We start from the raw sequence: 110,909 nt of genomic DNA on the forward strand, positions 1-110,909 counted from the left end.
TAGAAGAGCCAGGGTCTGAGAGGTTTCTGAATTAAAACACTATTCACCATCATAGCCTACATCAGAACCATGGCTTTACCAGTTTTATATTTGGGGATCTGAGACAAGTTAGATAAATTTTGGGGACTTCACTTTGCCCATCTGTGAAGCTGAGAAATTGATTAATTGTTTTAGAGTTCTAAAATGACGTTTAAATAAGATCTGAGATCGTACGCAGGTAGAGAACTCTGTGAAATTGAGTCCTTCAAGCCTATCCTTTATGCTCTGGAGGGAATGTAGTCACCTGCTTTTCTCTCCTTGAGCTTAAGCAGGAAGAGACTTGGGCTGAGGGACATGTTCCTCAGGGGCAGGTTTAGAAAGGGACGAAGACCACAGGAAGCTGCAAGCCATGGGTGACCTCCTTCTTCCTCATATCTTAGGATACAATGTTAAGGATAAAATGCTCTCATCTGAGCTTAGCTGTGCTTGGTAGAGTAGCTGAGAGACTTATTGCTAGGACAAGCCTCTTGGTTGGCATGACCAGAACTCTTCTCTAGCAGAGCTCAACCCAGAACCTTGGAGATTTTGATTTTCCTAATCCTTCTGACAGTGGGGATTGGACTCCAGCATGTATGTGCTGGGCAAATGCCCTACATGGGATTTTGTGCTTAGCTTCCTAGTAGAAGTTAACACTTGGTCCCCGTGGCCTCCTTTTCATTCCTTGAACACACACCAAGTTAATGTACACTATTGAACGTGGAATACTTTTCTCTTGATGGTACTAGGGAATCAAACTCAGGGCCTCTGGCATGCTAGGCAACCTCTGTATCACTGAGCTACATCCCCAGGGTGATGATTTTAATCTTACATTATGGAGTGGAGTATGCCAGGTCACTTATGTGTCATTTTATCTGGCTTTCAAGAGCTTAAGGACTCATCGTAAAATGTGACATTTCTTGGCCCATAGTAGATATAATAATTTATATGATATAACTTGACATGAAGATCTTCTCTTATCCATAGTCTCTGAAGAGTATAACCTATTGATTTGCAAATAAAGTTACTTATTACACTGTGCTGAATTGACTTGATATCCCAGAACCTGACACAAAATTAAAAATGGGATTGAAAATTGCTCACAAGTAAGGTACAGACTGACTGGAAGAAAGAAAGGTCAAAAGAATAATGAAAGAATGAAAGAAAGGAGGGAAAGAAGGAAGGAAGGGAGGAAGGAAAACAAAGAAAGAAAGAAAGGTAAAAGGTTGGGCTAGATATTTTCTATGCACCAGAATTTGCTCAGCTAACTCTTATCTGTGGACTTTCCTTCCAGGTTACGGAGTTATCGCTATCCTCAGGTGGGAATGTGCTGTTGGATAACTGGCCAAAACTGGACTGAACCTGATTGTCTTATTCCTGAAGCCATGCTGAATTAGCAGAAACTCCCCTACCCGATGTAGAGAGACTTTGGTTGCCACCAGATAATCAGGACTGCCACAGGGATAGGACCTCTTATGGCTTGAACCTCCTCTACATGGAAAGAGGGGCAGAGAAGTCAGCTGCCAGCTATCCCTTCTGTGTTTTATTGTTGGTTCTTACGAATTAGTTGCTGGCATAATTCCTTAGAAGGATTTTGTTTTCCTCCTGTAAGAGCTGAAACGGAAGTGTTCCAAACCGAGGGGCAGGGGAGAAAGTGACCTGACCTCGGTCGGGTATGTTAGGATTTTATAGACTGCTGATAAATTGCTTCCGCTCTGGGGTTTTAACTGTGACGGTCAGGCTGCAATCTTACTCATTTCTGACTCTCTGTAGCAGAGAAAGTTCAGTGAATACCTGTGAATAAGCCAGACTTACAGTATGAAAGTGGTGATACCAGCAAGGAGCATCAGAAAAGCCCCCCAAAGAAGAGATGAGTGTGGGCTAGGATAGTTAGAAAGGGACCCGAGGGAGGGGCAAGGGGGTCTCATGGAAGAATTTCACTATTTGAAAAGAAATGGATGAAATAAGAAAAAAAAAAAACCCACAGACTCCCAAACTTACCTTCACTTACTAACTTACACAGTTACTTACCTCAGTTAAGAAACTCCAGTTAACTCAGTGAGCCTCATTTTCTCACAGAAAACAAGATGAGTGTGTGGCAATACTTGTTTACGTTTTAATTTTAATTATTTTTGAGACAGGGTCTCTCTCCACAGCCCAATCTGTTCTGGAACTCATGCCTTCTGAGCACGTGGCTTAAAGGCGTGTACCATCTTTTCCAGCAGTGAAGAATGGAGACTTACATCATCAGAGAATCCCCGCGGGATGAATTGGTGCGCGTCGAGGCAAACAAGCTTTAACTTCTTTTTTACTTCTGAGTACCTCTTACCCTTACCAGCACAAGGGCCACGTCACTGGTTTGCCCACCTTCCCAACAGGATTCTGGAGTTGTTTATAGGGTCACTGTCACTCTGGTCTTCAGAGTCCTACATTTCCTACCATTGTACCTTACAGCAAGCATTTTCCAGAAAACTATAGTAAGGCATAGGACGTAGGAACCATCCGGCTCCCGTCCCTGGGCACATGGGATAAGTCACTGCATACATTTGAGTGCTTCGGGATCTTTGCATCATCCACTTCTGTTTTGATTTTCCTTCCCCCCCCCCCTGCTTTGGTTGGTTTGTTTTTAAGACCTTGTCTCACATGGCCACGACTGGCCTCAAATCAGCTGTGTAGCTTAGGATGTCCTGATCCTCCTCCTCTGCCTCCCCAGTGGTGGCATCCATCCCAGTAGAGTGCACCACGAGGCTGACTTCCTCTTCCCAGCCAGGTCCTCCGTCCTACACTGGGCTCCCCTGGTTCAGAAGCTGTCCCTGTGACTCAGAGCCCACCAGCTCCCCCCAGCTCCCACCAGCTCCACTCACTCAGCGGCATCTCTGCTGACAGTATCATTTGCTCATCTTACTGATGGAGCACTGGGGATCCGGGAGGGCAGATAACTCAGCTTAAAATCAGATTCTAGAGTGACAGATAGATCCAAAACCAGCCCTTTGATCCTCTGGTCCTCTTTCTACTCTGCCATGGGCTCCCAGAAACTTGAACTAGAACACATACAAACCAACACAGATCTCCCAAAGACGTGAACAAGTTCATGGACTTTACCAGCATGAGACAAAGCCACCACACAACACAGAGGAGCACTTCCAGGTCTGGAGACACAAGTGGCAAAGAGCCTCCTTGCTAGGTGCCCACCCAGACACAAGTGAGCATGCTTGCTTGACATTTGCTCCCCTCCCCCTTAGCAGGGTTTGGCCATGGTTACAGCATCCTGACAACCTATTTAAACCAACATGCAGGAACTGGCATCAAAGTACCATTTCCCACCAGTCTGAGTCCTTGAGCCCCTGCAGCCTCAGAAGAGGGAGTCATCAGCTGAAACCTCCAGGAACCACCGGGGGTCCCAGAAGGTATGTGCTAAACTCCATCCAGATGTTGTGTTTCGTTTTGTTCTTTTTCTTCTTTTTTCCTCTCTAATCATAATCAAAGAGTGAACAAGTGGTTTTCACATTATCAAGCAACGCAGGGAAGAAATACAGTTTCCTTCTTTCCTGGCCAGGTCTGTACCAAATAAAGGAGCAAGAAAGAGACTTAGGGTTTTTGGGTAATACAGACAAGCACCTGAATTCACATTTGGTGCTTTATACACACAGCGGAAATACCAGGTATACAAGGTAGACCATGTCGCAGACCCTTCAGTAAGACCCAATCAGCACTGACTTTTCAGCTTCCAGGGTTGTTACCTGTGCTCGAGGGAGCCCATCAGTCTTAAAATCCCTCTTAAAAACGACTGTGGTGCAAATAGGTCAGACAGTAAAATAGAGGCGTTGCTGTCTTAGAAAGGGAGAGACTGTGAATGAAACTTTCTGGGAGCACCTGCGCATCCGCTGTGCCCATCAACTTCGTCATCCCCGTGGGTCACAAGTGGTCACCAGACAGCTCGCAAAACTGTTCTCTGGCCGCCCAGCTCTCCTGGGGTTAACTTGCTGAGGGGCTAGGATGAGGAAAACCAGATCTTCCTAGGCTGCAGCTCACTTGACTGCCCTTCACCCCACACCTGAACTCGGGCTCCTGGGAGAGAACCTGAGGAAAGGCAGCTTAGCCAAGGCTGCACTGCCAGGGGCTTCTCTGCCAGGGGCCACTTCTGGCTGCAAGCTGTAGGCAGGACCAGGAATGGATGTCACTGGAGATGGGAAGCTCAGTGACGAAGGGACCTTACTTCCAGTCCCCAAAAGATGCCATTTTCAATGTTCTCCTCTGAATTGGTGAGTTTCAAAATTTTTAGACCTTAGACTGTGTGAGCAAAGTCAGAGTCTAGACTGTTTACTGGTTAAACATACAAGGAAACAATGTGGGTTTTTTTGTTGTTGTTGTTGTTGTTTCTTTGTTTTTTTGTTTTGTTTTCTTTTTTGATATTTTTGAATTTGATTGAACTCTTTAGTGGAAAACGTGTTTTAAAGGAAAACCAAACCAAACCACCCAGTGCACTTGGTGCGCCTTGCATTTTGACCCAGCCCACGGAATAATTTAGAAGTCTCTCCGCAGACCACCAGAGATCCTTGCATTTTATCTGAAGAACCATAAATCTTAAAAACGTCGTGTTAATTTCAGTACCTTTCTTTTCATCTGGATTTCTCCTCGTTGGCCACAGAGAGCGATTTCTGATGAATCCTGGAACATGTCCTGTACTGTAAGAGGTGAGCGGGTCCGGAGGAGGAGATTTGTTCTCAGCGAGTGTTTTCATTAATATTGTATCTATGCTGTAGTTATATATATCTTGTTGGATGCATCCTTACTTCCGTTTTCTTGTCAAGTCCCCTCAGTGGTCTTCAGTATTTAGTTTACTTTTGCTTCTTTGTTTCTCCTCTAGAAAACTGTCGTCTAGTTTTGATATTTAGATAGTTGTGCTCTGGAGCATGCTGCTTGCTGGAATTTCAGAATCACACTTTCTGGTGCTATGTGGGTACAAACCTTTCCAAAATGGTTAAGCACTTAAAACATTATAAAGGCAGCAGGCCACTGAGCACATCTTACAGACAGGCCAACAAAACAGCACCAGAAAAGAGAAGGCTGAAGGTCTGAACCCTTCCCTGTGGTGGAACGGCCCTACTGAGATAGATGGAGAAAGGGGGTGATCCCTCCTGGAGGCAGCAGCCATGCATGCTGCAGAGCCAACAACACAGAGCATCAGCAGGGCAAACCCAGGCAGGAGCCGAGCCACCCTTACCTGGAAGCCCTGTCAGAAACCCAGGCAGCCTCCCTGCTCTGTGAGAGTGAAGGGAAAGGGAGAGAACCACACTGAAGGCACAGATGTGTCTGTCTGTCATCCTAAGACACGGGAATTGTACTGGAGATGGGGACACTAGCGCTGATGGCTGTGCTTTGGGCACAGTCTGTATCAGGACAGCCATGCAAAGGCAATTGCCTGGAAATGGGAGCCATTATAGCCTTTTGATTTGCTTCCTCCAATATCCTGTCAGACAGATGAAAAAAAGAGAGAGAGAGAGAGAGAGACAGACTTAACTCTGAAGTAAATTGCAGGTTGAGGTATTTGGTTTCAGCCTCCTTCAGGTTGAAGCTTTCCAAAGCAGAATTTTGTGTGCTCAGGAAACCAAACACTGGATGCTATTGCTCTAGCATGCTTGCAGATTCAGACATAAGGAAACGTGTAGCCAAATGGAGACAATTGGTTTTAACAGGTTGTTAGTCTGTCGAGTGCAGAGAGACTCACTTTGTGTAGGAGCTTTGAAAGAGGCTCTTTCAGGTTCTGCAAGACAGTCTGGAGGAATCTCAAAGTGGAAACAGTTCCAACATGTCCTAGTCGCTCACACTGGGACTGTTTCTCTTTCAAGCGCTGATGCCCATGGGTAGGCACTCAGGCATCAGGCAAGCTTGCCAGAGGTTACAGTCGGACGTGGGAAGCCAAAGAGCCAAGTGTTCAGACTGGACAGAAGCAGTCGAGATCCAGAGCCAGGATGCCAACCAAACAGATGAGCTGCTAAAGAAGAGAAATAGGATTGAGAAAGCTCAGATGTCTGCACCAGGGGTTCTGACCACGCGGCACCTTTGACTGAGTCAAGGGAGACTGAACCCTGGAGGAGAGTGTGCGGGGAGAAAGACTGAGTTAAGAGAAACTGCTTCCTTCTGGTGGGGAAGATTTATTCAGATTTGGGAGAAATTAGAAAGAGCTGTGCAGCCACAGTCTGAATCCAATTTAAATACCTGTGTGGCTGGCTCTAGTGGCCATGTGTACAGCCCTCGGAGGGATGCTTTGTGCTCCCAGGCAGCTAACCTGAGGAAAAGCAGAGGGGTGGGCACTGGGACAGGGGAAGGGCTTGATCCACTTACTGACTAGCCTCAGCAAAGGTAGAGAGGGTCCTATTTGAAATCGCCTGCTGGCGACCAGTAGCTCAGTCATTACCTGCACCTATAGATTTTTCTCCCCTTCATTCCTGGCTACTCTCTCAGAGAAATTTGCTTGGAGAAAGAGTCCTAAATATGAAATGTTCTAACTCACTGTTTGGATCTTGTTATGCATGTTTCAGGGTGCAGGGTGGGACACTCCTTCATTTAAAAGTAGTTTGTTTTTTCAGACTGTCTTGCTATCTTCTATGGCTTGTGAGGCTTCTCAGCTTCCATTTTTGTTGGCATAACTGGTAAAATAAAAGTTAGCCTCTTCTCCTGGCAGGGATTCTTGTAGCTATGGTGAGAGCAGAATGAATCTGTGTCAGGCGAAGGAGAGGGAATCTTCCCTGTGCCGTTAGGTGACAGTCAGTTATTTTAAAAGCTGTCCTCATTTAATGCCACCGTCCCCAACCTCCTAAATGTTCCGGACATATTTAGACTTTCCTTTTTGTTTTTCTTTCGAGAAAGGGTCTCATTTGGCCCAGGTTGTAAGACATTGAATTCTTGGTCATTATCCTCCTCCCCTTCTGCTGAGTGTGGGGTTTAAAGTGTGCAGTCCATACTCGACTAGACTTTAAGTAAAAAGTTTATTGAAAGAAAACACACAGAAAGTGTTCATCTTAATGGATTTTTACCGTGACTTCTCCCAGAAAAATAGAGCCCGGGTCTAGAAACAAGAAATGACAAGCACAGAAAAGACCCTCTGTCCCTTCCAGTCAAGGCCCACCTCCTCCTAAGGGTTGTCACAAACCCAGGTCCTAATACCACAGGTCAAGTTCTGTCTTACGTGTTCTCTCGATGTGTGTGCATTTTTATGAATGGCTTCATGGGCTTTCTGTAAGGTATCAGCCCATCTTATTTTGTGCTTTCATGTACTGGAAAGTTCAACTCAGCTTTCTATTGCCGTTGGCAACCCATGGTTTTGTGGGTAAATCCCATGAAATATGGCACCTATGTGGAAACTTTATCCCATATACCAAATGTCCGGGAGGATCAAATGATTGATACAGTTATATAACATTCCTTCTCATTCATAATTCCTGACTTTTGCCATATTCTTAATTCCAGGTAATGTATTCTATTTCAGCACTGTTGATTTATCCATGTATTTGGGGTATGAGATGTGCTTAGGGCTTCCCACATGCTAAGCATTCAGACCTGCATATCTTAATACTTCAGAATCAGGATTTTAGTGCCATGATTTTTTTTTTCTTATACTCACTGAGAAATTGCCTCCATCCTTTGTCTACTCGCAGAAGGTAATTCATTCTTTCAATCAACAGTATTTACCAAGTGCTTTCTGTGTGGTGACTCTATTCAAGACCATGGGAATACAGTTTTTTATTTTAGGTAGGCTCTTATTTACGTAGCTCATCCTCGTGTCAAACTCCCAATGGTCTTTCCACTTCAACCTCCTGGACATGTGGACTTCAGGCATGTCCATCATCTGCTAACAGTGTAGTAGAGAAGAAAGAAAACATCGGGGTAGACTCCGGTGGTAAAGCACTTGCCCCACAACTGAACATCATAAAAATCTCAGTACTGGAGAAGCATAGACAGGAGGTCCTCCGGAACTTGCCGACCAGCCTCGCTCAATCAGTATACTTCAGGCTCAGTGAGATGTACTCTCTCAAAAAAACAAGGTAGAGAGTGACACGCATACTCATACAAACACACACAAAGACTGAAAATAGAACATGTGAATACACGTGTAACTCTTACAAAATTCTCCAAAAAATATAAATTTAAATAAAAATTAAAGAAATTTAACAGGTAATAGAAAGTAAATTTAATAAAAATATAAGTTAAAATTTAACAGACAATGGCAATGCTAATTGGAAATAAATAGGCTAATGCCAAAGGTTATCAGGGAGGTACTTACTTTGGAGTGGACAGGAGAACGTTCAGGAGATGATGGCAGAAATAAAACAAGGAATAAGAGCAAGCTAACTTTGCCAAGTACTGTGGAAATCCTGTTTCCAGCTTTAAAAAACAAAAACAAAACAAAACACAGCAACAAAACCCAAAAAAACCAAAAACAACCCCCACTCCCCCAGCAAGTCCCAGGACTAGGCATGAGTCAGATAGACCAGTGTAGCTGTACAGTAAACAAGGAGGACAGAATGAGCAATCGCAGGAAAGAGAGATGGGGGTCAGATCACGCAGACCCTTAGAAGCCATGGGAAGAGTTCCGAACCTTAGCAATAAGAAATGTAGCGTTGTCAACGATGTTGCAATGTGCTCTCAGTTTTTCTTTTTTCTTTTTTTTTTAACATGGCGATACAGTTCACAGGCAGGGAACAAAGTACATGATACGTGTGGCATGTAAAGAGTTCTGACAGTTGTACTGCCAGGCACGTTTCCAAAACGGCCCAAGTTTTTATTGTCATTTTGAGACAGGTTCTTATTATGTTGCTCCGGCTGGCTTGAGACTTCTGAGCTCAAGGGATCTTGGTCTCCAAGTAGTGGGCACGATAGGCTCGGGATGCAATGTAGTGGGCCTCTGGCTACAATGCCTTTTTCTCCTCCCTCCTGCAAACTTGTGAGAATTTCCTTGCCAAGTATGGTAGCACATGCCAGGGCTCAAGAGACTGAGGGAAGAGTAAGATTTGGAGGCAAGCTGAAGCTACGAAACAAGATTTCACCTCAAAAAAATATTACAAAAAGCTAACAAGCTAAAAGCCCTGAACTCTTTTTCCCCACGCTCTCACAAACATCTGGTTATGTTTGGGGGTGGAAGTGTTTTGGGTTTTTTAGGTATTTTAAGTGGAGGCAAATGGTATCTCACCTGACTTTGTTTGCTGTGTGATGTTTATCGGTCGTTTACGTATCTTCCTTTACAGTCCCTGTCCCAGGGGACTTAAAGAAAATCGTGTGGGCACAGATGCATCCATGTTGTGTATGTGTCAGTGTGGGCACGCATGGATGTTCTGGTGCACAGCTTTTGTGACATGGTCCTTTGTGGACCCCAGCATCGAACTCAGGTCTTCACATTTCACAGCAAGTGCTTTTACCGGTTGAGTCCTCTTGCTGGCCCTTCTCTTATTTGTAAAGACAGGGTCTTGCTGTGTTCCTTGACCTGGGTTCAAGCTCTTCAGTGTAAGCTGCTTCTCCACTTCAGCCTTCTGAGCCCCTAGGACTGCAGTCATGCACCATCGTACCCACTAGACCTTTTAAATTGTTCTGTTTGCCTTTTTATTATTGAGTGGGTAGTATTTGAATATAGAGGGTTTTATGTATCAGATATGTGCATTGTGAATATTTTCTCCTAGGGTATTTGTATATTTATTTTATAAGTAAGTGTTCTTTTGACTCTGAGATTAAAAAAGACATAAGCAAATGAATCCTTGTAGTTAGAAATAATTTTAAAAGTATTGAAAACGTAAATGCTCTATTCTAGGTGAGCTGACATTTTTATCGTGTAATCTGCTTGTGGCTGATAGTTTTCTTTGCTCTGAAATCTACTTTGGCTGCTGTTGCTATGAAAATTCAGTTTTCTTTCTACTAGCATTTTCTTGCTATACCTTTCTCTATCATTTTAGCCTAGCTATAATAATATATTTGAATTTTCTTTATGGATAGTATATAACTGGTTCATTAAGAAAAAAAAAGTCTTACGGAGCCCGTAGAAATGGCTCAGCAGTTAAGAGAACTTGCTGCTCTTCCAGAAGACCTGGGTTCAGTTTCCATCCTGGTTTACAATCATCCACAGCTCCAGTGCCAGGAAATCTGATGCATACATATGTATGTGCACATACATATGTATGTGCAGGCAAAGCCTCACGCAAAGTAACATAAACTCTAAAAACAAAATCCCATTCTGACAATTTGCACTTAGTGGTGTTTGATATAATAATATACTATAATCTAATAATGTATGCTAGGATGTAGGGCTATGGCTTTTCATTCCCTCTTCTTGGCCTTTGTTTCTATGTCAGTTTCCTATGTATTGGTTTATCATCTGGGACAGCTTTGGGAGTTATAACTTGTGTATCTGAGATGGCCGTCTAGGGCTGCCCATGCCAGTTCCAGGGGAACACAGGAATACCAATGCTATGGTTCCCTGTCGCTTCTCACTTTACAATGCAGTTATCCTGTTTTGTTTTGTCTTTTTGTGGACAAAATTGCAGAGCCCGTGCCTTTAACCCTCAAGCATTTCAGATGTTTTTAAATTACACTTATTTATTTTGGGGAAATGGCACATGTGACACAGCAGGGTTGTGGGTGTCAGAGGAGAGCTTGCAGGAGTCACTTCTCTCATTCCACCACGTGGGTTCTAGGTACTGAACTCAGATCGTCTGGCCTGTCAGCGAGCACCTTTACCTGCTGAGCCATCCCACCAGCTCCCATCCAGCAACAGGAAAAACTCAGAGTACCAACAGTATTTATCTAGCTGGTTCCGGTTCTGTCTCTTCTCCCTCCCTCCTCAAGTCCCTGTATCCTGCTGGCCTCGCTCCCCCTGCCTCCGAAGAACTAACTCCTTCAGCAGTCCTCCCACAGCAGGACTTCCAACCGAGTGCTCTCTGTTTCCTTCCGTCTGAGAACATCTTTGCGTCAGGTTCTTTTATCCCGCCTATGCTCACTGGGTCTTGAACTCTGGGTAACATTTGTTTATCATGTTAAAAATGTTGTTTCAATTTTGGGGGGTGTCTATTGTTGTTGGTGAGAAATCCTCAGCCATTAAAGCATTGTTTGTCTGTCAGTAACATATTGTCTTTGTGTTGTCTGACTTCTGTTTTGGGCTGTTTTATTTTATTTTATTTTATTTTATTTTATTTTATTTTATTTAATATTTATCTTATTATATGGTGTGTGTGTGTGTGTGTGTGTGTGTGTGTGTGTGTGTGTGTGTGTGTGTGTGAAGTGTGAGTGTATATATTGTGCATGGCATAATGTAAGACTGGAGAAGTGGCTCGGGTTAGGAGAACATACCTCTTTTTCAGAGGACCAAATCAGGGTTACCAGAACCCACACCGGTGAGCTTCCCACTTCCTGTAAACTCCAGCTTTAAGAGACCGAGCCAATGTCTCCTTGGGTACCCATATCTGCACACACACAGAGACACACACAGACACACATACACACTTTAAAATAAATCCTTAAAACATTTATATATACACACACACACACACACACACAAAATCTTTAAAACATTTTTTAAAGTATCAATTTCCTTCCAAATACTGCTGTATGACCAACCCACTATTGTTAATATGTGTTTTCAATTATTATTCCTTTCAAAGAGTTTCTAACTATTTTTGGACCCGTGGATTGTAAGAGACAGGTGTGTTTATTTTCAAGACATTTGGAGAATTTTCCATATAACTTTTCATTGAGGTTCCTAATTCAATACTGTTGTGGCTATATCACACTCTGTATTATTTCAATCTTTTAAAATGTATTAAGATTTTTTAATAGCCAAGCATATGGCTCATATTAATGAATAGTCCAGATAGATTTGAAAAGCATGTGTACTCTTCAGTGGGGTAGAGGATTCAATAAGCGGCGGCCGGGTCCATTTGGTTTACATTGTGTCCTTCATGGCTTCCTAACTGGTTCCGTAGCTGCTCAATCTGTGCCCCTGAGGAAAGGGTGCAGACGCCTCCAGCAGAGACCGTGGACCCAGCTATTTCTTATATTTTGAAACTCCGTTGTTATGTGAATATACATTTGCAAATGTTATGTGTTTTAAAATTGTTTGTTTGGCAGTGCTGGGGGTTAAACCCAGGGCCTTGTGTGCTAGCCTCTGCCCCTGAGCCACTGAGCGAGACTGAAACTCCTCTCACCAGTGGCTATGCCCCTGTGTCCTCAGCTACTCTGTCAGCATTCCTGTGGCCACACAAAATGGCTTCTCCTTCTCATTCCAAGCCCTCAGGCATGAGCCTCTCTTGAAAGCAACATCCAGTTTGGTCTTGGTTTTTTCATCCAATCTGGGGCTGGCATTGATTAATATCAGTATTAATTAATAAGTAGTAATTGTATTGATTGATGTTGATGTTAATTAATCAATATTTCTACGCAGCAAAGAACTGTGAACTTAGGAGCTGTTAACTCTCCGTCCTTTGTCAGATGTCTGTCCTAATGTAGCCTGCCTTACTGCTAAAGTCCAATAAAGCTGAAATCAAGGTGTTGACTGTGGGTGTTCTCATCTAAAGGAAGGGTCTACTTCCAAGTTCAGAATTCAATTGCCAGGCTTCAGTCCCTAGGACCAAGTGTTTCTTACTTCCTAAATGGCTGCTAGTTAGTGGCTCCCCTCCCATCAAGGAGGCTGCGTGCATTAATCTTCTGGGACCCCTCCATAACAGAATAGCAGCAGTCCCTCTCAGGCTTGGGACTGCTTTGACTTCTACCTCCAGAGGGAGAAGATGCTTCTGTTATCCATCGCTCCTGCCCACCTGGATAACATCTCTATTTTAAAATTAATTGATTAGTCATACTAATTACATAGGCAAAGTCTCTAAGGGGCTAGAGTCATTAGGCCATCATTGAATTCTACCTACTACCCCATTCCTATTTTTAATGTCTTTTTATTTTGAAATAATTTAGAACATTTGTGTATGTGGGTGGTACATGTGTATATGTTCGTGTGTGTGTGTGTGTGTGTGTGTGTGTGTTTGTGTGTACACATGTGTGTACATGTGTGTGTGCACACGTATATGCTCAGGAACCAATAGTTGAAGTCAGGTGCCTTCCTCTACTGGGCTCCGCCTTACTATTTGAGACAATCCCTTCACTGAACCCCACCCATTTGACTAGGGTGGCTGGCTGGCTAGTGAGCTTCAGGGATCCTCTTGTCTCTGCCCCTCAGTACTGGGGTTGCCATCTTTTATATGGGTGGTGGGTCCTGAACCCAGGTCCTCACGGTTTTTCAGCAGACATTTGACCTACTGAATCATTCCATGGCCCCTAATTCATAATTATTTAGAGAAAACTACAAAACATTTCCTTTTCCACACCTGGAGCCTCACTTGTCATTAATTCTCTGTGTGTGCATGTATGTTCATGTTTGCATGCATTGTATGGAAGTCAAAATACAAACTAGGGTGTCGGTCCCTTGTTTGCATCTGGGAACACCAGGGTGATTGGCTCACCATTCTTGAACCAAGAATACTTTGAATTGAACCAAGGATAATTTTGTTTTGTTTTTGAGGAGGCACCTTACTAAGCAGCCCAGGCTGGCCTGGAACTCTGGCTCTCCAGTTTCAGTCTCTCAAGTTCTGGGATTACAGGTATGTGTCACCACCCTGGAATCACCTTCTTTAGTAGTAGTACAGTTGCAGAGCCACAGGGAAAGGTACAGTCCCCATCCATCTGTCTGAGCTCTCTGGTTTCTCGCCAGCGTCCCTTTTGTAGTCTAAGAACTGATGGAGCCCTGCCACTGCTCCTTGTCCTTTAATTGGTGACAGTTCCTCTGGTTTTGTTTCTGGTTTTTTGTTTGTGTTGGTTTGGTTTTGATTTTTGTTTTCTTTTGTTTTTTGTCTCTTGCTGCACGGATACTTCAAAGAACACTAGCCACATCCTACAGAAACGTTTCCTGGCTTTAGGTTTCTCTGATGCAGCCTCATGATTCGGTTAAAGTTATTTTTAGCAAGAACAACGCACAAGGGATATTGTTCTCGTCTCACAGGAAAGTCATAGGCTTGTGTCTTATTGTCAACCCAAAAATCCTAGTTAATGTGGGATTTCCAGAGTCTTTCAACCTTGGAATTACTATTATAGCCTTCGTAATTGACAGACATTTTGTAGGAATATTTTCAAATGCCTGCAGCCACTGCTGTGAATTTCCACTTCAGTTATTTTCCTGCCATGCCCCTTCTTTCTGCATCTACTTTTTGGAATTACACTATGAAGAAAAGCTATCATTTCTCTTCATTTACTTATAATACCATTTATTTTTTACCAGCAGAACATTAGGGACTTTATTCTGTGGTCTTTATGGATTTCTATGAGTTCAAAGCTAGCCTGGTTTATATAGTCTCAGCCCAGCCAAGGGCTTCATAGTGAGACCCTGTCTCAAAAAGAGAGAGAGATTATTTAATGTGTATGAGTGCTTTGCCTGCACAGCAGCAATAATGTGCACCATATGTGCTCAGTACCTGAAGAGAGCATCGCAGCTCCTGGAACTGAAGTTAGGACTGGTTTCGAGTCACCTTGTGGATGCTGGGTATTGAACCCAGGTCCTCTGCAGGAGCAGCCAGTGAGTGCCTTTAACCTCTGAGCTATCTCTCCAGCCCATTTTATTTTCCTTTTTAAATGCATTTTTATTTTTATTTAGTGTGTATCTAAGTTATATATGTATTACTATTTGTGTGCAGGTGTCCACAGAGGCCAGAAGAAGGCATTGTGGCTGTTGTGATCATAAAAAGAGAAAGAAACATAAGAACATGTTCTGGCGGGGTGTGGGGGAAGGGGGTGCCTCAGTGGGCCCATGCTGAGGCATCCCTTCCCCCAGAGACCAGCCACACGACAGACAGTATAGTAGAGAATAGAGTTTATTCAGGGCATGGGAAGGGGAGTTAAGAAGCAGAGAAAGGCAGAGAAAAGGAGAGAGTAGAGAAGTAGAGGTTGCCATGACCTGTTGCCAGGTATCTGGGGGTGGGGTGGGGGGTGGAGTCCAGACAGAATACCAACAGTAGCCCCCTGGAACTTGTGGGCCACCTGAGTTGGGTGCTAGGGACCAAACCAAGGTGCTCCTCACTGCTGAGACACCTCTCCAGCTTGAAAGGAATTTTATAGAGAGAAACAAGTTGTCGTTACCTGAAATATTTCATTTATTTTTTTCTAAACCCAAGTCCCTATATATAGCTGTTATATCTATTTCTTCTAAAACAAATGAAATAAAGCAACATTTTCTTAAACCCAGGGGTGTTTGGGGGCTGCAAAAACAGAGGAATGAACACTACTCAGAAAGTGGAAACGCTGTTTCTGGGGATATTGATTTGTAAGTACACACACCATGAGATGCACGCTTTAGTTGAGGGGCGGGGGAAGTTAAAATGTCTCAGATTAAGGAGAAACAGCTGTATTGAAGAGCTGTTTGACACAAACTACTTGGCTTTAATTGTGTGGAAGATAATTGGCCCCAATTGATTTCTGAAAGATTTGGAAACAAAAGAGCTCTGGGGAAAACAGATAATGAACGGAGAGCTACAGAACTGGACAATGAGGAGAGATCAGCCTACGTTAGCCTAAGGCATGTGCCTGCAAAGGAAAAAAACACTCCAGTTAATATTTTCCCAATCTGCCCTCCAGCTTTATTAAAGAAGCTATAAATATATCAGATTGCTCAGAATAGTCTCCAATAAAACTTTAATTATTTTCTCCATAAACAGGCTTTGTGTCCGGTGTTCTTTGACTTAGAATTCTCATCATTTACATGACAGAAGTTCCAGGAACTTACATCTTAACATTAGCTCCCAACTTTAGATTGTTTTATCATAAAACCACATATTTTCCTGAAAAAAAAATTTTTTTATTTGTTCCCTGGCTATTTAACCCAGGGCTTTGTGCATGCCTGGTGAGTGCTCTACCCACAGCTCGTGGCTTTCTGCAGTAGGGTTCATGTCTTAGTTGGACTTTCCATCGCTGTGATAAAACACCACGACCAAAAGCAACCTGGGGAGGATAGCGTTTGTTTGACTCACATATCCTGAGTCCTAGACCACTAAGAGAAGCCAAGGCAGAGACTCAAACGAGGCAGGAGCCTGGAGGCAGGGGCAGCTGCAGAGGCCCAAAGGTGGTGCCACCCACAGTTGGGCTGGACCCTCCCTCCCCGCCCCAATCCTATGGAGGTTCAATTGAGGATCAAGCAAGGTTCCTTTCTCTAGCTTGTGTCAAATTAACATAAAACTAGCCAGTATAGTCCCCTTGTGTGGCTTAGGCTGGCCTTGAACTCCTGGTCCTTAAACATGCTGGGGTTACGGGTGTACCACCCCGACCAGCACTTTTCACTGTCCTGAGTGCCTGAGGTTTCTGTGAAGGTGTGTGAATATAAGGTTTCTATGACAATTTCTCAACTCTCCCTAGGAAAGCAGCCACCACAACATGCAAGGAACAGAGCAAGGCTGTACTCCAATAATACTTTATTTACAAAAGCAGGGGGCAGGTTGGGTAGTTGGCTGCTAGCTGATGTAGCTTGCTGGCCTGTCTGAGCTAATCCAGTGCCTCGGGCTGGCATCTAAGCAGGGAATTCCGTCTTCTGTCTGTGTCTAATCATCTATGGTTCCCTAACCTTAAGACCAGTCTGGAAGGATGAACTGTTAGATTCAGGGGCTCCTCAAGCCACTGTCCCTTTCGGCAGCTCTCCTTCCACAGATACCAGTAAGAACCCACAGAGATGTCTAGCTCCAGCTAACACTTTCAGGTGCCAGAATCTCCCACCAAGAGCCCCGAGTTTACATCAGAATGGGTATTGGTGCCCATGCATCCTACTGCCTGCCCCTCTCTGTGTCTCTGACCTGTGAATCAGAGAGCCCCACTACATCCTATGAAACCTCCCCCAAAAATGTATAAAAAGAGACTCATGCTTCTGCTACATGGGCTCTCTGATTCTTCTCTTCAGAGACCCGCCATGCTGCCTGTCCCTAGCACGGGGGCATGGGGGCATGACCTTGCCTCAAAGTCCCTGCTGTACTGTCGTCTCTCTATCTGTCCATGGCACTAATTAATCTTGTGGCCTCAAGAAGAAAATCTCTATATCAATGAACTATATTATATCTAAAACCTTTCAAGGCCAGGTCACCAAGTTCTTTCATTCCCAAGATTCTATTCTGGATCCTATTATCAGGACTTGGCATATGCAGGCCCTTCACCAGGGGATGCTTCTTGCCTTCATTTCAGCCTTTCCAAGCCCTACCGCTCTGTCCACTTAGTCACCTCTCTTCCGTATGCTCCATCCTGTTACCAAGCCGTGGTAACACAACTCTCACTCTTCCCCACCCCACCGCTCCCTGGGAAATGTGTTCCATAAAGTCCCCTCAACCTCTCACTTAGCAAACTGATGGCTCCTTTCCACGTTCCTTGGCACCACTGCAGCATTGATGCCTGCTGACCTGCCTCTCACCAAACACTGTCTTGTGCTGTTTCTCAGACATCAGCTCCTCCTTCCTCTTCTCTCTAGGCTCCCCACCTCAGGCGTCTGAGACAACTTCCTCGCATGTCAGCATCCTAAATGTCGTAGTGCCTAGGGTCCCACAGCACCTGACCTTGTAGGTGTTTCCTGACAGTCACCAACTACATCGCACACGAAGCTGCTGGGATAGTGTCTAGCACAGAGGATGTCATCAAGTGCGTGCTTCAGAGAATGATGGCAATGACTGTGATGACCTCACTATTCTCTTCCAGCATCACGCACTGCTGACTCACACCTTCTCAGTGCTACAAGCTCTCCAGTATAACTTGATGCCCTAAGACACCATCAGCCTCTAAGACGTCCTTCAGGGCACTTGTCTTCCACATCCCAGCAGACATTTCCTGGCTGTGACTAGGTACAACTGGTTTGTTTATAATGCCCTTTCCTGTCTGTTAGCATGCTAACCATATCATAATTCCAGGTGAGCATGTTGGACTCTTTCACTTCCACTAGTTTATGGGTGCAGCAGATCCCATCAGAAGCAGATGAAATGTACATTAATAGTCAGCCATAGAAAGCTCTGTGTCTTCATGGGTGTGTGTGTATGTGTGTGTGTGTGTGTGTGTGTGTGTGTGTGTGTGAGGGCTCTCCCTAGCTCTTCCGAATCCCTGACTGCCTGGGAGCTTCCTATCGGCAAGGACCGTGTCTCTCTGCTATCGGGTATGGGGGCCAGTTTACAGGAGGCTCTTGTTTCCGGAGGTTTATGTTCACAGTAGGTTCTTGTCATGTGTTTCTGAACAACTTTTAAAATGAAATTAGGAAATTTGGGTTTAACTCAATTGGGTATAGAAAAATAAAGTTGTATTTGGAAATTTCTGTAGACAAATTTATTGGATTTCTTTTGTTGTTGTTGTTTTTGTGACAGTGACTATGGAGGCTAGGGAAGTGTTTTGCCATTGGGCTGTATCTCCAACCCTTTAGATATGGTGTGTGTGTGTGAGTGTGTGTGCATTGTGTGCATGGGTGTGTGTATGTATTGTGTGCACATGTATGTGGAGGCCAGAGATTGACCTCATCCACTTCTCTGCATTAGTTTTAGAGACAAGGTCTCTCACTGACTGTAGGTCTCACCTATTTGGTGAGTCTGGCTGACCAATGGGCTCCAAGGATCTGCCTGTCTCCCTCTTCCCAGTGTTAGAGTTATAGATGAAGCCGTAGCTCCCAGCTTTTTATGTGTGTGCTGAGGAGCCAAACTCAGGACTTGCTTGTATAACAAATAATCAACTGAGCCATCATTCCCTACTCCTAGTCTTAAGATTTCAAAAAATTAATAGAATAAACCTTTTTGTGATTGTGTGAGTCAAAGACATCTTATGGCTGTTTGTTTGTTGTTTGTTTGTTTTGCTCACTATTAGTCTCATTAGGCAGCCCTGGCTGGGTTAGAACTCATAAAGTAGACCAGGCTTGCTCACAATTCACAGAGATCCACCTGCATCTGCCTTCTGAGGGCTGGGACTAAAGGTGTGCATCGCCACACTCGGCTCATGGCTACTCGCTATCCGCTAACATCTTAACTCCTACTCTGTGTCTTCTTCTTCCATGGGAGCTTATTCTACAAGCCAACTGGCAGTGGAGGGGCCACTGTTTCCACATATGGCCGTGATCCCTGTCTCAGGCAGAGATTCCATTGCTGTGATGAAACACTGTGAATGTAGATAACTTGGGAGGGACAGGTTGGCTTCAGCTTACAATTCTCAGGCCGGATCCAACTCTCTGTTCATCTCATCCAGAGCATTTAACTGTTTCTCTTTCTTTCCTTTTTATTTTTTAAAGTCTATTTTTGACAAGATCTCACTATGTAGCCTGGAACTCATGCAGTAGACAATTTTGGAAAATTCACCAAGGATACCTTCCATGGAGAATACAAACATATAATTCCTGAGTTTGGAGCTTTATATTTAATGATGGAGCTGTTTGTCGGCTATGATGAATAAGCCTTTCAAAGACTATTTTTTTCTGCATAAGAATAAAGTGAAAACAACTGGCTCCTGGGCTCATTTGAAAGGGGTTATAATCACAAAACTGGATTGTCCTGTGTGGTAGGGCCATGGGCCGTGAGGTGCGCATATTTAGGGTCTCCACATGGGATTTGCCCATTGTGTTTGGTTCATTCATATAAAAATTCCTCATAATATCACACTACTGTAAAGATTATGGAAGTCTCTTGAAAACAGGCTTCTCTCAGAATGGGGGTCAGGGGAAGTGGTCCAGAAGATGCTGCAGCGTGTCATTGGGCATTGCTCTCCAGTAAGGGCACACTGGGCGCAAGCTTGACCAGCACCCGATGGGTGAACTTTCAGCTGGGGCAGACTGGGAGGATGACACTGCTGGAAGTTCCAGAAGGTCTCTGAGAGTGTTAGCCAGTGACTAGTGATGATAGGTGGGCCTGTGTCAATTCAGAAAACAGTGCCAGGAAGGTAACTGAAGCCAGAGTCACACAGTGGTCAGTCTCAAAATCCTGCTGTCACTGGGCATCAGCAGAGAGGTTTAAGATGCCATGTCTCCAGAGCCTGGTAGTGTTTAATCTATGCCTGCCTCCAAAGTCCTAGTTTGTGTATTGTTCCCATGAACATGAGTGTTGCAATATCTGGGCTCACAGGTTACAGTAATTTAATAACATATTACAGCCACCTTAGGTGGTTTATTGATCTATCAGAGCCTGCCATTGGCTTGGCTCAAATTAGAACTGCCTTGTAGCTGGAGCCTTCTCTTGCAAACACTCTATTATTCCAAGTCACACAAAATGGCTTTCAAGTTACTCACAATGGTTTCATTTATACCCCTTAATGTCCTGTTCTCCAACACTAGACATCATTCCAAAATACTCAGACTTCGGCAAGGCTGGGGAAGCAGGACAAGACAGATGGCTTAGAAATCCAGAAAATCCACTTTTCTTCTGGGCTTTCTTAGAAGAAAAGTCTGCCTTTCTCCTCTAATGCCTCTCTGACTCAGCCCCAGGTCCAAGGAGGGAGCTGTCAGTTTCCCTGGAGGAGGCAAAGAACATAGCACAGATCCTTGGCCTGCCTTTAAGACGGGCCACCTCTCCTCAGATGGTTGTCAGTTAACGCAGATTCCCACATCCCTTTGAAGAGCCATGGCTTTTCTATATGGGAGGAAACTGGTCCAGCTTCCAGAGAAGACAGAGCTTAAGTCCGTAGTCTCCAGTACACCAGGAGGAGGACACAGCCTGCACTTTGAAGTGCTGCTTCTGGGCCTTCCCCACTTGCTTAGAAACTTTACTACATCCACATCTGCTCTCCAAAGCAGATGCTGAGACAGAAAGTGGGCAGCACAGAGATCTCCAGTGGGGATTCCCAGATGTGAGCCCTGAGGAGATGAAGTGCAGCCCTGCTGTCAAGCTGAAGGAGAGCAGGGCTTGAGTTCTCCCGACTCGTGCAGCCAGGCAGTTCTGAAAAACGAATCCCAAGTGAGGGACGGAGGATAAAATCCCATGCTTTCTTCCATTGTCTGTCTACTTAGGCTAAAATGACTTTCCCAAGTCAGACCTGCCTTGTGTATGGGAGGTAGCTGATCTAAGGTCAGGCAGTTAAACTAGATCTTGACTTTGTTGTCCTGAACTATTTGCCAACATACTTAGATGAGGGTGGCAATAGGATATGCATTGCATGTACAAGCCTTTGCTTCTCGGGTAAAGCTTCTAAGTGGCTCCTCTACTAGTTGAGATTCATGATGCACTAAAGTGGATATTTTAAACTCTATTTAAAGTGGTAATCTTGGTACTCAAGAGCCCCATAAGCAGTCTAACCACATTTGCTATTACTAACTTTGTCTAGACCTATGGTGAACACCTTGTCCACTGGCTGACCAATCTAATTTCAGAAATGGCTTTCTGTCTTGGAAACGTATTTAATCTCCCTGCCTTACGTTGGCTTGATAGAGTCCTTTGGTTGACATCTTGCCATATTTCTGTGAAAATATAGGCTCCACGAGGCAGAGGCCTGTCTGCTTCTTGTCGTGCATCCTGAGCCTCTCATTGTCCAGCAGACAATAGACGCTTGAATCATTTCTACTGAACAATTTAATACATGAACGAATGAATCGAAGAATGCCCTAAAGCAACAGAAATGTGTAGAATCAAGTTGCCAGGGAGTGAGTGGCTGTAGAGAGAGGAGCAGGAGGCAGAGAGAACACGCACAAGGTGGACACTGCTTCCTGAGAGCTGGAGATGAGCCAGCTGTATGGGAATTCCTTTAGAGAAAGACTCAGAGTCAAGGGGTAGAAGAGCTGCTCTAGGCATCAAAGAAGGAGACATGGAGGTCACATAAGGACGCCGTGAGCTGGGTGAGGCCTGAGCCACAGGACAGATCAGAGCAAACAGCTCAACCCAAGCCACAGTTGCCAGGGGGTCTGCAGTCCTGACACATGATGGAAGAGTGGCTCTGACATTTCTGGTCTGGGAATGTCCCCAGGGGAGAGGATGGCAGCAGCAGCTGAAGCCACAGAAGGGGGAGGGGCAGTAAAATGACGGGTTCCCAAATCACCACAAGAGTAGCTCAGGAAATAAGCAATGGTTCTGTGTCAAGAAGCTCCAGGCAGTTACAGATAAGCGGTCCACGTGCAACGACAACTGAACCCACGGCAACTGTGCTGGCTCCTTCGCTTCAGTCATGACCCTCAGTCTGTTCTCATAGCAGGGGTGGGTGAGGCCAGGCCTCATGGGTAACTGTGACCACTGTTGGCAAGAGTTCCAGCCTTGACTGTAGCCGGGAGAGTTAGCACCTGTGAGTGAGAGCGTTGAGGACATGAGGAAGGGATGCTGTAGAGGGCGAGGAGCCCGAGGCTACACAGGCCTTGCTGGGTTTCCCTATCCTGTGCATTCACAACCACGCCCATGCAGTGAAATCTCGGTACAAAGCCAGAAGATTGGGTTTAGTTTGTTTTAGGAGAGCAGAACACATGGGGGTGGCAGCCTAGAGACAGCACGGAAGCTCTGCGCCTTTGCTGGATCTTCATGCATATATTTCTTTTGTTCCTTTGTTCTGTTTTGTTTTGTTTTGTTTTGTTTTGTTTTGTTTTGTTTTGTTTTGTTTTGTTTTGTTTTGTTTTGTTTTGTTTTGAGACAGGGTTTCTTTCGTGTAGTCCTGGCTGTAACATACTTTCTTTTCTTTTTTAGAAATTTATTTGTTTTATATATATGAGTACACTGTAGCTGTCTTCAGGCACACCAGAAGAGGGCATCAGATCCCATTACAGATTGTTGTGAGCCACCAAGTGGTTGCTTAGAATTGAACTCAGGACCTCTGGAAGAGCAGTCAGTGCTCTTGACTGCTGAGCCATCTCTCCAATTGTATGTATATATTCCTTAATCTATGTCCACTGTTATATCCTTTATGACAAAGTGGTGAATCTAAGTGTCTTTCTAAGGTCTGTGAGCTGCTGACAGTACCCAGCCTCTCTCCACCTTTCAACGTGCCTTCTAGAACACTGATGTGTCATGGTGCCTTCTAGAACACTGATGTGTCATGGTGCCTTCTAGAACACTGATGTGTCATGGTGCCTTCTAGAACACTGATGTGTCATGGTGCCTTCTAGAACACTGATGTGTCATAGCGCCTTCTAGAACACTGATGTGTCATGGTGCCATCTAGAACACTGACTGTGTCATGGTGCCTTCTAGAACACTGATGTGTCATGGTGCCTTCTAGAACTCTGACTGTGTCATGGCTCCTACGCTGCTCTTGGCTGCTTCTCACTCTATCCTCTAAGTCTCAGCCTCCACAGCTCTCACCCCAGGCAGCACGAGCTTTCCCTCCATTAATGTACCAGGTTCTGAAAGGCAGACTGACTGCTTCATCTGCCTCTCCTCAGATTCATTGCAAGGCACAGTAACAGGCACATGTCCATACACATCTGTCAAGCCAATCAAAGCATGGGTGGAAAGGAAGATGTAAGGGAAACCATTCTCTGTCTTCGCTTTCCTCACAGACGAAGCGCCTCTGATCATTCTGTCACCACCTCTAGCTCACACCTTGTCTCACCTCAGATGCAAGAAAGGGCTGGCCCTGTGCAAACCGGGACCTTGAGAATATGACTTGGGAATTCAGTCGTTTCCCCCATGTCCTTCCTCCTGTGTCGTTTGCTCTCTTATTCACTGGCTTCTACAGAGTCCCAGTTCTGTCTCAATGAGGGCTCTGCTGCTGGGCTTTCCTCTAACACCTGACAGGGACAGGGGTTGGGTTCTTTCTCTCTCTCTCTCTCTCCTCTCTCTCTCTCTCTCTCTCTCTCTCTCTCTCTCTCTCTCTCTCTCTCTCTCTCTCCCTCCCTCCCTCCCTCCCTCCCTCCTTCCCTCCCTCCCTCCTTTCTCTCTCTCTTCTGAGTAGTATTGATTCTCTTAATCAAGTAAATGGCAACAAACTCCTTCCTCCACACATCCAGAGTAGACAGGCATGCATCCAGCTTCAGGTTTCTCTGGCTGCATTTCAGCAACCCAAGTGGAAAAAAAGAACCCTTACTTCATACAACTGGCTCTGAACACCATTGTTGGGTCGCAAGACCACTCCTTGCACCGGCTGGCTGCATTCTTTTCCGGAGACAGGGGACTGCGATTATCCAGTCCAGAGGCGAGTTCATCTCTTCCTGCTCCCAGCACCACACACATCTACTCTGGCTGGTGGGCTGGGGGTGGGGTCTCTCTAGACTTGTTAGCTGCAGCACGTGTGGCAGTGAGCGCTGACAAAGGTCTGCACACAAATGTTCATAGCATGTTATCGATGCCAGGACCAGCCCGCAGGTGCCGTAGTAAACAGTCTGTCATACAATCTAAAGAAGTTCAGCAGTAAAACAGAGTGAGCGTTTCAACCTGAGAAAACCTCAAAGACGGCAAGCTGAGCAAAGACAGCAGACGCAAGCATGCATGGTGCATGGCTGCATTTCGTATTGTATTTAGAAAAGGCAGAGTAGTGTGTGTGTGCAAGAGGAGACTTGGAATGCCAATAGCAAGATGTGAGGTAATGGTTTCACAGCTGTGTCGATCTGTCAAAAGTCTCTAAGGCCTACACGGGGCTGGGTGTACTTAGCAGTTATTTACATTATATCTATATAAAGTAAGTGCTGAGTGGCTGTGATGTCATTTAGCAAAGAGTCTTGGCTCAGTCCCCAGGCTCTGGCTGTGCAGCGCCCCTCAATGCACCCTGATCCTCTACAGCACTGTGGCAGCGTGTTGATTGCTGTTCCTCCACATGTCTGAGCTACCTACACTTGTGTGTGTCCTTACATGCTCTGTCCCCACCAATGTCCACCAAGCAAAAAGCTTTTCTCCTCATTCAATGCCCAAGTGCCTGAGAAATCAAAGCATCTGTACTGCTTACTTTAGGCAGAATGTAATACCTAACTCACTCCCTTTTTTCTATAAAAGGCAAGATTTTTCTTTTTTGTTTTTAGTTTTCTTGTACATTGACTTCTGTATAATAGTGGGAGCCACTGTAGACAAGTGTGAAGAGATCTCCTCCATAGGATAAACATCAGCTATTTCCAAGTAAATGTTTGGAAAATGGAGATTAAGCAAAAATCCATAATTATTTATTCCGTGCCCCACAGTGACATCACAAAGAAGAAGAAAGCTGAGGTCTGGCATAATCATGGCCCACAACATTCCCTCTCTCAAGCGTCTTGGACACTATTCTCAAACAGTTTTTCTAATTATGAACAGCTTTCCTGCTAATTATTAAATCCATATGTATTTCAGGGGAAATCGAATCCCAGTTTGCTTCATTCACACCCAATCCATCACGGTTTTACTTTCAAGAGCTATTTGATGTTCAAGAAGCCATTAGGACCCCATAATGCCTCTTTCTGAGAAAAAGGATATGGTCAAAGTTAAGCAAAACCAAATGCTAACAAAATCCTCAGAGATTAAGTAGCATCCTAATGAGGGGAATTATGCTACACTGTTCTCTATTCGGGCGCCTCAGACTCCAAGGAAGTCTGAGTGACTGGAGCCACTCGTACATCTTCATTCCACATTTTCTCCCTACGGGACTTTGGAAAGATGAGAAGAAGGATGGTTTGATGAGTCAGAAATCTGACATTCTGTTTCCAGCAGTATTTTAGTTTAGATTTTCTAAAGACCTTTTGATATGAAAGATCTAAAATTGGCTGACCAAAATATCATCAGCACCATTTTAAGTACACACTCAACTTTTTTATTTAGTTCTTTTTTTTTCTTTTTCTTTTTTATTGGATATTTTCTTTATTTACATGTCAAATGTTTTCCCCTTTCCAGGTCTCCCCTTTGGAAACCCCCTACCCACCTCCTCCTCTCCCCTACCTCTATGAGGGTGCTTCCCCACCCACCCACCCACTCCCATTTTCCCTCCCTGGCATTCCCCTACATTGGGGCATTGAATCCCCTCAGGCCCAAGGGCCGCTCCTCCCACTGATGTCCAACAATACCATCCTCTGCTACATATGCAGCCGGAGCCATGGGTCCCTCCATGTGTACTCTTTGGTTGGTGGCTCCATTCCCAGAGAGCTCCGAGGGATCTGGCCAGTTGACACTGTTGCTCCCTGCAAACCCCCTCAGCTCCTTCGATCCCTTCTTCAACTCCTCCATTGGGGACCCTGTGCTCAGTCCAATGGTTGTCAGGCTCTGGCAGAGCCTCTCAGAAGACAGCCATATAAGGCTCCTGTCAGCAAGCACTTCCTGGCATCCACAATAGTGTCCAGGTTTAGTGGTTGTATATGTAATGGAGCCCCTGGTGGGGCAGTCACTGGATGGCCTTTCTTTCAGTCTCTGCTCTACACTTTGTCTCCATATTTCCTCCTGCGAGTATTTTGTTCCCCCTTTTAAGAAGCACTGAGGCATCCACAATTTGATCTTCCTTCTTCTTGGGCTTCATATGGTCTGTGAATTGTATCTTGGGTATTCTGAATTTTGGAGCTGATATCCACTTCTCAGTGAGTGCATACTGTGTGTGTTCTTTTGTGACTGAGTTCCCTCAATCAGGATGATATTTTCTAGTTCCATCTATTTGCCTAAGAATTTCATGAAGTCATTGTTTTTAATAGCTGAGTAGTATTCCATTGTGTGAATGTACCACATTTTCTGAATCCATTCAACGTTGAGGGACATCTGGGTTGTTTTCAGCTTCTGGCTATTATAAATAAGGCTGCTATGATCAAAGTGGAGCATGTGCCCTTATTACATGTTGGAGCATCTTCTGGGTATATGTCCAGGAGTGGTATAGCTGGGTCCTCAGTTAGTACTATGTCCAATTTTCTGATGAACTGCCAGACTGATTTCTAGAGTGGGTGTACCAGCTTGCAATCCCACCAGCAATGGAGTAGTGTTCTTTCTCCACATCCTTGCCAGCATCTGCTATTACCTGAGTATTCGATCTTAGCTATTCTGACTGGTGTGAGGTGGAATCTCAGGGTTGTTTTGATTTGCATTTTCCTGATGACTAAGGATGTTGAACATTTCTTAGGTGCTTCTCAGCCAGTTTCTTCAGTTGAGAATTCTCTGTTTAGCTCTGTTCCCCATTTTTAATAGGGTTATTTGGTTCTCTGGATTCTAATTTCTTGATTTCTTTGTACATATTGGATATTAGCCCTCTACTGGATATAGGATTGATAAATATCTTTTCAGTAAAATGCTAGGTCCTGTTTACATATCCAGTCTGTTAGTCTATGTCTTTTTATTGGGGAATTGAGTCCATTGATGTTAAGAGATGTTAAGGAATAGTGATTGTTGCTTCCTGTTATTTTTGATGTTATTTTTATGTTCGTGTGGCTATCTTCTTTTGGGTTTGTTGAAAGAAGATTACTTTCTTGCTTTTTCTAGGGTGTAGTTTCCCTTCTTGTGTTGGAGTTTTCCATCTATTATCCTTTGTAGGGCTGAATTTGTGAAAAGATATTGTGCAAATTTGGTTTTGTCATGATATCTTGGTTTCTCCATCTATGATAATTGAGAGCTTTGCTGGGTATAGTAGCCTAGGCTGGCATTTGTGTTCTCTTAGGGTCTGTATGACATCTGCCCAGGATCTTCTAGCTTTCATGGTCTCTGGTGAGAAGTCTGGTGTAATTTTGATAGGTCTGCCTTTATATGTTACTTGACTTTTTTCCCTTACTGCTTTTAATATTCTTTCTTTGTTTTGTGCATTTGGTGTTTTGACTGTTAAGGAATTTCTTTTCTGGTCCAGTCTACTTGGAGTTCTGTAGGTTTCTTGTATGTTATGGGCATCTCTTTCTTAAAGTTAGAGACGTTTTCTTCTATAGTTGAAGATATTTACTGGCCCATTAAGTTGGGAATCTTCACTCTTCTATACCTATTATCCTTAGATTTCTTCTCACTGTGTCCTGGATTTCCTGGATGTTTTGGGTTAGGAGCTTTTTGCATTTTGCATTTTCTTTGATGGTTGTGTCAATGTTTTCTATGGTATCTTCTGCACCTGAGATTCTCTCTTCTATCTCTTGTATTCTGTTGGTGATGCTTGCATCTATGGCTCCTGATCTTTTCCCTAGGTTTTCTATCTCTAGGGTTGTCCTCCTTTGTGATTTCTTTATTGTTTCTATTTTCATTTTTAGAGCCTAGATGGTTTTGTTCAATTCCTTCACCCATTTCGTTGTATTTTCCTGTAATTCTTTAAAAGATTTTTGTTTTTCCTCTTTAAGGCTTCTACCTGTTTTCCTGTGTTATCCTGTATTTTTAAAGGGAGTTATTTATGTCCATCTTAAAGTCCTCTATCATTACCATGAGATGTGATTTTAAATCAGACTCTTGCTTTTCTGGTGTGTTGGGAGTATCCAGGGCTCTCTATGGTGGGAGAACTAAGTTCTGATGATGCCAAGTAGCCTTGATTTCTGTTGCTTATGTTCTTGCCCTTGCCTCTTGACATCTGGTTATCTCTGGTGCTAGCTGGTCTTGCTGTCTCTGACTGTGGCTTGTCCCTCTTGCAAGCCTGTGTGTCAATACTCCTGGGAGACCAGTTCTCTCCAGGAGGAATTTGGGTATGGAGAGCTGTGGCACAGGGTCAGCTCCCGGGTGCAGAAGAAAACCGGAAGGATCCTGTCCCCAGCTATTCCTTCGTTCCTGTGTCCTGATGGCTCTGTGAGGGTCCTTCTTGGGCCAGGAATTTTAGCAGAAGTGGTTGTCTTACCTGTGCTCACAGGCATGTCTGTACTCCTGGGAGAACAGCTCTCTCCTGGTGATATTTGGGCATGGAGCACTATGGCATGTGGTCAGCTCTCACAGTGAACTCTTAAGAAAGTAAAGCTTAAGATCTCTCTCTCTGTGTCTATCTCCCTGTCTCTCTGTCTCTCTCTCTCTCTCTCCCTGACTGTGTCTGTCTCTCTGTCTCTCTCTTCCACTCTTTCTCTCATCTAATTTAAAAATACAAATGGAGATAAAACTGGAATAAAGCCAGGGTTTATTCGGCTAACACTTCCATACTGCTGTTCATCACCAAGGAAGTCAGGACTGGAACTCAAGCAGGTCAGGAAGCAGGAACTGATGCAGAAGCCATGGAGGGATGTCCCTTACTGGCTTGCTTCCCCTGGCTTGCTCAGCCTGCTCTCTTATAGAACCAAGACTACCAGCCCAGAGATGGTCCCACCCATAAGGGGCCTTTCCCCCTTGATCACTAATTGAGACTCTGTCATAGCATTAGGAAATGCAACTAATAAATACATAAATTACCTAATCCCAAACCACACTGTCTCCACCTAATCCAAGCATTCTGGTGGGCGGGGGAGGGCGGGGAAGTGCTGGCATCTTCCTCAGTCATCCCTGAACCAGGTGGCCAGGAATCACTCCTATAGCTGAGATCTTGCTTAGCTATTCAAAGTAGCCAACTAACTGCATCCTGCCGTGCCTTGTCTCCACTGCAAAGTCCCCTCTGAAGGCTCTGCCCTATTATTGGCCCTTGCCCGTTTGCCACACCCTGACCACCTGTGCATTTTCAGTGGGACTCGTGTTTCTAGGACCATTGCTTTCCTGACCTTCTGCTATGTTTCCTCTTGGACTGCACCTGACTGCCCATCACATTAAAAAATGCAAAATGTGATCTAACATGCCATGTGTGTGATGCAATTTTAATTGACTCAGTGAGCCCATTGCTAATAAGGAGACAACACACTGAGCATATCATGAAATATTGAACATATCGTGTATCTTAAGTCATAATGATAAATCATTTTTATGTGTTAATTTGCCTATTTTTCCAGACTTTATGGCCTCTCTGTATTATGCAACTTTAATAACAATAAGATAGATCTGTTGGTACTGGCATGGAAAAACCACAATTTATTAAGTAAAAAAAAGCATTGACTAAATTGTATCTTACGATGACAGTCTCGTAAAAAGAAAAAAACACAATGTGTATGTATTTGTTTGTACATAATAAAACTCTGGTGGAGTTTCATTCCTTATTTCTGTATATTGTTCCATTTTTATGAGTCTTTATTTTCCTTATAACCAGAAAGACAATATAAAATTTTAGTTAGAAAATCTTGAATAAGCAATAGGCAAGACCACACTTGGGGCTGAATGAGGGTGTGTGATCATTGTAAACTGGCCAATCCTTTGTCCCACGCTGACTCTTTGGGTGCTCAGTTGAGGTGGGGGAAGGGAAAGAGGTACTAGTGTGGGTGAAAGACATGATTTTCATGGGGTAAGAGTTAGGGTCATCTTCTCTCTCTCTCTCTCTCTCTCTCTCTCTCTCTCTCTCTCTCTCTCTCTCTCTCTCAACTAGCAGTAGTAAAGCCATGGTATAAAGAACCTAGACATAACTGGGAAGAATGGAGCATTTTCAGGATATTAGATTATCAGAGGATGATGAAGATGGCTCTCTTCTTCGTTGCCTTCATCAATGTCATGTCATAGTTCTCCACCTCTTCCTCCTCCTCCTCCTCTTCATCCTCTTCCCCCTTTCATTTTTCTCTCCCATCTAATTTCATGTAAATCTTAATGAAAGGTAGAGAGATACAGGGAGTCTGAACCCTTCATTCAGACTCAGGACCAATCAGATATTATCTGGGGAAGGAATGAGAGAGTGAGGTGCCTCCTCAGTGACCGTCTCAGCTGTCTGCAGGCAGCAGGGTTCTGTCTGGTATGGCAGTCTGTAAGAAATTTTCCAGTCCATTGCCCTGGGATCTATGAGGCTTGCTATTCCATCCCAGGGAACTCCTTTAAGGGGGACAGTTTATTTTTATAGTCATTCACACCAGATCATGCTTGTAATTTTATAGCTTCGAATTTTAAAAACTAATTTCCTATTTGCCTAAATTCTTCTCTGTGTATACTCCTGGGCAATTTCCCTGGGGTTTTTAGTCCACATGTTAGCCATAAATGAAGTCAAAAGTGTGTTGTCTAGATAAAGAATTTCTATGAGAACAATATCAGGTGGTGTGTGTGTGTGTGTGTATGAACAATATCAGGTGATGTGTGTGTGTATGTGTCCATGTAATCTGGGCTAGCCTGGAACTCACTATTTAGAGCAGGATAACCTCTAATTCACAGACCCACCTGTTTCTACCTCTTGTGTGCTGAGACTGCAAGTGTGTACCACAACACCCAACTTCTACTTTAGTGTATTTATTTTCATGTAGCCAAGGTAGGACTCAGATTTACTAGTAGCCAAGGCTAGCCTTGAATGCCTGCTGCTCCTGCTTTCTAGGTGCTAAGATTACAGATATGAGCTACCATTTCCAGATACAGAGTTCAACCCTTGGATAATAACTTAGCTGGTTTGAGACTAAGGAGAGACAACAGCTAGGGAAAAGATAGAAATAGATAACTGTATAATCCTATGAGTGGGAAGGGTTAGGGATTTGTCAGGCAGGATACCAGATGCCAGCTTTTAAACACCCATGTGATCACTGCTTACAGGACAGTCAGAAAATAGAGGGAGGGGTGAGAATAAATGTTCTAGGCTCTATGAGTTGTTCCCTGCTTTATATACGTGTCTATTGAAAATGCATAGAGAGTGGAATTTAAATATTTCAACTGTTCTGGTAGATATTGCCGCTCATAAATAGTCCAGACTCTCTTGCTGCTATCGCCTTCCCTGTCAGAGGATCGTAGACTATGCCTTATTGAACTCGTAAGAGGACTTACCTGTTACACACTGCTGTAACGTACCATTCTAAACTCTAGCAGTTAAAATCGGTGCATAAAACTGGTGCATAAACTGACAGCTTCTGAGTGTCAAGAGCCTGGACGTGGTTCGGATGGGTGGTTCCAGCTCAGCAGCTCACGTGGCTCAGGTGTGATACTACCCAGTCATTCCTTCAGGTGACTAAATGAGGTCATTCAGTCCCAGAATGAGCCAGGACGATCCTCCTCCACGAGAGATCATTCCAGGGCTGAGGGAAGATCTCAGCTCCCGATCAATCGATAAAGAAGAGTCGAGAGTCTCCCGCGGGTCTAAGCATTTCGGTTGAGTGTCCTTGTAGCGTTTATTTGTCGTGTTTTACTTGTCTATGTGTTGTAATCTGGAATCCTGTGGGAAGGGAGGGTCTGTAAATTAGGTTGGCTCGTGGGCAATATTTATGAGAGATTATCTTGATTTTGCTGAGTGGGAAGACTCACTCACTGTTTCCCTAAGTAGGGAATCATGGATCATAAAAAGGAGGAGAAAGCAAGTTGAGTATCCATATATTAATCCGTTGCTCGCTACTCTTGACTGTGCTGCTTTAAGTCCCTGCCCCATGATGTCCGTCCCCACAGTGATGACCTTGTGAGCCAAATACACCTTTTTTCTCCATAAGCTCCTATTATCAGGATATTATCAGCAACAGGTAACAAAAGTAAGATATACAATTGGCTTCTTAGGACAACAGGAGTGGGGACACGTGTGATTTCTGGGAAGACTCTTTAAAAGGCGGAATGTAACTGGAAATCCCACCTTTCCTTTTCCTCAAGCCCCGCCCTAATCCTGGAGTAAAGGAAGTGTGGATCAGAGCTGGGCAGGCAGGTGGGGCAGGGAAGCATAAACCGTTTCTGCTGCAGGGCCCTAAGATTTGACTATGGTTTGCCAGCACAACCCTAGCCATCATGACTGCAAAGCCACTTGCCATTGGCCACAGAGAAGTACAGTATACACAATACAAAGTACATTAACAAGTGACATCCCGTTCAGTTCTAGCAGCAGTGATGGGTTTCACTGTCCTTACCATAGCCTGTAGACGGAAAGGCCAGGGTGCTGAGTGCTGTGACAGAGCTCATAGCTGTCATGGCTACCTTTTCTTCATATCCCATTTCACTTCACCAAACCTTCAGTTTGTATAAAACAGCTTCTTGGGGCTCAAAACAAACAAACCCTAAAACACGGCACATTAGAGAATCCCAAAGTTGGAAGAAATCCTAAAGATTTCTTTGTGTAGATAGCTTTAAAATGTTGAGTTTGGGGCTGGAGGTACAGCGCAGTGGTGAAGTGCTACACAGAGCAAGATCCTGGGACCAAGTCCCATTGGTGGATGGATGAATGAACAATATAAAAGCTATAGCTCTGATCTCAGTGTCCTTGTCAAATATATAAACACCTTATTGCCATTTAGGGAGTCCATTCCATCTTGATATTGTTTGTATTGTGGGAAAATTATTCCCTAGTTCCCTCTATATAATTATCTCCTGTAATATTTACCCAGGGATCTTGGTTTGGGGATCACACAAGTCTCAAATATATTCTGCCCAAGTAGTTTTTAATAGTTTGAGACAACTGTACATGTGCTGTCTAGGGCCAGCATTTGGTTCTCTTCCTCCAATATGATGAGCCTGTATCTCTTTCAGTTTCTGATCGATTCTGAATATAATTTCCTTTGTCCATTCTTTCTTCTTCTCTTCCTCCTTTCCCTCCTCTTCCTCCTCCTCTTCTTCTCCCTCTTCCTCTTCCTCCTACATCCTCTTCTTTCTTCCTCCTCTTCCTCTCCTTTTTTTTCACTTTCTGAAAAGAAAAAACCCAATGCTTATCATTTGTCTAGCTTTGAGAAAACATAAATTTTACCAGAGCACTAGTCTTCTGTCTGCCGGTGTATTCCATTATTAAGAGTGGTACCTGGCACTTAATAAGGGCTCAATGGTGTTAACTGAATGGCAAATCCTGGATGTTGTCTTTTCCCATTAAAGCAGTCTAGTCTGCCTACAGATTTTCTGGCAAAGTCCGATAAGTATATCTGATTTCAGAAACTAAATATGTTGGTTACTATTCTCATTGCTGAGACGGGATACATGAAAGAGTGGAAGCGTCTATCCTGGCTCATGACTTGTGCATTTTAACAAGCAACATGATCTCAGATAATTAGACTAAAGGTAAGCATTTTAGGCAACAGGGGAGGTTCTTGAGAAAAGTATTGCTGGTTAACCATGTCACCCCAGAAGAGACAATGGTAACACTGTCTGCCTGACATTCTCACTCACTCTTGGAGAGAATACACAGAGAAAACTACCCCTGGGCTTTATATAGTACACTTTAATGAGATACATTCTCCATTTATTAATTATGTTTTTATAGAGTTAATAAAGACACATTAAAGGAGAACCTTTTTTTTAATCCAATAACACTTGGGAGCAGGATCTGTCTTTCCCCCAAAAGCAATTGCTTTGTTAAATTGATTTGTAAGGAGAACAAAAGACTAGAGAGAGCTGGTTTCTTTTCAGTGACACCTCTGATGACTGAGGCCCGAGGAGACCTTGCCGCCATGCTTGGGGCTGTAACTAGGAACAGAGGGAGATAAAACAAACTACAATGAAGTCAGTATGTTAGGATGAAAGAAGAAAAGGCTAGAAACCTAAGGTCTGCAGTCCGGTCCCTGCTTTACCACTCCATGTGTGACACAGGCAGAGTGCCTCTTTTGTCCGTATCTGAATTTCTTTATAAGATATGAGATCTAGAATGGATGGCTCAGAAAGTCTTTTCTGTATCCCTGTGAATGTGGACATTTGTAGAGGTCAGAGGACAACTTTCAGGAGTTGTTTCCCTGCCTCTAGCAAGGATTGGATCAGGTTATCTGGCTTGCATAGCATGTACTACTGGGGGAGGGGGGCGGGGAACAGGTCTTACTATGTAGCCCTGGCATGGCCCTGAATTTTCTATGGCTATATAAACCAGAATGACCTTTAACTCACAGAGACCCACCTGCCTCTGCCTCCTGAATGCCAGATTAAAGGCATGTGCCACCGTGGCCTTGTCAAGTGCTTTCTATCTGTTGAGTCAGCTCACTGGACCTCAGCTTGTCCTTGGTATTATGCAAATCACTTCACTGTAACAAACTCTAAAATAAAAGCGTCACATAGCTAGAACAAGGTGACCACTCAAACTCTGCCCATATCAATGAACTGCTGTTCGACCACCATGGCCATTATGAAGCAATGGAGTTTATATACAAGTTTCTACTATCACTATGGTGTGCCGAGGTATGTCTGAGAGTCATCTAAAATCTAATAATTACTGGATCTCTGGGGCAAATGTCTCACAAGAAATGATGGTGGAATTGTCTCCACTATGGTCAGGGTTTGTTTTTGTTTTTGTTTTTGTTTTTTCCTTCAGTTTTCAAACTGTTAACCACTAGCAAAATTCCTGAAATCCAACCAGAAGACAATGAGAGCAGCTGCTGACTATCACCAGACACCCATCACTCTACTTATTCAATTGGCTGTTCATTCATTTCCCATGAGGAAGACACTAACAAAATAGAACGCATAATGGCTCTTGTCCCCAGGAGATTCAGCCTCTAGTAGACAGAAAATAAACTCAGATAAATATCATACCCAAGGAAACAAGACAAGTAATATAAATAGGGTTTAAATACGGTAGTTAAAAATGTATGGGACAAAAAGACTATTTACTACTGAGGTTATGTGGGGTCCTTGTGGGAAGGAAAAGAGAAATTCAAAAGGAGCAGGTTACTTAAAGGGGCTTTGTTTTGTACAGCGGTTATCTAATAGAATGATGCTACTATTTTAGGAAAGCAGGAACCAGAGGGGACACGGACTTAGGGGAAGCTGGAGGTGAGGATGCTTAGAGGTGATTATACATCTGCAAGAACGATTTTTCTTTCATACACCACTTTCACATACAACCACAGTTCCCCTCTCGCCACTTCTTCCAGCTTCCCTCACCTCCCCTCTCCCCAGAACCACTCCCCCTCCTCCATCTCCCGTCAGAAAAGAGCAGGCCTCCCAGAGACAACCAAACATGACAAAACAAAACACAATCAGACAAGGCAAAAGCCCTCACATCGAAGCTGCATCAATCAACATGACAGGAGGAAAAGAGTCCCAAGAAGAGGCAGGAGTCAGAGACACGCCGTTCCCACAGTTAGGAGTCCCAGAGAAACACCAAGCTAACAGCCACAGCACACATGCAGAGGACGTGGTGCAGAGCCAGGAGGCCCAGTGCTTGTTGCCTCAGTGTCTGAGAGCCCGTGTGAGCCCTGCTTAGCTAACCGAGTGGACACTGTTGTCCTGGTGTCCCCCATCATCTCTGACTCCTACAATCTTTCTGCCCCCTCTTCCATGGAATTACCAGAGCTCCAAGGAGAGGGACCCAATAAAGACTCCCAACTTAGACTCTTTCTCTCTCTCTCTCTCTCTCTCTCTCTCTCTCTCTCTCTCTCTCTCTCTCTCTCTCTCTCTCTCTCTCTTTATAATGTCCAGCTGTGGATCTCTGTATCTGCTGCCAGAGGAAGTTTCTCTGATGACAACTGGTCAAGGCACTGATCATATTTGGCTTTCTGGGTCTGGATTACCTCACTCAGGATTACTTTTTCTAGTTCCACCCATTTACCTGCAGATTTCATGATTTATTGAGAATCCTCTATTTAGATCTGTACCCAATATTTTTTAAAAGTATTTTTAAAGGTTTGTTTAATTTATTTTATGTATGTGAGTACACTGTAGCTTTTCAGAGGGTTGTGAGCCTTCATGTGGTTGTTGGGAATTGAATTTTTAGGACCTCTGCTCACTCAGGTCAACTCCACTTGCTCAGTCCCTACTTGCTCCGGCCCAAAGATTTCTTTATTATTATACATAAGTACACTGTAGCTGTCTTCAGACGCACCAGAAGAGGGCGTTAGATTTCACTACAGGTGGTTGTGAGCCACCATGTGGCTGCTGGGATTTGAACTCAAGACCTTCGAAAAGGTAGTCAGTGCTCTTACCCGCTGAGCCATCTCGCCAGACTCCCAATTTTTTACTTAATTTTTTTGAGGTTTTTTGATATCTAGTTTTCTGAGTTCTTTATACATTTTTGGATGTGGAGTTGGTAAAAGTCTTTTCCCATTCTGCGGACTGTCACTTTGTCTGATTGATGGTGTCTATTGTCTTTCAGCTGTTCAGTGTCATGAGGTCCTATTTATTAATTGTGATCTTAGTGCCTGCTCTATTCAGAACATTACCCCCTGTGCCAATGCATTCAAGGCTATTCCCCACTTTCTCTTCCACTAGGTTCAGTGTATCTGGTTCTACAACATCCTTTATTAACAGATCAGAGAAAGCTGTATAACCTTTGCCTACAGAATTAATTTATGGCTCAAAAGGAGAAGACATAGCTAAAATGGTGAATAACAAAACCAGACTGGAAAAAAAAATCTTCAAAAATTGTACCAGGGTGTGATACAACTAAGATGAGAAGAAAAAAGACAGTGAAACACAATATCTAATGACAGTTAAGATCCCATTTGGAGTGTAACATTCAACTACTTAATCTCTTTGAGCCATTCTCCTATTTGTAATATGGAGATAACTAGGATGCCTATTGTGAGTAATGGTAGAAAAATAAGATCATGTACTAAGGAATTTAGCAGGAGAATTAGGAAGATGTCTTAGTCAATAGTGCTCACAGTGCAAGCAAAAGGACCTGAGTTCGAGTCTCATCACCTGAGGAACAGCCAGGTGCCATTAGTCCCCAGTCCTGGGAGGCAGAGATAGGACCCTAGGGCTTTGCTGGTCAGCCAGTATAACCAAATTGACAAGCTACAAGTTTGGTGAGAGATCTTGTCACAAAGGATAAGGTGGAAAGTGATTAAGGAAGACACTAGTGTGAACTTTTGGCTTCTATACATGTGCACATCCATGTGTGTGCACACATATACCATACATGTATGCACACAAAAAGAATTTAAAATAAAGTAAGGAGCTTAGCTATAATAACTACTGTTTGTGGGAAGCAGAAGAAATGGGAGGACCAGAGACAGCAGGCACATAGCACTGTGCTCAGGTTTATGCTGTGCGGGGTTGAGCCCAGGGCTCTGTGTGGGCTGGTCAAGCAGCCTACTGACTGAGTCCCACCCATAACTCTGCAGGGTGCTGTTAGCAAACTGTCTGACCCTGTTTCTTCTCACCCAGATCACAGAGACTTATCAGGCTTCATCTCCCTGTGCTATAATCTTATTTGTTTAGATTGAGCACAAATTATATTCTACACACTAATAAGAACATGAATAGAGCCAGGCGTGGTGGTGCATGCCTTTAATCCCAGCACTCAGGAGGCAGAGGCAGGTGGATTTCTGAGTTTGAGGCCAGCCTGGTCTACAAAGGGAGTTCCAGGACAGCCAGGGCTTTACAGAGAAACCCTGTCTCAAAAAACAAACAAAAACAAAAACAAAAAAGAACATGAATAGAAATTAAAATGTCTAAATCCATGTCCCAGATATACTTTTTTTCTGTATTGTGAATAAAATTTTTCCTTTCTATAAAAAAAAATATAAATCATTAAGAAGGTCTTTCTTTTGGAAGAAAATAGATTATTTTGTTTTCATATTATCGTTTAGCTCCAACTTAATCATAAATTTAACAATGAAAATAGATTCCTCCCCTCCCTCCCCCACCCCGGAGCAAATAAAATCTCCTGTCATTCCAGAAAAGTCGGGGGAATTATAAGAACATATAATGAGAAACATTTTCCTGATATTAACAATCAATAAATCTTGGAAACATTTACTTGGTGCCCAATTCGTAGCAGAACAAATAATCTCTGGTAACTGTCAGAGGCAAAGCTGGAGCTGGTGACTTTAAAGTTCACACAGTTTAATAGAGACTGGGTTATCCTTGGTAAGTATTCTGGGAGCACAGGCGTGGTGGAGAGGGAGTTAACAGGAAGTGGTTCTTTCTAGACATTGTTCACGCAGTTAGTTTCTGCAGTAAACATGAAATGGGATAAACAGAGAAAATCGTAGAGGAGAAGTCACAGAGCCTGACAGTGGTAGAAAGGGGATTTAAACATAGCCTTTGTAGGTTCATATATAAATCATATATAAATCAGTCTCATGGCATCTCCTTGAAGAAAACATTTTGTGGATGGTTCAGAATATCTACAACATTAACTAAATAGACATTTTTAAACTTTTTTTTTTTAAGATTTATTTATTTTATGTTGAGTGCTCTGTTGCTATCCCCAGACACACCAGAAGAGGGCACCAGATCCCATTACAGATGGTTGTGAGCCACCATGTGGTTGTCAGGAATCGAACTCAGGACCTCTGGAAGAACAGTCAGTGCTCCCAACCTCTGAGCCACTGCTCCAGCTCCAAAATAGATATTTTTAAAAGTCAGTGACTATGACTGAGTAGAATTAAAACAAATGAACAACAACAACAACAAAATTTCCTAACCCCTGTCTCTCATAGTTGGCGGGACAGTAGCTCTTCTGAATCCCCAAGCTAAACATGATGCCTCCAAGAAAATGACTTAACTAGTTGGGATTTTATTGTCCTCATACAACTTTCTTTCTTTTAAGATTTATTTATTTTATATATGTGAGTACACTGTCGCTATCTTCAGACACACCAGAAGAGGGCACCAGATCCCATTACAGATGGTTGTGAGCCACTATGTGGTTTCTGGGAATTGAACTCAGGACCTCTGGAAGAGCAGTCGGTGCTCTGAACCGCTGAGCCATCTCTCCAGTCCCTCATACTTTCTAATATTCTTCCTGAACTTCTCTCAAAAGGAAACTCATGATGGGCTGAAGCAATGTCCCAGTATAGTGTTTAAGAACATTTACTACTCTTCCAGAGGACCTGAGTTCAGTTGCCAGCACCCACAGATAAAGGGGGATCCAATTCCCCTTCTACCCCCAAATAGAGATACACATACATACATACAGCTTAAAACATACTTTTTTTTTTTTAAATCAAAAGAAAGTGCATGTTATTTTGTATTGTAGGTCTGGGTAGGTACTAAGGCTCTTTCTCCAATGTTTATTGTGACAATACTTGTAAATATTTTTAAAAGACATTTGTGAGACACACACACACACCGCCATGAATCACACAAACCCAGTTCAAAGGTCGGGGAGTGTCCTTCCCAAAGCCAGCAATGCCCTGGAGAACTCTTTTGCTTTCTTCTCTTTAGGTTCACCAACTTTTCCCCAGGTGAAATCTTTTGCTGTTATTTCACGTAGATGTTTTAAACATTTTGGGCTACCATCCATCTTGACTTCAGTTTTGCATATGAGGGATGCCACAGGGCCCATAGCTGTCTTCCCCACAGACATACAGTTGTCGAGGCAAAGATTATTAAATAAGCTTTCTTTCCTCCACAGAACTGAAGCAGGTTCCTAATCATTCGGCGGCATGTGTACCTCTAACTGTGGACTGAGTTCTGTTCCATGAGTCTGATTACTTGTGCAGTAAATCTTGAGCTCAGAGTTTGTATTCTTTGAGTTTTTCAGCACTGTTTTGGCTGCCTGATGTTCTTTGCATTTTCACATCATTTTAGGACCATATATTGTCAGCGTCTCCAAAAGAACCTACTGAGCTCTGTAGATGATATGAAGCTCCAGACCCTAGGATCTGTCCCCAGAGAGAACTTACTTGTGTTTCTGTCACATAAAGAGGTTGACAACTGGGCATCTAATCTGAGAAAATCAAAGCTGAGCTTATGCGAACTGGTGTACTGCAGTCCTCTGATTCCTGGGATGGAGCCTGGTAGCTATCGGATGCCTGGAAATTCGCATGGCCCTCCATCTTCTCAACCTTTTTCTGGAGGTGTGACTTGTTGATCCAGCTAGGACATTCCCAGAGCTCTTTATGGGATTATAACTGTCAATTACCTTCAGGGAGCAGGATCCCCAGATACCAGCCTCATGTCCCTTGGCCTCTGTTTCCTTCCAGATCTCGAACTAGCAAATCTTCATTATTTTGGTAGCTCTTCCTTGCCTTGGGCTTGTTGTCTAAAACCTATAATTTGTCCAACTTTTCAAATTGTTCTCAGTAAGAAGTTTGTCTGAAATGGCCTAATTAGCCAGGCTTTGCTGCAAATGGCTCCATGGCATACATTTCGTAAAACTTTAAGCTCATTAAAATTAACTTTGTTTTGGAAAATATGTTCATGGTCCCCCTAATGATTCTGGAGAGAGCTGGAAATTCCTCTGAGAGGTGGGCATTGCTAGCGTGGGAGCTTGGTTTCAGTATTGTTAAGGAGAAAAACTACCACAGACCCTCAAATTAGAGTGAGAAACCGCAGGCAGACCATGGTGTTGGGAGCTGAGACCAAGGCTACTTGGTGTGCCTCCTGGATTTACTGTCCCCCCAGCTCCATCCTCCCCAGCAGGGAGGCTGGGGAAAAAGGTCCCACTTACTCATTACCCTCATCCAGTCCCACTGAGGCAGAGTGGCGTCATCTGCTCATCAATTTTTATTACTGAGCTGTAGTCAATGTGGGTTCACAGACTCCAAAACATGTCCATATTATGTGTTTAATGTATCTAGATGTAAACTCAAAGCTCCAAAGGTCACGTAGGATCAGGCCTTCTTATGCTCAACTAGCCAATGTCACATAATCCTACTGAACATTGTGTGGAAAGAAGTCACCTAAAGGACCATTCAGAAAGAACAGAAACCAAGGAGGAAGGCTTGGTTTTTGTTGATGCTTCTTGTGCACTAAGTATGATGCTAGGGCACCTTATAAAATTATTATATTTATTTATTTTGTGTGGGATAAGGGATACATGCTTTCTCTACTATGTTTGTCCAGGGAACAAACTCAGATCATGGTGTAGCAGCAAGCACCTTGTCTTAACTAGGGTTTCTATTGCTATGAAGAGACATGACGATCACAGCAACTCTTAGAAATGAAAAGACTTAGTTGGGGCGGCATGCACGTAGACATGGCGCTGGAAAGGTAACTGAGAGTTCTATATCTGGATTGGCAGGCAGCAGGAAGAGAGTGACACTGGGCCTGGCTTGAACTTCTGAAGGCCACACCTACCCCAACAAGGGCACACCGCCTAATAATGCTACTTCAAATATATGAGCCATGGAGGCCATTCATATTCAAACCATCACACACCCTTATCCACACAACCATCTTGCCAGCCCTAAGGCATCTTTTTTATAAAGGCAGAGAATTTATAGATGTTGACTTTTATATAGTCACACATTCAGTCCTCAGAGTGATTGCTCTCTCTCTCTTTCTCTCTCTCCCTTAAAAAAAAGCTCTCATGAATTTTTTTCAAAGTTTTTAAACCCAGACATTTCAGGGACTGTTTATCTACCGTGCATATAAAATTTCCATTCCTATAAAAGATACAAAGAATATAAAATAAGTGGCCAGACAGTGGTGGTACACACCCTTAATCCCAGCACTCAGGAGGCAGAGACAGGTGGGTCTCTGAGTTCAAGGCCAGCCTCATCAACCGAGTGAGTTTTCAGGATAGCCAAAGCTATCCAGAGAAACCCTGTCCTGAAAACCAGAAACAAACTAACAACAACAAACAAAAACAAGCAAACAAAACAATATATAAACCAAGTAAGCCTGAACCTTCCCCCACGAAACTCAGTGTAAGGCGGAAGCAGGCTTGTACTTGCATTGTCATTAAAAGAAACCAAGTTACAGCAGGAACAGTATAGGGCTGGTGAGGTGGTGGCTCAGCTGCTAAAGGAAAGGCACTGTGACACAAGCCTGAACAACTGATGTGACGTGGTCAGAGAACTGACTCCATAAAAGTGTCCCCTATCCCCTACACACAGCAAGTCACACCCCTGCCATGTTCATACACATACACAACGATCTCTTTTAAATCTTTTTAGTCACCATAGTATGCTGGTTAATATGTTTGTCAACTTGACAGGATCTAGAATGTCCTAGGAGACAAGCCTCTGGTTAATTGGGGTGGGAGGACTCACTCTAAATAAAAGGAGGAAGGAAGCTGAGTTAAATCTCCCTGCTTCCTATGGACACCCTGTGACCAACTCCTCAAGCTCTTATGGTCATGATGTCAACAGCGAACCAGAAGCCTTTCCTCCTTAAGTGCTTTCCCCAGGCATTTTAGTCCCAGAATAGTAGTTAATGTACATAGGCTATCACAGAACTACGGAGGGGCCATTTAAGCCAACAGGAGGGACCAAGGAAACAGGAGGAAAATACCCTAATGGGGAGGTAGACTGAAGTCTCTGGAAATATCTGTCAGGGAACACTGCCACATCTGTTTAGGATGGAAGGTACAGATTCCTTGGCGCTGTAGTAAGCCCATCCGTGTGCTGTGACAGCGGCTGCGCAGCATGAGCACCTGCAATGGCTGTGGTCAGACCGCTCACTTTTCTCTTGCCTTGGTTTTGCAGCGCCCAGTGCTCTTCTCTGCTGTGACTTTGGTTTTAGTTTTTTTTGTTGTTGTTGTTATTGGTGAGGGAAATTATTTGTTCTTTTCTACCTTAAAAAAAATAGCAGTGTGTGTATTATGTATGCATGGTGTATGTGTGCAAGCACACATGCATTTGGATGTATGAATACAGTGCACACTTACCATAGCATGCCTGTGGAGCCCAGAGGACAACCTCAAGTGTGGGGATTTACCTTCCACCTTGTTTGAAACCAGATCTCTTTGCCATTCACTGAGTAGAGCAAAGTGGCCCATAGGTTTCCATAGATTCTCCTGTCTCTGCCTCCCATCTTGCTGTAAGCACGCTGGATTTACAGGTTCCGGTAGCCACAACTGGCTCTGTTGAGACTGTAACTCATATTCTCACTCGTACAACAAATGCTTTCCCGGCAGTCATCTCCCCAGCCCTTCCTTCTTTTCTTTATCCTCCCATCCCCACTTCCCAGTGATTGAAGAAGTCCTAAACCGCAGAGAAAGTGAGATAACCTTCAAGCAGACTGGGAGACTTGAGGGAGCTGGTGGGATGTAAGCTGTTGCCTCTGTTGGCTTGCATTGACTTGGCCCCCGGTCTTGTCTTTGACGCGCTACAGGGACGTGAAGCACATCTACCCCTAAATTGAAATCAACAGGATGTGTGAGGCAGGAAAGGGGAGGTCCACACATGGGGCGTGTGGGAAATAAATCTAACAGAGTAGAATCGATTATAAAGGATCTGGAAAACAAATACAGACATTTAGATTTATGATTATTTTTTAAAATTATTTATTTTATATGTACCTGTGTGTGCCTGAGTGTATGTATATGTACCACACGCATGCAGGAACCCAGAGAGGTCCAGGGGGTGTTTCATAGCACTCACAAAGCATTTAACAACCACCTGCAACTCTTGTTCTGAGAGATCCAATGCCTTCTTACTACCGCTGAGGGCTCCTGCACATGTGGGTAGGCATACATATATGCAAGCAAAACACACATGCATACTAAAAAGTTATTTAACAATTTTATGTTTATTTATTTCTTGTGTGTAAATGGGGGGGGGGTAGATTCCTGTGCGCCAGGGGGCACAAGTGGATGTGAAAGAACTGCTTTCGAGAATTGGTCCTCTTATTGTATGGATTCTGGGGATCAAACTGAGGTCATCAGACTTGGTGGCAAATGTCTTTGCCTGCTAAGTCACCTCACTGGACCGTTTTGAAGCATCTTTTTAAAAACCAAGTTTGAACCTCAGCTCAGAACCACTGCTTATCAGCCAGCCTCTATTAGATTGTGCAACACTGAAGACCAGAGAGTGCAACACTTAGTGAGCATGTTAAAAGCAGCTGGTGAAGGGGACTCTGGAGTGTTTCTCAAGCTCTGGAATGAGGACAGTGCAGAAGGTACACAGGAAACCCTCCCGAAACACACGGGGAGAGATGAGATGCCTTGGTGGCCTCTCTGGCTGGCGGGACTGGACTCAAGTATGTGCCTTCTCAGAATCCCAGCGACCTCACCCTACCCAACCTTGTGCCTGCCAGACCCCTCTTCCATCAAACCATTCAGGTCCAGCATCTCCCCTGCTCCAGGAGAGCAGTTCACACAGACCCACTGGACAGCTCCTGAGCCGCTTAGAGGCTAGGAGGGTTCATGACTATGTCCCTAACAGCAATGAGTCAGTCCTAAAGGACCCTGTGGAGCTAGACTGAAGAGAGAAAGAGCTGCCCAGACTCAGGGACCTAGGCAGAATGGACTTCCTGGCAAACAGAGCATCCAGTGAGGACTCCTGGGACAGTACCACCAGAACCTCTGAGGCAACTCTAATGAGATGATTTAGCAGTGTGGTAGACCAGCCTCCATGGCTCCCATACTGACCCAAACCCAGTTGAAATTGCACAACCAGGGTGGGCTGACAACCAAGACATTTTTCCCTCTTTCTTTAAAATTTGTATAGTTCCTTAATTTTACGCCCCATATGACACTGAGGCATTTTAGTTCATGTTACAAATTGTACCCGAGTTCAACCCTTTCTGTATGTTCCTCCCTCATCCTCATGGCCTCTGCAGCCCCTGCATGGCACTGTTTGCTACATAGAACGATCCTCATACTATGAGTTCACCTGCAGGTTTCATGGTTCTATGGACCTGTTCTAGTTCATTCAAGTACCACACAGTTACTGCAGCTCCACGGTCCTTTCTGGCTTCTGAGAGGTTGCGTTCATCCCACAACAGTGCTTTCCATATTATTCCTGGCTATTCTCACAGTTTTTCTCAAGTTCATTCTAGCACCGGTTTTCAAAAAATTTTTTAAAATTATGCCAGGTGTGGTGGTATGCAGCTGCAATATCAGTACTTGGGAAGAGGAGGCAGGAGGATTGAAAGTCCAACACTAGCTAACCCGAGCTATAACCCTACAAAGACAGAAAGCAAGGGCTAGGAGACGGCTCAGTGGTTTAAGTGGCTTGTAGCCCAGGAGTGGTCTCCAGGACCCTTGTAAATTCCTGACCAGCATGGTGTCCCACCTGTAATCTCAACCTCAGATTCCCTTTCAACTCCCAGAGCAAGCTGGCAGAGAGACTAGCCATGTCCACAAGCTCTAGGTTTGAATGAGAGACTGTCTCTTAATGAATACGGTAGAAAAGTGGTCAAGGATGACTCCTGACACACACACACACACACACACACACACACACACACACACACACACACACACACACAGGTTTTGTATATGGCAGAAAAAAGAATAAGAAAATGGTGGTTTGAAAGGGTAGTCCCCATAGGCTCATCTAATTGAATATTTGGTGCCCAGTTCATGGAACTGTTTGGAAAGGATTAGGAAGTGTGGCCTTGTTGGAGGAGGCGTGTCAGTAGGAGTTTGAGGTTTCAAAATCCCCCCACAATTTCCAGCTAGCTCTTTCTCTCCATCTCTGTCTCTCTGTTTGTCTCTGTCTGTCTGTTTTTTTCTGTTTCTCTGCCTCTCTGTCTGTCCCTGTCTCTCTGTTTGTCTCTGCCTCTCTCTCTCACTCTCTCTCTCTCTCTCTGCCCATTTTTTGTGTATCAGATGTGAGCTCTCAGCTACTGTTCCAGTGCCATGCCTGTCTGCCTGCTGCCTGTCGCTATGTTTCTCGATGTGATTGTCCTGGGCTCTGACCCTTTGGAACCATGAGCCCCAAATTGAACACTCTCTCTTATAAGTTTCTTTGTTCATGGTGTGTTGTCACAGCAACAGAAAAGTAAGTAAGACAAGATCTTACTAATAATAGAAATTAAGAGTACACTTGGGGGCTGGTGAGATGGCTCAGCAGGCAAGAGTACTGACTGCTCTTCCAAAGGTCCTGAGTTCAAATCCCAGCAACCACATGGTGGCTCACAACTACCCATAGTGAGATCTGAGGCCCTCTTCTGGTGTGTCTGAAGTCAGCTACAGCGTACTTATGTATAATAATAAATAAATTAAAAAAAAAAAAGTACACTTAAGCATTATGAGATTCTATATGAATAAAACAACCAGTGATAGAGATGGCTCAGCAGTTAAGAGCACTGGATGCTCTTCCACAGGACCTGGCTCAATTCTCAGTATCCACATTATGGCTCACAACCATCTATAACTCCAGTCCCAGGAGATCTTATGCCCTTTTCTGGCTTCCATGGGCACTAGGCACACACAGATATACTTGCCAGCAATACATCCAGACATAAACAAGTAAAATAAATTTAAAAACCACTATCAACTCTGAGAGATACAAGGAAAAAATTAATTAATATAAGACAACCCATTTTCTTCAGCGATGATTGTTATAAAACAAATTTTTTTTACTTCACATTACAAATTGTGTTCTCATTAGGGCACATTTCTTTTTCATCTGTTCAGGCTGAAATAGTCCAATATCTTATGTCCAAAGCCACAATTTTGTCTATTTGTTTAGTTTTGGGTAGACAAGTCAATGGTTCAAAACAAAGTCCAGCACAGACACATAAATGCATGGCCAACCGATCGCCAACAAAGATGTAATCTCATTTTTTTCTTCTTCTTCAGAAAATGGTACTGGAATAATTAGCTATATGTAGTAAAATGAACTTTGATCTATAACTTCATGCCATATAAAAAGTTAATGAAAAGTTAATCCACTGTGTATGTGCATGTGCAAGTGTGTACGTTAGTGCACATGTAGAGGTGATAGGACGACTTTCAAGAGTTGGTCCTCTCCTTCTACTATGCAAGTCCCGGGGATTGAACTCAGGATGTCAGGCTTGGCAGCAAACACTCTTGCCCTCTGAGCCACCTCATTGGCCCATAGATCTACAGATATTTTAAAACATAGGTCTCATATTTCAACTAAACATAGTATCTAGGAAGTCACACTAGGGACAGCACTGGTTTCAAACTTGTGACAGTCTTTGAAAGTGTTCAGATTGCCTAGCCCAGAGTTTCTAAAACTGGTCAGGGGCTGGTGACATAGCTCAGTTGGCAGGGTGCTTACCTGTGCACAAAGCCTTGACCTCAGACTTCAGCACCACATAAACTGGATACCGCAGAGCACTCCAGCATCAAGAAGTGAATACAGGAATATTATAAGTTCAAAGCCATCCTTGAAGACTCTCATAGTTACTTTGTCATTTTTTGGTCTTTCTGTTTTCTCCCCCATTTAAAAAAAAATTCTTTTTCATACAATACATCCTGACAGCAGTTTTCTCTCTCTCCACTCTTTCCCCCCTCCACCCTGCCCTAACCACCACCTCCCCTCTCCCACAGATTCATTCCTCCTCCATTTCCCTTCAGAAAAAAAGCAAGACTCCCAGGGATATCAACTGAGCATGGCCTAACAAGTTACAATAAGACTAGGCAGAAATACTTTTATTAGGGCTGTGCAAGGTGACCCACCAAAGAAGGGTCCCAAGAGCAGTCGAACAAATCAGAGACACCTCCACTCCTGCTGTTAGGAGTCCCACAGAAACACCAAGCAAAGAATCCTAACATTATTTGGGAAGACCTAGTACAGACCCGTGCAGGCTCCATGATTGCCGCTTCAGTCTCTGTGAGCCCCTACGAGCCCTGCTTAGCTGATTCTGTGGACCATGTTCTCCTGGTGACCTCAAGCCCTCTGGCTCCTACAGTTCTTCCTCCTCCTTTTCCGAGGTTTTCCCCAAGCTCTGAGAGGAGGGACCCAATTAACATCTCTGATTTGGTCTCTCTGTGCCTAATGTTTGCTTTGACACAGACCTAGATATAACTTGGGAGAGGGATTCTCAGTTGAGAAATTGCCTACATCAGATTGCCATGTGGAAGGTCTGTGGCAGTCCTTTCTTGGTTGTTAATAGATGCAGAAGGACCCAGATCACTGTGAGCAGTGCTGCCCCTGGACAGGTGGTGGTCCTGGGTTGGATAAGGATGCTGCCTGAGCTGGACATAGTGGTGCATGCTTTGACTCTCAGCACTTGAGAGCTAAAGGCAGGCAAATCTCCTTAAGTCTGAGACTAGCCTGGTCTATATAGTAAGTTCCAGGCCAATCAAGGCTACATATAAATACTTTGTATCAAAAAAAACAAGACAATACTCCCACCCTACACACCTCCTCAATAAAAAGAACCCTGGTTAAGCACGAGCTGAGGAACCAGCTAGTTGGTAACTTTCCTCCAAGGTCTCTGCTTCAGTTCCTGTCTCCCGGTTCCTGTTTGACCTCCTACCCTGGTTTCTCTCAGTGACAGACTGTGAGCTAGAAGTTGTAAGATGAAATAAGCCTTTTCTCCCTAAGTCATTTTTGGTCAAGCTGACTTACTAAATCAACCGAAGGAAGACTTGAATAGCTATTTAGCGAGTGTGAGGCCATCTTGGCCTACATGAGACCCTGTCTCAAAACAAGCAAACAAAGTTAAGTAAATTAAGTATTAACAAGAACATGGAGCAAATGGAACTGATATGTGTCAGGCCTGGGGGCTTTAAGATGGTGGTACATCAGCTTCTTGTAAGTTAGTAAGTTAGCTAATATTTATGGATGCTGACAGAAAGACATAACTTTCCGGTCCGAGGCCAAATGCTTATTACTCACTGCACAAAAGACACAAGAGGCTTTTGCATCCATTTCTTCTGCTCACCATACCCCCAAGTACAATCTGAACAATACAGAGGGTCACATGGATGCCACACCCCTGGTGATGTGTACTACAGGTGAGGAAACTGCAACCCTGCCTTTTGTTCTAAGTAGGAGATTATCTCAAGGCTACTGATGCTTTTGGAAAAAAAAAATACTCTGAGATGAAGCAAGGCTTGTGCCTGCACTCCTGATTACTCTGTAAGATGAGGTGGCATGTCAGGATCCATGACAGCATGTCTCTCATCTACCCCTGATTCTGTGTCACCTTGACTTCTGCCAGATTCTTTTCTCATGGTTATACCACACTGTAAGCCATTTTATTAATCTGATTGACAGAAACTGGAGTCAACACTGTTGTTTTGTTTATCCCACCCAGTAGAAAAATTGACCTCAGATTCGGCCTGGAGTATGAATAAGTCCTGGGAGTATTGATAGGCTGTATTTTAGACAAGGTCATCTCAGTTATTACACACAGAATGACTAAAGCCACCAAACACTGGTGTGTCCCAACCCAGGGACTGTCATTTTAACTTTTCTGTGCAGTGAACAATAAAGCAGTTTTCTCCAAAACTTTTCATTTTGTCAAATGTCAGTCCAGCACAGAGCATTTCTCATTTAGATGGCTTGTTTTACTTCCCCTATTCAACTTCATTAACAAGAAGGATAATCAAACATTTACTATCCATCTATCAAGAGCACTCACTGCCAGATCCGTAGATACCCTCAGAACCCCAAGTTCTGCCCTAGAGAGCCATATCCTCTGCTTTCCAAAAACCACATCTCTGTCATCATCCCACTGTCAAAATTCTTGGATCCAAAGAATTGAAACTAAAGGGCCCAGAAACAAACTCATGTAGCTACAAACACATGATTCTCAGCAAAGGCACCAAAAGCATAAACTGGAAAAAGACAACTTGTTAAGTGGCAGGCACTAAGAAAGCTGGATGCCCACGTGTAGAGAGACTACATCTCTGCCTCATCTTGCACAAAAACAAGCCCCAAATGGATGAAAGGGCTTATGGTAACACGTGAAAGTTCCCAAGCATTCAAGGAAAACATTAAGGAACACTTCAGGATCTGGGCGTAAGTGATGACCTTCTGCCTTCTAATAGCGTAGAAAACAGCAGGAATTGGCAAGGGGGATCATGCTTTAAAAATAAAAACCACACAAGAAACAATTGCCAGAATGAAAAGGCAGCCTAGCAGGGCAACATAGCACATGCCGGTAACTCTAGAACTTGGGAGGTGGAAGCAGGAGGAATGTGAGACTCAATCACGTTTGAGTTGTGTGAGCGCCTGCACAAGAAAGAAAGAGAGGGGGTGAGGGAGAAGAATGGAAAAGAGAGAAACAGGAAAGAAAGATGGGCATAAGGAAGTCTTCTGAACAACAGAAAATCTTTGACGAAGGATTAAGACCCAGAATACATAAGAAATCCAAAAAGTTAAATGGACAAATAATCTGCCCAGCAAGTGGGCAATGAATCGCACAATTCTCAAAAGGACAAATGGCAAGAACATGCCAACAGTTTTAGCCAGCAGTGTATCAAAACTGCCCTCTGATACTAAGCCACATGGGTCAAATTTACAATTATCACAGAAGAGGAGAAAGAGAAAGGGGGAGGAGCAAATCCCTCAAACAACAGCCAGGTGGAGTGATACAAAATCCTAGCACGGGTGATAGAGAGGCAGGATCAGGGTTCAAGGTCATCCTCGGCTCTAAGAGTGAATTCTCAGGAGCCTGGACTACAGGGGCTTCTCTCTTTTGTTGGTGCTGCCGAGAGTGGAGGCAGGGAAACTCGTGTGCTATTGGTGGGGAAGTGAAGTAGGTCACCAGTCTGGAAATCAGAACGGAGATTCCTTAAAGATTAAATTAAACCTCCCAAAGATTCGTCTCTACCACTCCTGGGTATGCACTGAGGGACTCCAAATCACCCTCCACTAGTGCTACCTGCACACTAGTGCACTATCCATGGTATCATTGCTCACTCACTACTCATGGTATCACTATTCACAAGTGCTGAGTCACATGGTCAGCCTAGATGCTCATAAACAGCTGAATGAATAAAGAAAACACGGAGTGTTACTATGCCACAAAAAAGAATAAAATTACCTTGTCTGTAGGAAAATGGACGGGACTGGAGATTATGTTAAACAAAATAAGCCAGACTCGGAGACACGAGTATCCCACATTTTCTCATATTGTTATGGGGCATCCACCAGAGAAGATTGCTACGACATGGGTTTAAGCCAACAAAAAGTCTTTATTAGCCAGCTGGCCAGTGACTACACTAGGTGTTGGGATCCTAGTGTAACAACAAGTCTTTTCCAGGGTGAGCTTTTAAGCATAAAAAAATTATATTCTGTATTGACATACTTCCATTAACAAGAACAGTTAGCCAGAAGCAGAGCTATAGAAGCCAAAAGGTGAGGTTAGTAGATTTGGTGGCATTGCCAGAGCTAGAGCTTTGGTGATCAGGCCTTTGTTTTGGTTTTAGCAGGTGGTGCGGTTGGTGCGGTCTACATGCTGAGTTTTATGGTGTGAATGGTACTTCCTTCATAGAATCAGTTGTGCCGAGGTCTGAGGGGCCCAGTATGTGGAATCTAGAAAAAAGGTAAGGGGTCAATAAGTGTAAGTCAGAGGGGGTACTATTAGGGGGAAAGAAGAGGAAGATCAGAGAGAAGAGAGCAATGGGGGGTTCAGAATCAAAGTACGCGGCACTTACTACTGTACAATTAACATAGACTAATCAAAATGTTAGGACTGAGATTTAATTCGCCCTATTGACAAACCAATGTATTAAATGTTAATATTTTAGGATTGCTGGTGGACTAATAGGACACAGGGGTCCAAATCAAAGGTCTTGTTCCCTACACTGCAAACACACAAGCATTAGCATGCTTATGTTGGTATCCATGCCTTTTGAGTGCTGAAGAGGTCACATGGATGGTCCAGGTGGACATACTGCATACAGTAGATTACATTATAGGAGAGGAACCTAAATGTGATGGTTTATATATGTCTAGCCCGGGGAGTGGCACTATTTGGAGGTATGGTCTTGTTGGAATACATGTGTCACTGTGGATGTGGACTTTAAGAACCTTGTCCTAGCTGCCTGGAAGCTAGTCTTCTTCTAGTGGCTTTCCATAAAGATGTAGAACTCTCAACTCCTCCTGCACCATGCCTGCCTGGATGCCGTCATGCTCCTGCCTTGATGATAATGAAATGAACCTCTGAACCTGTAAGTCAGCTCCAATTAAATGTCATCCTTATAAGAGTTGTCTTGGTCATGGTGTCTCTTCACGGTAGTAAAGCCCTAACCAAGACAGTAGAGCTTGGAAAATTTGCCAGTTTATAGCAAGCAGTGAAGTAAGCCTGGCTTTTATCCCAGAGAGTAATAATACCACACCACTCAAGCTCATTAACAACACACAAGCAGAGAAATGGGCTATGTGGATGATAGTCAGTCCTCTGTACTCTGGGCACACCTAGCGAGACAATGCTGGAAGAGTGTCTCACAACAATATATTGATGAAAGAAGTACAAAATGGTACAATCCCCCTGAAAACTTGGCAGTTTCTAGTATATACTTAATACATGACCCAGCCCTCCCACTTTTATGGATTTGCCCAAGAGAAATGAAAGTATGTCTCTGCACAAAGTCTCTTACACGAATATTAATAGCAGCTTTATTTGTAACAGCTAAGAACTGAGAATGGCTTAAATGTCTATGAACAGGTACAGGGATGAACAGGTGGAAGATCCATGCAGTAGATCACTGCTTAGCTATAAAATGTAAGGGGTGAACTATTAATATATACAGTGACATTTTAAGGCTAATGCACGCTAGGCAAGCACTACACTGAGCTGTGTCCCCAGCCCTTAAAAAAATATTTAGGCCAAATGTGGTGGCACACACCCTTAACACCAGTACTTAGAAGGCAGAAGCAGGTACGCATCTCTGTGAGTTCTATTTTATAGCAAGTTCTAGGCCAGTCAGGGGAGAGAAAAAAACTGTTTTAAAGACAGATGGAAGCCTGGCATGATGGCACATGCTTTTAATGCCAGCACTCAGGAGGCACAGGCAGGCAGATCTCTGAGTTTGAGATCAGCCAGATCTGCAGAGCAAGGTCCAGGGCATCCAGGGCTACACAGAGAAAAACTTGTCTCAAAAAAAAACAAAAACAAAAACAAAACCATAGACAGACAGACCGACAGATAATAAAGGTAGATAGATAGATAGATAGATAGATGGATAGATAGATAGATAGATAGATAGATAGATAGATAGATAGATAGATAAAGATAGATGGGGAAGCTGGGCCATGAGGATTTGGCTCATTTTCAACCTTATAAACTGCATTTATAATTGAATTTGATTCCAAGGACTAAATTCAGAGCCTCTCAATGGACTACACGATTCCTCGAAGTAGCATGACATTGCCTTTTTTTTTTGTTTTTTTTCGAGACAGGGTTTCTCTGTGTAGCCCTGGCCCCTGGCTGTCCTGGAACTCACTTTGTAGACCATGCTGGCCTCGAACTCAGAAATTCACCTGCCTCTGCCTCCCAAGTGCTGGGATTAAAGGCATGTGCCACCACCGCCCGGCTATATTGCCTCTTTCTTCTCTCTCTCTCTCTCTCTCTCTCTCTCTCTCTCTCTCTTTCTTTCTTTCTTTCTTTCGGCATATGTGGTGCATTGCATGGAGAGTAAATTTGGAATAAAATACATTCAAATGATTGATTTGTGGTTAGTTATGGGTATTCAGCCTCTAGAAGTCAATCTTTCTCCTTGATTCTTGTACATTTTAGTAATGAACATATATAAAATGTTAGTTGTTCTAAGCAAAAAAGCAAAAAAAAAAAGACCCCATCATTCTTGTGGACTAAAAAAAATAGCACTGAACTTCTCTTTGATTATGAAATGCTGTTTAAGAGAAAAATTTCTGGGACACTGCTCGAGTTTGAGCCCAGCTTTATCAGTTTTTTAGCCAAGAAACTCTGGATCTCTCTAAATTCCAGTTCCTTCGTCTGTGGCGTGCTAGCATCTAGAGCTACTGTGGAGACTGAGTGAGGGAATGGGGGCTTATCACAAAGCCTGCCATACAGTAACTTGTCAACTGACTTAATTATTGTATTATCAAATCAAAATATCATCCTAAACACAGGATCCACTTACATATTAGATTACATATTACAGATAACATATTTATAGTAGGTGAACAAAAACATTTTTGTGAAACAAAAAAGTCAGACATATGGCCCATGTCAAGAGTCTCAGCGTTTGGTCATAGAAAGGAAGGCCTGAGTACAAGGTCAGCCTTGCTACGTAACAAGTTCAAGGCCAACCTATACTACCTGAGACCCGGTCTCAGGACAAATGAATAAGTAAACAAAACCAACAAAACAAAAACAAAAGAATCAGTTTAATACGAAATAGCCGATCGTAGGAACAAATGTTGGGGGGTAAGGACAGGATATCAATACTTTCTGGTCAGCACAAATTAAATTAAATTAAGTGAAGGTAATTCTAAATTAAAATTGCCGATCTAAAACTTTTAATCAAACAGGAATACAATAACGTAAAGAAGAAAAGACTTAAGAGGACTAGTGTGAATCTTCACCCTACCACAATTCCGTGTCATGATAAAAGAAACTCTCCAATTCCCTGAATCTCTTTCCTACTCCATACAAACTAAAAAAAAAAATCAGACAAAGGCAACTTGGAAGTCTTCTCAGTTCTTAAACCCAATAGTTCTCACGTCGTGCGTTTTGTCATCTTTCAGTGGGCATGAGTTTCCCATTTTAGTACCAGGCCCTACACTAGGACCAAGATACACTTAAATGTCTCTGTGCCCGTGATGAGTCTTACACTCTAAAAAGGAAATAAAAATCTCATAGATTTGTTTTCTAAGCAAAGAGCAGATTGTCATGCGATAAAAAGGTAGCTCTTAGCAGAGCAAAGATGTGTTAAAGGCAGCAACTAGACTAACATGTACGGCTCATTCTATCCCAACTTGTAACTAAGAATTCAAATACTAAACAGTAGCGTTGAACCACAACAACCTTGAACATCTCCAGTAAGTTCACAAGTTTAGAAGACCCATGTAAAATCTGGTGGTAGTGTGTTCCTATTCATTAGGCATTGCTAAATCTTTCAGCAATTTATGAGCCAGTTAGGTCTATAAAAACAAGGAAATGGCTGTGGTGGGATAAACTGTCATTTGGTGCCTCTAATAGATGGCCCCTTATTCCCGCAGTCCCTGAGATGGCATGAAACCTTTTCCTATGGGCTTTCTCCCCATCATTGAAAACAGACATTTTCTTCTACTCTCAGCTTCGACTCACACTCTGTGAAGCACCAGGTTGGAGAATCCTGAGGCAGGTTCCCCAGTCTCTCCACGTACCCCTTGTTTCTTAGACAAACTGAGACTGTCAATTCCATGATGCCTCTGGAGTTCATGGCCTCGGGGGAGATGGAGCAGAAATGAAGTCCTGGGACTTGGTGCAGAGCTGAAGTCCTGGGATTGGCGTTGATGCCCAGTTTAGCACCTGGGGATCACAGCTTGGCCCTGACTCATGGTGTGACTGCAGGTGATCCCAATCATTTCTGCTCCTCTCTTTAGTTGAAAAAAAATTTTTTTTTTCAAGACAAGATTTTACTGTGTAGCCCTGGCTGTCCTAAAACTCACTCTATAGACCAGGTTGGCCTTGAACTCACAGAGATCCATCTGCCTCTGCCTCTGCCTCTGCCTCTGCCTCTGCCTCTGCCTCTGCCTCTGCCTCTGCCTCTGCCTCTGCCTCTGCCTCTGCCTCTGCCTCTGCCTCTGCCTCTGCCTCTGCCTCTGCCTCTGCCTCTGCCTCTGCCTCTGCCTGTGCAGTGCTGGGATTAAAGGTATATACCACCACTGCCTGGCTTTTCAGTTGAAATATTTGCCTGCTTCTTCTTGGACAAAGGATGAACTTCTTAAAATTAAAACCAAAATTTACTTTTTCTGTTTTCCTTATAGGATAAGTTCAAGGCTCTATATTTAATGTAGCTAAGAGCATATTAGTATTATTAATCATTTAAACAAGACTATCTGTTTTGATTATGTTTAGTACATATATTTGTCTTGGAAGTATATTATATTTTGTTTTAGCTTTTTCACTCAACAAACTTAACACCCACTAAACCAGGTACAAGGTAATCCCAGACATGTTAACAATTGACACAATTATTATGAAAAATTCTAGTCCTCCATTGATGATGAACCAAGCCCCAGACTACAAGCGGGCAAGATGATATTTTAATCTACAAGGAGCCTAATATAGCAGTATATACCTTTAATCCCAGCACTTGGAAGGCACAGGGAGGTAGATCTCTGTGAGTTTGAGACTAATCTGGTCTACACAGAGAATTCTAAGCCAGTCAGGACTACACAGTGAGATATTGTAACAAATAAAAACAAAACACAAAAAAGCAAACAAACAAACAAACAAAAAACCCAAACCTACAAACATAGAAAGGGGAAGAGTCTAACATGTGCCAAGGTAGACAAAGGAAGATCTAGATGCAAACATCAAAGTGACTCTGACAACCCTAGCCAAAGGATGCTTAGCAGCTCAAGAGCGATGCAGCCGTCCTGGGGAGGTGGTGTTACTGGAGTTAAGTACCACAGCATCAGAAGAAACCATCTTGATGATCGTGTGAAAAATCAAACAAGAAACAAGCCTCCATGCAAAATGACTGGGTGCTGGTGCACACCTGCATTCCCAGCCCTCAGAAGAGGGCAGGGCAGGGGTGTGCCACAGACCTGAATGGCTCCTGTAAGGGCAGTGAGGATCAAGGAAGAGTCAGACATCAGGACACAGGAAGAAAAGCTGGGATCGGTGGACCAGCTGGTCCAGAAGCTGCCCATCCTGGAGCTCAGATTTTTATGATACAGTTGAACAGAGAGGTGGGGTTATTATATACAAGTTGGAGCCAGCTTAACTAATCTTAGCAGGAACAATCTCTGAAGGGAAGAGCAAGCGGGTTTCAGACCATTAACAAGGGGGTGGGGGCGCTAGAGTGAACATTTTCTGCATTCACTAATAACATTCTCACTCGGACCAGGATGCTTGGAAGGGTTTGCCATTTCCTTGAGCTTAACCCCTGGGAAGTCTTTGCCTTTTTTCTCCTGGGGCTGGGGCATTAGGGTACTTGGCATGGGTGTGCCCATGCCAACAGTAAACATTCATTCAGGACTTAACACACTTAAGGTTTCCTCCACTTCCCACAGTGGAAACAGGAAGATCATGAGTTTGAGGTCAGGCTGGTACACACAATAAAACCTTCTCCAAAAGCTTAAAAACAAAACAAAACAAAACAAAAAACTCATGAATAAAAAGGCTTTATTTGGGAATTAAAAACAAAGAATAATTTCATAATCCTAAACATAAACACACAGACTTCTGATATGTCAAGTCCTAAGTGCAAAGGAAAAGAAGGGTAAGGCTTGACTGAGGAAAGAGAAAAGCCACCAAGGGTGTTTTGGTGTGAACCACGTCAACATCTGCAGCCCTTTCGGCAGAGCTGAAAGCTTTGAAGTTCTCTGCGGTACTAGGAAAAAACTGGATTTAAAGCCAGAGCGGTACTGAATTCGCCACACAATTTCTGGAGCAGGTGTTTGACTCCAGTGACTTTCCCCTTCGCCTCGCTGTTACCAATCACCTGGCTAAGGGTCCTTTTGCTCTGACCACGTAAGCAAGCAGCTTAAGTGTTGGCCCTAGGTCACTGTTTCCACTACTGCAATAGGCAGGTAAGAGCTGCGGCGGGGCCACACCCCCTTAAAGCAGACCTCTGGCGTTGGGACCCTTAATCTTACCAACGCCATAACTCTTGTATAGGTCTAGGACATCAACAGTCCTTAGTTCTTAACATTAGTATTACAGCTGTTGGCCTGCGAGCCAATGGCCCTGAAGATGTGGGAAAGCTTCTAGAGGTCAGGACCTACAGTTTTTCTTCTCTGGTTCCTTACACCCTTTTGATCCTTCAGCCTGGCCACCTCGGCCTCTCTCGCTTCCGCTTCCTTTCTTCCTCGCTGTTCCTGCACTGTACAGTTGGCTGGCTGCTCTGCCACTGACTGCTCAGGGGTCACTGCCACCGCCTCTTTTTGTTGCCACACTTGTTGTCTCTGCTGCTTCTTCTTTCTTTGTGTAACAGAAAAAAGGAGCACTGGAGGGGACTTTTCTTATTTGAACGTATGGTGCACTAGGAGGCTAGGCAGCTCAGGAAAGCGTCTCCCAGACACTCACTATCTGAGCCGAAGTGGGAAGCCGATAAACGCCATTACAAGATGGCGCTGGTTAGAACAAGCCTACGCCCATGAATATGGGTAAACAACCAATGTGCGCATGTGCAGTAGAGTTTTTTGCTGAGTCACAGCCTGGCCCGAGGCATGTAAATGAGGTACTGAAAGCATAACCAATCAGGTGTAGACACGCCTCTCCTAGGCCTATATAAGCAGCACCAGCTTTAGGCTCAGCAAAGCTCTCCCAATAAACATGTGTAGAAGGATCCTGTTGTGGCGTCTTTCTTGCTGGCGAGTCGGGCGTTCACAAGCCAGGACTCTTCACTTCTAGAGCCACAGAAGGGGCATTTGAACCAATCAAAGCCTTGCCACTTTAGCAAGCGTCACAGTCGTGGAGGTTTGTACCTACACCATATATTTTCTCACCGCTGTGACAGCCGACCTTAGGAAGCAACCTAAGAAAGGAAAGGTTTGTTTGGGCTTACACTTTGAGAGTCCAGTGCAGGGAGCTGGAGGCAGTGGGTCACATTGCATCTGAAGTCAGGAAGCAGAGGGATGAATGTAGCTGTTCAGCTAGCTCTCTCCTCGTTATGAAATCCTAGACCCTAGCTTAGCGGTTTGTTTCCATGTGGTTATAAATCGAACTTTCAACAACACAGTTGAACCATCCTGGCCTGGCCTCTTTAGCATCAGTCTCGGAAATGTCTCTGCTAGGCGTCCTGGGAAAGTGCACTCCTTCTGGCTGAGGTAGACATTATTGTGGGGTCGCCTAGATTTCTCCCAGGCTTGTGATATCAAAAACTCACACACCTCTGGCTGAAGCCATGTCTTCGGGATCTGAGGCAATCAGCTATGATTATCACATACTCTTCTCAGCACATGTTCTCAGGGGTTATTCAAAGTGGTGATGCCATAGTGTGGCCATTTCATTGTCATTACTATTGCAGCAAAGGAAAAATCTGACAGCTGCCAATTAGGGAGTCATGCCCCATCCTACACATCTTTGCTTATTTACAGGAAAATGAACATTAGAAGAAGTGCTTACAATAGCAACACAGATAGTGATTTTTAAAAAAGAAATAAATATATACAAAGAGCTCAAGAAGCTGGGCTCCAGAAATTCAAATAACCCCATTAAAAATGGGGTACAGAGCTAAACAAAGAATTCTCAACTGAGGATTACCGAAGGGGTCTGGTGGTTCCTCAGAAAATTGAACATAGTACTACTGGAAGATCTAGCAATACCTCTCCTGGGCATATACCCAGAAGATGTTCCAACTGGTAATAAGGACACATGCTCCACTCTGTTCATAGCAGCCTTATTTATAATAGCCAGAAGCTCGAAAAAGCCCAGAGGTCCATCAACAGAGGAATGGATACAGAAAATGTGGTACATTTACACAATGGAGTACTATTCAGCTATTTAAAAAATGAATTTATGAAATTCTTAGGCAAATGGATGGATCTGGAGGATATCATCCTGAGTGAGGTAACCCAATCACAAAAGAACTCACTTGATATGCACTCACTGATAAGTGTATATTAGCCCAGAAACTTAGAATACCCAAGATACAATTTGCAAAACACAAGAAAATCAAGAAGAAGGAAGACCAATGCGTGGATACTTCATTCCTCCTTAGAATAGGGAACAAAATACCCATGGAAGGAGTTACAGAGACAAAGTTTGGAGCTGAGACGAAAGGATGGACCATCCAGAGACTGCCCCATCCAGGGATCCATCCCATAATCAGCCACCAAACACAGACACTATTGCATATGCCAGCAATATTTTGCTGAAAGGACCCTGATATAGCTGTCTCTTGTGAGGCTCTGCCAGTGCCTGGCAAATGCAGAAGTGGATGTTCATTGTCATCTATTGGATGGAACACAGGGCCCCCAATGGAGGAGCTAGAGAAAGTATCCAAGGAGCTGAAGGGGTCTGCAACCCTATAGGTGGAACAACAATATGAACTAACCAGTACCCCCCAGAGCTCGTATCTCTAGCTGCATATGTAACAGAAGATGGTCTAGTCGGCCACCATTGGGAAGAGAGGCCCCTTGGTCTTGCAAACTTTATATGCCCCAGTACAGGGGAACTCCAGGGCCAAGAAGTGGGAGTGGGTGGGTAAGGGAGCAGGGGGGAGGTATAGGGAACTTTCGAGATAGCATTTGAAATGTAAATGAAGAAAATACCTAATAAAAAATTGGGGGAAAAAGGCAGACTTTAAAGTGCCTAACAACAGCCCAGTGTCCCAGGGAGAGGTGGGTCTCTCTTATCTCTGTCATCAGGACTCAAGTACAGTTCTTCACAATTCTTTTTTTAAAAATTGGATTTATTCCTTTTATTTTATGTGTTTGGCCTTCATGTATGCCTTTGTGCATCATGTGCTTGCTTTGTGCTTGAGGTCAGAAGAGGTGAGACTATCAGATCCCCTGGAACTAGAGTTTAGATGGCTGTGAACCACCAAATGGGTGCTGGGAATCGAACAGTCCCTGGCTTCTAGAAAGAGCAGTCAATGCTCTTAACTGCTGATCCAGATTTGATCCAGCCCAAATCTCCACAATTCTTCCAGATTTTATCACTTCACGGTAGGGATTCCTAAACCTTAGCCTGTCCCACTATTCTTTTAGGTGCTTACTTTAGCTGCAGAATCTATAATCCAGTAGATGTGGAACAGAGCCTATATAATGATATATTCTACAAGTGCCTGACTCTACACCTCGCCATAGGAGCAAACTGAGTGAAGAGAACCTCTGTATTTAGTGTTTGAGGGTGTAGCAGCCCATATATCTTCATTTGAAGTATCTTGAATTTGACACCATAAAGTCATTAAGCAAATTTCAGATATATGAATGATGACAATTGCTGGGTTTGGTAAGGTGGAGCAGAAGGATTGTAACCTCATGATCTGCCTGGGATATAAAAGTGAATTCAAGGCCAGCCTGGACAACTAAATAAGACCCTGTCTTAAAATGAAAGGTAAAGAGAGGGCATGGCATGTCGCTCAGTAGTAGAGCTCTTGCCTCATATGTTTGAGAGCTCAAACGAAATCTGCAGTACCAGGGAGCAAAGTGTTGATAAAGTCTTGGGAATATCAGGGCTGGAGAGATGCTTCAGAGTTGGGGTGCTCTCCCAGAGGGTTTGGTTCCCAGCACCCAGGTCAGGTGGTACACAACCATTTGTTTTGCCAGACCCAGTGGGTCCAAAATTCTGTCCTGATCTCCTGACTCTTCCACTCATAAGCACGTATCCACATATGGGCACACACACTGACATGCAATTAAAAATAAAATCCTTTTTTAAAAAGCTTTGGGAACATCGTGTTTCAATAGAATGTGCTCTGAGCTTGTCCAAGCTTAACTGTAGATTCTGATCAGATTCACCTTAGGTTTTGGGTTAGATAATGAATATTTAGAATATAAAAAATAATTCACCTTTATATATCTGTCCTCCCTACTTAACATAATGGCTGCTGTGCAGTAATAAACGGGTTACCCAGATTTTATACTGTTCACAACATTTGTAAGACATACTGTGACAATTAGGTTTGTTTTATTGTCCCCCAAGATGGCTTGAGGCTAGGACTAGTCTCTGTTTCTTAACTTCTGATGCCTTGACTCTTACAAAACCAAAATTTATGATTCCATTGTTGCTCTGGTTAAAATTCTTCACTATACTTCTTGGCTTTTTCCAGTGCATAGTTCACATTCTATATAAAATTGCTATGTAGCCTCATGGTGTTTGTTTTAAAAATAATAAAACTTTCTTCTTCACTATTAAGATCAAAAAAGACTTTGTTACCTACAAGACAATCAGGATACTAGAGACCTCTGTCATGGTAGTGTCATTTGGGGCAAGGCACTAGCCGACTACAATGTAATCTAAACTGCCTTTACTATTACCCCACCTTCTCTAGAAAACCCTCTGAGTTTAGAGCCCAAGCCCTAGTCCCTGAGGCCCTACCCTGAGGCTGCCCAGAGCCCCTGCTCGGAGCCTACCCTGGGGTCTACCCTTCCATCCTTTCCCTTGTCTCATTGCCACTACCAACCAATATGAAGCTCACTCTTTCAAATATATAGACTCTGTTTAAAACTCAGAAAGTCTCTAGCATTTCACTAAGTTACTTAGTTACTAACTCTCCTGCAGCCTTCCAAGCAGTCTTTCAGCCTCTGCTTCCAAACCTTTGGGACTGGGGGCACAGAACCTCGATGCACAACCCAGCCTGCCTTAGCCAATTTCAATCATAAAATCTTTTTTCTTCTTCTTCAAGACAGGGTTTCTCTGTGTAGCCTTGGTTATCCTGGAACTGACTCTGTAGACCAGTCTGGCCTGGAACTCAGAGATCCTTCTGCCTCTGCCTCTGATTGCTGGGATTAAAGGTATGTGGCACCATGCCTGGCTAAAATTCTTCTTTATATTGTAAACAATTTCCTTGAAGATGTACTCAGTAAGTGATGATTAGCACCAAATTTTGTGCTGGGCTAAGCATTAGACATGTGATAAATAAGACATCCTCCTACCAGAGCTGATGGCGAAAACTTGGAAGCCTGGCATCCCAACTACTGTCGGGAAGGAAGGGAACAGAAACTTTCACACATTCCTATGGGATTATAAATCAGTACAGACACTTTAGCAGAGCAATTTGGAAATACCTAAAAGTTTAAGACATACTTACCTTCCCCTCCTGACAGTGCTCCAAAGGGTTGAAATGAATATCACGGGCATGAATTTAAGGGAAATAATAGCAGAATAAGCTCAAAGAAAGGAAACAAAACAAAACAAAAGAGGTGAGTTAAAAGAAAGGAAGGCAGCAACCCACAGAGAAGGTTGACAAAGTTCAAAACTGACCTTTTAAAATGCCTCTAATACAATGGCCAGAGATGTAATCTAAATCAGGTGAGTGTTTGCCTACTGTGCACCAGGCCCTGAGTTCTCTCCCCAGCACTACCGGAAGCAGCCATGGTGACTGTCCTAGTTTGCTTTCTTGCTGCTTTGATAAACACTGTGACTTAAAGAAACTTGAAGAAGGAAAGGGTTTCTTTCAACTTACAACTCTCAAGTCCTCCTGAGGGAAGTTGGGGTAGAAGAAATTCAAGCAGACAGGAAAACAGAAACCACAGAGGAATGCCTGCTTGGTGATTGCTTCCTCTGTCTCATGCTGTTAGCTCTCTTCTTATCCACAGAAGTGGCATCAGCCACAGTAGGCGGGGTCCTTCCATATCAATCAAATTGATGCCCCATAGACAAGCCCACACAGGACAGTCTAATCAAGCAGAGTTGCCAGGCAAGGTTCCCTCTTCCTAGGTGACTCTGGGTTGTGTCACGTTGAGAGAAAGCTAACCAAGAGATTAGTGCAAAGCTGTAATTCTAGCACAAAAGAGATGAAGGCAAGAGGACTGGAAAATTCCAGAGCACTTGAAGCCAGTCTGGGATACATGTGATGCTATGGGGGAGGTAGATTAAAAATAAAATAAACACTATTATAAATTATTAAAGACGATCTTGCTGCTTTTCCTCAAGAATACCAAGTGACGAGGTAAACAAAATACAAAACAAGAAAACACACATTTCATAGTCTGGTGTGAGAGATCACATCTGTAATCTCAGCACGGGCCAGAGCTTTACAAGTGAGTTCTCCAACAGCTCGGGTCACAGAACGAAATCCTGTTTCACAAAATGAAAAGTCAAACAAACAGAAGACTCTTGCTCCTGGCGTCCTGCCTCAGACTGCTAGACATCCTATGATAGGTAATAAAGAGTTTAAATATGCAGACAATCTCAAGCCAACAAATGTGGAAACCGTGAGAAGTAGATAGAAGGAAGAAAAACCTTAAAATAAATTGAGTAATAGGCTATATTGTAAATAATGTACTCTGATCAATCTAGATTGATAAGTTCTACTAAATTTTCAGCAAAGAGAAAATCAGCAAATTTCAGCAAAGTGTGTGTGTGTGTGTGTACACAATATAGCTATATGCAATGTTTCCAGAAAAATGTAAAGAAAAGACAGGGAGCCATGGCTGAGTTCAAGGAGATCATTCTCGGGGACACGGGGAGTTTGGGGACAGCCTAGGACAGTCTTGGAAAGGGGGTATGGATGTTGAGCAGACAATTTTCCAAGCAAGAAGACCCCAGTTCAGATTCCCAACACCTGTGAGGCTGGCTGTGCCGGTGCACATCTGTTACCATGGCACCATGGGAATCAGAAACAAGAGGATGCCTGGGATTTACTGGCCTGGCCAGTCAGACTAGCTAAACTGGCAAGATCCCTGTTCAGTGTCTCAAAGATCTGAGAGAGAGAGAGAGAGAGAGAGAGAGAGAGAGAGAGAGAGAGAGAGAGAGAGAGAGAGAGAGAGAGAGTCACAGATACAAACACACATACACACACACACACACACACACACACACACACACACACACATATATACATGTTTGTAGTCCACATCTATCCTGTGCTAATGCCTGTAATCCCAGCACATTGGAGATAAAAGCAGGATCAGGAGAATCTGGAGTAAAAGCCACCTTTGGTCTAGCCTGAGCTACATAAGACACTGTCTCAACAAACAAACAAACAAACAAACAAACAAACAAACAAACAAACAAAAGGATTCACATCATCCAGAGGGTCATAAATTGTGACCTTATAAATTTTAGCTTGTTCAAGGAAAAACCCAGAGAAGAGCGGAGAGCCGCAGCCTAATCCTTCAGAGTCAGCTCAAGAACCGCTCCTTCCGGTGGTGAAAATTTGAGAAATTTGAAAATTATGAGACCAATATTGGTAATTCCCTAAGAGAGTCTACCAATCGTGCAGGCCAGGCCTCAGCCATCTGCCTACCCAGTTGGCTTAGTTTCTCTACCAACTGTTCCTTAGCCCACCCAGACTCTCCCAGGGAAGTTCAATTAAGCCGTGCCTTGATGGGATTTGTTTTTCCAGGTCAAGTTACTAGGCCTAGGTTTCTCTGTGTCCCCTGGGGTTAATTCTGAATTAAATCCTCATTAACTCTTTCTATAGAGTAACCTCAGTGCATCCCCTTCTCTTCCATCCTCCCCTAACCTCCATGTCAACACCAATTTCAGTTCCTAAGACTCGGGAGAAATATAGGGAGCGCAGACCACAAAACTTGTGGCCTCTGGGACGAGTCTGAACCTACTGGGCTGAAAGCAAAGGGGTAAGATGGGGAAGGCAGCTACCAGGGACTTCTGGGGGTCTTTAAAAATGTCTCACAGCAATGCTCCTTGCCTCTGCCATTCAAGGACAGGAAAGACATTCTGGCCTGGCTTCCCTTAGGGGAGCTGATGCGGAGTAGAGTCACTTGTGCTGTAAGTAGGAGGAACCTGTTGTCTCGGTTTTGTTGGCTTTGGGGTTCTATCTCCTCCTTCTGTATGGTTCCCTTTCAGGTAGCCTGGGCTGCGGGAGACCTGGCTATAACACAAACCCTGGTCCTAACTTGAACTGTACTGTGGAATATGCTCTTCTCTCCTGCTTGCTGCTTTTCACTCCTTTTCAACGTGAATCTATCAGCATCTTGCTCTTGAGACAGAGTGAAATTTGGAATAATGTTTATAGAATGACCAGTTGTTCTCTTGTTCTTACATTTTAAGTAGCAAACAACAGCTTGCGGCAAGCTTCCTTGGTTAGATGGCCTTTACTCTTTTGTGGGATGCGTAGGAATTCAGTTGGCAACTTTGCTTCCAGATGTGGAAAGAAGTTCTTCCTCGTTTCTTGGAAAGTTAAACGGGTCTATTTGATTCACAGATGGAGGTCAGAGCTGTTAAGAGATTAACACTGAGGATGTAAGCAACATTTTGCTGACTAGCCAAGTATCTCCCCTGCAACCCCCAGTTCTCTTTACCCTGCTTTGCCATTCCCTAGCAGTAAAACCATAAAAAGCATAGTATTCTCAGAAGAACTCCTTGGTGTCAACTTTGACCCAGAGTCACACTGGAATGCTGCTTTATATTTTCTTCAGAGTTGCTTGTAGGATCTGTGTTCAACCCATTCATACAGATCAAAATTTAGCACTTAGGAATCCATCTGTCTGATTAAATTAGTTCACTTTGTACTCATTACAGTAAAAGCCAATCACCCAAATGTCATTTATTGCAACCTGCCTTTGCCTTTATATGTGTTGAATATTTTTAGACTTGATACCCAGTTCGACTAAATGTCCATTAGATGGAAGCTTGAGTGATGCCTGCAACTGTGGCTGAGTCTGCTGTGTCTCAGTGACGTTGGATATTTGTTCCACTGTTTGCTTTGGAGAGGCGTGGGTGGCTGAATGGAGGACACATTAATGTCACGCTTGGTTTTCTTTGTTTGAGGGAGATCTTATGGACCAAGAGCATCTCAGCCCCAGCATCCAGTGCTCTGGTGGCGCTCATGCTGTCCCCAGAGGTCTCGTGTGTATTCTGAAGGTTTGCTCAGCCGACTCTCTTCGGTTCTGACTTGATTCTTTCCAGCAGGAAATTGCATCTGCCATCCAAGCCTCCTCCCTCCTTCTGCTTTAAAGTTGTGGAAGCTGCTGAGAAGATCACTGACTTCGGCCACACTTAGGGAGTTCACAACACCCTCCAAGTGAAAGGAATTGAGAGAGGCTGTTCCACAGCTCTGTCGATAGGGTACTTGCCTTGAAAGATTTTCGAATTCCCGGCCAATGCACCAAATAAAAGACCCCCGAAGTGAGACCCTTACTCAGACACTCAAGTCCCGGGACAGCCGCGTACCCAAGAAGACACTGAGACCATACATAAAATGTAGAAGGTAAGATTTAATAAGGCAGCAACATGAAAGCACACAGACCAGAGCTCTGGGGTCGAAATAAAGCAGCAACATGGAAGCACACAGAGCTCTGGGGTCGAAACTCATACACCTTAGCACAGGGTAGAGGAGTCTCGACAGTCAGCCAAAATTTTTCACAGGCTTATATAGTAAAACTCAAAGGGGGAGAACTGGGCAGGAAAAGTACAAGTTTACATCACTAGGGAGTTCTGCCAAAGGAATCTACGTAACTAAGGAGTCATGTCCTATCAAGGAACCTACGTAACTAAGGAGTACCTGGTTCATTTTGAGGTTGTTCCAGGAGGCCTTTATCTCAAAAATGTTCTTGGAACAGTTTTTAGTTGGGAGGGTTCGAACTTTAGGGTGAGGAGTTTTGGGGTGAAAAGTTTAGGAGTGTTCTGGGAACAATCTCTAGATGGGAGGGGGTGGGCTCCGAGGTAAAAAATTCATGTTCTTACAAGAGGCCAGTAATTTTTCATTCTTCATTCCCCACTTCTTCTTGTAAGTAATTCTAATCTTAGAATTTCAGAAGTCTATATCTCTATGTGGAGAATACTGCATTTACTCTATCTTTAACATGGGAACAAAAACAGAATAAGGCAGATTAGTAAACAGAACTAGGCAGGGACCCTTCTAGTGAGGCTTGAGGGTCTCAGCATGACGCAGGTGTACGCAGATCAGATCTTTAGCTGGAACTGGTAAGATGTCCTTGGGGTACCCAGCTCGTTCACTGTAGCCAGTTGTGACCAGACTTCTTTCTGCACCACCTGTAAGCCTTATAACTTAGTATACAGATCATTATTATAACAACATAGGTTTAAACACATTATTTAAGACAGTGATGGGCATAGGAGCCCCATAAAGGATCTTAAAAAGAGTAAAACCGAATCAAGAGGGAGTATTTTCAGTTTTAAATAGGGCAAGGGGAAGGAGTACCAAGTAAGTCTGTGCCAGTCTCCAGGATTAATTTTGTCAAGGTCTGTTTAGAGTTTTATTTATTATTTCTATCTGTCCTGAGTTCTGAGGTCTGTACACATAATACAATTTTTATTTGACCTCTAAATACTTGGCCACACCCTAGCTTACCTGGGCAACAAAGGCAGGACCATTATCTGACACTATTGCTTTTGGCACTCTGAACCTTGGAAAATTTTTAATAATCTTCTTGATGACTATCTGAGCAGTCTCAGTTTTACAAGGAAAAGCTTTTATCCATCTTGAGAACGTTCACAAAAACCAGAAGGTATTCATACACATATTTTTTTTCCAGTAAAGTCTATTTTTCAGTAGATGTCAGGTCTGTCTTCTCATGAGAGGACTAGTTTTCTTTCTTCAGTTTTTACTATTTTATACAGGGTTTCTTTTACCAGTCTTAATTTGTCTATAACTTGATAGTCTTCAGACTGTCAGGATCATTGCTCTTTAGGATGCCTGGGCGGTTAGATTTGCCACCTGATTTCTTTTAGCCACAGCATCTTAGGTCTTTCTCTGCAGATGTCAACAGCTCTCTTTGTCTGTATATATAGAGCTTGTATTAAAGCCACAAGTTTAGCTTTCTGGGCTGAAGTCCCTTTAGGGAGGCTGCTGGCCTAGATCACTTGCTTTCTGTCCACCACTGCACTGCTGTCCCCGCCTTCCGCTTACCCTTAACTTCCAGGCTACTGCCATCCGTGTACCAGTTCAAACTCTCAGGCCAAGGCTGATCTGATCCTTCAGATCATTTCGAGTATGAGTTCCTTCTGCCAGAATGTCAGCACAATGATGAGTAGGTGAAGTCTCAGGCAGTAGTGAGATTGAGGACAGCAGGGGGAGCGAAGGTTACTCGTTCAGTCAACAAAAAGCTCTGACAATGTGTCCATCGGTCAGGGGGACGGTTGGATAATGCTTTCAAGAGCGTTAGTCAGCCATCGGTCATGGGGGCTGAACCACACTTTCTAGGACATGTGCCAAGTTTTGTCTCAGAGTCAATTTATCTGCGTCCTTGACCAGAAGCCACTATGTGCAGACAAGCAGGCCATCCTACAGCCACCAGGTCTAATTTTTTGCAAGTATGCCACAGGTCTTTTTCAGGGTCCCAATCTCTGAGTAAGAACTTCTTTGGCAATACCTTTGTTCTCAGTCACATCTAGGAGTCCCATAGCTGGGGATAACATTAGGGCAGTCTCAAGAGCATCCAAGGCCATGTAAGATTGTTCTCTTTTTTATATACGAAGGGCTGTTTATCTCTTTAACTCAGCAAACCTGGAATTCACAATCTGCAAAAGCCCGCAGTGCCCAGGAACTTTTTAGCTTGTTTTGCACTGGTCGGTGGAGGAGTATGAAACACAGTCTCTTTTTTTTTTTTTTAGCTGCTTCAACAGGTAGGCCTCCGGACTCTAAGGACTCAGCTTCTGTATTAGCACCCCTTTTGTTATCTCTTAAACACATTGATCTTCAGCCAAAAGCTTTCGTTTGTTGCCAGGTACTATCTAAGTTTTCTAATTTTCCTGACTTTTGTGACCAGCATTTTATTTTTCTTATCTTTCTGTCTCACAGCACAGCTCTGATTTTGACTCTGATCTCTGTCTTTGTCAGCCTCATGTTTCTTTAACTCTTAACTTTTGTAACTTTCTGTTACCTTGGTCAGATTGTTGGGACACTTTCTAGTCCCACAGAGACGAGACCCCCATCAGAGCCTGGCAGTTAGACTCACAGGTGCTCCTTACCTTGGACAGAAGCCCCAAGTGGGCGGATGCCTCCCTCACTGGAACTTGGAACAGACTCTGTCAGAGACCATCCCGTGAGAAAGTGAGCCCTTCACAATCTCCCTAGCAGGCCAAATGGCCTTGTACTGAGAGCTGGTTGTCACCCCCCTTTCCTCCCTATTCCTTTCCTGGCACCTGAGGCTGTAAAAGCTGAATTATAGTCCCCTCTTCCCTATCTCTTCCTGAGTTCCCATGCCATCCAAGGACATGAGTTACGCCTGAGCCTAGCCTGACCCCCAAGGCTGTCAAGGAGGATCGATGTTCCAGAGATAAGATCCAGAGTGCCCGCTGCCTGGCGCCTGACTTCGGCCCCCATGTCAGCAGATGCCCACTTCTTTGTTCTTTGTATAATTCTCCCTCGACCCCTCCCATATTCCCCGCGATGTATGCTTTAAAAAGAAGGCACCTCAGCCTAATAAACGAGACCTTGATAGGTTCAATCTACTTGGTCCTCCGACTCTTCTTTCTTTTACTCCCATTTCCTTCCAGGTTTGCGGTCCCCCTCGCACCCACGAATAACTGAGTCCCGCGGGACGGGATAAGTGGCGCCCGACGTGAGGGCGAGGTCCGGATCGTAATTTCTAATCGGTGGAGGTTCCAGAGAAGTTCGTCGCGACCCCAACATTTCAAAAGCAGTGAAGGACCCCTTCCGCCGCTCACGGAAGAGCGAGAAGTCCTTGGTGAGTGAGTCATCTCCACTTCAGGATATGGGTAATAAGTTATCTAAAGAGGCAGCCTTCATCAAAGGCTTAAAGGTAGCTCTCAGAGAAAGAGGAGTACGAGTTAAAAAGAAAGATTTGATAAAATTTTTTATTTTTATAGATCAGGTATGCCCGTGGTTTATTATAGATGGAGCGGACATACATCGTAAAAAATGGAGAAGGGTAGGTAGAGAATTAAATGACATTTTAGCGAGGCAGGGCCCCGAGGCGGTCCCTGCAAATGTATTTACTTATTGGAGTTTGATCCGTGATTTGGTAGAAAATGCGGTTGATGATCCAGAAAAACAGCAACTTTTGTCAGTGGCAGAATATTGCCTCCGTCCCTTTTCTCGGGAAGCTGTAGAGGGCTCCCTCCCTAATCCTCCAAGAGCTGCAGAAGGGCCTAAAATTCCACAGGCTACTCTTTATCCGCAGGTTCCAATAGGCACCTTACCTGCGCAGCCTATGCAGCCTGCCCCTGCTAACCCGCCACTAATCAATCCAGTCTTTAAAAAATCTTTGGCAGAGGGCCTTTTAGTTTCTGGAGATTCAGAAACTGTAGAGCAAGAGGTAGTCCGGCCCCGTAAACCAGAGCGGCTGCGCGGCGCCTCAGCTCCTCCTCCTAATCCCCCTCCCTACTTGCCGCGGATCTGCACTCCCGCGCCTTGGCCTCAGGCTCTACCAGTTCCCACTCTCATTGATGCTAAAGACAAGCTCGCATCTCAAGTAGCTGGATTACAAGAAGTGTTAGAGTTACAACAACAGTACGCTCGCCTGTCCACAGATCTCGCGTCACTCCAAAATTCTTTAAAAGAGACTATTCTTGCCCCTCCCTTAGCCGCAGCCTCGGGCGGCGTAAAGAAAAAAGCTTCGCGAACAGTAAAAAACAAAGCGTTAGCTTGTCCTGTAATCACCCGCTCTACAGGAGCTGCTAGCTGTGACCCGCCCACCTCTACAGAAGAGGAACAGCCCTCAACCGTCCGTGCTAGATCTGCTTCTGTAGAAATAGGGCCTTTAAGAGCGCCCCAGGCCGATCTTTCAGACACTAACAGCGAGGGCAGAACAGGTTCTGAGAGTGACAATGAAATAGCACATGAGCCAGGGGAACAGTTGACTGTTCCTATCAGACAGACAGAGTTTCGTAAGCTGCGTTTTAAAGACCTAAAAGAGCTTAACTCAGCGGTTAGAACCTATGGTCCGTCTGCCCCCTATACGCTTTCGCTCCTAGAAGCCCTCCCAGGAGGCGGACATATGCTCCCAAGTGAGTGGATCAGAGTGATTCAGACAGTGTTAACTCGCGGACAGTTCCTTTCTTGGAAAGCCGATTTTCTCGACCGTTGCCAGACAATTGCTACAACTAATCAAAGGAACCCTCGAACGCCATCTGCTGGCTGGACCTTTGAAAAACTTTCTGGTCAAGGAAAATACGCGGCGGAGGCCAGACAAAAGCACTTTCCAACCGGTCTGTTGGCACAAACTGCCAACGCGGCCTTGGGCGCCTGGCGTGCCATTCCTATGAAAGGTTCTGTTATTACCCCTTTAACAAAAATTATTCAAGGAGCACAAGAGGACTATAGTGAATTTGTAAGTCGTTTGCTTGAGGCTGCAGAGAGGACCTTAGGTCATGAGGATGCAGACAATAAACTCGTAAAACAATTGGCTTTTGAGAATGCTAATTCCGCTTGTAAGGCAGTCTTGCGCGGTAAGATCAGAGACAAAGACCTTAATGAAATGATTCATCTTTGTCGTGATGTTGATATGTTTACTCATAAGATGTCCCAAACAGTTAATCTTGCAATAGGCGCGGCTCTTCGACAAGCAGGCCCCCAGAAAAATTGTTTTAAGTGCGGCCAACCTGGACACTTTGCACGACAGTGTCCCGCTGTGCCCTCTCTTAACAGTGCTTCAACACAACCTACTGACCATTCTTTCCGGCCTACACGGCCCAATTCTCTTTGCTCACGCTGTAAAAAAGGTATGCATTGGACGAACACTTGCAGAGCTCAGACAGATGTGTTTGGAAATCCCCTGCCTCCTATTCAGGGAAACGAGTATGGGGGACAGCCCCGAGTCCCCAAAACCATCTCATTTCTCCCGGCCACGGGGCACAGCCGGCAGACAAATCAGCCTCTGGTCTCTCCAGAGCCACCACAGGCAGCGCAGGCCTGGACTTGTGTTCCTCCGCCAGCACAATTTTAACACCAGAGGATGGTGTCTACATCCTCCCCACGGGGGTCTATGGGCCTCCTCCACCCAATACTTATTTTTTAATATTAGGGCGTGCTTCCGCCACTTTAAAAGGACTTAATGTCCATCCCTCATTAGTAGACAATGATTATACTGGAGAAATTAAAATTTTAGTTAGTGCCTCTCAAGGGCCAATATCCATAAACAAAGGACAACGTTTGGCACAAGCCTTGCCTCTACCTTTAAATACCTCCTATCCAGCTAGGGGCAAACGTCGTGGCTCTTCACAGCCAGGGTCATCAGACCTTTATTGGGTACAAGCAATTACCAAAGACCGCCCGACACTCTGCCTTAAGATAAATGGCAAACGTTTTGAGGGCCTTTTAGACTCAGGTGCAGATTCTACTGTAATTTCACAAAGTGCCTGGCCTGCTGCTTGGCCGTTAAAGGCCTCTTTAACTCATTTACAGGGAATTGGACAATCAAAAAATACTCTTCAGAGTTCACAGTTGTTAACCTGGGAAGATGATGAGGGAAACTCTGGTTCTGTTCAGCCTTATGTCGTCCCTGATTTGCCTGTTAATTTATGGGGGAGAGACATTCTCTCTCAAATGAGGGTCATTATGTGCAGTCCTAATGAAGTCATCACTCAACAAATGCTCGCCCAGGGTTATCTCCCTGGACAGGGACTGGGCAAATATAGCCAAGGAAGGCCCACCCCAATAGAGGCCATACCTAAGATAGATCGTACAGGTTTAGGTTACAACTCCCATTTTTCATAAGGACCATTGCTCTCCCTGCACGTCAGGCAGATAAGATTACTTGGAAAGATGATACCCCTGTCTGGCTTGACCAGTGGTCCCTTCCTGCAGAAAAATTGTCAGCGGCCATAGAGTTAGTGCAGGAACAATTGGCAGCTGGACACATTGAACCCTCCACTTCACCGTGGAACACTCCCATCTTTGTTATTAAAAAGCGAAATGGTAAATGGAGATTGTTACAAGATCTTAGAGCAGTTAATAAGACCATGGTCCCCATGGGGGCCCTACAACCTGGGATTCCCTCTCCAGTGGCTATTCCCAGGGGATATGTTAAGTTAATGATTGATCTAAAAGATTGTTTCTTTTCCATTCCTCTCCATCCTAAAGATTGTAAACGCTTTGCGTTTACCCTTCCGATGATTAATTGTATAGGTCCTTCTCCTCGCTTCCAATGGAAGGTTCTTCCTCAAGGCATGGCTAACAGTCCTACTCTTTGCCAGAGATATGTGGCACAAGTTATTGATCCATTCAGAATGTCTTACCCTGATCTGTATGTGGTCCATTACATGGATGACATTTTGGTTGCTGGACCTGATCAAGACCAATTATATAGTGCTAGTCAAGAGCTTATTAATGCCCTTCAAAATCAAGGACTCCAGGTTTCTCCAGAAAAGGTTCAGATCCACCCTCCTCACTTGTTTTTGGGTTTTGAGTTATTTCCTAACAAAATTCTCTCTCAAAAGGTTCAGGTGAGACAAGATTCCTTACAGACTCTTAATGATTTTCAACGTCTGTTAGGAGATATTAATTGGCTTCGTCCTTATCTGAAACTTACTACAGGAGAGTTAAAACCTTTGTTTGACATTCTAAGAGGAGACCCAGATCCTTCCTCTCCACGCATGTTAACTCAAGAGGCACGAAGGTCACTAGCTAAAGTTGAACAAGCCATCAGTGAGCAGAATATCGGGTACTTTTCCCCAGAGCTTCCACTTCAGCTCCTTGTCTTCCCTACTCCCTTTTCACCTACAGGTCTGCTGTGGCAGCTCAAACCTCTGTTTTGGGTCCACATGTCAGCTTCTTCCTCCAAAGTGCTGCCCACATATCCTCAGTTAGTTGCTAATGTTCTTCGTTTAGGCAGAGAAGCTGCTCTTAAGCTTTTTGGCAGAGATCCAGATGTTATTGTTCTCCCCTATGATGCCTCTCAGGTTCAGTGGTTACTTAAAAATAATGATGATTGGGCAGTTAATTGTATCTCTTTTCAAGGTGTGATTGATAATCATTATCCTGCTGATAAATTAGTTCAGTTTCTACATAGGACACCTGTGGTTTTCCCTAAGAGAACAAAGTCAAGCCCAATTCCTGGGGCTATGTTAGTTTTTACTGATGGGTCTTCCTCAGGTATGGCCGCGTTTTATATCAATGGAAAAGTCTCACGTTTTATGACAGACTTCTCCTCAGCACAGCTTGTTAAATTGGCAGCTATTGTTAAAGTATTTGAACAATTGCCTAAAACTTCCTTCAATTTATATACAGACAGCGCCTATGTGGCTGCCTCTGTTCCTCTTTTAGAAACTGTTCCTTATATCCGCCCTTCTACCAATGCATCTCCAATGTTTGCTAAACTTCAGAGCCTTATTCTTGCTCGTAATTTTCCATTTTTTATTGGACATATTCGTGCTCATTCTGGCCTGCCTGGACCTTTGTCTGAAGGCAATGATATAGTCGATCAGGCCACTCAGGTAATAGCTTCAGCTTTGTCTATTACTCCTCTTGCTGCTGCCCAACAGGCCCATGATTTACATCACCTTAATGCGCATACCTTGAGACTTAAATTTTCCATCACTCGTGAACAGGCTAGACAAATTGTCCGGCAGTGTAAGGGCTGCCTGACCCTTTTGCCAGAGCCACATGTGGGAGTCAACCCCCGAGGACTAATTCCTGGTGAACTATGGCAGATGGATGTTACCCATTACACTCCCTTTAAAAAGTTAAAATATATTCATGTCTCTGTTGATACCTCTAGTGGATTTATCTGTGCATCTTTACAAACGGGAGAGGCCACTAAACATGTTATCAGCCATGTCCTCTCCTGCTTGGCAGCTGTGCCACAGCCTAAAATCCTCAAGACAGACAATGGCCCAGGATATACTAGTGCCAGCTTTAAACAGTTTTGTGCTCAAATGGGCATTAAACACATTACTGGGATTCCCTATAATCCCCAAGGTCAAGGTATTGTAGAAAGAACTCATCAAACTCTTAAAAACATGCTTTTCAAATTACAGTCTGGAAGAGAAATTCTATATCCTCAGTCTGGTAACTCCAAGATGCTTTTAAATCATGCATTATTTGTTCTAAACTTTCTAACCTACGACAATGCAGGCAAGTCTGCTGCAGATCGCCTCTGGCATCCTTCTACTGCTAATAACTATGCACAAGCTATGTGGAGAGACCCCTTGTCCAACAAATGGCAGGGTCCAGATCCAGTCCTTATATGGGGCAAAGGACACGCTTGCATCTATGATTCAAAAGCACAAAATGCTAGATGGCTCCCTGAGCGCCTGATTAAACCTTATAACTGTCCAGGGAGAAAAAACCCTGAGGAAATTTCTAAATGTGCTTCTTTACAGGAGAATGAAAGCGCCAAAAAAGAAGTCACTTCTGATCATCAAGATTTGGCTGTGTCTTTGCCTGATGAGAAGCATATCGCCAGTGGTAGGCCAAGTTAAGAAAAATCCTTATCGACTTTATAATTACACCTGGCTGATCATCAACGAGGCAGGTGACATAGCTAATGCCACCTCCAAGATTGAAGGCTCTATTCCATGGCCCATCCTGAGAGTCGATCTTTGTAAATTAGTCTTAGGAGGTCATAATGACTGGGGAACTCACTTAGAGTTCCTGCCACAAGAACAAGCTATTGACGATCCTAGACAAGTTGCCTATACCACTCCTGGATGTGCTAGTTTAAGTCGCAGAAAAACTCTTGCCAGTGTTTTAAAAAGATGGGGCATATACATTTGTCCTGGCCCCAGTCACAGGAGTCGCACTCTTAATTATAAATGTGGTTTCGCCCCTGATTATTTTTGTGCTTCCTGGGGCTGTGAGACCACGGGAGACACCTATTGGAAACCCACTTCTGATTGGGACCTAATAAAGGTCCGGAGCAGGCCAGATTATGCTGCCTGTGCTAGTTCCAACCAGACTTCCAAAGGATGGTGCAACACCTTAGAGATCTCCTTTACTGACGCAGGAAGGAAATTTAATTGGGAATATACACGAGGAGCTGAGTGGGGTTTACGTATCTATAAAAATGAAAAAGATTTTGGAGTAACTTTCAAAATCCAGTTACTTAAAAACACCCCATCTTTAGGGTCGGCTGCTATAGGCCCCAATCTCTTTTTACATTCCTCATTTCCTAAAAAGCCGAGTATTCCACAGACTGTTACCTTAGGCCTACCCGGGACTACTATATTCCAGCCTACTTTACCTGCTGGATCTCCCTCCTCCACAGAATTAATTTTATCCTTAGTTAATGCATCAATTGCTACTATACATGCAGCTAATGCTACTCAATATGAAGAATGTTGGGTGTGCTTTTCTCCTCAACCTCCCTTTTACGAAGGGGTGGCAACATTCGGATCAGTCGTTACAATTAATGATTCCAGCAAACTTGGATGGCACCCCGAGAGCCATGATGGGCTCACTTTAAGTCAGGTGTCTGGCATAGGCTTATGCCTTTTGGGGCCTTCCATGCTTCCTCCTCAGGCCTTATTAGAGGTTTGCAATCAGACTATTATAGTAGAGGCCACCTCTAGATATCTAGGAGCACCTAATGGCACTTATTTAGCATGTTCTACTGGACTTACTACATATATAGTTACTCAGACATTTTTAGATGACAGAGATTATTGTGTTGTAGTTCAGCTTCTCCCGAAGCTGACAGTACACCATGCAGAAGACCTCCTCCAGTTCTGGAAGAGTGACACAGATCTACCCCGTAATAAGAGAGAGCCTATTTCTGCAGTAACCTTAGCAGTGATCCTAGGCTTGGGAGTTGCAGGCACAGGAACAGGCATTGCATCGCTAGTCACTTCCCAGCAACAATATACTCAGCTTCACCTTGCTGTGGACAGGGATATTCAAGAGCTACAGAGAGGTTTAAAAAATTTAAAAGATTCCTTGGTCTCTCTGTCTGAAGTAGTATTACAAAACAGGCGAGGTCTTGATTTAGTGTTCCTTAAAGAAGGAGGGTTATGTGCAGCCCTCAAAGAAGAATGTTGTTTCTACTCCGACAAGACTGGCTTAGTTCAAGATAGTATAGATAAAGTTAGAGCTAGTCTAGAAGAAAGAAAACGCAACAGAGAAAAACAAGAATCTTGGTATAAAAATTGGTTTTCTACTTCTCCTTGGGTCACTACCTTGCTTCCCACACTCTTGGGACCTTTCTTGGGTATTCTACTGCTTTTGTCTTTTGGCCCCTGGGCCTTTAAAAGATTAACCAGTTTTGTTAAGTCACAGATTGAAGCTGCTTTAAGTAAGCCGGTTGCAGTCCACTACCATCAGCTGGATGTCCGGGACTCAGACGAAGAAGATCCCCCTCCCACCGAGACAGAAACAGCAACTCGTCTCCAGTTTTCCACCCTTGCTGCCAAAGCAGAGTCCCCCTGGTTCCTCAGGCTTTGGAGACAATAGGGACAAAGAGGGGTGACCTCCAGCTCTTGTTATAGCTTAAGAGCCACAGATTGTGGTATTACAATTGGCATTCTTACAGAGGCCTTACTAAGTCTGAGGTTGACAATTCTCCTACGGGAGCTGCACAAAACTCAGAATTGTGCATGCTGGTTCATGATAAATACAAATCCAGTATGGGCCCAGCATGGGTGCAAACTAAGTATTGCAGGGGAAGGTCCAAATAGACTGTTTCTGAGTTCCCTGAGAGACAAACCCGGTTAGGAAGAGGTTGGTATCTAATTTCAGTTACAATTAATAATTTTTTCAAAGGCTCTGCCTCACCTCCCCAAAAGATACCGAGAGCCACAAGTGTGGGTCTGTGACAGCACCCTTGGGAGGAATCGGGTCAATGTCCCCCCCAGCCATGGTAATGCCCGCTCATCTAAAGATGAAAAAGATTAGTTGATCACCTCAGTTAAGTGTGGCCTTATTTAATTTAATTCAGAAGGGGGAGATGTCAGAGACCATCCCGTGAGAAAGTGAGCCCTTCACAATCTCCCTAGCAGGCCAAATGGCCTTGTACTGAGAGCTGGTTGTCACCCCCCTTTCCTCCCTATTCCTTTCCTGGCACCTGAGGCTGTAAAAGCTGAATTATAGTCCCCTCTTCCCTATCTCTTCCTGAGTTCCCATGCCATCCAAGGACATGAGTTACGCCTGAGCCTAGCCTGACCCCCAAGGCTGTCAAGGAGGATCGATGTTCCAGAGATAAGATCCAGAGTGCCCGCTGCCTGGCGCCTGACTTCGGCCCCCATGTCAGCAGATGCCCACTTCTTTGTTCTTTGTATAATTCTCCCTCGACCCCTCCCATATTCCCCGCGATGTATGCTTTAAAAAGAAGGCACCTCAGCCTAATAAACGAGACCTTGATAGGTTCAATCTACTTGGTCCTCCGACTCTTCTTTCTTTTACTCCCATTTCCTTCCAGGTTTGCGGTCCCCCTCGCACCCACGAATAACTGAGTCCCGCGGGACGGGATAAGACTCACTGCCAGCAACTCAGGGTGGTGCCACCTTCTGAGAAGAGGGAACTTTAGAGCAGAGACGGGAGTGCGGGAGTGCAGCTCTCACAGCTGGCTGCAACCGGCACTTATCTTAAAGTGAAAGCAGTTTTTCTGTTAACAAGAGACAGGGACAGGGGAATGAGAAGCTGCCTGGGAACCTGCAGCGTTCTTGGCCGGCTACTCGCACAGCCTCCTCTTCTTTTTGCTTCAGCAGCCACAACATTCAGGCCACTGACTTCTCAGGGACCACCCCTCTTTTGCTCCGGATTTTTAAGCTCATTTTTCTCTAGGCTCCAGGTCCATGGGCGGGACCACTGTGACCCGCTGGCTGCTCTCTGGAGTTGGAGTGGGAGGCAGGGCAGCTGAGGATCTGAAAGGAAGTGGTCAGCATAGGGATCTGACAGGATTTTTAGGCTTATTTCAGAAGGCATAACTTAAAAACAGTCGTCAGTCATCAGTCCAAGTCCGAACACAAAGAGACAAAAAAGACACACACAGAAACCGTTTTTCAGGCAACCACTATAGAATCACAGTACCACAGAAATGACAAACACAAGCAAGACCAATACAGGGCATCTTACATGCGATTTCCAGAGAAGCTTACTGTCACTATGACCAACTCAAATGGACCTGTCTCCATGGGAAGGTCCCAGAACCTGAGACCGGCCTAAAACCAAACCAAGATAATCAGTCAACTCCTTGGGACCAAGACCAGACCTGAAACCAGACAAACCAAAAACAAAACAGAATCAGAAGGTGGTCCAATGGAGGACACACAAGTGAACAAGACACACAGACACACAGACATACAGACAGGGAGGGATCCCACTTTATCTCCGACGTACAGTGTCTGTGTCTCATGACAAAAACCACAAACAAAAACAAGATAGCAACAGAGAAAAAGAAGCCTGACGGGGTCGGATTCCACATCGACTCCCTTTCTCCTGAAAAACAATTTGCCTGAGGCGGCGATTAGTGACAAGTCAAAAGCACCCTCAGGTGGCCAGCCCACTCCAAACGTTGGCCACTCGGAGGCGCAAAAGGTCTGCCACGGACCCTTTCTGACCTCCACTGACTGGTTGTGGGCTCTGACCCGCACCTCCTTCCAATGCTCCAGAGTCAGAGAAAGGGGAGTGGACACAGATTGTCCCATTTCTAGAAAAACAGTAGTCACAACAAGAGCGGACACGAGACTAAGACAAAAAAGAAACCAGAAGAATCAGATGGCCTCTCTAAGGCCGGCCGATTGAGACCCTCTGCACGAGGTGGGACTCGAACCCACGATCCCGTGACCAGACGCGAGGTGGGACTCGAACCCACGGTCTCGCAACAAGGTGCGAGGTGGGACTCAAACCCACGATCTCGCAACAAAACGCGAGGTGGGACTCGAACCCACGATCTCGCAACTGGGCACGAGGTGGGACTCTAACCCACGATCTCGCAACCCCAAATGGTCTCTTGGCCTTTAAAGGGGTCCACCAGGCGTCCCTGATCCTCCCCTGTTCCTCCTGGGACGTCTCCCAGGGTGAACGGACGGTGGACACCTGGACACGTCTATCCTTATCCACCCCGCACTCCCTCTCGGAGCACGGTCTCACTGAGCGTCCGCAAAACTGAAACTGCGATCGCACCAAACTTAGAAACAGAACACAGACATCAGAACACAGACATCAGACCAAAACAGAACAAAGAATCTTACCTCTAAGTGGGTCTAGGACCTCTGGGTGGTCGCGCTGTTTCCCGGCCAACGCACCAAATGAAAGATTTTCGAATTCCCGGCCAATGCACCAAATAAAAGACCCCCGAAGTGAGACCCTTACTCAGACACTCAAGTCCCGGGACAGCCGCGTACCCAAGAAGACACTGAGACCATACATAAAATGTAGAAGGTAAGATTTAATAAGGCAGCAACATGAAAGCACACAGACCAGAGCTCTGGGGTCGAAATAAAGCAGCAACATGGAAGCACACAGAGCTCTGGGGTCGAAACTCATACACCTTAGCACAGGGTAGAGGAGTCTCGACAGTCAGCCAAAATTTTTCACAGGCTTATATAGTAAAACTCAAAGGGGGAGAACTGGGCAGGAAAAGTACAAGTTTACATCACTAGGGAGTTCTGCCAAAGGAATCTACGTAACTAAGGAGTCATGTCCTATCAAGGAATCTACGTAACTAAGGAGTCATGTCCTATCAAGGAACCTACGTAACTAAGGAGTACCTGGTTCATTTTGAGGTTGTTCCAGGAGGCCTTTATCTCAAAAATGTTCTTGGAACAGTTTTTAGTTGGGAGGGTTCGAACTTTAGGGTGAGGAGTTTTGGGGTGAAAAGTTTAGGAGTGTTCTGGGAACAATCTCTAGATGGGAGGGGGTGGGCTCCGAGGTAAAAAATTCATGTTCTTACAAGAGGCCAGTAATTTTTCATTCTTCAGCCTAACCTGTGTGAAACCCTGGGTTTGATTCCCCAGCATCACATAAAACTGGACATGGCACTAGACATGGTGGCCAACCCCTTCAATCTCTATGAGTTCAAGGCCAGCTTGGTCTACATAGTGAGTTCCAGGTCAGCCAAGGCCACATCGTGAGCCCCTGTCTCAAAAAAAGAAAAGAAACCAACCGGATATGAGGTGTATGCTTGTGATTCCCAACACTTGGAAGGTAGAGGCAGGAGAGCCAGAAGTTCAGTCATCCTTTGCTATGAGACTACATCTCAAACAAATGAACAAGCAAATAGATGGAATTCAGAAAATCAGAAGAGAGTCTGACCACGAGGGAACAGAAATAGAAACATGGCTTCTAAAGGTGATAGGTGGGCAGGCTGAAGGGAATGGAGTATGGGGTGTTAGAGTGGTCATTTCCTCAGCTCCTACCAGCAATGTATTCCCTGTTCATCAGGAGTGAGTGTCTGGGACCTGGGAGACAGATTCTGCACTAACAAGCCTGGGTAACTCATCATTCTGTTCTTTTTGTTGTTGTTTGTTTTTGTTTTGTGTTTTGTTTTGTTTTTTCGAGGCAGGGTTCCTCTGTATATCCCTAGCTGTCCTGGAACTCACTCTGTAGACCAGGCTGGCCTCAAACTCAGAAATCTGCCTGCCTCTGCCTCCCGAGTGCTGGGATTAAAGGCGTGTGCCATCATTCTGTTTCTTGAGAAAGGCCACAGTTTCAAACCTTCTCTGCAGTTTGAACTCAAGAGTCTTGAAGCCAAGCGTGAGCCTCAGCTGAATCCTAAAACCCCAAACTACCTGAGGACACAGGAGAAAAAAATAACCTCAGACTCATTTTCTCCTGTATGCTCACTCAATAATCAACAGAAGAACTAAGTGACAGATATCAGTGAGTGGCCCTCCATGTACCAAGCAAGCTAACAATTCTGAAGCAGACTCCAACCGGGTGTCTTTTAACTCAGTTGTGATACTCTTAAAGGCAGTGCCAGATCCCACAGTTAAGGGCATGTCCAGATGGCAGTCCTGAGCCTCAGGTTCCTTTGTCCAGGGTTTAACCACCTATCGAAGGGTTTTCCCAAACCCCTCCTCAGAACTCAGGAGTATCATTAAGGTACTGCGGTTTACCATAAAGGATGTCACACAGGATGCTGATGGACAGCAGATGAAGAGGTTCGTGGGGGAAAACTTAGGGGAAAGACACACAGCTACCAACCCTCTCCAGGTGTACCAGCTTCCAGGAACCTCTGTGTGATCAGCTGTCCAGATGTTCCCTGCACCTTGTTCTTCGGGGCATTTGTTACATCAGTATGATGGATGAACTAATTACTTGGCCAACTCTCCTTTAGCTGCTGTCCCCTGGAGGAAGGGCATGGAGCCAAAGGATCCGACGGATGAGTTCTGTCTTGGTCCCTCCCTAACCAGACGCTTCTTTCTGCCGTTTCTGAGACCTAGAGTTGTATGCAGGAAGCCAAATAGATGTTTTACAACATCGCTGTTAGGTTTTAAGAAGGGAGAGGAGCCAGGGTTCAAGAGAGAGGTGCTGAGTCAAATTGTCTTCAGGCAAGAGGTTTGATAATGCTGAAGCAATCAGTATAGCAGCGTCTGAAATAAGGCTCTTCAGTGTTGCCAATGCAAGGGGCTATTCTTCTTGTATGTGTATGTGTGTGGTGTTTGTTTGATGAGACAGGGTGCCCCTGTGTAGCCCTGGCTAGCCTGGAACTCACTATATAGACCAGTATGGCCTTCAACTCACAGAGATCTACCTGCCTCTACCTCCTAATGTAAAAGTGTCAGCCATCACCCGACAAGGCATCTCCCCTTAAGGTTTCTGAGGGAAAGTGAGATCTTGCATTTGGGGGAAACAGGCTGCGTTACCATGTGACTGTACCCCATAATAGAAGATGAAAAGAGGGTCATATGTGACTTGGGCAACATGGTAGGCGTCATTCTTTTTCTGGGTAAGGGGTGTGGGGTTTGATTAATGTGTGATCCAGGCTATGTCAGCTGCCTTTGACTTGAAGGCAGCAAAGGCATTCAGTGTGCTTCCACCCTACTGAAAGCCCTCTCTGATTAGAGCCTGCTACTTAGCCTGTGTTCTTCAATAATCACAGCCCCCACAGGCACGCATTCCTCTTGGAATCCGTTAGGCACAAGGATTAGATTAGTCAATTTAGTCCAGACAGAGAGATATTGCTCAAGACCATAAATCATTTTAGTATCGTTAAAAATATATCCTGGTAAGAAATAGTTTATTCAACATTATTTCAGACTTCCTGGTGGCTAAGGCCTATAATTCTAGATATTCGGGAAGCTAAGACAAGAGGTTCATGAATTCAAGGTCAGCCTGGGCTACAGAATGAGTTCAAGTCCTGTCAAGGCAACTGATAAAAAAAAAAAAACTGTCTGGAAATAGTTAAAAGAGATCTGAGGATGTAATGTGGAAGTAGAGTACTTGTCTATCATGTGCAAGGTCCTAAGTTCGACCCCCAGTACTAAAGAAAAGAGTGCTGATATAGAAGAAAGAACTGTGCTCAACTCTGAATACAGCAATGGCAACTGAATAAAACAGAGTAAGAAAGATAATGAGGAAGATGATGGGTGAAAACCACCCACCCAGAGCCTCGGTTCGCAACCTGAGTCTAAACCTCTCTGGGGATCGAATGACCCCTTCAGAGGAGTCGCCTAAGACCATCGGAAAACACAGATATTTACATTATGATTCATAACTAGAAAAATTTCAGTTGTAAAGTAACAATGAAATAATTTTATAGGTGGGGGTCACCACAACATGAAGTACTGTATTAAAGGGTTGCAGCCTTAGGAAGGTTGAAAACAACTTCCTTAGAGGAAATACCAACAGTAAGGAGATTCGTGTTAACATAATGGAATATTTGCTAACGGCGGGCAAGGGGGGTTAGGAGCTTAGGCAGTATCAGACAGTGGGAGGTTGCTAAACTGACTTGACAGGACTCTTACTAAACCTGGGTCAAGATCAAAGCCCTGATAAGTAAACAGGCCCAGAGGGACCTAGCTGAAATTTTGATCAGGAAAAAAGTCTTGGGAAGAAAGAAGTCCTTCTCCTTCCGACTCTGCTGCTTGGCTCAACTATGAGAGAGAGAGAGAGAGAGAGAGAGAGAGAGAGAGAGAGAGAGAGAGAGAGAGAGAGAGAGAGAGAGAGAGAGAGAGAGAGAAAGAGAGAGAGAAAAAGAGAGAGAGAGAGAGAGAGAGAGAGACCTGCTTCCCTCTGCCAGCCCCTTCTGACTGCAGACTTCAGATTTGGCCTCTCAACCAGCAGACACATTTCTGACTCAGTCTAATTCCTGATGAGGGGGTCAGAGAAGCGTGCTTCTCAGAAGGGGAGCCCCATCCCTGAGAGCCCATCCCTGAGAGCCCATCGGCAGCGAGAGGAACTCTTCTTTCGCTGGCACCTCTTCAGTCATCTGACAGACAGCATCCCCTGTGTGGATAGAGCTGAAGAGCAGCTGTTCTGGTTTTGTTTTGTTTTAATTTCTTTCATAACAAGCTGGACTTGGCCAGGACAGCAAACTACAGCCTGGAGAGGTTTTAGGTTGTTCTGGTTCTCATCTTTGAGACAGAGTCACACACAGCCGAGGATGTCTTTGAACTATATACAGCCTTCGTGTGCGCAGAATGCTGGGATTGCAGGTTCTTTGACAGCTTGTTTTGTTTCGTTGTGGGAGATTGTTTTTGTCTTTTTGTCTTGTTTGAGGCAGTCTCACTGTGTAGCTCATAACGCCTTCAAAGTCGTGAGCCTCTTGCCTACCACCACCCCCCCCCCCCACACACACACACACATGCTGGGATTGCGTGCAGAGGAGGAACGTCGTCGTCGTCTCTTGGGCTGGTGATCTTCCTTCTCTTACACTTCAGGAAAAGGGCGGAGCTAATCTCGTAGCTCTGGAGTCAGATTTACTATTGACTTCGTCCTCTGCTGTGATGCTTCGGTAACCTTGTGCACTGAGTTCCCATTTTCACCATGGAATAGGTAGCTTTTACATTTTTGTCTATTTTTCAAAGTTCATGAGAGGGTGTGGCATATGAGTGTGGAGATCCAAGGCTGTCTCTGGGAGTTGGTTCTCTCCTTCTGCCTTGAGGAGGCAGGGCCTCTCTTGTTCCTCCTGCTGCGCTGTTCTCCACGCTTCTTAGCCCCGAGCCTTGGCTAATTCCTCTGTCTCTGACTCCCATCCCTCTATAGGAGTGCCCGGGTTACAGATGGGGTAACACAGCATCCAGCTTTGTAGATGGGTTTCAGAAATCAAACACAGGTCTTTAGGCTCACACAGAGAGTGCTTTTACCCACTGAGCCATTTCCATCTCCCGTGGTCCCAGTCTGTAGCTGTGTTTGTGTGTGTGTGTGTGTGTGTGTGTGTGTGTGTGTGTGTGTGTATACTACACATGCACAGGCATCCTCAGAGGTCATAGGAGGGTGTTGGGTCCCCTGGAACTGAAGTTATATAATTGTGATCTGAAATGTGGGTGCTGGGAACTGAACCTGGTCCTCTGCAACAGCACCACTCTTAACTACTGAGTCATCACTCCCGACCCAAGCGCTAGCTATACCTTTTGAAGAGGGTTAAATGCATATAATTACCTACAACAGAGCCTGCCATGAAGAAGGCTCTCAGCAAATGGTAGCTACTATGATTCACAATCCTGTTTTGTTGTTGTTGTTGTTGTTGTTGTTTTGTTTTGAGTAAATAGTTTGAGTTTTCGTACAACGGGAGCACACTACAACGAGCTGGACATCTGTGTTTCTACCTTCCCTCCTACTCTGCACCTCCATTTCCTTATCTGTCGAATCAGGGTGGAGAAACCCAACCCGTGTCTCTTACAAATCACAATCACCCTGGAGCTTATTTAAAACAGGTCTCTTGAAGCTGGGGATGTCAGTCAATGGTAGAACGTGTGGAGAATGCAGGAAGCCCTGGATTTGATCCCCCAATATTGCATCAACTGGGTATGGTGGTACAGTCTTATAGTCCCAGCACTTGGGAAATAGAGGCAGGAGGATCAGGACTTCCTGATTATCCAGTTTCAGGTCACCATGATTTACAAAACAAGCTGAGTTGCTGGCAGTAGTTCCTGCCTAAAATCTCAGCTCTTGGGAGGCTGGGGTAAGAAGATGGCTGTGAGTTTAAGGGCAGCCTGAACTATCAAATGAGTTCCAGGTCAACCTAGGATAGAGGGAGGCTCTGCCTCAAAACAAAACAATGCAAAACAAAAGAGGGAGATGTCTCCTTGGTTGTTTAAGGTTCGGTGATATAGGGCTTGTCTAGACTGCATGAAGCCCGATGTTCAATCTTTAGTGAGCCGGGGCAGAGGAGGAATGGAATGGAATGGAATAGAGAAAGAAGGACACTTTATATTTAATAGTCAAAGAAGGAGACGGTAGGGGTATCAGAGTTGGCCAGCGATCCAGCCACGTAAAGGGGTAGAGGAGTCAGACTCAGTGCCAGGGAGAGAACACTAAGGGTCGAGGGCAAAGATTTGAGCGACTGGTATACCCCACCAACAGAAAGTACCATGTGTCTGTAACACGATGGTTTAGAATGGGACTCTATTAAATGAACTCAAGGAAAGTAGTAAGGCATTATAGGAAATGAGGATTTTATTTCAGGGACAATAGCAAACCAGCTAGGTGGTACCTGCAATCTAGCACTTGCAAGGGGATCAAGAGTTCAACCCTAGTTACCTTCCGTTTTTCTTTCACCTGGATGCCCATGGTTGATCTGAGAGCACTTCCCTCACCAACCTATCTCCCTAGCATGACATGAGAATTTTTTCTTTTCTTTTTAAGAAGATTTTTCTAATTTACTTTTATTTTATGTATATGAGTGTTTCACCTGCATATATGTCTGTGTGCCTGGTGACTGAGGAGGTCAGAAGAGGGTGTCTGATTCCCTCGAACTAGAGTTAAGAATTGCTGGGAGCTGTCACATAGATGCTGGGAACTGAAGCTGCGTCCTTGGCAAGAGCAGTAAGTGCTCTTAGCTGGGGAGCCATCTCTCCAGCCCACTGTCCTTACAACTTTACTTCTTGTTATTGTCTTATTGGGATGGCAAGGCTCTCCAGGATACTGGTAGATCAATTAAGTGTTTGTGTGAATTTCAGCAAAGAGAATGCTTCCAACATTTTATAATCTTAAGTAGTATGAGAAAAATGTTATCTCTATGCTATATTTTTATGTGAACAGCTCTCTTTAAAAATGGTGTGTATGTGTGTTGAGCATGTGCACATGTGTGTGGAGGCCAGACACTCAATGAAGTGTCTGTCTGTCTGTCTGTCTGTCTGTCTCTCTCTCTCTCTCTCTCTTTCTCTCTTGGATCTTTGAGACACTGAATGAGGATCTTGCCATTTTAGCTAGTCTGACTGGCCAGGCCAGTACATCCCAGGCATCCTCTTGTTTCTGCCTCCCAAAGTGCCAGGCAGAGTAACAGATGTGCACCAGCACACCCAGTTTTCACACGGGTAGTTGTAAGCTTTTGGTTAGTCACTCAGCTGTAACTTGTAGGATTGGGCTAACCAATGACAGCAAAATTACAAGCTCAGATGTCAACAAATTTCTCATGCTTAGTTGGCCTTAACTTTCTAATGTTTCCCACCAGTCATGACTTAGGCTGGTTTTAAAAATCCCTCAGAACACTGGGCTCTATGCCTTGAATTGTCGCTCATCAGACCTGCTCCTAGGGAGGCAATCTTGAGAAGTGAGCGGCATTTATGGCCAGGGCTTCGCCTTTTTGTCAGTCCCCTCTTCTTTTAAATGTCCCCTTCCCAACCTCAGCAGAATGTGTCCTCCTGACAGCATTCCACAGGACACTGCCCTTGGGAAAAGAGAAAAAAGTAATTCAGAAACAAACTGCTCCCAGCTTAACCGCGTCCGAGATCGTCTGTCCTATCACCTCAGGGACCCATAAGACACGCTGTAGCAACTAGGTCAATAAAGGTGGATATGATATTTTGAAGTGGGATAGCCTTAAATTCCATTTTATCCTGGGTGCAGAGCTCAGTGGTAAGGTACTTGGCTGGTAACACATTAGCTAGAATAGCTTGGACCTTCTATGACTTGAATCACTAAGTAGCAGGATTACACTTAAACAATGTAAGTGGGCTGGCACAACATAGGAATCTCAGGAAAGACAGTGCTCCTGTCTGCAAAAGCTGAGAACCCAGAGGGGCTAGAGAACTTGAGCAGACTCCTGAGGGAAAAGGTAGAACTTAGAGATGGAGACAGAGAATAGCCATGACATCCTCGACAAGGTAGAAGGGGTCTCAGTGGCAAACTGGAAGGTACTAGAACAGACGTGCAGAGCTCTGCCCTCGTCCATACGCCCAACAATAACTGTGAACAGTGATACTACAATTGCACATCAGCACATGCCTGACAACGGCCTATTCTTATGGATGTGAACTGATCTTGACCTTGATCTCTCCCCTCCCCCTCTCCTTTGCTACTTGGGCAGGCTGGAGCCTCCTTACGGGCCAGCGTGCTTCATTTTGTTTTGATTATGTTGTCTTTTCGTTTGTTGTATCCCCCAATCCACAGATGCTAATTGACCTCACATTGAATCATCTTTGTCTTCCATACTTGCTTGTGTCTAATTATTTCAAGCATACTCATCTGAATGTATTATGATTATCTCCGGTCCTTCCCTTGGATTGCTTAGTTTTTCAGGAGTGTGTGTTCTCCGTAGCTTTAAAGTATTAGTGTCATAATAGTGCCATTTGAACTCACAGGTGTGTGTGTGTGTGTGTGTGTGTGTGTGTGTGTGTGTGAGAGAGAGAGAGAGAGAGTGTCTGTGTGAGTGTGTGTGTGTGTGTGTGTGTGTGTGAGAGAGAGAGAGAGCGTGTGTATCTGTCTCTGTGTGTGTGTGTGTGTGTGTGTGCGTGTGTGTGTGTGTGTGTGTGTGTGTGTGTGTGTGTGTGTGTGTACATGTGTGCTGGTGCTTGCAGACTCTAGAAGTCAAGGTCTGGTTTCTTCCTCTATCGCTGTCTACCTTTTTAAAATTTTTTTTGTCTTTTGTTGGTTTTTTGTTTGTTTGTCTGTTTGTTTGTTTGTTTTTTCAAGACAGGCTTTCTCTGTGTAGCTCTGGCTGTCCTGGAACTCACTCTGTAGACCAGGCTGGCCTAGAACTCAGAAATCTGCCTGCCTCTGCCTTCCAAGTACTGGGACTGAAGGCATGTGCCACCATTGCCAGCCTTAATTTTTTTTTAAGACATGGTTTCGCACTGAACTCAGAGCTCACAGATTGGACTGGACTAGATGGCAGGCAAACCCCAAGGGATCCAACTCTCTTCATCTCCCAGCTCTGGGATCACAGTCACAGGCCCCACAGCTGGCTTTTTACAGGGTGCAGGGATCAGGTCCTCCCTCTGCACAGGAGGGACTTTACTACTGAACCCCAACCCGTAGGCCCCAAGACGGAAAGTCTCCTGTAGCTCTCACCCTGCTGTGCAGCCTAGGCTGGGCAGCACACCCTCTGTCGTGGTTACAGGCTATCGCCACTCCTGGTTAACATGGTGCTTTTTGTTGTATGGTTATTAAGTTGCCTCTAAAGATGTGTCTGAAATCCAAAGATATTTTAAGCAACTTGCAACATTTGAGCAAATTTATGATTTCTCAAGCTTTACAGCTTTGGGGAAAAGCACTTAGCTTGACTGTCACAATTTTGGTTTCATCAGCTACACATTAAAGCTATTTCTATAATTAAAAACTCCATGCTTTAGGCCACACCTCATTCTTAGCAAAAACACTGCTATTTTTTACCAGAATAGTCTGCAAATCATTATCTATTTCCAGAAATCAGGCTTATTCTCAGAGGGGAAACCCTTGCCTTTAAGAGGAAGGCACCATGACTGAGTCACCTCTGAGAAGCCGAAGTGTTGTTAGTCGGTTTCAGCCTGCTCCCCTGTGGTACAGCAGTGGGCACATCACTGTCTAATACTAACATACGTGAGGGCTTGTACAGAACCATGGATCTTTCCATCCAGTTGCAGAACCCTAGACTAAAGCCTGCACCTCCTCTCTCACCTTTGGTAACTCATTTGCCATCAAAATCTGACTTTACCTGAATTCATTTGACAACAAAGTCTGCTCTGAATCAGAGATTAAATTCAAAGTCTTTATCCTGCTTGTTGTAAATATTCCATTTTTTTTCCTACTGTGGAAACATCAATTTTTTTTTGAGACAGAATCTGGCCTAGAACTCACTACGCAGACCAAGCTGGCTATGAACGCTTGGGTAATCCTCTTGCCTCTGCCTTCCAAATTCTATCTGTTCAAATCTTAATATTGTTTAAGTGGGTACACCTAGACCCCTTATATGTGGTTCAACATAATATATAGGTGATAAACTGTTTTTCAAAAATCCACAAAATTCTAAAAAGTGTATGACCTAGGATAACAGAAAAAGCTTCAAAACATTGTACTAACTAGTTATGATGCAGACATTGTACTAACTAGTCATGATGCAGACATTGTACTAACTAGTCATGATGCAGACATTGTACTAACTAGTCATGATGCAGACATTGTACTAACTAGTCATGATGCAGACATTGTACTAACTAGTCATGATGCAGACATTGTACTAACTAGTCATGATGCAGACATTGTACTAACTAGTCATGATGCAGACATTGTACTAACTAGTCATGATGCAGACATTGTACTAACTAGTCATGATGCAGACATTGTACTAACTAGTCATGATGCAGACTGTTGTTTTTTTTTCTTCTAACAATCAAAACTTACCAGTCCTGGGTGCTGGAGAGATGGCTCAGTAGTTGAGAGCACTGACTGGTAGTTCAATTCCCAGCAACCACATGGTGGCTCACAACTATCTGGAATGGGATTAATGCCCTCTTCTGGTGTGTCTGAAGACAGCTACAGTGTGATCACATACATTAAATAAATAAATAAATAAATAAATAAATAAATAAATCTTTAAAAAGAAAACTTACCAGTCCTGAATCTTGTCTCATTAGAACCCAACCCTGTAGTAATCTAAAGTCCTATACATTAAGGAGAAATATTATTGGTCAATAATAGCACAAACTACCTTTCCAAGATCATACCCGCCCTGTTTGTTTGTTTGTTTGTTTGTTTGTTTGTTTGTTGTATGTGTACCAGAGGTTGAGGTTCATGGTAGTTGGCTTTTTCTACTATTCTCCACCTTACCATTATTGTTGTTTCTATTATTATTTATTTAATTTATGTTTTATATCATTATTGTGACTTTGTTATCGACAGGGTCTCATATGTAACCTGACGGGCCTGGAACTCACTTATGTAGACCAGGTTGACCTCAGGCTCACAGAAATCTGCTGACATCTGCCTTACCAGTGTTGAAGTTAGAGGTGTGCACCACCACACCCAGATTCCACTTTAGCCTTTGAGACACAGCCTCTCACTTAACCTGGTCCTTGCTGTCTGACTAAACCGGCCAGCAAGCTTGAGGGCTGTCCCTGGCTGCCCCTACACCACAGCACTTCACCTCAGCTCCAGGACTGCAGGCAGGCTCCCCCAGCTCTTAAGCAGATGCTAGGGACTCCCTCCCGCTCAAGTCCTCATGTTTGCACAGCAAGCTCTTTGCCCACTAAGCCATCTCCTCAGCTCCTTCTTTCTTTATGTTTAGATTTCCTTTTCTAATTATTCCTCGGGCAGTCGTGTGTGGCGCAGCATAGGTGTGGAACCTCAGAGGAAAGTTCTCTTTGCAGTCAGTTCTCCTACCCACCTATGTAAATTCCAGGGATCAAATTCTGGTCTCCAGGTTTGTGCCTTTATCCACTGACTGAACCACATATAAAGGTTCTCTTTATTTATTTTTTGAGATAGGTTCTCGCGTGTCCCAGACTGGCATTGAACTCAATATGTATCAGAGAAAGATCTAGAATGTCCAATGCTCCTGCCTCCTGAATGATGATACTGTAGGTATGCGTCTTTATGGAGTGGGAAGTAGGAAAATCCAAGCCCTGTTTGTTAGACAAGCAGCTCCCAACTAAGTTACACCCCAGCACCACATCTGCTTTTTAGTGTCAGACTGCCGTGTGTGTGTGTGTGTGTGTGTGTGTGTGTGTGTGTGTGTGTGTGTGTGTGTGTTTCTTACATTCTTTTGGACAAGCAGGAATCTTCTTCCCCCAGTCTTCCTTATGCTGGAATTACAGGCATGTGAGTCCATGACTTCAAATGTAAAAAACAAGTTTAAAATATAGTTCAGTTGCTGGGCGGTGGTGGTGCACGCCTTTAATCCCAGCGTTTGGGAGACAGAGGCAGGCGGATTTCTGATTTTGAGGCCAACCTGGTCTACAAAGTGAGTTCCAGGACAGCCAAAGATACACAGAGAAACCCTGTCTCGAAAACAAAACAAAACAAAACAAAACAAAACAAAACAAAACAAAACAAAACAAAACAAACAAACAAAAGATATAGTTCAGTTGTAGAGTGCTGGAGAAGGCCCTGAGGTACCTCTCCAGCCCTACCAATAACACAAAACAAAACCAGTAAAAGCCGTTAGTTCACAGAATATATAAAAGGTATCTGAAATATAGAGAACACAAATGTTGAGAATTCAGCATTAACAGATAATAAATAAATAAATTTTAATAAAATAAGCTAAGTACTGTGGTCAGGCATAAGTAATGGGTAGGAAAAATAGGCATGGTGGTACACACTGCAGTCCCAGCATCTAAGAGGCAAAAGCAGGAGGATTGCCGCAAGTTCCAGGTCGGCCTGATCACCCTGAGTTCAAGGACAAACTTGACTAAGTATGAGATCTTGTCTAAAGACAAAACGAAACAAAAAACAAACAAGCAAACAAAAACCAAACAAACAAACAAACAAGTTTAAAAGAAAACAGTAGGGGAAATGGCCTTCATACCGGGCCAGGGAGCAGCTAAGCTTGACTAGTTTCCTGCTTCTAAACACTCACTCAGTTCCAGTGAGCATGTGGTGTATGTAAACAATTAACACAGGAAAAATGAGTCTGGGAAGATGGCAGGGAGCAGGCTGTAGGAGCCCTAGAGTCCTGCAGCAGCCTCTGTTCAAAGTGTCTTCCTCTCTCCCATTCTTATTCCTTTCATCCCAGAAGGGGATGTGGGCTCCAGAGGGAGTTCCCCCCCCCCCTCTGGTGCAGTTCTTATTAAGTCTTTTCCCCACCCACAACCCTTCAGGCATTTTCAGTTGGAAATGTTGTAAGCTTCTTACCATCAACATTTACAAGTCTCATCCCTTGTCTACCTGCCACCGCAGCAAGCCTTTCGGAGCTTCTCGATTGCAGCACCCCCTCTGCCTCGGGATATCCCTCATCCCATATATCCTTCAGCACTCTTAGCAACAGTCCCATAATTGACTCTTCTCATCCAGATAGCCAGTTGTCTTGTCTCGACCATACAAATTTATTATTCTTTGTCTAGAGAATATAAAAGCATCGTGCTTTGGGCACTTCTTCAGACTTTATGCTCTTGTGAAGATCCCCATATACACGGAAATTTAATAAAACTTTATGCTCTTTCTCTTATTAATCAGTTCTTATACAATGAATATGGGTTCCTAGATCCAGCCAAAGAGCCCACATAAGAACTAAGAGGGAGACGAGAGGACCCCCCCCCTCCACACTCACATAATTGGAAAGTGATGAAGTCACGTATGTCCAACCACAGATCTGACATTGAGCTTCACTGTCCTACCTACTTTATACAAAGAACTGTGTCTAACTGATGAGAAGAGTCTCTGTGAGCAATTAAAGAACAATGAGGTACTGAACAATGTCCATGGCATTGAATTTAAGAGCAGAGTGGGGTTCAAAAAGGGAGAGCATCCTCTTTGGGTTGGCCTGGCTGAAAGAAAGACGTGCTAGAGCCAAGCCAGCCTTTGGACGGGGCCCTGGAGGAAGGATGAGACAGAGCCAAGAGCATCTGAGAGAGAGAGAGAGAGAGGGAGAGAGAGAGAGAGAGAAAGAGAGAGAGGCGATAGATGAACAAGGTGGTCCATGATGGAGAGGAAAGCAGGGGATGCAGGCAGTGTGAAGACCGTCCCACTGAAAATGAGGCTGGGAAGAGGGTGGTGGTACACACTTTTAATCCCAGCACCCAGGAGGCAGAGCCAGGCAGATCTCAGCCTAGTCTACAGAATGAGTCCCAGGACAGCCAGGGCTGTACTCATGAAAAGCACGTGAGTGAGGCTGGGTTAAAAGACAAGTGGATTGTTTGGGGGGGAAATAAAGTAAAACTTGGTGAGAAAATGGAAAAAGGAGGCAGAGACCAAGATTCTTATCTAGGGTAGACAGTCCCTGATGAAGGCCACAGTAGAGTCTAGTTCTGCATTTACTTTCCATAGGCAAGGCCACTTGTACCTACTTTGTGAGTGATTCTGCTCAACACTCCACTCGGAGAGGGTCTTGGAGGGTGGGAAGAGATAGTTGGCTCTGGAGCAGGTGTCTGCTCAGCCAGTCTCAGCTGGCTGAGTCTCTGCGTCTGTGAGGCTTTCACTATGTAGGCTGTGATCATGGTGTTCAAAGAAAAGGAATTTCTTTTGTAAAATACAAGCTCTAAAGGCAGCCTAATATACCAGCTTATTCCGCTGAAGGTTGAAAGGGGACATCGAAGACAAGATAGAGGGAGAGATGGGAGAAGAAAAATATCAGCCACTATTTGCCGTGCTGGAGAAAATTTGAACTCTGGCATTTGTTTCCTTTTTGGTTGAAGTCTGGTTTTAGCTCTAAACCACCTGTGATATGCCACGCTATTGCCGGTGACAGGGAAGTACCTTTAAGATGCCTTGGGTTAAAAGCTGGGTATGGTGGCTCAACCCTGCAATCCCAGCACTCTGAAGTCAAGGTCAGCCTGGGAAACATAGTGAGAACTTGTTTGAAAACAAAAATCCAAACCCAAGTCACTCCCTGCCCAAAAAATGCCTTGGGTTGAGAAGAAAACTCTCAACTCATTCTAGCTTAAAATAACAAGGGAAATATTATTTTGTGTGAGAGTCCAAGTATAAGATGATTTTCAGGCAAGACCTGATCTAGTGGATTCTGTGTTATTTAAAAAAAAAAAATGCTGTTGGCTAGGGGATGGGGTTTTAAGTAACAGCCCAAACTGACCTTGAACTCACTATGTAGCCAAGGATGACCTTGGACTTCTCATTCTCCTAAGTGTATGCCGCCATCCCCAGCTTGTGTAGTGCTGGGAATTGAACCCAGGGCTCTTTACTCTGCCAGCTGAGCTACTTACCCTCCTCTCACATGCTCTACCTGTCAACTATTGTTCTGAGGAGTTAGCCTGTATGTGAGTGCAGACCACGGATGTAGTCCATTCCCCTCACTTTACCAGGAAAGAAATTGAAGCCCTGACAAAAAGAGCAGTCTTGCCCAGAGTTGTACATCTTCATTAAGGCTGAGCCAAGATGAAAAACCCAGTGGTATGGCCAGTGCCTACTCTCAACTAACTAGGCTTTGGGAGAGCAGTTTGGTGGCGAGCTTATGACAGGCAGGGCCCGGTGGTGAAAAAGAAGATCTGAGGCCATCAAAAGAACTGTCACTGGGGCTACATGGGTGGGTGGACCGTCCCTCACAGTTCCCAGATGATTGGAAGGGGTGGAGGCCAGTTGCTTGGGCCTTCTCCTGCAATAAAATAGACATGCAGAAAACCTGATGCTGGCTGTCTTGGTTAGTGTTTCTTTTGCTTCAATTGAACATCATGACCAAAGGAAACTTGGAGAAGGGAGGGTTTATTCCAGGTTACAACCCTCGGGTCACAGTCCATCACCAGAGGAAATCAGGCAGGAACATGGAGGCAGAAGCTGATGCAGAGGTCATGGAGGAGTGCTGCTTTGTGGTTTGCTCTTCGTGGCTTACCTAGCCTGCTTTCTTATAGTACCCAGGACCACTACGCCAGGAGTGGCACTGCCCACAGTGAGCTGGACCCTCCCACACTAATCATCAATCAAGAAAATGTACCACAACAGGCTTTCTCACAGGCCAGTCTGGTAGGGACAATTTCTGAATGGAAGTTCCCTCTTCCCAAATGACTCTGACTTGTGTCACATTGACATAAAACTGGCCAGCACACCAACCAATCTGAGAACAAAGAGGAGGAAGCTGGCGCTGGTCAGGGAGAGTGGATAGGATCAAAATAAGTACTCTCTTCTGATGGTCCATGTGCCTCGGGTGGAGGCAACCTTGGAAATGCAGACCCAGGCTTTTCCAAAACCCAAGAGGGAAATGAGACAGTGGGGTGGGAAGGGGTGGGGATCCAATAGTGACAGAAGGCGTTTGAGGAAAGAAATCTGCTAAAAATCCATCTGCCCCTTCCAACTCAGGCTATAAAGAAGTCCTTTTAGCTTCTGTTGACATGCCTTGACACAATTTGTTTCCTGTGGGTCAGCAGGGAATCTGGTATATGACATACACTTGTCTGCAGGAGCCTTTATCCTTCGTCCTTCTCACTGAAGTCTAACTTGTTAGCTGTATTCTCTTCACCTTAGAAGAGACCCCTGCCACTGTGAAGCACTCCTGGGGACCAGGAGGCACTTTGAACAACTCTGCCTAGGCCTAAGGTCTCTAGGGACTGTTGCTTGTACAGGAAGAAAAAAAAAAAAAAAGAAGAAGAGAAAGAAAAGAAACACAGAGAGTCAGTACTCCGCCCTCTGGACAGCACAAAGCAACACAATGAATTCATGTCCCCTTTGCTTCAATCTCCCTCCCTCCCTCCTTCCTTTGTCTTTCTTCTCCCCATCTCTCCTTTTCTGTCATCTCCCCCAATATCAACATTCCCTCGCCTACCCTCAGCCTTGCTACACTTCTGGCCCTGCTGAGAGACTTGTGTAGCAGAGTCAGACCACCAGCCCACATAGAGAGCAGGAAGGCACATACATCCCTTACCACCATCTTCTCTCCCACCCACCACCGAATCACCTTCTCTGCCCAACTTAGGCTTCTCAGGATGGATGTCACCCGCCTACTCCTGGCCACCCTAGTGGGCTTCCTGTGCTTCTTCACCGTCCACAGCCACCTGGCACTCGAGGAGACGCTTGGAGATGACAGGAGTCTGCGGAGTAACTCCTCCATGAACTCGCTGGATTTCTCCTCTGTTTCTATCGTGGGTAAGTAGCCTGCCTTGGGACCCAGCCTCTAGGCTCTGACCCACGAGAGGGAGCACTGTATGTCAAGCCAGTTGCCTGGGCTGCCACCACCAGAGCTATGGTGCTTCCTGGCTCACTCCTAAGGAAATACAGAACCCTTGAGTGCTTGGGTCTGGGAACGCTCTGCATGCCACCGCTCTAATACCAAGTTTAGTGTGTCAGAGATCTGAAGAAGTCTCAAGTCAAGATGCTTGGTGGACTTGGTTTTCTTTAGCGTTAATGACATTTTAATAAAGCATGGAATTCCTCAACAAAACAAACTTTAGGTAAACCATGGACTAGAAATGAGTCTGCAATAAACTAGTCTTGTCATAGGATGGGAAGTTACAGGGAGTGTCTTGGAGATCTTGTGGTTTGATCTCACCTAATCATAAAGGGCTAAGGATGAAGCCAAGTGGCAGAGTGCATGCTTAGCACACATAAGGCTCGGTTCAGTTCCTGTAACCAAAATAATAAAAACACACATAGTATGCCAGAATTTGTGAGCTCCTGTTTGATTCATGTTTTACAAGTGATGAAACTGGGGCTTACTGACATCAGTTCCTAATGGGCAGAGCTGGAATGCAAACAGGCGGGTTATACATGGACGCTCACAACGAGTAGCTCTTTGAAGACTTGCATTGTCACTGGGCACAGAAATATTGTCTAATCTAGACGTTACAGGGAAGTTATAAGAGGGAAAAGAGGTGGCATCAATATTCTTTAGTTACTATTGATATACCAGCCCTCTTTATTTTATTTGGTTATTGGTTGGTTTTTGTTTTTGTTTTCAAAACAAGGTCTCTCTGTATAGCTCTAGCTGTCTTGGATCTCACCCTGAAGACCAAGCTGTCCTCAGAGGATCCTGCCTCTGCCTTCCAAGTGCTGGGACTAAAAATGTGTACCACCATGCCCAGCTGATATATCAGACTTTTAAAAATATTTTATTTTAGCAGGGCAGTGATGGCTCATGCCTTTAATCTCAGCACTCGGGAAGCAGAGGCAGGCAGATTTCTGAGTTCGAGGCCAGCCTGGTCTACAAAGTGAGTTACAGGACAGCCAAGGCTATATATAGAAACCCTGTCTCGAAAACCAAAAAAAAAGAAAAACATATTTTTATATGAATGGGCATTTACCTTCTTGTATGCTTATACACTGTGTGTGTGCCCAGTACCCTCAGAGGCCAGAAGAGGATGTTGGAACCCTCTGAAACTGGAGTTACAGGCAGTTATGAGTCACCACTGTGAGTCTGTGAAGAAACAAACCAGAAACAAACACCAAGTAATCTCAACTGCTGAGCCACCTCTCCAGCCCCACTCAGACTTTTTGTTTTGTAAACTTATAAAAAATTATGATAGAACTCTTTCTGGGAGATAAGAAAACTATTGTCAAGGAACTGATCATAGCTGTTATATAGGTTTGAGTCAGGTATACATGGCTATGAGATTTAATAATAATAATTAGTAGTAGTAGTAGTAACCGATGTGTCCAGTAACCAAAGGTTGAGTCCATTTTCAGAGGCTGGTAATGTTCTTGCACCTGCAAGAATAAAACTAAAATGGGGGTACCTGGAGTGATCGAGCAGAGATCATGGGTTAGCAAGGTCAAACACCGGGTCTCTCAACAGATGGCACTGACAGGTCCCAGGTCCCCCTCGGATTTATTCTTGGCCTCCCCTCAGAGCACACTGCTCTTTGGGTCTGAAGCCAGGCTAATCAGAACCTGATGGCTTGATTCCGCAATGTGGTTCATCCGGAAGTCCCTCTTTCTCTCCTCCACCCTGAGACTTCCCAGAGCCCCCTCTGCTCCTCCCACTTCACCACAACTTGGGCCCCCAGAAACATCTGGCTTTGCTCCTTTCTGTCTTCCTTTGAAGCACTGAACAAGAAATCCAAGAAGATCAGCAGAAAAGAAGCCGAGAAGCGGAAGAGGTCTTCCAAGGTAAGCCTGGGAGTTCTTTTTTTTTTTCCCCCTGGGAGTTCTTAACTGGGGGTGGGAGACCTGCAAGTCTTGGCTGAGAACTAAATGAAAAATACTTCCTGGCCTCCAGGAAACAAAAGAACTGAAAACTACCTGAAGGTTTCCCCCGGCCTAGAGTCTTAAGGCTTCTATAGAAGCCAGAGAGCCTAAATTCATTGAGCAGAACAGCTGCCTGCAGAAAAACAGTTCCCAATGCTGATTAAGCATTCCTGAAATTGGTCACTCAGTTCTTTTGGATATTTACCTAAACCCCACTGCTGAAGAGCCACTCTTGCTGTATCTGAACTTCTTTTATTCCCTCCTCCTTTGAAATTCTGGGAACCAAGTTCCAGGGCTTTGTGCTAAGACTACAAACCTTCCATCCTCCTTGTCCAGAGCCCCGGAGTGCTGAGAATACAGGTCCATGCCACCGTGCCCAGCTGTTTCATCTGCTTAAAAATCAGAAAGCAGGGTGGGGTCTGGAGAGATGGCTCAGCAGTGCAGAGCACTGGCTGCTCTTGCAGAGGACCTGGGTTCAATTGGCAGTACCCGCATGGCAGCTCACAACTGTCTGTAACTCCTGTTGCAGGGGATCTGACACCCTCACACAGACATACATGCAATTCAAATCACCAATGCACATCAAATAAAAATAAAATTATAAAAATAAAAAGGTGTAAAGAATAGAAAATAGAAGTTAGGGGTGTGGTGATGCATACCTTTAGTTTCAGAACTCAGGAGGCTGAGGCACGTAGATCTCTGAGTTTGAGGCCAGCCTGGTCTACAGAGTGAGTTCCAGGACAGCCAGGGCTACACAGAGAAACTCTGTCTCAAAAACCACAAACCAAACCAAACAAAAAACATTTTAAAATGAAACTACAAGTGGGGTACAGTGGCACGCAGTTGTATTCCCAATACTTGGGAAGTAGAAGCACAAAGATCAGGAGTTCATGGCTATCCTAAACTACCTAGCAAGTTCTGAAAGAGCCTGGGCTGCACAGCCACTGAAAAACAGAAGTATGATAGAAAACAACATCATTTGCTGTAGCTAGATTAAGAGACTCAACAAAAATAAAATACTGTTAGCTGAGCATGGCAGCACTGGCTTGCAATCCCAGGGGCTTAGGAGGTTGAGGCAGGGGGATCCCTAGTTCAAGGGCTGCTGGAGCTTTGCAGCAAATTCAACGACCACCTAAGCAAATTGAGATGCTCTCACAAAATGAATATTGTTAAATGAGGGGATATAGTGGGGTACTAAAGCTTGCCTGTAACACACAAAGCCCTGGGTTCAATTCCCACTATGGCAAATAATTAATAATTAATAATAAATACCATGTTAAAGTCAGCTGGATGTTAATATGTGCTAGAGGCTCCTTAACCCTTTAATACAGTTCCTTATGTTGTGGTGACTCCAACCTTAAAATTATTTTAATTACTACTTCATAACTGTGATTTTGTTACTGTTATGAATTATAATGCAAATATCTGTGTTTTCCGGTGGTCTTAGGCAACCCCTGTGAAAGGGTTATTAGGACCCCGTAGGGGTTCTTGACCCACAAGTTGAAACAGGCTACTAAAACACACTTTGTTAAAAGGCAGTTAGAATGCCTTGAAAAAAGCAATTAAGGACATGCTAGGACCAAACAGAGCCTTCCAAACCGAAACAGACAGAAAAAAGAATGCTTTCTCGCTGACTGAGGACCATTTCATGTTTTTGTACCTATACCTAAAATCATACTACGATAATACAGGTTCCTACACTCTGATAAATAGCAGATTGAGGCATTGTTGAAATGCACATACTATTCCTGTGTAGTGTGGCTCAATTAATTGGATCAACTATAACCAAAGCAGGGAGCACTGAACAAAATACATATACATGCTAGGTGCTGGCAATACAGCAGTAAACAAGAGATTATAGCTGTGTGGAGCTTACGTCTGAGTGGGGAAACCAGCCTTCAAGTAAATCAATAAAGAAATCTAAAGTCTTATATGATACATACTGTAAAGGAATTAAAGCATGGGGAAAGCCTAGAGAAGTAGCATTAAACAAAAAAAATTAGTAATCTAGAGCAATGTCCAGTAGAAACACAGTATAAGCCATAAATGTATAATTTTGTATTTTCTAATAGCTGCCTTAAAAGACTAACAATATTTAAAACTCGGTATAAAGTATTACTATTTCAACATCTAAAAATTTTTTTAAAGTTACTTTTGTGCAGTCTTTAAAATCTGGTAAATAGCTGTCACTGCACACATCAATTCCAACGCTAAATGTGGACCTAGTATTTATGTTTAACAGGAAAATATATGTTTACGTTACACTTAAATAGAAAACTCGGTTCCTCAGCACACAGGACCTGACTACCAGTGCTAGAATGTCTCTAGGCTATGGGGTAGCTAGCCCAAAGGACAGATGCCAAACACAGGAGTCCTCCAGGGCCAAAAGGAAGTTTGTTTCTCCCTAGAGAAATCACTGGGAGCCCTTAAGCGGACGATGAGGTCATAGGAAGGGCCTTCTTTGGCCACTGGAGGATGTTAACTCTAGAGGACAGGGTGGCTAAGGGAAAGAAGACAGTGAGTGGCCTAACCCAGGGGCAATGGATAACACGGATGGTGACAGGCTTCAAACCGGAAGGTTGTTTAAAATTGGGGCTAAGTGGGGCCTAAGAAAAGGGCCAGGTCAGAGCTAGGTAAGCTTGAAGATGAAGGCGATGTGCAGGTTGGGGTGGAGGGCAAGGACCCACTGGGATGCCCTGTGTGCATGAAAAAAAAGGGGGGCAGAGGTCTCTGGTCCTGGACCTCCACAGTACATGAGCATCGCAGGATGGCGTAGCCCGTTCAGTAGTCCTCAACGTCTCTCCTACAGAAAAAGGCTTCGATGAAGAAGGTGGCAAGGCCCCCGCCACCTTCGCCCTGCGTGGCCACCCGCGACAGCTGCAAGCCACCCGCACCCGCCTGCTGCGACCCGTGCGCCTCCTGCCAGTGCCGTTTCTTCGGCAGCGCCTGCACCTGTCGAGTACTCAACCCCAACTGCTGACGCAGCTTCTTCGCTGCGCGCGCAGCTTCGGGAACGGGTGATTGGGCGGGGCTTCAGGGTCCCGCGCTTCTAGGCTGAGGGGCGGGTCTCTGTGGGTGGGGCTTGTGGGTGGGCGTGGTCAGTGGTTGTGACTTGTGGGCGCTTTCAAAAAACCGGTTTTCTAGGAAACCTAGTGGAAGCTAAAATCAGAATACAATAATATTTTTAGGCTGCCGAGGAAGTGTGACTATTTCTTTTAAAAGCCGAAAGCTTCCGGCCGCTTTCCATTATAGAGTCTGGTCCTTGCGGATACCCCGCAGTCTGCGCACGCGCCAGCCACTCTTGCCCATAGGGAAACTACATAGCGCCTACAGCTGCTCGCGTGGTTGCTGTTGCTGCATCTTAGGGATGGGCACAATGTTGGCAGTTCCTTCCAGTCTGCCAGTGTCTAGGCTGCCTCCAAACTAAGGGAAAGAAGCCATTAGGGAACCACCTTCCAGTCTTTTCACCCATTCTCTTAAGCGGGAGCACAAAAATCTTAAGATGTTCAGAATTCCATTAGCAGTCTCAGCCGGGTGGGCGAGGGGAGGCGGGACCGTGCATTTGCAATGGCTTTCTAAATCCAAAAGGATTTGGGTTGAGGATTCCAGAACTTTTAAGAGGCTCTCAATCAAAGTCACCACCCAAACCCACTCCTCTTTTAGTCACAAGGGCACACGGATGTTTGGACCTGAGAGTTTTTCTTACGCCAGGCAGTAGTCCCAGCCTTTTTTTTTTTAATTCTAAAAATCTTGAGCTTAGACTCCCAAAGACACAAAATTTTAGATAGCCTTCCTCAATCTTCACCCTAGTTCCGTTGACCAGTAAGAAAGTGTGGGGGTTGGGAGTGGGGATGGGGCTGAAAAGCAGCAATCGAGCGAAATTATTAAGGACCAATTGCCAAAAATGTTCCAGACTGTTTCCTGAAGTCCCTCAGAGTCTCAGTCTGTAAGAAGCTGAGGTGTGGTGATGTAATTTTGAAAGAACTGCGCGAGGTAGAACACTCGCAGGAAGGAGTCAAGAGTTTGGGAAGCAGGGCTCGGTAAGGAAGGACCAGCAGGGAGGGGCAAATGGACGCCCTTTGAGACTAGAGGAAGGGCTATAGACAATGTCGTCTACTTGTGGAGGAGGCTATGGAGCTGTGCACATAGTGCTAGGAAGAAAGGCTGAGAAGAAAGTGTGCAGCACAGAGCTCCTTCCCTAGTCTAAGTTGCCCCTACTCTACCCCTGCAAATTACTACACTAGCAATACCAAAAGAAAACAAAAAGGCCTGACCACCCCCACCCCCAAAAAAGATTCCATAGAGAAGTTATCTTATCTCAGCACTGATAACTAGAGAGGGGGAGGGAGCAAGAGGGGTGTGTTTGTGTGTGTGTGTGTGTGTGTGTGTGTGTGTGTGTGTGTGTACAGTGAGGCATAAGGTCTGATACAGGATCAGTCTTTCAGGCCTTTGTGTCTGTTTGCCATTATTCTTTCAAATGCCTTAAACAGGCTGACAAGATGGCTCACAAGCATGCCAAGCCCCATGTAAAAGAGACTCCAGAGATGTCTAACTGCTACAATATACATGCACTCTCAAACACATCATACAAAAATATCTATGATAAATACAAATTTATTTATCTCCTTCAGATCCCCCTTCTTGCCTCCGACCTTCCCAAATAAAGACCCAGGTTGTGCCTTTGGTGGCATACTTACTAGTGTGGAAACAATGGAAGCCAACACCTTTACCGAACCACCACCTGGACAGGACACAAGAAAAGACAGGTGGTCCAGGCAAAGCTGCCTACACAGTGCTGACCCTGGGAAAGTCCTTGTGTGTCTCCCTGAGCTGTCTTATACTTATCTTTAAAATGAGAAACACTAATTCCTGCTGTTCTTGTAAAACTCCAGGAAGTTGTTATTTCTCTATGCCTTAACACAGCTACACACACACACTCACAGAGAACCTGCCAGTTGCTTGTTCTGTTTTCTGTCATTTGGCCTGCAAACCCAGAAGGCAAGAACATTTTGTTCCTTGCATGACAGCTGCTGCTGAGTAAGTGTCACCAGTAATGAGAATATTGGGAACACATTGCAACAACTGTGCCTGTGTTTTCCTGACACTGTTTATCGACCAGGTACTATCTCCCAGCAGTGAAGCTGGGACACAAAGTCCCACCCTCAGCCTGTTTACGCAGGCTTGTTAATTTTGGTTTTGTTTTGAGACAAAAATACCACTGTGTGTAGCTTTGACTGGCCTAGAACTAGCTGTGTAGACCAGGCTGGCATCAAACTAAAGATTGTCATGCCTCTGCCTCCCACTGCTGGGACCTAAGCAAGTGCCACCACCCCACACAGCCCTTTAGTAACAGTCATTGAATTACTGGGTTTGAACGACTAATCCAGCAGTTCCCTCATTAGCACATGTGTATTGACCACCTACTGTGTGTCAGGTACTGTAACCACTTGAATGAAAAACTCCAATGTGGATATTGTCCCTACAGAGCTTACCAGCCCAGTGGGTCTTGGCCACTGATCCTCAGAGGCAAAAACAATTCTTAGGGTCTGGGATCTCTTCCCACACACTTAGCTCATATGCCCATCAACTCTGATCCCTGCCCAAGTCTTCCTTCAGCTTTGAGATGCTGAGAGTCTTCTCTTTCGGAATTTCTCTAGAAGCTTTAAGAGTCCTAAAATCAGCCAGGTGTGGTGGCACACGCCTTTAATTCCAGCACTTGGGAGGCAGAGGCAGGCAGATTTCTGAGTTCGAGGTCAGCCTGGTCTACAAAGTGAGTTCCAGGACAGCCAGGGCTACACAGAGAAACCCTGTCTCAAAAAAAAAAAAAAAAAAAAAAAAAAGAGTCCTAAGATCATGGCCCCACGCTGTTGCTGTTGCAAAACTCTTTCTACTTTGGTGACCAGAACTGAAGCTCGAATTTATGCCCAAAAGTTTTGGTTGTATAAGGATATGAGTGCCTTAATCCATCTTCAACACAAGTATATTCCCTCCTTCATCACACACACACTGGGTGAACTCTGTGCTGGGAAGTTTTGCTCGGTTCTTCATCATTTCTTCCCACGAGCACACGAAATCCTCATGACGCAACCTTGAACAAGTCACTACTTTTTTTTCTTACATGGAAGTCTCATGTAACCAAGGCTAGCCCAATCCAGGCTAGCTTCTAACTTCTGACCCCCCTACCTCTACCTCTTACGTGCTAGATGATAGGCATGTAGAACCATTGTGTGGCTTGTGTTGTTTGCACTGCTAGGGCTCCACACCATGGCTTCTTGTTCGCTAAACAGGCTCTCTACCAACTCAGCCCCAAATGTTGAAGTCTTAAGTGAGACTTCATATAGCACATATGAAGGCTTTTTTTTTTTTTAAATCAGTATGTTTGAAGAATGCAGACCAGAAATTGAAACCAGGGTTTAGGTACTAACAGTCAACCTCCTGTATCAGCCTCATGGACCAGTTTGTCTTTTGGTTTGGTTTCAGAAGAAAGTTTAAGTCACCTGGAGACATAAAAGGTTTTAACAGGCCACCCCATGACCTCATACAGCCTTCTATTAAATGGAAACTGCAGTTTATTTCAGAATTTGGGCCAGGTGGTTTTTCAACATGTTAAACTGTAATGCATAGATTTTAAAATGCATGTTTTTTTTTTATTTTTTTAATAATTTATTTATTGATTATATGTAAGTACACTGTAGCTGTCTTCAGACACCAGAAGAGGGCATCAGATCTCATTACGGATGGTTGTGAGCCACCATGTGGTTGCTGGGATTTGAACTCTGGACCTTCGGAAGAGCAGTCGGGTGCTCTTACCCACTGAGCCATCTCACCAGCCCCATAATGCATGTTTTTATTACATCTTTTTAAAGACTTTGGTTTTTTTTTTTTTTTAAAGAAATTAAAGCTCGTGATTTCACAGAAGCAATATACTTCAAAAACAGTAGTCTCGGAGGTAGAAGGCCCCAGGCTATGGACATTATTAGGTCAGTCTGTCTGGCAATTACTAGGTCCTTATTCTAAATTCTTCCATCTGTTTCGACAAGCAGAGATGTGGCACCACTGCCCACTGACAGGAAATTACCCTTTTCCAATAGGAACTTTATTAAGACACTTAGCTCCAGGGGCCAGTGCACATGTGTGGAGGAGGGAACAGGGTAAGTGAAGACAAGAAAGTGATTTGATCTGAATTAGCCAAGCCATCTGTAGTAACTTTCAGATTCATCTAGACTTTTGAGGCTTTCTTCTTCCATGGACCACAGGTAGGTGTGTGGACTGAAAAAGAAAGCAGTTGAAAAGGAATGGGTTTTAATCACGAAAAATATTTCAAAAGGGTATGTCTGTGGGCTAGATTCATGCTAGAGTGGACTTTTATCCCGATAGCTTGCAGGTGGATCTGAGAGCTGAGGTGGCCTTCGTCTTGGAGAGGAAGTCAACAAACACCCTCCTCCATTTGAGTCTTGAAGGTTTTCACACCTTCTAGATTCCTCTTTACAATTCCTATGCCCGATGGCTGGAGACTACTTGAGGCATCAATAAAATTACAGCCACAGGAATCCATACCCAGCTTCCAGAGCAAGCTCCTGGGTCACTGTTTACCATGCCAGATTTCTAGCAAAATTGCTAAAGCTCTGTGACCGGTAGATATCAATCTGTACCAACTTGAATCGCAGGCTTATTCATAAGGCAATTTCCAAAGTCGATCAAGGAGTTGAGTGAAGTTAGTTGACAAGGTCCAGGTTACATGAACACCCCTGGTTGCCTCAAGCAAGTTCTGTAGCTTTGTCTCCTGGGATAGTGCTGAGCCTCATGGGTGAGAATCTGGCTTCCTGGAGTTTCAAGATCTCCAAGGCAGAGCAAACCACTGCCTGCTGCCACCTGGAGTTCTCGCTGGTGTCTATGACCTTTCCTGGGTTTTAGAGTCCATGTTTCCTCCAGCCCTCGAGGCTCATTACTTCTGTTCTAGCAAGGACCTGAAAGGGGGATCCATGAGTCACAAGCCTTAGTAAGGAGTCTCCAACATCTTGACACCTGGAGGCAGGCAGTACCCAGACCTGCAAGGTGACTTCAGACAAGTTGCTGAAGCTTTGGGGTATCATCTCTCCATATCTAAACTTTTTGTGCTTTTGCAAGGCTCTAACTCTAAGGTGTTTCTTAAGGTTCTAGCAGCCTGATTCTATAGCTGGGTCTTTGCGCCCTGACACAAAGGCAGACACCAGACACTGAATCTTTTATCCTGGTTTTCTTTAGAGCCAACAATCTGAGAAGATCGAGCGTGTGCGTGTGTGTGCCCATCTGTAAGACCTGCCTTCCATTTCATTAGCTAGCAGATTACATAGGAAGGGAAATGGGAGACTGTCTGTCACTCCAGAGCTGAGCCTTGCCCTCTGGTCAGTGATCAGTTCTCTGAGGTTTGTGGTGTATGTAGGTGCATCTCTCCTGCCCTGTAGCAGGGGAAGACTTGCTTTTCCTCTTTATCATTTCTGTGTGCATGGGAGGGTTGGCACACAAGGCCACTGAGTCTTGCATTACTCCCTGGAGGCCGTTTGGATGACATCTAGGTAGAAGGTTAACTCAAGAACAAACATTTGCAATGTGGGGAGGAGAGTCCTTCCTACTGAAGAGTACAAAGGTGCTTTTTATAAAATATGATAAGCATTGTCCAGATCTCACAGTATTCTAAATTCCTTGCCCTCTAAACAACTTCCTCCACTCCCTCACCCCCACCCTCAAAACTTGATACAGAACTGGAGCTTCACAGCGACAACCTGAGGTCTTTCTGTCACTATTCTGAGTAGCATGACTTAGTTCTTCTCCTTAACCCCCACATCACTGCCTCCCAATGCCCCAGGTGGGGTACAGGGAAAACACAAGGAAGGCCAGGCCAGATTCTGAGGGGGTCCTTAGCCAATTCTCCTCATGAAACGTCTGACAAGGAGCCTCAACACCAGCCACAGAGGTGATGAAGGCAGAGACAAGTTATCCTCCATTGTGGCACCTGGTCACGGTCACACCTGTGACAGAGTAGCACACCCGTGAGCAGAGCTACATGGGAGGCCGGATGTGGAGGTTTCGCTGTTTTTAAAGACAAGGTTCTGAAAACAAGATATCTCTAAAGAAAGGAAAAGCCAGGGTAGCAGAAACCAGAACCCCCAGGGGACAGGTCCTCTCCACTATAGGACTCTCACAGATCAACACCTGGGAAGGTACTTGCCCCAAATGCAGGGAGACAGATTTGAGGGGAAGAGCTCACACTTGGCCTAGCCTTTGGAGGGATTAGCATAGCTGCTGTCTACAGAATCTTCATCTACTAAAATCCATCAAGGCAAAGCCAAGGTAAGGCGAAGCAGCCCTTTCTGCTGCAGTCTTGCTCTCAGGAGCCTGAGGTCGTTACTTGGCTCCCACCCTCCTAACCCTGGGCCTGTGGTATAGGTCTTGGATTTGGGTTCTAAGAATCCATGCTAGTACAACAGCTAGTTCATCTGCATGGTTTCTCTCAGCGCAATAGAGTTCAAGACTCTATTTAAAGTTCACATGAAGGATGTGGAAGATCTTTTAAAACGTCCCCTGTGATGAGAGAGTACCCCTAGGATCCTAGCACTCCAGAAATTGAGACAAGATTTCTGCAAATTCAGGGTCAGTCTGTGCTCCATAGCAAAGCCATTTCAAAACAGGTATATTTGGCCTAAAACCTTGCTTACAATCAATGTGCAGGAAATAGTATTGAGAGCTGGGTGGTGGTAGAGCACACCTTTAATCCCAGCAATCAAAAGGTTGAGTTTGAGGCCAGCCTGGTCTACAGAGTGAGTTTTAGGGCAGCCAGGGCTACACAGAGAAACTCTGGCTTGAGAAAAAGAAAACACAAAGGAGGGAGGGAGGGAGGGAGAAGTACAGGACTAGATCTTTTTTTCCTCATGAATTAGGATTGCTTCTCATTCTCTGAATACCTTGTACCTTTTACTTAGTAGATTTTGATCCTATCCACCGGGCATTACCTGGTTTTTTATTGGAGACAAGGTCTCCCACAGCTCAAGCTGTTCTCAACTTCCCAGGTACTCAAGGTTGACCCCAATCCCTGACCCTCCTGCTCCCGCTTCTGAGTGCAGGGATCACACATCTCACACCTTCGGTCAGACCTGTCTAGTCTATTTTGTCATTTTATGGTTATCACTTGAGAAGTGGGTCCAATTTTGAATTTACCGATATTTACAAATGATTTTCAGCAAAGTCATCATATACTCATGGAATTTTTGAACTTGCAGTTACGCATATGGGGGGGGGGCGCTAGGAATGAGCGTAACAGTAGGCTGCCAAGTGAGGAGCTGCAGGTGGAGGTGACTGGCTTGTGTGCACACCTGAGCCCCTTGCTAAGGTCAGAAAGCAAGAAGTGGATGCTCACAGTCAGCTATTAGATGGATCACAGGGCTCCCAATGGAGGAGCTAGAGAAAGTACCCAAGGAGCTAAAGGGATCTGCAACCCTATAGGTGGAACAACATTCTGAACTAACCAGTACCCCGGAGCTCTTGACTATAGCTGCATATGTATCAAAAGATGGCCTAGTCGGCCATCACTGGAAAGAGAGGCCCATTGGACACACAAACTTTATATGCCCCAGTACAGGGGAATGCCAGGGCCAAAAAATGGGAATGGGTGGGTAGGGAAGTGGGGGGGAGGGTATGGGAAACTTTTGGGAAAGCATTGAAAATGTAATTGAGGAAAATACGTAATAAAAAAAAATAAGGGCTGGTGAGATGGCTCAGTGGGTAAGAGCACCCGACTGCTCTTCCGAAGGTCCAGAGTTCAAATCCCAGCGACCACATGGTGGCTTACAACCATCCTTAATGAGATCTGACTCCCTCTTCTGGAGTGGCTGAAGACAGCTACAATGTACTTACATATAATAAATAAATAAATCTTTAAAAAAATAAAATGAAATAAAAGGGCTGGTGAGATGGCTCAGTGGGTAAGAGCACCCGAC

At 44.5% G+C, this 110,909-nt stretch overlaps 1 protein-coding gene and 1 long non-coding RNA gene across 15 annotated transcripts; one reads left to right on the forward strand and one right to left on the reverse strand.

Moving 5' to 3' along the window:
- The first annotated feature begins 2,716 nt into the window (after nucleotides 1-2,716).
- a (nonagouti) lies at nucleotides 2,717-103,130 on the forward strand. Of its 14 annotated transcripts, XM_011239691.2 has the most exons (6): nucleotides 4,299-4,709; nucleotides 66,900-67,074; nucleotides 81,106-81,231; nucleotides 97,730-97,899; nucleotides 99,794-99,858; nucleotides 102,746-103,130. In XM_011239691.2, exons 3-6 carry the CDS (start codon nucleotides 81,125-81,127, stop codon nucleotides 102,914-102,916), a joined length of 513 nt encoding a protein of 170 aa, XP_011237993.1. In that variant the 5' UTR covers nucleotides 4,299-4,709; nucleotides 66,900-67,074; nucleotides 81,106-81,124; the 3' UTR covers nucleotides 102,917-103,130. The 14 variants fall into 14 exon arrangements, with proteins under 14 accessions (XP_017174599.2, XP_030107719.1, XP_030107720.1 ...); XM_017319110.2 differs by lacking the exons at nucleotides 81,106-81,231; nucleotides 97,730-97,899; nucleotides 99,794-99,858; nucleotides 102,746-103,130 and adding exons at nucleotides 2,717-3,217; nucleotides 3,312-3,422; nucleotides 70,452-78,582 and having other exon boundaries at nucleotides 4,664-4,709; nucleotides 66,900-67,200; XM_030251859.1 differs by lacking the exons at nucleotides 81,106-81,231; nucleotides 97,730-97,899; nucleotides 99,794-99,858; nucleotides 102,746-103,130 and adding exons at nucleotides 2,717-3,217; nucleotides 3,312-3,422; nucleotides 70,452-78,582 and having other exon boundaries at nucleotides 4,664-4,709; nucleotides 66,903-67,200.
- Gm39965 lies at nucleotides 96,509-97,763 on the reverse strand. Its single transcript, XR_866884.1, has 2 exons — nucleotides 97,712-97,763; nucleotides 96,509-97,370 (listed from the first exon to the last, which is right to left on the reverse strand). It is a non-coding gene; the product is annotated as a predicted gene, 39965 (long non-coding RNA).
- Nucleotides 103,131-110,909: the final 7,779 nt, after the last annotated feature.

Source organism: Mus musculus, chromosome 2 (assembly GCF_000001635.26).
Source record: "Mus musculus strain C57BL/6J chromosome 2, GRCm38.p6 C57BL/6J".
Taxonomy (NCBI): Eukaryota; Metazoa; Chordata; class Mammalia; order Rodentia; family Muridae; genus Mus; species Mus musculus.

What these genes read in the sequence shown, in the direction of transcription:
- a (XM_017319110.2), top strand. Translation starts at nt 73,878, where the DNA reads ATGGTCCCCATGGGGGCCCTACAACCTGGGATTCCCTCTCCAGTGGCT.